This window comes from Dreissena polymorpha, chromosome 1, assembly GCF_020536995.1.
Source record: "Dreissena polymorpha isolate Duluth1 chromosome 1, UMN_Dpol_1.0, whole genome shotgun sequence".
Taxonomy (NCBI): domain Eukaryota; kingdom Metazoa; phylum Mollusca; class Bivalvia; order Myida; family Dreissenidae; genus Dreissena; species Dreissena polymorpha.
Window position 1 is genome coordinate 154,270,639 of NC_068355.1, and position 132,197 is coordinate 154,402,835.

A 132,197-nucleotide genomic window follows, 5' to 3' on the forward strand; every position below is an offset into this window, starting at 1 on the left:
AGCCGTATGAAACGCATTTTCTTGATCATAAGAAATCTTATTTACGTCATGCTGAACGACGGAATACTTATACGGTTTCTCTTGAAAACCAACTTCCGGTGGCTTACTGTCTTTACTTAATGTTAAATCACAATCTGCATTACCTGTTTTGTTTATATAAACACTGGCAATGTACCGCCGTGTTTTGTAGTGTGTAATATACTATTCAGTTCCCGGAATACCTTATCTCTTTTCGTTATTAATCTGTTCACTTCCGGGAAAAGGTTGCTCTTTTCCTTTAGCTCATTTGCATTCCAACTGTTGTCATATTCGTGTCTTAAAGACCGTGATTACATACCTTTACTGTCTTCGTCAATGGAATAAAACACTTTTTTTATAATAATCGTTAACCTGACTATCATTTTGCCTATCTATATAAAAGATACAACGTTCTATAAAACCATAACTTGTGCTACTTGCATCAGCAAATATATTAAACAAACACACCTGATTGTGTTTAAAATCGTTTCCACTGATGTTTAACTGCATTCTGTTTTCTTTCCAGAACGTAAGTTCGGAAATAGCCTTCTCCGTTAGGGAGCTTCCCTACTTGATCTGGTATTTATGCAATTGTATATATGTATTCTTAGCAACTTAACGTTATTTCCAATTACACTCTGAAAGGAAATGATCTGCCCTAGCCATTCTGGTTTCAGTTATGAACAACTGATTTTATGCATATCGATCACATGTCCGAGTATGAGATTCTTCTTTGAAAAGGAATCAAAAGACATTTTTCTTCGGCCAATTAACATCCAAACTTGTCGAGTCACTTGCATATAATGCTTTTTCATATTCTACATTGTGATGTATACCATCATCCAAAAGCATATAACTATTTTAAGTCGATTTGACGTTAGAAATGCTATTACACCTCTTTTTAGTTTTAGCGAGTTTTAGTAAATATATGATCGGCTGCTAAGTGCCGAATAGAAGCTAATAACAACCTAACACTGCCTGTTATTCTTTTAATAGCTAAAACCAAATTTTCCATAAATGTATCAATGTCATTATACGCTCCTTTAATTTCGAAAGTAGGAAAAATAAATAAATAATAATCTCAAATATATCGAGGCTTTCCATTCTTATTAAATACGACTGTAAGCGTATTAACAACATGTTAAATGCCACGTGGGCTTTTAGTCTACTTACCGACGAACTGCCGGTATCAATTTCTATACTATGATATTTTTTATCAATTTCTTTTCAAGGATCCTTTTGATCCATTGCTACTTTAAGCTATTTTTGTACGTTACCGTTTTCCGACGGAAAAGTAAACTTATAACTGCAATTAACTACATCTAAAATGTACCAACTATCAGTAGCCTCCTACAGCTTGGCCACATGGGCCTTCGTTCTTTTTTACCGGCGAACTTCCGGTATAATTTCTATACTATGATATACTCCGTAACGCACAGAACTGAAAATTCCTAGTCTGGCTGCACCATCTTTGCGATTAGATAAGGCTCAGCCGTTTACAGCTACTTTGATTGACCGTAATAATGATAATAAACACTCAATGGCTAGCCAGATTCTCCAGTGAATATGCCACGCGCCCAACACCTGTGGCTTAAATCAGTGCATATACAGTTCATCGCTGCTTCTCGCTGTAGAGTACAGTACATATATTTTGAACTATATCGAGTCCCTGGAAAGCGAGCGAATGCATTGATGTTTTAAAGTGAGACTGCACGATTTTTATATGTGGTAAATTGTAATATATTGATAAAAATATGTTACAATAACACAAAATAGTCAAGAAAAATTATAGATTGAAGACGAATTTCATAAAATGCTGCAAAGACAAATTAGCGCCCGAGCCGAGTGTGACGAAGATATTTCGTACATATTTTCCTACAATAACCGAAGCATTCGTCTTTTTATTAGGATCGGAGTTAGTGTTCGTGTGTCCAGTACTAGATATCTTTACAGGAAATTAAAATTATCCGTAAAACACAATTGTGTCTTTGTGTCGTATGAACGAATCTGCACTAAAACTAAATTTAGATTCACATCGTACATGCGTCATAAACATGCTGGCGAATTCGACTGTACAGACATTTTCGATTTCAGATTTCAATATCTGGCTTAATTCGCATTTTTCTACAAATGTTCTTCTTAACTTTTATTTTAATTTATATTGAAATATATGTATAATAAGTGTTTTTCACATTTTATATAAATTCATAAATATTTGACAAAATCGTGCAGTCTCACTTTTATACGCTGTCGAGGAGTATTTTTCGGGTACTGGGTTTCTGTCGAAAACGTTTCGCATCGTATGTTAGGACATTAGGTCTAACTTGACTCATGCAAATTGGTAACAGAAACACATCCTTGTTTTTGAAAACACATCCATGTCGATGCAATAGGCTATAATATAACGTTTTGACCATGAATAGACAACTACATCAGATAAGCACCGTCTGCGGTCTATACTATATTGTGAGTGAACGTCAACAATTCAAGCCCCAGGTAGAGATTTAAACTGACTAATACGTAAAAGTACATTTGAGACATCGAGCTGCGAATTAGTAAGACTGGCAAATTATGGAATTGCGCAAGTACATGAGAAACGGCTTTGTTTTAAGTAGTAACAATAACTATGCTGTAACTGCGTAAACTCAAATTTTACTATGTGAAAACCGTGCAAATTATTGCAGTTTCAAGCATTAATTCTCATAAGAATGCATTTTTATTCTTATGTTCAATGTATTTGTTTATTAATTATGAATTAGTTTGATACTTTTATTCATTTGATATAGAAAAAATAAACTTAAAAGTTGTGTTTACTTGTCCATAAATATTAAAATAATGATTTTTCATGATAATAAACATGTATTATGGTCAGGGTATGTTAGGTGGGATTGGGTCCCTTAAACACAGACATTTGAAAATTCAGCTAAGGGCTGAGGGACTCAGTTCCGATTTCTCTGCCCAAGTTATCATACACTGCCAATTGAGTTTCCATCTCTTTTTTGAAACAAGTTATACAAAAGATGGCTAACTTTCTAAGTGTCGTTTTCTTACTACTATTTAGGAGACTAATAAATTTGTACATACTAGGTCGCTTGTAATAGAATTCTGGAATATATTTGATCCTTGCTTCTTGGCATTGCGGACATATTAGTATAAAATGGTACTCATCTTCGATATCGTTACAGTCACAAAAGGGGCGTATTCTTTCGTTCCTGTCAATATTATGGTGTCTGCCTGTTTTGATTAACAATTTATGGGATGAGAAACGCATTTTGGCAATAATCCGTTTATGTCTTTTGTTTTCAATTAAATATGAATACGGCGACCGTTGAAATGTAGGTTTTAATTCTTTATACAAATATAACGATGTTGACGAATCAATGTTAGTTAAAATGATGTAAATGACTTAATATTGTCATGTAACAGCTTATAACATATCGTTTATTCTAATGAGTTTATTCTTATGACGGAAATTAATAAGGGGATATCTCAATAATATGTATAGGCAATGTTAAGATGAAGTTTGAGAATTTAATAATACACCTTGGGAGGTATTTGCAAAACTAAGACCTGATTTAAGATTTATTTAAAGTAAGAACGCAAATATGTTTACACTCAGGTGGGGTATAATTGGAATCAATAAAATGGAAAGTCAGACCTGATTTAAGATTAAATCCAAATAAGAACACAATGAGTCCAGAGTCAGCATATAGATACGAGATTGTAAGTAACACACATGGTCAACAAACAGCACAGATGAAAAGGTCACCTATTGTCTGGGGTACAAAAGTTATAGTACTGACGAACGTAACGGGATTACTCTAAACCAATATAAATTGATTAGATTTTAGTGCATTTGGCAAGCAAGTAAATACATGAATAGATTGTTCCTTCTAGAACGTTCTAATAAGTCAACCAATCCGTAATAAGCCCAGACCTTGATGACCAATGGAAATTACAAGTAGATTTTATGTAAATAATCCTGGGGATAAAATGCAGTGTTTTAGTTAATAAAAAAGGTCTGCGGTTAGAGATTTGTCACGTCTATTTGACGTGGTGGCCATGTCGGCCGCCGCGCTGTAAAATTGTACTTCATGAACATTAGAAGCGTTGTGTTAGAAATTATTAAACAGAAATAAATCTCGATGAAAACAGAAATGAACTTTGTTTGTTACTGTGTGTTCTCCACGAACAATGTGTAATTACGCGACACAGTACATTTTATGGTTGCCGTGACTTCAGGACGAACATTGAAAAACATTGGGAAACGGAGTACAAACAACACTATACGGAATCACAGGCCAACGGATCAAAAAAACAACGCGACTTGGAAAACGGTCAGTTTTTTCATAAATTATGGCAAACAGGGGTTTATTTAAAATGTTATCAAGTAAGAAATACAAAGTAAAAGGCGTTATGACAACGAAATTTTTAAGAATTGTTTTAAAGAATTTTACGTAGATAGGTGTTAAAGAAATGATAAATCATGTACGGAAAAATTATGCAAATATCAAAATCAATACAGTTTTTCATTGATCAGTATTTTTTCTAAAATATCGGTAAATTGAGAATAAAATAAATGAATAAGAAAGTATTTGAAATTGACATAATTATATGAGTTCTAGAAATACTGAAATTAGATGCGCACAAATAATTGAGGGTATTTAAAGAGTTTTCTATATTTTTTGTATTATTGGAATATATAATTATGTGCGGACACATTTTTGCATAAAATAAATACATTTGTAATTGATGGTATTTTTTAAATTTTTGATATTTTTGCAAGTTTTCATGAAATTTGAACGTATGAGGAAATTAGAATATTTGAAGAATGTTTCATTAATTTGACATTATAGGAATACAGATATATGAGGCATATACATTTTTATAATTAAGGAATTTTGAAGGCAGTTTAATATTTTGATATTATATTAAAGGAACTTATAAGGTAGGAATAAACATTAGAGAGTATCCGATTTTGACGTCATTTTATATAAGATATGAAATAGAAACCTGCACATAAATGGGAATTAAGAGACGTACACAAAATCAGTATACTTGACTATGGTTTCATGCATTCATAGAATAAAGAAATTAGGAGGGTAAACACATTTATAAGAGAAATAATGTTGAGTGCGAATATGAATAGGGCAGACACTTAAAAAAAATATTATGTAAATATGTATATACGAAATTTTGTTTATTGCAAATGTATGTAGGGTATCGGTAATATTGAAGGTCTTGAGTAATTTTAAGTAAGAATTTAATGTGTTCTGTCACGAAAACTGTGCAGTTAAAATATACTGATATATGCGCATTAAATTTCTGTTATTAAATAAACTCTATAAGGTACATAGAGGTTTATGAGAGCCTATCATTTGCGAAATGATGGAAGCCTACCATTTACTCATGGTGGAAGAATACTTATTGTATTAGATTTATAGGATTAGTTCATTAGGAGAACAAGACTTGAAATTTGAAGTATACCGATAAATGTTCTGGTGTAATGAATGCATATTGAAAAAAGTCTGCCCTTTTTCATCAAAAATTTCACAATTGTTTAGAGAGACGCGCGTATTTAAGAGCGCCCAGGTACATATGTCGATAGAAAGGGTCATTAAGTACATAATGATACACAGGAGATTAGTGATTTTAAGATACGAACGCGATATGTCTGTTTAAAGTGCAATACCCTAGGTAAATAAAGTAGCGCATACCTGTCACAAATTTACTGATAGCACGTACGTAAAATATCGAACTGTTATGTAATGTTTAAAGGAGTGTTTCGATAGTAATTGGTGTAATAAAGGTTGTATTTACTAAGGCGTTCTATTAAGTTGTCATGACGGTATTTAAGAGGAACTTAAGGGGATATTTATAAATGTTTGCCATGATTTTGAACAACTGATACTTGTATCACCACAACGCAGATGAAAGATCGAGATTTGAAGACAACGCCGAAGAAGAGCGACTTCGCGAGACAACGCCTTCCACAACGAATAAAAGAAACAAACAACATGATTAGGATGGAACATCACGGTGTTTACTCTCAAAGTGAATACCTGGTTCTATTGCTAAAAGAAGACCCAACGCCAGACGTTTTCGAAGGACAACAAGTGACGCAACACTGGACACAATACCTGTGACGTTAAACACTATAGGGAAGATGCAGCCGTTTAACTGTTTGACGTGCGTAGATAACGCATTTGGAATGATACTTCCGAGGCCTAAGACATCAAGGAGAACACTGCTATAGTTAATACCTCGTGAGCATTATGGCCAATAGAAGATCTTAATGTCCCGAGAGAAATGAAGACGCTGGGACCATCAACAAACGACAACGAAAACAACAACAACGATGAATACAACGGAAACGACGATCGACGACGCAAGTTAAACAGCGGAAAGCAGAGCTGAATCAACAAACGCATTCCAATTTTCACGGACGAACCTACAATCGGCTTATCTTCAAGACGGCGGCAATGACATTAAATAAACATCGTATTCGCCACGTGACGACTTCAACACTACATGGACGACACCAGACGTATTGAAGGCCAACGACCAACAGATGATGTACTCCGCTACATACCGATTTACATTTATATTGTGTAACAATAACTTATGTTATCTATTTCAGCAGAGACGCTTGTAAAATAAAAATAATAATAATAATAATATTTTTTTAATATCATAAATAATTTTTTTAATATCATAAAATATTAAAAAAATTAAAATAAGGGGAAAGTTGTGTCATGTAACAGCTTATAACATATCGTTTATTCTAATGAGTTTATTCTTATGACGGAAATTAATAAGGGGATATTTCAATAATATGTATAGGCAATGTTAAGATGAAGTTTGAGAATTTAATAATACACCTTGGGAGGTATTTGCAAAACTAAGACCTGATTTAAGATTTATTTAAAGTAAGAACGCAAATATGTTTACACTCAGGTGGGGTATAATTGGAATCAATAAAATGGAAAGTCAGACCTGATTTAAGATTAAATCCAAATAAGAACACAATGAGTCCAGAGTCAGCATATAGATACGAGATTGTAAGTAACACACATGGTCAACAAACAGCACAGATGAAAAGGTCACCTATTGTCTGGGGTACAAAAGTTATAGTACTGACGAACGTAACGGGATTACTCTAAACCAATATAAATTGATTAGATTTTAGTGCATTTGGCAAGCAAGTAAATACATGAATAGATTGTTCCTTCTAGAACGTTCTAATAAGTCAACCAATCCGTAATAAGCCCAGACCTTGATGACCAATGGAAATTACAAGTAGATTTTATGTAAATAATCCTGGGGATAAAATGCAGTGTTTTAGTTAATAAAAAAGGTCTGCGGTTAGAGATTTGTCACGTCTATTTGACGTGGTGGCCATGTCGGCCGCCGCGCTGTAAAATTGTACTTCATGAACATTAGAAGCGTTGTGTTAGAAATTATTAAACAGAAATAAATCTCGATGAAAACAGAAATGAACTTTGTTTGTTACTGTGTGTTCTCCACGAACAATGTGTAATTACGCGACAATATGTTAGCAAGTGAGTGAGTAAATTGTCGAGTGAATGAAAGATCCAGTGACTGATTCTTGCGTGAACAAATGATTGATTGATTGAACGTGTGAGTGAATGAGGAAGGGAGTGAAGGGAGTGAAGGAAGGAAAGGAAAGGATGAGCGGATGAAAATGGTAATAACATTAACCCGTCTGAGTTGTGACCCAAGGTCAGTATTGTCTGAATATGTGAAGTTACATATATTAGACTATTACACGTCGTCATTTTAATGATGTAACAGTTTAAATAATTTTATACAGTTTTTTTTATTAAGAAACACTATAAATTGATTTGAACGTAATGAAAAATGTTCAACCTTTAAACTTTAAACCTTTCGGCGACCAGTAAATTCGCCCAACCTTTGGGCGACAAAATCAGCCGAAAATTGGCTGAAGAAATAGATTAATATAGCCCATTGATTAAACAAGCAATAAGCACTATATATTATAAAGTATATCATTATATCTCAACATAAATGACTTCACAGGATAATTTCAAAGAGATATATCAATATTGCAAAGTATATGAAATAAAAATGTAAATGCTGCCTAAAGGTTGTTTTCGACATATACATATTTTATTGAAAATACAAGATTATTTCTTTAAACGCCTGAATATTTTACAAAATCAAACACCCCTACCTTAATATGATGCAAACTATTATAAATTAGTTGAAAAAGACATTTGCATACTTAATAAGAAAAGTATTACGAAATTACTTTTGGGCGACACGGTATATTACCATAGGTAGACAATTGTCGCCAAAAGGTTTTCACATTGTTACCTAGGGGTTGCATTTGTATATTTATATATATATATATTTATAAATCTATACAATCTATTATAAATACAGGTATTAAAAAAGCACTTTCCATCCCTAAACATGAATTACTTTCAAAATCAACACAAAAAGACAAGAGTAATATAATTCCATTTATTTCAACACAAAATCCAAAAAATAAAGAACTGTTTGGCGTATTAAAAAACAACATTGACATTTTACAAACAGACCCGGTTATGAAGAAAATAATTTCAAATCAGAAGATAATAAAATGTAAGCGACAGCCACCTAATTTAAAACGTCTGTTAACCAAATCTTACTTTTCATCTCAAGAACCAAGAGTATCCAAATGTAATGACCCTAGATGCGCCCTGTGTGATTATATTATTGAAGGGAATTCTTTTGATTTTAATGGCAAAATGTTCAAAATAAAAACTAATATGTCATGTGATATACAAAATGTGATTTATGTATTAGTATGCAATGGATAAAAACAATATTATATAGGCCAAACTGGCGATAAACTTAGAAATAGGCGATCTGTCCATGAACAACAAATGCGAGACCCCTCAACAAGACAGATGCCTTTAAGTAAACATTTAGATGAATGTTCACATAATGAACCAAAATTTAAAATATTTCCATTTTATAAGCTATTTTTAAACAATATTTCAGCTAGGTTAGCAAAAGAACAACATTTTATACATGTATTTAAACCCAAATTAAATTTCATTTAATATTTATTGACGTTATGACGTCATCATTGATATGACGTTATCTCCATGACATTTTGACGTTGTAATATATTGTATTATGCCCTGATGAGCTATGCGAAACGCGTTGGCTAAATCAATATATATTTAAAATCCCAGACACGTGTTTTTACTTTTATTATATATATATATATATATATATATATATATATATAAATATATATATATATATAGGGCTGTACAGAACACAATCTTCACTTGATCTGGGTTTGGTAGAGGACTCTAGAATTACCCTTTTTTCTGAATATTCCAGGGCCCTCATGTAAGTCAGTGAATGATTAAGTCGCATAAATATCAGATTGACGGAAATTATGTTTATTTCCTGATGCTTTAATAACATTATTCAAAAGCTGTCATGTTGGTGCATGGATAGGCTGGTGTTTTTGTGTGTGGTGTGCATGTTCGGATTGAATCGTTCAGGTTGCGTGTTCATGTCTCTATCTTCTGAAGCTTTCCAATAGACACATGACAATCTTCCTGTTTTGGTGTTTGCTAAATCATTATCAAGATACAAAACTTCCCTGTCTTGTTATTTATTGTATTATTATTGAAGTAAAAATGACTTCCCTGAATGGGTGTTCACTACATTGCTATCAAGTAAGAACATCACACTACACATTGCTTGAGATACTGATCAATACACAGCTGCATTCCTTGCCATTGATATTGTCTGATTCGAATAAAAACATAAGCTTGGTGTTAGTCACTCTGTCCTTGCCAAACAAAGATGAACATGTTGTTTGGTTGAGTCCTAGTTTAATTTCACTTAAAGTTTCGCACTGTTATTTGCACTTTCCTCCTTAAGAACTGGATTATAAAATGGGGATCGACCATTACACGAATACTGATTATACGTCCACTTGGAAACGGTGGTGTTGGGGTGACTCACATTGTCCCATAATGTTTTGTGTTTGTCTGTTTGTTCTATAATCTGTCCGGACTGAAACTTGTGTGAATGCATTTAAGGAGTTTAATATGAGATGACACACATGTTCACCTAAATGTGTGTCACTTTCAAGAACCATCTTCAAAATCAAGGTCAAACTTTAAGATAAAAAGTAAACAGACAATGATAGATTTTCAAAGTAGGTTGCTAAGTCCGCTATATAACTTAAACATGCATAGAATGCTTTTGACAAAGCAAATGATAACCTATGTGAAATGATGGGTTGTGTGCAAAAACCACATAGCTACCTTCAAGTTAAAGTTAAAGGTCAAAGTCAGTTGAAGGTAACACAATGCAGCAGTAATTTCCTAAAGTTGATTGTCGAACACATTAACCATACATTTTCCTGTATGTGACTTTTTAAGACTGTCTGTTCCGGGTAGAAGACTAGAATAAGGTGTTTAAATTAGATGATAAACATACGAATGTTATAAAAAAAAATGAAATGCATTAACTATGAGTTTTTCTTCGTGTGAATTAAAGTAAGAATCCTGTTAGAAGCATAAATATTTATACTGATAAGGTGTTATTTTCCTTTCTACCTTTATTTTTTTTACAACGAATTTTTAAAATAGAAGGTACTTTCATAAAACTATATATTTATTTAAAAAAAAAACATCTAAATTACACATGCAAATGTAGACTTTCAGTCATCAAAAATAACAATAATATTTGAATCGACCCTCCTGATGTGGTGTGTAATGGCGGCAGGAATATGATAGAGCTTGGCTCGGAACCAATCATATATCTGCGCGGAGATTGACACAAAATTACACGTATGGTAAGTAATTGCTTGTGTTTGTATGGGACCAATCCCTGTTCGTCGATATACCAAACTTGCAGCAGATGAACCAAACTGCAGACACAAATCGATTTCAATCCTATTTCTAAACATGCAATTGCTTGTATATATTGTGTCCATCCATCTATATAATAAGTTGTGGAATAAAACTGATATCAAAGTATAAAAAATATTTTAATAATAACACAATCAGGTGTATGTTCGCTGCTTCTGTTAATAATTTGTTAACAAAGCATGTGAATTGTGTTAAAAAATAATTAAACAATAATAACAAACCCAGACAAACAAACCTTCGGTTGCATAACATTTCAATTCCTCACGCAATTCGAGCTTTATCAATTTTTTGTATGAACTATATCAACACATTATTTTTAAAACATTTGGTTTTATTCATAAACGAACACACACTGCCAAGAAATATTTGCTTTTAACCAAGACCACATGATTCGGCATCGACTAATAAACGGTTGAATGACTTTAGACTGTATCAGTACTCTCAAACAGTTTTCTTCAATACTTGTAAATATAAAGAGATGATGTACATCAAACCACAATAACGCATTTTTCTAAATTGTGTATTTCACCAATACATTTCTATAAATTATCACAAAAACTTGGATTTATTGATGATCCCTGTTAAAAGAATAGTCTCAGATATCACTTTTAAATGTGTAAAATAATTATGTAATTAAACTCCTAAAAATCGAAGTAAATAATACAATTATGCAACTACCTCCTAACTAAAGATTTATTTGTGCCTGACGTTTGGTTTATATGCTGCAAGCTTGATTTGTTTGGCGTATATGGGGTGAAGACTGAAATATGCGAGTAGACGTCGATTATGGGGTGAAGACTGAAATATGCGAGTAGACGTCGATTATGGGGTGAAGACTGAAATATGCGAGTAGACGTCGATTCCCGGATTAATCGTCACGTGTATTTCACCGGACGACTCTTGCATGCTTTGCTCAGGTATATGCATTTTTATTTAATGCTTTCCGGTGGTTTATAGAGAAATATCAGTGAATTAAAACTGATAATTTCACTGTTTCAAACAGTGAAAATTATCAGTGAGAATTATCGATAATTGTCATTGTTTACTGTGAAAAGACGTCATTTTTTTTTACGAAATGACGTCATTATCCCAGCAAAACTCGTTAGTTAAACTCTTGAACAATGTATATAAACTGTGAAAAATGCATTAAATAAAAAGAAAATTTGTTGGATTCGGTGGATTATCGACTTTAATTCACTCGTGATCAAAGAAAACATATATTTTCACTCGTGGCTGCGCCACTCGTGAAAATATTATTTTCTATGATCACTCGTGAATTAAAATCGATAATCCACCGGATCCAACAAATATCCTCTATCTAATTGCGATGTTTGTGATGAATGTGATAAGCTTAATGGTATACAAGATATGTTTATAGACTATAATATAAAAGAAAGGGTTCGAAATAAGAAAAACAATTGCAAAAATGCTGTTTGCTTATACCATTTCTAAAAGTGCGATGTCCTTGATCTAACTACTTCGTTTTATCAGTAATGATGGTTCTGTGTTGTGAAAAAAACAACGGCGAATGATTAATTCCACATCCCATGAACTCGACACTTTTATGCAATGAAATGGTGTCCTAACATGGTCGTATGGTGTTTTACAATACTTCAGTTTATATGTTATATGTATCGTTAACACATGACGGAAACTAAACACAACCCACATTATACTTTGTTTACAGATGTGAATTTTGTCCTTGTCAGTTGAAAACTGTTTTATTCAGGCACTAATACGAAAACCACGTTGGTTCCAATAATATTCCTGTTAATGATGTGGTTTGTAATGGGGCTAAACAGATCAGCTTAAAATCTGCCGTACGCTTCTCGGCATACTTTCTTCAACTTGTATACTCGTTTTACGCTTAATGATTACATTTAGCGAAAATGATTGAAAATATCATGTGTATTGTATAATGCAGCAAATGTCTAGTTATTTCGAAGTCCGGTGCTCCTGAGAGATGTTGTTTTAATTGTTAGATTACAAATTTGTTAAATAACGGTTGTAAAGAACACATTTAGATATCTGGGTGCACTAAGTGAAGCCATAGAATTTATTTATGATAACACATGCAGCTTATGCAGTGTTGAGGATTTATAAATGCCAACGGCACATTTTAAAACCTTAGATTCGATTAAAAAATATATTTAATTATGTATAGTCAATATATTATAACGTAACGTATCTTTGCACATGTAGTTTGTTTGTGTTCAGAACAGTGGCGGTAGCCCATGTAGAATTATTCTGATTCGCACGTGTATATTTTAATGGTCAGATTTGGTGTTAAAAGAACGCATGACCAACAACGAAGGGTATAAGGGTATATGAAAGTTTATTAGAGAAAGCATAGTGATGGAATATTAACAGAACAACATATTCTCAGTTGACTCAGTAAATATCATAGTATTGAAGAATTGTTACACAAGCTTTATTTGTATTTTACTTACTCGGAATTATATTTGTTGGGAGTGAACAGTAAATATGGTAATGTTGTACATGTCACGTAATCGGATGTACTTTAGTGAAGCTAAAACAAGTCTCTGATTTCTAAAATATTTCTTTTATTTTACTCTATTCCCTAACACCAAAATTGTACTATAATAATTTCAAAGTCAAAGTAAATAACATAACGTGTATAATTCCTAAGAGAAAGCGAGGTACCGTCTGCCTATTTTGAGGGTTATTTATACTGATCCCGTTGTGTATTCGCTTAATTCGTGACCCACGCCTGTCAACAAGTAATGGACGTCAACGTGTGTATCTTGACGTATATAGACAGATGATGTATGATCCCTACAGATTTTACACCGCCTGTAATCGCGGGCCCCTATGTAATTTGACAAGCCAATTTGTGTTCACAGGTGTATTCACACCTGGAACACGCATCGGAACGTCAGTCCTCCCGCTTAACGTATTTACCAACCATTTATATGCATTTTACGAGTCACGAATCTTATGTTTTCTGGTCCTCCCACTTAATGTATTTACTAATTGCTTATATGCATTTTGCGAGTCACGACCCCCATGTTTTCTGTTAGTTACATCTCGTTGAAATATTTCTATTGACTTTTCATAAAGTAATATATTCATTATAACCCATTACATTACACATCTACATAATCAATTTTCAAATTTCATTACACCCTACCCGAAGGTTCTATTTCCTAAATTAGTTTGTTTATACAACAATAACACGACAATAACAACACAATAATGTACAATGAGATAAATTCTATTATTATATATATTATATGTATACCCTACCCGAAAGGTCTATGACGTTACACAACTCACTCTTTCAAATGATTTTTTTCTATTATTATATATATTATATGTATACCCTACCCGAAGGTTCTATGAGATAAATTCTATTATTATATATATTATATGTACATTACGTTACACACAATCCGTGTTGTAGAACTTTTAAGACGCATATTTACTATATTATTTACTATATATACTGTTTTGAAAGTCACACACATTGTGTGCCTTATATTTTTACAACTTATTTTATCTTAAGCTCCAAAACATACAGAAAGTATTACGTCAAACTTTGAACATCGTGTAGCTACATTTTATGCATAATTTGTCCATAAATTAACAGTAGTAAAACGTTGCAAATTGCATTTAAGCGACACTCATCTAAATCAATAATAATCGAAGTCCGAAAACTTTGCCGATTGTACTGTGTTCTACTAGAACGCATGGCAACAGCAATAGTTTGGTCCACAGTGATTCGGTGTCCAGGTACATCCGCCGGAACCATAACCATAGGTGGCGAAACTGACTTTTCCTGCGTCCGGCTGCGAATTAGCTGGGTTAGCTCGCAGTTGATTGTGGCCTTTGTTAATGTTAAATGCATCGAAACACGCAACCCTGCAATAGCATGTCATAAATCAAGATTATAAATCATTTTATTATAAATATGCACTCCTTCGTATTTCGACATCCATCTATATTTTTGTTCGAAGCGATATAACGATGTTCCGTCAACGAACTTAAAATAAGAACTAGTATATTGCAAAAGAATTTGAAATGATACCAGCAACACGACGAAGTTTACATATGCGATGTCAATTTATAATCTTCCATTGTGTACGGGCTCCAAGTAATTCAGAAATTCACTAACGATTTATATACAAAAGCGTTAACACACACAAAACAGCAGTCCCTTAACGGGTAAATGGTGTCGGGGTATGAACACAATTTCCACAACGTTCATCAACAGAGCATATGTAATTTATCGTTGTGACAGGATCTATATTTAAGTTTTCAATATTCATGTAAACAAAACAATCACAATTTGGTCGAAGGAACACATGCCGAGTTTTATCAAACCAGCCAAAGTATATTTTGAGCTGTCGCAAGATCCAGGTTTAGTTTTTGATTATTTCTGTTACCATATCGACCACAATGCTTGCCTGACAAAAAAATGAAATAACGTGCATAATTCCCAAATGGCCCTCTTTCCATATACCGAGTTTCATCAAACTATATTAAAGCGGGTATATACGATTTTTTATATGTGTTTAATTGTAATATATTGATAAAATATGTTACAATAACACAAAATATGCAAGAAAAATTATACATTAAAGCCGATTAACATAAAATGTAGCAAAGACAAATTAGCGCCCCGAGCCGATAGTGACGTACATATTTTCCTATAATAACCGAAGCATTCGTCTTTGTATTAGGATCGGAGATAGTGTTCGTGTGTCGTATGAATAGATATCGTTGCAGAATTTCAAATAAACCGTTACACTAAGTTTAGATGCACATCGTACATGTATGGTATACATGCTGGCGAATTCGGCTGTACAGCCGTTTTCAATTTCAGAATTAAATATCTGGCTTATTTCGCATTTTGCAACACATGTTCTTCTTAACTTTTATTTTAGTTTATATTGAAATATATATATAATAAGTTTTTTTACACAGTTTATATAAATTCATAAATATTTGACTAAATCGTATATACCCGCTTTAAGCATTTATCGAGTTACTAGTATCGCATTTTTGCACATTTTCGGACGGATAGACGGACAAAACTGAAGTTATGTGGACATTCGCCCTTTTGGTCATTTATTAACAAAGTGATTTTTATCAACCTAGCCCAAGTTCTCTTTAAGTTATTGAATGATCCTGCTTTTTCGGACGGACAAGCGGACAAAACTGAACTAACATGCCTATTGCCTATATGGGCAATGACCAACATACCATGTTTCATCAACCTATATAACTTACATTTATAGTTATTGATGTATCCAGATTTTAGTTTTCAATTATTTCTGTAACCTGAGCAACAATAAGAAAAATGTCTGACGGAAAAACACTGAAATAACGTTAATCTTCCCCATATTGCCCTCTATCAACATATCAATTTTAATCAACCTAGCTAAAGCGAATATTTACTTATCGCAGGAAATAGATAAGAACAGACAGACTGACACGCGAACAAAATGGACAGGCCTGTGGTTAACCTATAGTGCTATCCGGTTTCAGAGGGAGATGACTTACAAAACGAGAACGAAATGCTAGTTGCGGATAAACGAAAATAAATCCACACGTTAATATATATTCTTCAACCGGTGAAACCGGTATTTTATACATTACTTTATTGTCATTCAGTAATAGATCTATCCGAATCATAGTAATTTATAATCACGTACTTGTTTCGTTGATTTGATATCGTTCTAAGAATTTCGCCTGATGCTGACGCACAGATGTCGTTACACGTTGGAGCCACGCCGGCGCAATCACGTCGCAAACTGAACACCCACCCGTCACTTTTTGAAGCGCAATAGGTCTGGGCCATTTCATCGAAATAGTTGTAGCTTAAGCCATAGATGTCAATGGCGCAGGCACTGTTCAGAAAGCCTGAAACATAGTTATATGTTACATAAAATGCATTTGTACGTGTTAAATACTACAATGTTAACGCAAGCATGTATATCTAATTTCTCAAAATATTTTTATCAATTTTTATAAAAAAACACTTAAAAACAACAGTAAAGAAAACACAAAATAAACTCACACAGTAGAGCACCGACAACAATTAAATATGTCCTCATCTTATTTAGCTTCCTTTTGTGTTAGAGACCAAAGATTTTTTATAATCATCACTTACATAAGATACTTTATATACATAGAGTCTGGCGTAATTTTAAAATCATACGTGGCCAACATAGCAAGGAACTTAATATACGCCAATAAAAAATTAGTATTAATGTCCACCTTTTTCTAGCGATCTTTAACAGGACAGACTCTCGTGTCATATGAATATTAACAACAAATAAACAGGACAAAATTGCAATAGTGTTGATTTATGGAGGACTTGGGCATCAGCACTCTTCAGATACCTTAAATACAGAGACGTAATTTAAAATGGTACGTTGCCAACACAGCAAGGAACTTAATATACGCCAATAAAACAGGTCCACATGAATATAAACGTCAAAGAAACAGGACAAAAATGCAATAGAGTTGATTGATGGAGGACTTTAATAACGAGCGTTGAAGAACGTTGATTAATTTTCCGTGGAAGGCGTTTCCTCAATGTATTGCCACGACGAATTCACATAATGCACAAATGTGCACAAAAGAACGTTACTGTTAACTTTAAGAATTGTACGTATCGTTAAATTACTCGCACACATTGAATTCCTGCCAACGGTTCTTCCCTACACGGATATGACGTTGTTGTCTTGACCACCAACGTACCCATCTCTCGCACATACATGCTAGCACCAGACACCGATGTTGAAGAGACGGCCTTAGTGGCTCACAACTCACAGGTGTCTTTAAGTTGGCACCTCTTTTACGAACCCAAATTCACTGGAAATAACGGAAATGTCGTTTCCTCGTTACATATGGCGTGCTACGGCTAGCGGTTGGCCATTCTTACAAATCTCCCATTCTAACCGACAGAGATATAGTCCGGACAAGATAGTTCGATATATACAAATTGAACGGAAAGATGGGGGAAACCTGCACGCAAATTCAATAGGCACCGAAAGGATAGGAGGATTGAACTTGACAAATGTAATGCTAATAGAGTTGCAACGTGTTGTTTCCTAAAATTCGGGTAAACATATCCTTACATTAATTCCCATGTGCGGATAATACACAATCTCATATAATATGCGTCAAGGTATTCGCAAAACTTCATTTTTTTATTACAACTGATTTAGTGTTTGCAAAAATGGTAACCAAACTAAATTGTAGTTAATATTAACCTACACAAATTTAAAATATGGAAACATCCATATTACGTTTATATTACATGCTTACAATTTAAGTAAATATCTAGGGGTATATCTAATACATGATGTTTATGTTAATGATCATTATAATATTTTTGAGACACGCTAGAAGGTCTAACAAAAGGAGGCTAACCTTTCCAAATGATAGACTATAAATACCACTGGGGGCTGACGACGTCAAAGCGTAGTCCGTTTCTCTACGACGTCGGGTATATGTTTCACTACAAAACACTGTGTCATTACACATTTATATTGGTGGGAAAATTGGGATTTAAACAGGTCATTTTTTCTTTTGTAATAACAAAACTCTAAATTAAAGCATAATGACATTTCATAGGTCTGTTACTTCAAATTATGTCCCAACATGTGTCTGGTTTGTGCGGTTACATGAAATATACCGCTGATCAAACCGAAATGTGTAGGGTGATCCAGTTATCAGAAATAAAGGCTGAATAGTAGTATAAGGCATGATCATGTGTCTGACCGTATACATATGTGTTTTGCTACGACAATGCTTTAGCGTGTATGCGTTTCTCCCAGAAGACGTATTGGTTATCTCTCAAAGGCGAAAGTCATAAGGTTGTGTTGGAATTCATACTTCGTGTCAGAAGAGAAAGTCTCAAATTGAATACTTTGTTGGGGGCTTTTCCTAAAACGACGTAATTATGCACCATCTTCTACTTGATCTGTATTTTTTGTACACTGAGGTGCAGGTTATGCTATATAGTATCACGGTATTCAACTCGTATGACCATGAATTCGTATTTTTTGCGTCTTGTAGCAGACGTACTTTGAAAAACTTGTGACAAACGTAGACATTCGTCATCATGAGCAATGTGTCTATTTGTCACACTATTTTCAAGCGATACTGATGTCTTAAAGTACATATCTATATTTCAAGCTGCAATTTGATAAAACTGTTACAGGCATGATCGAGTAAATCTGCTAAAGATAAATATTTTTGACATAAAGGTGTGTTTTTTTAAATACAGAGTCATGGACTGGCTGGATGTTTCATTTGTGGAGGAGATATTAACAACGGCACAACATGATACCGACTAATGTTATTCATATCTCAAATAACAATATGTACGCTCTTAGAGCCACCACACACACTGATATATCATCTATTCCGTTTAGAACAAATTATGGAAACGAGCGTTTCGTTTCGTGCACGAACCGTATGGAATGTCATTCCAATAAGCATCCGACAAGTGTCTTCGAAAACTACATTCAAAATGAAATTTAAAGAATACCTACAAACAAATCATTGCTATACATGTATGCTCACGTGATGGTTTTTTATGTTAATACTTTGTTGTGGTGTGTCTGATGTGATGTATTTTGAAATATTGCTTTTTGTAACATATTTTGCATATTTTGTTTTATCAACGACGACTTTGTCGTCGCCCACGTCGTCGAAATTGATAAGGAAGTTATTATGACATTTAACTGTATAATTTTTTCTCCTTTGTATGTTCGTATGCATGTTTCAAAATATACACTTGTGTTATGTTACTGAAGATCACGTTGTAAAAAAAGAAATTATTTCTTTATGTGAATTCTTTATGAAATAAACTTAAAATTATTATTTTTATTATTATACGAATCAGAGTACAGTATAGTTTCTTCAAGCTGCTCGGATATTGTGTCTACATTGTCCGAAGGTACCACTGACTCGGGAAATATCTGACAATGGACAGATTTTGTTGGTGTGTTTATTCTTGATACCTTTCGCAGAGGACTTTCTGTCACTGTCTGCAGTAACTTCAAACTGCATGTCCTGAAACGGATAAGAAACTTCGTTGAGTAACCTATACATTATATTTGTACTTCGTTGCACAACCAATACATACTCTGTGCAAAACCTATACATAAATCGACTTGTAATTTCCTTCCAAACAAAGCGTTTGAATGATTAAAATATATGTTCGTAACCTGTTTTGTACTTCAAAATGTTTAATGTACAGTGTATCAAAGTAACATCTAGTTTCATTTAAGTTAAGTTTCTGTAATTGGCTATTTTAACAGAATAACCGCCGTATGCATCAATATATTTCGATTTTAGCTCAAAATCAATGTAACGGTTGCAACTACGCGTATTTGTTATTAGTTTGTTATTGAAAATAAGTACCTTTCATTGCTGGGTGTTCCGTTTTCTAATCCATAAATACCAGAAAAGATATTGAATTGACATCTCTATCCAACCATTCGCCTTTTTAAGTATTGTAATGGCACAGTGTTTCGTAGTAAAACATATACCCGACGTCTTAGAGAAACGGACTACGCTTTGACGTCAGCCCCCAGTGGATACAGGGAGAGTAATCCCACCTAGCTTCATTTTCGTATTGGACAAAGTGTACCCCTTGTTTATAGAGGATAATAGCAAAATTGATTTTGTATGTTTACCCATGCAGTGTTGTATGTTTTAAAACGTTGAAGTTTCACTTGTGGTATTGGTCTTAAATCTATATAGAAGGAGGGGCATGGCGCCCGACTTAAAAATGCATTTTATTCGCGGTGAGTCTGATAAAAAGGGTACATTAGATGTAATTGTTCTTTTTAAATATCGCAATATTTCATTTTTTATTACTAGCTGATTAATTTTATTTGTCAGTTTGTTTAATGCTAATTTTTGTCTACCCCGATTGCATAAAGCTCGATATAGTAACCACAATGGACGAGTGTATGGGCGTTCGTGCGTCCATACGAGCTTGTCCGGACAGTATCTATGTCACTCATTAACAAATGTTAAAATAACTTAACACAAATGTTTACCATCATGATACGACGTGTCGCCTGTAACACCATTTTTCCTATCACAAAGGTCAAGGTCACACTTAGATGTCAAAGGTCAAGTAAGCTTCTCCCAACTGTTACATTGTCATTCATCTTGCAATTGTAACATAACTCCCCACGCATGTCCACCATATGGAAACGGAGTGTTACGAGTAACACGCGCCTATCTTCCTCCACGGTCTCGTCACACTTAGAGGCCATAGGTAAAATGTATTCATTAAACAGCTTGTCCGGAATGTAGGTTTATCATTCATCATGTCATTTTAAAAATAACTTAAAACAAATGACTACCACTAGGAAACTATATGTCGCGTATAACACCTGCGTCCCTTCCATAAAAGGTAACACTTTGAGGTTTAATATCAAATTGTTCATAGAACAGCTTGTCCGTACTGATATTACTTTTTACAGAATTTATTGAGAAGACATGAGTGTGAAGTAATAACTAAAATGCTCAATTCAATTGAATGACTTCTTCAACATCTAGCACCTTATTAAATGAATATAAATGAGTACCCATGAAAACAAGCACAAAACACAGGTTATGTCCGTTTATGTTGGATGATAAAAAACAATTGTTATAAATTCATTCAATATAATATGCCGTAAAAAAGTATTGTTATGCATATGAAAGTGCAACTGGGAACTTGTTTATCAATTTAATCTGAAGTCAAAACCGATCATTGGAACATACCAACGAGCGATAATGTAATAACATGTTCCCAAATAAGGGGCATGCCATAGTCCGATGTCTGAAAAGACGGCACGCGGCATTGTGTAACACGATTGCCCGAGGCGGTTAAGGCTCTCCGAACGGTGGCGGACGCCGCAACTGATTAACATTAAATATTGAGACAGTTTGACTGAATAAGTTGTCATATTTGTATACCCCCGCAGAAAGGCGTAAGTATAAAGATATGGTATGGGTCATACCGTCCGTTCGTGCGCGCGTCCATGCGTCCATACCATCGTTTGTCACATTCTGAATCGTTCAATTATTCAATACGTACTTAAGCTGGGTTTATAAAACTCGATATGTGGAAAGAGAACCAAACGGTGAATATGGACATTGCTTCATTTTGTTCGTTGGACGAAAAATCTGGTTGCTATGATTACGGAAATAATTGAAAACTAAACTATGAATCCAGTGCAAACTAATAAAACGTACTTGATCAAGGTTCATGAAACTACATTTGTTCATAGATGGGGTATATGTTGAATGGTCTTGTTCTTTTTTCGACGGATCAAAACTGTGGTTACTCCGGTTAAATGATAAAAACTAAAATCTTAATCCGACCATAACTAAATAGTACTTAAGCTATGTTGAAGAAACTCGCTGTGAGGATAGATGGTAAGATGTGAAATATGGACGTTATTTCGATTTCGATTTCCTATTTCAATTTTATACGAAAATTGTGATTACAGAAATAAGTGAAAACTAAAATCAGAGTCTTGTGATGATTTTTTTAGAAAACTTGGGGCATGACGAGATGGAATATGCAGGTTATTACATATTTCTCAGACCATAATTGTTGTGCCTTTGGTTAAAAAAACACCTGAAAACTAAAATCTCGATCCTGCGATAACTTAAAAAGTACTTAAGCTATGCTAATGAAAGTCGGTGTGTGGAAAGAGGGACATAATGCTGAATATGCATGTAATTTCAGTTTTATAATAAGACATAAATTGGGGTTGCTAGGGTGACATAAATCTGCAACTGTAATTTCAAAAACAGGGTCCTCATTGTTTGGTCCTTTGAAATTCACAATATGGAGATCTTGTTCTTACTTCGATAACATTAACCCGGTAGAGGACTGCTGTTTTGTGTATGACAAAGCTCGTTTCTCTATGTTCTCTTTTTTAATTACAAATTACCATTTGCCATTACAAATTCTTACCGTACCTTTTTGACAACAATGCACCCATGCCGGCGGATGCACTGTTTGTGACAGCTTCTTTTGATTTTGGTCACTACATTATATTTACCATATATGGTTTTGAATAATTGTAAAATATTGATATAATATGCAGCATACTGTATCAAAATAAATATACAGCATAATTCATTTGCTTTACTTGTAAACAAAGAGTACATATATGTATAAGACACAAAGATACTGTTCAGAAAATGTTTCACAAATACGCTTGCCTGACCATAAAAACACGAAAAAAGAATGAATATTGTTTTGCTTATGCAACTCAAACTGTGATATCCCATTAATTATAATCCATTTTATTGCAAATAAAACAAAATGTCTTTGTGAAACACTATGTCCCCTTTTGAGCAATTTAGACCCATATATTTGAATTGTGACCTTGAAGGATGACCTTCACCTTTCAAAAACTCAAAATGTGCAGCTTCATGAGATGCACATGCATGCCAGATATCAAGTTGCCATCTTCAATATTAAAAAAGTTATGGCCAATGTTAAAGTATGTGCAAACAAACCAACAAACAAACCAACAAACCAACAAACAGACAGAGCAAATATAATATAATGAGTCTCAGTTATTTGTGATGAAGGTCGATATCAATCAGACCTAAAGAATATAACACCATCAATTAATTTGGCCTAGAAACGTCGAACTTGGATATAGCGGGCGTTTATACCTTACCTTCATTTGTATTGGGAAAGCTTAAAATTGCACAGTAAAATAAATGCCGCAAATAACGCACATATTGGCATTCAGGGTTTTCATTAGGATTCTTGTTAGCAGGCTTTTGAGTTATTTGAGGAGGCCAACCTGCTAGGGGGGTCCGGGCATGCCCCCCGGAAATTTTTTGTAATAAAGGTGCCAAATCGTGGCTTCTGAGCGATTTTGGGAACATATTTTACATGATTTTCCTCAGTTAAAATAGAGGATATTAATGTGAATTTTTAAGTCCTCAGGTTACATCAACTCTCAGGGGTGTCAATTGTCCCAAATTTGAAATCCTGAAAATAAAATCTGGGTGCCGATAGGGCCCATGGTAGGTTTAGGGCACACCCTGGACAGGGGTCCATGGGGCCAGAGGCCCCCGGAAGCACCTGCAATTTAGCTTATTTGAAACAAAGAAATCGCTTCTCCTGAGCTTTAAGACACCTGCATTTTAAAGAGATTCAAAACAGAAAAAATACTTTGGCTAGCAAATATCATAATCTATTTCTCTAAATTGTCATGTAGATGCATGGGTCTGAGGTGGAATGTCCCCGTCGGGTGCGAAGGGCCCGGGCCCTAGCTTAATGTATAATTTCTGTGCAGTACATAACATGCATTCTTTACAGTATTAATGAAAATCAGTTAAACAAACACTGGAAATTTTAACATTTTAATAAGTTGTAACTTCCAATAATGACAATGACATTTCAAAATATATAACTAAACCAATTTAAATGACTAGTCCACAAGTAGTTATTGCAAATAAGAAGAAGCAGTACAAACTGTAAACATCTTTATCACCTGTCAAACCAGGGGTGGCGAAATCAAATGTCCGAGTTGCCCGAGTCGTACATTTGCTTGACCGGGCAACTGATTTTTTTCAATTAAGTTGTCCGTGGACAACCAGTCGGGTTGAGAAATACAAAAAAAATAGATTGTATTCAAGCCGTTATTAAGTTTTACAAAACCGGATGTTGACACCCGATAACATTGTCAGTGCTATTTGCGGAGCAATCAAGCTAAAATATGGGCACTCTCCTGCGCAGTGGTCTTGCTTATTCTATAAGCATGATAAGAGACCAGGAGGCTAGCATGCCGCATTTTCAACATTCGGCCCGTCTGTTTAATAGGCAGTGTACAGACTGATTTCTCGTTCATTCCGTACCTAAATGTTGAACGTTCGTCTTAAATTTAAAAATGCATTATTTATACCAGAGGGGAGGAATAAAACCCGGAAATGTCCGGAAAAACCCAGAGTGTGTCACATCGCTCCTACCTAACTAATTTTCTAGACTCACAAACGTCGGGACGTTGGGACGTGAAAAGCCGATAGCCGAGACGGATTACGTACAGTTCCGTTGATTGGGTAAAGTATTCCGTTTGAATCAACTACAATTTATATTAAAGTTGAACAAAGACGGTAAAATAGTCATTATGTATAAAAAACATATATTTAATGTATAATTTGAACATTACATTTTCCGGCTTATTTCATCTGCAAAAATGAAAATTATATATTAAAATACTGTTTTAAAACACCGCTGTGCTTTTAACCGAGTTGAATGGTAGAACTCACTACATACAATTACGACTGACTTATAACATCATAACGTATTTTCAGGTGAGCTTATGAAGCAATATTATACATTTAAAGCAAAATCACACTACTTCCTGAAGTACAACTTACTCGCGTGTGCTTGATTGGTTTTCCAATTTTATAATTCAAACCCGAAACTAAAAAAGACAGGAAGAAAATTAATTGGAATTCAACTGACACGGATGTAAAGACCGGAATATTATGTTGAGATAAAACACCAAATAACACGTAAACAGGAAAAAAATAGTTTTCCCTGACAAAGAAGAAAACTTGAACAATTGATGATATGATACGACACAATTGGACAGGAAGAAAATTCATTCAAATCCAACTGACATGGATGTAAAGACCGGAAGATTATGTTGAGATGATCATATGATACGACACAATTGGACGCGTTTGGCCAATCCGAAAACAATGGCGTAAATATTGAGCGAAGATATTTGGTAAACAAAATAATTATGTCAGCAATATATTTCGGCGTTTTACTAACAATATCCCGCTTATAAATCCGGTTGTGTACGCAAATATAAACACGTGTAATGTTTCAAGACACTTCATTTTTATACTTTGTTAATCAGTGCTTGCTAGTCTTCCTAATGCTTCATTTCTTATCAATGGCGTTGATACCATTTTTAAAATGCTGTAATACGTGTTAACCATGTAACAAACAACCCAAAACGTTATAACATAATACTACTGTTCTGAATGGTTTGATATAATGCAACCTTTGTGTCATAAACGCCTCATGATATTGTGAATAACCAGGATGACTGACCAAAAAGGTCAAAACACAAAATGCATTTGCAAAATGTGAACTCCGTTTGCCTGATGACAGGTTATCAACAACTATGCGGGTTTTGCAAGTCTATTATTTTAATAAAATACTTTTAAATACTGTTGCTCACAAAGATACAGGGCAGCGTATACATACAAGTCGTATTTAAAGACGAATGTGCTGTTCATGTTCAACTTGGTTTGAATAAAAATAAGATAATAAAAATGTCAAAACAAAAGCTAAATGGAAGAAGTTCAGGATTTATTTCGTTATTTCATTTAAAAACTTGTACTTTCGTAGTAATGGCAGTCAACATAGTTTTGAAATTAACCTGGAGATATGGTATGTGTTTGTCTTGTGTTAAACTTATTTTATTTACAACTTATTTTATGCGTTGTTTTTAAACGTGTATTCAAAAACAAACCATGCAAAATACGAAATTTGATATTGATCAAGTGTTACATTAATAGTTGTAATTGTATAGGTTAATAACATTTAAATGATGTGTCAATATTATATTCATGTTATTATCAAAATATGCTCTGACGTAACGTCAAAAAGTCCGTCCATACAGAAAATTGCGCATGTGATGTACATGTTTTCTTAATAAAATTTTAATTTTTTAACATAGCGTCATGATAATTATATCAAACGAATCAGCTGAAAAATGCGCATTTCACAATATATAATACAAAAAACCCCAGATATACCGACATTTAAGGAAAACCTATGCTTAAGTGATTATAAAAGCTATATTATTTTTTCCATATTAATTATAATGTTATCCTAGTAGAGAGGTTCTCTAAGGTTTGTAAAACATGCAACAATAATGTTTTACAATATCAAATTAGCACTCTTGCAACATGTTAGCGTCCAAAGTTGGTAAAGTTTTATGATTTCTAATGCCTAATTATGTTTTGCGTAAAATTCGGAAAAGATAAAAGTAATTATAAAAGCAATATTTTCTACCGACTTGAATTAAAATAATATCGTTGTGAAGGAAAATTTATGACGTTCCTAAAATATGCAAAAGAATTTTTTCAATATCAGATGAGCGCTGTAGGTTGGTATAAGTTGTTTGATTTCCCTACCAAGTTATGACATTTTCTGTTGTAAAGGTACAGTTTTAAAGCGTAAAATTGTTTCCGGTAACCCAACCCTACGTTTTTTTCCTTGCCGACCCTAAAATTTAGTTTGGAGTATTTAAAGTCGATTTTCGTGCAACACGTTTTTCTTTCGACATTATCACTATACATGCATATATAAGGGATATAAGACATCCGGATAAAAACCCTCCCGTCAATTTCATAGGGGCGGACATAAGCTCTCCCAGCTTTTATTCGGAAATTTAAATATCGCTTACCGTTAAACTGAAATAATGACCCTTGGATTATTTTTTCAATATACTTAGTATAAGAATAATTTCTTGTGAACGCATCTCCTTTTATAATTTCAATGGATTTTCATTTATACTCATGGACAGTCTTCAGGGCGACATGCAGATGTACGTTAATGCCGGAAGTTATATATTGCCTATTATTTAGAAAGTTCTGGCCCTTGTAATTTTTGCCTCTATTGACCTCAATTGCACAGGAATCTGTCGGACTCTACCTAATTCCCCCATACAGAGGCTGTATACTTATGTGTAAAGCTAATTCATGCTAACAATTCACTGTCTCAGTAAAACGGCTATTACCGTCAAAAACAGAATGTATATTAAAAATAAAGTTTTTATTTAGGAATGCATGTATGTTTCCTAATTAATAAAGAACACAATAATTTATATGTTGAATAAGGTTGAGAATGTAATTTTGATCGAGGCAATTTTAAAACCCGCTTGTAAGTGATAATGTTATTCTATAATATCATAAAATATCCCTGTAAATGATTGGCAAATATGATGATCTTCTAAACACATCTAGAATATCAGAACAATACTATGGAATTAAAAAAAACATGTTATTTTTTTAAAGATCGATTGTGTATATTTGTAAATACTTATATTGAACTATATACAGTTTAATCCGTATCAACTCGCCATTTCACTTAAGTTTCTGTTTCTGGAATTATTTTCATTTGCATTATTTAGTCGTACAAAGTACGGTGTGTCATACCAGCAATAATGAGATTTGAGCTATGAATACACTGTATCAAAATTGAATAAACAAGATCCTTATTAGTAAATTCATTGTGAATTGGTCAACACTGGCCTAGCTGCTGATAGGATCTTCTCCAGAAATGAGATGCACGGTAGATTCGCTGCAGCCAAAACACAACTCATAGTGACACATATTTGTTCTTGAAAAAATAAACACCATAGAAACGTCATTATGACCATCATGTTTCTTGATATTACTTGTTTTATCGCCCGTAATGAAGGAGGACGAGATTATTAATGGCACTATCCGGATTCCGTACTTTGATAATACTTGTTAAGATTTTCAAATACATTTTTAGAGTCCCCCAAACCGAAATTTTCATAAAGCACCACACTCGTGTCACTTATATTCAACGTTCTGAATGCCCAAATAACGATCGTTTGGTCACGCTTTGGTCAAGATTTGTGCCCGCCTCCGCCCCTCCCCTGTGATAACCTCACCAATTTCATGTAAAACTAAAGCGGTGGTATGCATGCGCGATAAGGATCTTCATCCTGCTTTGTCCCCACGACAGAAATGTCACATTTTCACGAGACTGAAACTTATTTTTCTCAATTTCTCTTGTATATACGGAAAAAGGATATATTATATTTTATTCACATCAAATCCTGTTCATTGTACATTAAACCATCATTACAGGTTGTTGTGTTCGTTATCGGTTCAAACGACATCGGCACAAAGACCCCGGTAATTGGGCAATGTTTTACACGTGTTGTGCATGACGTAAATTACATTAGCTGAGGTTTCTTTAATCTTAATTGCTGTTTTCCACATGTTACATTTAAGGGACTTGTGATATCGTCGAAGACATATAAACTTACTTATCTTCATTTTTACTATCGGTTACAAGTACCATCTTGGAAGTATAGTTGACTCAATAAATAATACAACTCCAAACAGAGGTGGCGCTAGAGATAACCGAACGTGATATGAAGCTCCGTGTTTTCATCAATAATAACGAAAAGAGGGCAATACAAGTAATTTACGCAAATATAATTAGATAACGCGTCTGTCAGGATTGTACAAAATATCGTCATTTTATCATAATGTACGATTATTTTGGAAACACACACAATAGGGTTTTGAAAATTCTAATAAGATACATCGCTTCATATTACGTTAAGCGAATTATGCTGATGAATGTACGCTGTTTAATAATTGTGCATTATGGATGAACTAACAGATTCGAGTCCAATATCAATTATAAATAACGTTAATATCAAGTTGCATCTGCAGGAAGTTATTGTATCGTCAAAACAAGGCCGGTCATTTTAGGCATGTGGCAAATTGCAATTTAATTAGACACACGACAAAAAACACGACACACACTGGGGTCAGCGCATTAACATGGCCAATGCAAAGCAATGCATTGCCTAAGGTTTAGACACGGTTTAAGGGCGCCGAAACATTACACTTTGCCAAAAGAAAAAAAAAACATTCAACAGCAAAACACTTATTAACCTAATTGCATGACAATTTCAATCAAACTACAATAAAAGAGAATACGCTTAATTTGATTAAACTATTCAACTACACAATGGCTGTATGTTCACCAGAGCAACATAACTGCAACTTTCTAAGGCACAATGAAATAAAACAAAACAACGTCGCATGTTTTTAATAAAATAATAAGTTAACTCCAGAAATATGATCATATGGGAAAATAGTCAAACCACCCGCTGTCATTTCCTTATTGCTCTCACGACAACAAAAGCCATCATATATACTATTTACCCTCAATATAATATATAAATCAAAATCATTCGTAGGCACTTATCAGGATCCTCTTTACAAAGGTACCATTATAATTAATATCGAATTAATAAAACTGTTTCCTCTAAACCACTTTTACCTTTTCCGGGTTTTCCATTAGGCATTTTTTGTGTGCGAAAAAAAACCTAAAAGTAGACCGACTTTGACCGCGATTTACAGACCAACCTCGACCCTGCAATACAATATGTTTACATCGTTAGAAGCTTTGGAGGCTCTTCTTTCCAACGGTACCATTATAATTCATATCGGACGAATAATAATGCATTTATAACCATTTTTACCTTTTCCGGGTTTTACCTAAAAGACTTCCGGGTTTTCCGGACATTTCCGGGTTTATACCTTCCCATACCAAATGTTGGCTTAATTTTAGCATCATTTTTTTCTCATGTTATTTCATACAAATTTGAGCATTGCCGGATAGTTACATTGCATATGGAAATGGCTGTCATAAAAATTCAGAAGTGTTTGTCGGATTACACATTTACTTATGCTCATTTGAGAATAAAACAAAACGTTTACAGTTGTGTGTAATTAATTTAACGAGTCTTTGTTAAAACGCTCAACGTGATGCAAAAATGTTTTGACAATATTACGCACGAAATGCACAATTTCCACGAGGATAACACCGTTGCCATCATCAGTTTTTTTTAAACTGGCCACTATTTTATCTGATTAGAATGGTACATGTGTAGGTATAACAATAAATGCGTTTATAATTTATATAAATATTAAGTTTAACGGACAAGTGTAGTTCAGCAACGGACAAATTAAATTTCCTAAATTGTTGTCCGTGGACAACTATAGTTTTTTTGAGATTTCGCCACTCTTGCAAACAATAACATTCAATATAATTAACCTCTACTTAACACGATCCCATTTTACCAAGAGTATGTGACTAGCAATTCAAATAATATTACCAAATGAGTAAGTTGCCTTAAGAAAAATAAAGTCTGATAAACATCACAATAATTAAAACAATATTACTGAAGCATTTTATGAGCAAATACCTGAACATTTATAAGTAATACTGTGTTAAGAGTACACAATAAAACAGTACAATTACAGTGTTAACTCTTAGCAAATGAGATCATTAAAACAGTTGCAAAAATTGACCTGTCAGACTGACAAAGAACAATCTCAATATTATGAACCTCCACTTAACACAATAACATTTTAACGAGAGTTTATGTCTAGCACTTCAAATGAAATTACCAAACGAGTAATCGTATATTACTTCATAAATTACAGTCTGATATAAGATGAGTATATGTCTGGCACTTTAAGTGACATTAACAAATGGGTACATGAACATGACTTAATTAATAATTGCCACAACAATCATCATCTTATAATTCACTATCTGATTCAGATAGCGAATTATCGGATGATGATTGTTGTGGCAACTAGACTAGATAATTCACTATCTGATGATTGTTGTGGCAACTGGACTAGTTGCCACAACAATCATCATCCGATAATTCACTATCTGATTCTGGATCATATTCCTTTGATTCCAGGTTAAGAATCAGGAGAGTTTGGGGCTCGAGAGCATTTATCCTAATGAAAGACTCACCCTCCTGTAAAATGTGGTAACAAATAAATCCACTTACCGCTCGGAGGATCAAAATTCCGCGGAGATACCAAACATCAACGAAATCTGTCGAAAATCGAACAAAAAACGAAATGTAAGTGTAGCAGGAAAGTGCATTTATCCGGAGGTGCCGGTAAATGATAAACGTTAACAAAACTGGAACAAGATAACTTCAACAGCGAACTATCGTTCTTACTCGAAACACAAACGAAAAAGTCGTTTTTTGTGTGTTTTTTGACATATCCAATTGTTGACTTTGTCACAGTTTGTGACCTTGAATCAAAGTCGTACAGTCTCATTACCCGCTCCGCGATTGGACAATTATATCGATACGACCAATGAGAAAGCAGTTAACATATATCGGTCAAGGTTGTTTACTTCCGTTTCAGACAGTTAGTATATTAACGAATACTAAATATCTCGTCATCGTCGTGAAAATTTGCCGATGTTTTTTTTTTTTAATTTTCTTTCCAAATTTGAGCCGGCATGAATAACATTTGAGGCGGTCAAATCGGCCGCCGGCCGCCTCCTAATGAAAACCCTGGGCATTGATTAATATCAATAATACGAATAATATAAATTGTTTATGTCGATTAGTAGCAATCAACAGCAAAACTACTGTTAATAAACAAAATACGCGGCCATTGGCAGAGCAATGGATTGTTACGGACCAGTTGACATTTGTTTAAATACATTACAAGTATAATACATTCATAAAACATCCAATATTCGTAAAGACAAGTACAGGGGAACGGGAGTGGGGTTTCGAGGATAAAAGTCCCGTCATTCAGTACCAGACCATCATAATGACAAGCCTGTGAATTTAATAGGTTTTAAACATGATAGCTTATTTAAGCAGATAAAACAAATATTATATTAAGAATACTGAATGTATAAAACGCTTCAATCCAGAAACCGGAGGTAGAAGTGACGTGGCGGCGAAACATAACAAAGCTTTATTGTTCACAAATCACAAACGTTTCACCAAATGTAGACCTTATTCCTTATTAAGCAAGTGATATATAATTAAGAAAATTCAATAAGTTATAAACGCATTCATTGCCTGGTAAACATATTGATTGAACATATTTAGATCAAACTTTTGGTCAACTCTAGCCTACAATCGGCGCTAGCAGGTTTGTATTTCTGGGATCAAATGAAAACGTGCAGAGATCTCACGAATACCCAAACGGTTTATCCTACTGCGTAGAAGGGGAGAGCAGAGTTGAAAGCTTAACCCACTCTGCTTATATCGGCTGCTTGCGATTTGTAAAACAAATTGTGGACTGAGTGTTCCTTGTGAATGTTTTAATAGCCTGAAAGGCAAGGTCTCTGTAAGAATTTTGCATCAAAGCGGTGAATATGATACACTTGTGATAAAATGCAGGAAAGGTGGAGCCGCTGTGCTGAATTTGAGCATCGTGAAAATGCATTGCATTTCGTTTTAAAGTACATTTGTATGTTATTACCGGTAGTTATGTTTGTGACCGCAAATAGTTTACTGGCGATTTATAAAACGCTTTACGAATTACCACACATGCAAACATAGAACTATTCTTAAACGTTTATAGATCTGAGCACAAACGTGTGTTCTCTGATATATAGGCAAGTCTTTTTTGATGTCATACATTTGAAATATATGAAAAACAGATCGTTTTTTATTTGAGGCTTGTCCAATTTATTCAGAAAAACGCACATGATATGGTAATGCAGATACATATCAAGTAAGAGTAATATTTATCATAATATTGTTAATCTGTGTTACCATTTTGCCCGTGTAATCAATTGAATTTCAAGCCCGCGATTTTCAAAGATACATTCGCATCCTATTTATAATGGGTACGTGTATATTAGTATTTATTTTGTATAATGTATCATCTTTTTTATGACACAGGCTGATATTGTTTATTCAACTCGCTGTTTCAGGTCTTATAACAGAAAAGTCCTATCAGCTTAGAAGATCCGACCGAAAGATACAGAACACAACCCTTCTTGAAGATCCAACCGAAAGATACAGAACACAACCCTCCTTGAAGATCCAACCGAAATATATAGAACACAATCCTTCTTGAAGATCCAACTGAAAGATACAGAACACAACCCGTGTTTAATTTACAGTTTTTTCTTCATTTATCTTTACAAAATAAACTAATTATTAAGCAATAAACATCTTCAGCAGATCTAAGTGTTGTTGTTGGCTCTGTATTCTAGCAAGTCGCGCGAAAAAAATGCTCTAGAGCTAAAGAACGGGAGGCCGTGTTATCAACATATCTTATCTTAGCGGATCTTATGCTCAATCCTTGACTTACGATTTCATTTGCGATCTGCTAATACTCGTTTTATGAAGGCCGTCGTAAGTAAAACGGCCTCCGGGAGGTCATGACTTCGATCCCAACTGTTGGGGCGTTTTTGAGATCTTACCCAAAGACAACAAGTAGTGGTTCTACACACAAAACGGAGGTTCTACACAGGAAACGGACTCGAGAGCCTTTCAATAAGCCTAAGGCTTCCGATGCAAGCGAGCTAAAATAAATAAGTTTGAACTATACTGCCGGTAACATTAGTCCCGCACTTTTCCGATCTTTAAATTTCTCTCTTCTTTTCTCTACTCTTCGTTTCGAGTAATAAATTTCAGTATGTGATGTCTTCACGCGAGAATTCGGTTACGCCCATACGCAAGAATTCGATTATGCCATGGTACGCAAAAGATAGCACGACCTTTGTATATGCATACTAATTAACACCAAGTTCTTTTAATTGTTCACTCTGAAATATTGGTCGCTATTGATCTCATAGGTATGTGTTTCAACGAATATGAGTTTACATAGAGCAACCCTGCTGTTGTCACACCGAAAAAGTTAAGAACATGGTCAAACATTAGAACGTAAGAAAATTTATTTTGAACATCTTTAAAAAAAATATTAGATTCTTTTAATGACCACATTATATCGCTGAAATATACTGGTAATGACAACTTTGCATATAACAAATGACTTACGGTTAACCAAGGGATGCTACTTAAGGAACATATAAGCACTTTCCGACGTGTTAACCAGTGGTTTGATTTATTCTAATGGGTTAAAATATTATTTTAATTCAATTGACTAATTTTGCATAAGGTAAGATATGTATTTGTTTTGCGTTTATAAATATCCATCGCTGTTTTCGACTTGTGCTAGGAATTACCTGCCAGCCACAGCCAACTTCAGAGCACAGACAGTTTTAAGCTAAAAACAGCAATATAATGAAGGTGTTTTGTTCAATCATTTGTTCCAACCTTATACACACTTTCCGAAGCATGCAAACAAGCAATTTATTGAACATTTAAAATAAAAGTATTAGTACATCCATCGAACACATTTTAAAAGTGCCCTCCCAAAACAGTAGTATGTCCAATGCATGTGTATACTTTATTTTCAACATGTTAAGCTCGTTTTTATGATTAACAGAATTATGAAAGCATACATAGTTTTTCTTGAAAACTTCGTGCATCTCAGTAATAAAAATGTAAAGTTCAAAGCACGCTGGTGGGTTTTGGTTATGTAACTGGAAGTTGAAATATTGCAACAAAAATCGTACATAAAATTTACATTTTATTGACGTCATTTGGATAAGACCACGACAAGCTCCGCATCGACCACTAAACGGCACCGGACGTTCATCGAGGACGGTCGCAACATAGTGTAGCTCGTGCCCGCCTGCATCCTCCTTTTGGCCATCATTGGGACAGACACAGTGGTTGCAGTCACGTGCCGGAGACCAAACTGCTTCACCGCGTTGAAGAGATCCTGGTTGGTATTTAAAGAAGCCAAATGTCAGAGTGAACATTCAAAAATATAAACACATCGCTTACACGTAATAGACCATGGTTTCGCTCAAAGCTTCAAGTGGTAATGCAGTTAATATGATCGTCGTAAGGAACGAGTTTTTGTATTGTATCACTTTTAGATCAACTTATAATGTCAATTACCGGTAGTGCCAATTATGAAAATCTGATTTCTTTTTAAAGTTCATTTATCTAAGACAATATGCCGCAGCTCAAATTTTTTGTAATGGTCTTCAATGGTATTGTTCCATAGTTGAAGGCGTTAAAGAATACTAAGAATAATTACTTATAACAGTAATTGAGCAAAAACTAGTTTTCTATGTTTTGTACCAGTGACATAAGCATTGATCATACTGGCCTCAAATGCAATCTAGGCCTGCATTTTAACTTCATTCGCACACAAAAGCCAATACAAAACCTCTTTCAAAACTGAAAATACTTAATTGTAATTGAGTAGAAACTGTTTTTTTTTCTATTTTAAAAACAGTGACCTCCACCCAACTGGTTAAAAAGCAATCACATTCAAGCTACACATACATTTAAGTTAAATACCACCAAGAAACTCATTTTTTTGTAGTGGAAACTTTTTTTCTGCATTTTTAGAAACATTGACCTTGACTTTAACCTGACCGTCTCCAAATACTATACCAAGCAGGATCTCCGTGCAAGCTAGATACATACTAAGATTCATCCATTTGGTTAATACAAATTCTAAAACTAAACGCGACTTGTTTTCTATAGACAAAGAAGGAAATCAAGTGTGGGTTATTCTGCAATAATTATGGGCGGAGCTTATGTTACGAAAATAGTTCCGAATAAATAAAGAAAATATTGCAGTAAAATACACGTGCTAAAACCCGCTCTAAAAGAAATGCAATAAGTATAGCATGTATATAAATGTAATGAAGCAACAAATTGTATATTTGGTGATAAGTGGCATAACCATGCGAACAAAGATTGTTATTTGTTAGGAAACGTAATTAAGTAAACATTTATAGCATTTAAGCTTTTCAGAAGCATCAATAAACGTGACGTCATTTTGTTTCTACGATTTTTGTTCTCAATGAAAGTGACGTCATTTGCAAACAAAATTGGAATGAAAACGATGTTATATGTTTGTACAATTCAATGACGTCACTAAATAGTGAACTTTGTACAAGGAAGTGCGGAGTATCGAAAAATATAGTTCACGTCCAAAAGCTTGAACCACATCAATCAAAATCGTGTTAGAATCGAAATAATAATTTTCTATGATGGTTTGCTGTAAAATAACCCACAGTAAGGAGTATAGATGCGTGTTATCAAATCACTCGTGCTTCACACTCGTGATTTAATTCATACGCATCTATACTCCGTACTGTTAGTTATTCCTGTCTACGCCTTATTGGATTACCTGTCACGAAACTTATCAAACCATGATAGAAAAATATTATTTCTTAATTAGAGTTTTGGAAATAAATGACAATATCAAATGGCATCATAATTATGTGCATTCATTAAAGGGAAATAACCCAATTTACCTGTATTCAGAGCTGATTCTGCGGTGTAATGCCCAGGAGGTGTAGACTGTTCACCATGACTTGGTGCACTGCCTTTAACAGGTACAGCCTAGCAAACATCTGGGGGTAAAGGTGGTCACGAGATTCCTGGAGGTACAAGTAGAGGTTGTCACAATAGTAATGAATATCCCCCTAATGTAATATGTAGAAAACTGTGATAATCATGTCTTAGAAATTGTAATTTGAAAAGGGGGATTCACTTTTGCAATTTTTAATATATGATTATGTTTTAATCCTTAGTTAGAAATTGCGAAAGTTTCTGGGTCAAATAAACACATCTGAACTTTTTGATGTTCTTTTAAGTTTGCAAACATTTGTGATAACTAGTGCCCTTATCAAGAGGTGACAATCATGCATACATATCTGTATATGTTTTATAATTTTATGTATTAGTTAATAGTATTACCCCTAATACGTGGAACCTAGAATAGTAGGAACTTAGACAGCGACATAAAGTTGCAAGCATCTTGCACACCTGAAAATATAAATGATAAAAGGTGAGGTATAACTTTCCATATACTTTTTACGGGCATGAAAAGACTGCCTGGTTAGTGCAGTGGTTGGTTTACTTGCTTCTCATCTCTGCAACCAGGGATCAATCCCCACTATTGGTACACATTTTAGCTTGGTTGGTGATCACCATACCAGACTGATGGGGTTTCCTACCTACTGGTTATGTCCCACCCCGCGCAAGACCATGCAAAAATTTTACAAAATTTAATATCTTTCATTAAAAAAATAGCTGGACATTGCTGCTATAATTATATCTGGGTCATCAAATAATGCAACCACAGGCGCAGAAGGACCTCATAAAGTATGACAGGTGGAACAAGGCTTGTCACCATAGGATGACATATTCCCCTTTTTCCACATTTTTCTAAACCTAAATGCAAAGTCCACCCAATGTGGTGGCAATGTTTTTCAACCAACCGGCATCATTTTTGAACTCGTCCAAGATATTATTGGGATGAATCCTCTGACCGAGTTTCATGAAGATCAGACTATAAATGTGGCCTCTAGAGTGTTAACAAGATTTTACTAAAGCCTTATATAGCCATATAAGGAAAAATGCCCCGCCCCTTGGCGGCCATGTTATTCAAGGAAACGTTACCATTTTCAAACTCATCTAAGATATCATTAAGTGTGACCATATTTCATCATGATTGGACAATAAATGTGGCCTCTAGAGTGTTAACAAGGTTTTACTGTAGTCATATAAGGAAAAATGCCCCGCCCCCTGGCGGCCATGTTTTTCAACCAACCGGCATCATTTTCGACCTCGTCCAAGATATTATTGGGATGAATCTTCTGACCAAGTTTCATGAAGATTGGACAATAAATGGTGCCTCTAGAGTGTTAACAAGGTTTTACTATAGCCATATTTAGCCATATAAGGAAATAAAATGCCCCGCCCCTTGGCAGCCACGTTTTTCAAGCAAAGGTTACCATTTTTGAACTCATCAAAGATATCATTGAAATCAATCTTCTGACCAAATTTCATGAAGATTAGACAATAAATGTAGCATCTAGAGAGTGAACAAGGCAAATGTTGACGTCGCACAACGCACGACGGACAACGGACGACGGACAAAAGGCGATCACACGTTGTGCTCAGGTGAGCTAAAAAAGGCTTGTGAACAGTCAAGAAGTCACATTGTTTGCCAAATCATCATGAAACTTGGTCAAAACATTGGTTTTATCGAACTATTTAGAAAATGTTCCAGAGCGGTGAAAAAACATGGCCGCCAGTGGGCGGGGCAGTTTTCTCTATATGTATATAGTGAAAACATGTGAACACTCTAGAAGTCACATTTTTTGCCCAATTTTCATGAAATTTGGTCAGACCATTTGTTTTCTAGATAAGAGAGTTGAGTTCGAAAATGGTTCCGGTCCGTTGAAATGGCTGCCAGGGGGGTGGCGCATTTTCCTGATATTTATATAGTAAAAAAGCTTGTGAACACTCTACAAGTCACATTTTTTGCCCAATCATCATGAAACTTGGTGAAAACATTGGTTGTATTTATATCTCAGATGAGTTCAAAAATGGTCCCGATCGGTCTAAAAGTATGGCCGCCAGGGGGGGGGGCAGTTTTCCTTATATGTGTAACAAAATCTAGGACATGGGGGTCTAATCTTACAAAAACCTGGTAAACACTCTAGAGGCCATGGTTTTCGTCCAATCATGATGATACTTGACCAGGATGTTTTTATGCCCCCGAAGGGTGGTATTTAGTTTTTGAACTGTCCTTCAGTCCGTCTGTCTGTCCGTCAGTCAGTCTTTCCGTCCGAAAACTTAAACATTGGTCGTTACTTTTGCAATATTGAAGATAGCAACTTGATATTTGGCATGCATGTGTATCTCATGGAGCTGCATATATTGATTGGTGAAAGGTCAAGGTCATCCTTCAAGGTAAAAGGTCAAATACATGGCTTCCAAGCGGCACAGAAGGAGGCATTGTTCTGACAAACACAACTCTTGTTCGTGATGATATCTAGGCAAAGTTTTAAATTAGGTCATGTGGTGTCAAAATCTTGGTCACAAGGTCCAAATCTTACGAACACCTTGTTAACACTCAAGTGCCCATATTGTTTGATTCAATAAGTTTGTTGAAGATGTCAATTTTTTTCAATAAAAATTTGTAAATTGATCGGTTTTCATTCTGTGTTCTTAACATATCACCTTTTTGTGTTTACAAAAGAATTGTACAAACTCTTCTTGGTGTGTTACATTTAATAAGCCTGTCAAAAGGCAGAATGTAGATAGATGAAATAAGAAATTGATGCCTTTCACTTTCTTTTTTCCATCTGTCCATTCGTCTATCAACTATAACTGTCCTTAATGAACTCAGACGCTTTAGACGCTGTATTTTTATGCCCCCCCCCCAGTCTATACTGGTGGACATATTGTTTTTGCCTTGTCTGTTGGTTTGTTGGTTTAACATTGGCCATAACTTTTGCAATATTGAAGATAGCAACTTGATATGTGGCATACATTTGTATCTCATCGAGCTGCATATTTTGAGTGGTAAAAGGTCAAGGTCATAAAGGCTTATCTGTAGCTCTATCTACTACTCAATCCTTCCCCTCTTCATCCTCGTTGCCGTTTTATTGCCCATACCCGCTCACAAAACCCTCACTGCCTCTTAAATTTCAAAACATTACTCCTCCCTGTAACCCAATTCTTCCTCACTTCTTCCGCATTTCCTCTTCAAAAATTCTTCCCCTACCTGTTCACGCACTTCCACTACCTCTTCACTTCTAATTCAATCCCTCATCAATTTCTCCTTATTCCTCCTTACTGCCATCTCACTCAAGTGTGATTTTGTCATTATTTCTTTCTCATTTTTCCTGACTCCCTCATCATTTATTATCACTTCCTGTTCATTCTTCGTCATGCCACCGCACGTCTCTTCACTTCCTCATCCAATCCTCGTTATACCTCCTTACTGCCATCTCATTCATTCCCATTTTGTATTTATGTCTTTCTATTTCCTCCTAACTCCCTCATCATTTAATGAATCGGTCTTAAATAACATTTCAATCAAATAACCTACAAGTACATGAATTAGAACACATTCAACACGAATTGATATACACACGCATTTAAAAGTAATGCAGCCAATAAAACATAATTATATTGTATTGATCGCATTAGATCAAATTAGTCACTAATTTAAGCACGATTTCCTCACAGATACAATCTTATTATTTTAGTTGTAATTTAATATTTATGCAGATATTACGTAGATAATTAAGGAGCGGATGCATACATATTCGCACGTTTGAAGGAAATATTACTTAAAAACAACAGCAAATTTGCAGTATAAAAATACGGTAACTCGTTAAATTTTATTTCCATGTATTTGGTGGTGCAGTCACGGCAGTATGTTTATATAATAATATGACATATTTATGATTTTATAAGTACTATTAAACACTCCTGATTTCATGTAAAACAACTGTATATTTGTGCAGAGATAATTATGGATATACCGTCAACATGTCACTATAAACATATCATAATGATGTAAACTAATCTGCAATTTGGTGTGTCGGATCTAACAACAGCACTGTACACATGGCTGATGGAGGCATCAAACGTGATGTACCAGGAGGGGTCCCTAGACAAGGCAGTTAGTCCAGCAGTTACGCTGTGGTAAGATTGTACTTCGAGTGAAGAGTGTTTCTATTAAAACGATAATTAATTTTATTGATTTGTAAACACAGTCTATGGTTTGATATATTGCAATTATGAGTATATTTCTTTTATTCCATCACATACTGTTAAAAGGGACTTGTTCACAGATTTTGGCATGTTTTGAAATTTGTCATTAAATGTTTTAAATTGATAAATGTAAATATTGAAACAAAAGAGTATAAGTATGAAACAAGAATCAAATTTGAAAAAGAAAAAAAAGTTATCCACATATGAGCTCAAACCACCTACCCTTATAATAAAAGTCTAGTACTTGAACCACTTTGCCATCCATGCTTATGTAGTTTGTTGTGCATTTTATACTTTATATATAAGCAATCTACGCAAGGTTAAAACAAATAACGATACCAACAGAACTCTTAACATTATTCAATCGTTTTGCGTTTGCAACGCTTTACGATTTCAGGTTTTCCTCACAAATAACATAACTACAGCGACAATTTGCAAATCTGAAACATTTTTGTGATTTTGTTTTTTTCAATATACCAAAACGTGAACAGGTCTCTGAAATTTTCAAATCCTTCTGTTGGACATTTGATAACGCTGATATGTATCGATAGGCGTATTTATCATACCAACGCATTGATATGTGCCTGATATAACGTTGCCTGATCAATTTGTTATAGCATGGTCAACAGTAAGTTCGTGTATCAGTCAATGTTTGGAGTTACGTGGGATTTTCAATAAAGTCAACAATATCCATCAACATTAATCAGGTTCAACAAAACAAACAATTTGATACCAAGAACGTCGAGTTTAAAGTCATAAATCACAAAAAACGTTTTTTTTTAAACTCACAACAGCCCGCACTGCATAAGTTAAATGACGTCATCAATGGGGCAATAAATCTTAAATATCGATATAGTCTTTGCAATCGCAAATTTTGCGCAGAAAGTCAAAACAAATGATAAATGTATGCTTATCCTCAACTATTTAAACAAACGATTTAACACGCTTATGTCATTATTGACACCATCATCAAATTGTCAATTTGAATACACATCTCCAAAATGGCGTCTCCAAACTATTCGGTGAAGTGTGTTCTTAGATTAAATTTGTCGCTGCAGTCCATTCCTGATCTTTAATTCAAGACGTTTATAATTAAAGCGGTTGTACTCTTCCCATTCGTAGTGCAAACAACATTTTTTCTCTATACGATATTTAAAATAAGCGGTTATTCGTGTTGTCTTTTCGAACGCCGTTTCTACATGTATGTCAAAGTGTAAAAGCCGGATAAGCAAAATCAGCGGGGTCCGTACATATTAAATATAAGGAAATGGATTGTTTTGCAGATTTGTAGGAAAATGTGGTATGATATGCAGAAAAACAGGTTACTGTCCCATCGTTGTTTAATTTATCACGCTCGGCACAAATAAAATAACGGCTCGGCAAGACTCGCCGTTATATAATTCTAAGCCTCGCCTGATATATTACAAAACGATGGGACAGTAACCTGTTATTCTCTATATATCAGTCAGTGTTTGGACATTCATCATAATACCCTTGACCAGATATGATATCCTTTTCGGTAATATTGAATCACATGCAACAAAATAAATCCTTCAACACCAGGATGTATTATATTTTAGGAATAGTTGTATTATATTTTAGGCATACATGCCATAAATTTTCAGACCATTTACGGGACATTGAGCTCAATTTTCCGGGTCTCTTGCCGATTTTCTGGGACATTTATACATATAGCGATATATATAGACATATATGCATTTTGGGTACGCATTTTGTTTTACATTGTAAATTGCTAAGTTCGAAAGCCTATCCGAAATACATTAGACTTATTGACGTCAAATTAAACATTACTACTTCCGTTACTAGATGCAAGCCACGTGTTTTTCGTGTTAGAAAAGAGCACCAAATTGCTTTTGTGTACATGTCACGTCATCTGCATGAAACGCGTGGGCGTATCCACGGTCGCATAAAATCTTCGTAGCGCATTTGTTACTATTTAAAGATGTGATGAAATAACGTCCAATCGGGGCGTTTTTTCTCCCGCTGAACACGCGTAATCGCCTGACGTGATGTTCATGTTTTTATTAAACGCAAAATACACCCACTCCTTCCATGCGACGTTCTACATGTCTGCATAATTTTTGCGCGCTTTTTATTGAGACAAAGGATAAAGCACTGTTTATTTGACGTTAGTATTTGTCAATTTCGCGTAAGCATTAAAATTCGGAAGCGTGTTTTGGATTACAAATTGAATAATGCTCATTTGAGAATCGAACGAAACATAAACAGCTGTGCGTAATCAATTCAAAAAACAGGAATAAAATCACACGCGTATGAACATTACGCCATTCGTCGTCTGCATGATCTTACTGAAGGTATGACTGCTAACGAGTGTTGTCGCTCATCCAAAGCGTGCGCCAACAAACTGCCATATAATCAGTATACAAGTATTCCAGCCAATCAACAACCACATTAAACAATGCCGTCTTTTCGGTTTGACTGCGAACGTGAGACAATCGATATCATAAGAGGGCCCCTGTTAATTGATCGATTTTGACACGTAGCATAGTCACCTATTTGGCTAGGCATTGCCATGGAGACGCTGCCGATTAGTTGGAACACAGGATCGAGGTGCAGTAAAGCCTAAGATAAGGGTCATGTATGTATGGATTTTATCAAATCCGGGACATTTGACAGACTTCCGGGACTGCGGGACATGTCTTTCATTTCCGGGACAATCCGGGACTTATCGCATGTATGTTTTAGGAACAAAAGAAACATAGACAAAAATTGCATCTTATAATGATAAGCCCTGGTTCCAATTACGTATGACGTCATACTGCAAGTGCATGCCCGCTTAGAAATAAACCGTCGTAAGTGATATGTTATCATTTATTGTAAAATGTGGGCATGGATGTATGAAAAACAGAAAAACCGGGTACTCTCGAATCGTTTTGTAATATATCAGTCTCAGAACAAATAAAAAACGGGCTGCGCTAGGCTCGCCGTTATTTAGTTTCTAAGCCTCACTTACTTTATTACAAAAATGTGACAGTAACATTTTATTTTATATACATAAATATCACTTTGTATAAAACACATTTCAGTTTCAATTTGAACTAGCCTCAGCAGAGACGTGTACTTCAATGAATGTTCTGGGCTATGGGCCTCACATCCGACAGGCGAGAAGAGATGCCTATAAGGCTTTTGACAGGCATACGACTGCACTGCTGCGTGGTTTGGCAATTTGTATCACCACGGGTAGCAAGGCTGAGGGTCTGGCCAGCTACTATGAGAGTGATAGAGACATGATGTGTGTTACAGACAGACAGACAGACAGAGTACAAAGTACATCGTCAACAACACATAGTGATAACAGTACAGTTTGTCAATTGTGGTAGGAACAAGGTTTTATACTGCCCCAACATCATAACAAGATGGGCGTCAAGACTCCGCAACTGGCCATCACCTGACGTCGTTGAAGAGGTTATATCACAAGGAGCTTTTGTTTCTCCTGTTGGGGTTAAAGGCAGTGATTATGAACATGTTGAATGGAAAATTTGTTTTAACACAGGGGAAAACTTACTGATAAACAATCTTAACGACACTCAATGAAACTGTACGTGTTGTTAAAAATGGTTAAGCATGATGTACTAAAACCACGTAAGAAAGAAATTACATCATGTACGTAAAAAACATTGTATTATGAATAGCAGAAAATAGTCAGCAGAGTTTTTCATGAAAGACGTCTGATTCACTGGCTGCATGAAGGATTATATGCGCTAAGAGTTGCTTTAGATACGAAAGAGCTGTCCTATTACATGATTCCAGAGCGCAATCTGATGGCAGCCTGTGCTGTGGAGCACAAACAAAAGCTTTCTTGGATAGCAACTTTTAATGAAATGATGGACGAAGGTCTTAGAATCATACTCAGATTACCGAAGATACGACAAGCTCTTATTGCTCACCCTGAGCCACTACGATGGTACAGCGGGAGGAGGATAGAGATGGAGATGCTGCAGCTGATACATGAACAGACGTTTGCAATGTATGGATGTCGAGACCAATGGTATTTTGCCGGTAATACACAAACGTAAGACGGAAATTTTGCAGGAAGTTCTCCAAAGGATGATCATGGAAGGTGGTCAAGTAAATGATGAAGCGTTTAGTATGATGATCATGGAAGGTGGTCAAGTAAATGATTAAGCGTTTAGTATGATGATCATGGAAGGTGGTCAAGTAAATGATGAAGCGTTTAGTATGATGATCATGAAAGGTGGTCAAGTAAATGATGAAGCGTTTAGTATGATGATCATGGAAGGTGGTCAAGTAAATGATGAAGCGTTTAGTATGATGATGTAAAGCGATTACATACTTATCAAAAGCCGTTTTACTTGCACGTTTTACTCTCATGTATAGATATTAATGAGTTGTCGTTTGTTGGTAACTGATATTTTTTGTGTGGTAGAATACTTTGCACATGTATTCTTTTTTAAGAAAATGTTTATTTAAAATTGTGATAAATGCTGTATTATTATTACATTATATATGAAGCGACGAAACAACGGTGTAATGCTGATTTAAAACATTGATCTCATTTACGATAACATTACTTTTAAACACGTGTGCTCTTGTAAAGTCAAATCCATTTGTGCTATGCTTGACATGCGTCCATGTACGAGTTGTAACCCAAGGAACATTAAGTTATTGTTGGAGCAGGTATAATATGTATGTCAATATAAAGAAACAACACGCCAATACTTCTCCTTTAAGTACAAAGATGTAAGTTGTACTTACTTATTGATAAGTATTTTTGGAAACATTCCATCGATACTACAAAACGATGCACCCTAGTACCATACTCTATATTACATGTAGCTTGTACGTCATGACCATGTTCATTTAAAGATAAAATCAGGCTTGTGTTTTTGAAAAGACTCGTTGATCAAACGTCCGCAAATGTAGTTCGTTAAGATGTGGCTTTATATGTCAAACGGTAATGCTGTTTTTGGGATACGATTCCATTTATGTAACTGCTGAATTGTAATAGTTTTGTTCTTGCTTCTGTGACTGTATGGCTAACAAATACTGTTGTCTTTGTATGTGCTAAATATTAAATATGGTTATTGTATTGTCAAAGAAAATGTATATTTATCATGTTCGATTAAACGGTATATGTGGTGAAGTTATTGCGTCCGCTTGAAAAACATTTACTTAAATTTTCTTTTAATTTAATAATACACTTAATAGTATATATATTGTCAATCTTACTCATTTTGTTTTTAAAGCTTAATTGTTTCAGTTTATGTATTAAACTGTATTTACTTATTAACCTATGAATTATATATTTTTATGCCCACTTTGAAGAGGGGGTATTTTGTTTTACACAAGACGGTCCGTCAGTCGGTCGTTCGGTCCGTCAACCAAATGGTTTCCGGATCATAACTCAAGAACGCTTAGGCCTAGAATCATGCAACTTCATAGGTACATTGATCATAACTGGCATATGACCCATATAGATTTTCAGGTCACTAGGTCGAAGGTCACATTTGGGGGTTATATATCTCCGACCGCGGAACACTTGATTATAATTGTGTCATGAATATTGTGTTTGAACTGGAACTGGGGGTCTTAGGGCAGCGTATTAGAGACGTTCGTTCAAACTGCTTCCCAGGACACTCACGGTGCCTTACCATAGGTGGTAAGCGTGTGGATATGATATTAATTAGTAAAAACATCATTTTGAATGAAAAATAATAATAAAAAAAAAAAACTTGCCTGAAAAAAATTCACAATATATAAAATATATAGTGATTTTTTTCCAGATAAGTTTATTATTCGTTATTATCTGATTATATTTCATTAAAAATGATGTTTTTACTATTTAATATAATAGCCAAACGCTAAACACCTGTGGCCTCTACTGCCACATGTTGACATGCTGCACGTGTTTGAAAAATCCGTGAAAGTGGACAAAGTGATCGACTAGACATCTTCACGAATATTCAACAAACGTAGATGATGATGCTTTCATTGAACCTGCATATCAAGTGGCATGCAAAGAGCGGGCTTTCAAGTATTTACTACACGTTTATTTTGTTAAAAACATTTTATATGTAATATCAGCACGGTAGTCGGGTACATATTTTGCCGCATTAGCCATTTGTTTTATGCTTCTTGAAGGTCCCGTCTACGTTTCCAAAATGCAGACTTTAAATCATGGTTTATTATGCTTAAATCATGCCAACATCACCAACACGTTGTTTATAAGACATTGAAATTATCAACTACAATTTTCTTCAATTTCTGGAAAACATCGACTTCGACTGATGTTTTCGTGGAATAAAAGTATCAGTGAAATGACTGTTGAATACACTTCCCAGTGAGGAACGCAAATTTACATAAAAACGCACTCCTTTGTTTTGAGGTTGGTCGGATTGGCGGTATTTTTTCAATAAATGAATGAGTAAACAAAAGGATGTATGAGAGTGCATGAATTAGTGTATGAATAGTAAAATAATATATGATAAAAAGTACCCTCGTTTGAACACTAGGATTTCTGTAATATATAACGCCCAACCCTCGACTGACATGGTCCCCAGCGCCTGTAATCATTAAAGGAAATTTAGCTCTTTCTCCCTGGAACATTTGGCAGGAAACATGGGTCGTGGCTTTAAGAATGCTGTTCTTGAATAGCCTATTGCTGGTTATCTTTTGACAGGTATTCTTATTTAAATAACCCATCAAAACAATTTTTATATTTAATTATGAACGAAAGGTTATTTTTAGCGGGTGAAGCAAAAAAACTATAGTAGACTAATCTGAATAGTTGCAATGTTCATTAAGAACAGATTAACGTATAATGATACCGGGACTAAAACATATTTCAACTAGAGCAGTTTACTTGTTTAAAAGGTCAATAATTTGGTGGAATAACATCAAAATTTGTCATGAAGTGTGTGCTCGAAGTAAAATTTAGTTTATACCTAATGATAAAATATTACATTTCTGCAGTGAAATAACAGCAGTGAAAATAAACAAATTGTTTTTTTCACTGGTGAACATAATACATTTTCGGAACTACGTTTTCTATTTTTAGATTATCATATCAAGATTAACTTCCCTTGTTTGTACAGTTTAGTAAATGTTGTTACACTAGCAGCATTTTATGCTTAACTTTGTTTGCTATTTTAGCAAGAGCAATAAAATGTTTAAACCTTTTAGCTTTGTTTACTAGTAAACCATCAAATATTGGACTTTTTCTTTCGGCGGAGGATGATGCAAACACTAATGACGTCATTGTGTGTATTGAAATGTATATAATATAATGGTAACTTGTCAGCGAAAGGGAAACAGCTGTTAATTATTTTCTTGAAAAAGGGGCATAAAAGAAACAGAAAATTTGTTCATGTCAGTGTAAGATCGTTTGTTATTTCACATAACAAACGATCTAACACTGACATGAACAAATATCCTCTATTTGTTTTCCAGGAAACAGTTTTTATGATCCCAAATTTTTGGGGGGAGCATATAGTCGCCGCTTCGTCTGTACGTGCGTGTGTCCGTCCATGTACAATTTTTGTCCGGACTATTACTCAGCAATTAATGACCGGAATTCAATAAAACTTTATGGGAAGCTTCACTTCCAAGAGGAGATGTGCATATTATCAGCCGGTTCTGGCCGGATGATTTTTCACAGAGTTATGGCCCTTTGAAATTTTCCATTAACTGTATATATAGTGCAATTCTTGTCCGGGCTTTTTCTCAGCAACTAATGACCGGAATTCAATGAAACTTTATGGGAAGCTTCACTACCAAGAGGAGATGTGCATATTATCAGCGGGTTCTAGTCAGATGATTTTTCACAGAGATATGATCCTTTGAAATTTTCCATTAACTGTACATATAGTGCAATTCTTGTCCGGGCTATTTCTCAGCAACTAATGACTGGAATTCAATAAAACTTTATGGGAAGCTTCACTACCAAGAGGAGATGTGCATACTATCAGCCGGTTCTCGTCGGATGATTTTTCACAGAGTTATGGCCCTTAGAAATTTTCCATTCTACATATAGTGCAATTCTTGTCCGAGCTATTTCTCAGCAACTTATTACGGGAATTCAATGAAACTTTATGGGAAGCTTCACTGCCAACAGGAGATGTGCATATTATCAGCCGTTTATGGTCGGATGATTTTTCACAGAGTTATGGCCCTTTGAAATTTTCTATAAACTGTACATATATTGCAATTCTTGTCCGGGCTATTTCTCCCCAACTACTGACTGGAAAACAATGAAGCTTTATGGGAAGCTTAACTACCTTGAGGAGATGCGCATGTTATGTGTGGGTTCTGGTTAGATGATTTATTTAGAGAGTTATGGCCCTTTGAAATTTGTAAGTTGCTAAACCATCCATCGTATTATTTTGTAAAAAGTTATGCCCCTCAAGACGTTTCCTTTTATCTGAATATATAGTGCAATATTGTGACAAAAAAACAACTTTGGGGAGCATCACCCGTCGGAGACGGTTTCTTGTTTTAATAGAAATAATAAACTTTGAGATTTCTCTATTGCTAAACTTTTCAATAGGATGCGCACAATAAATAAGTAGATGTTGGTTTGACATTTTATTTATATTTTGTTAGCACTAGGTTATTTAAAGTAACTGAAACAAGAGGGTCTAAAGGCCCAAGGTCCCTCACCTGAGACAAGCAGGGGGAAAAGAGATGCAGATTTTGTGGTAATAATGTAGTTTGGACACCAGGGTCACGATTGAAGCAAACTTGGTAGAGGACTACTTAAAAGATGTCACATGTCCAACAAAAACCTTCTGGGCATTGAGGTTTAAGAGTGAAACTGTCTTAAGCTTTCATTATATACATAAAACCAAAACATGTGACTCTTGGGGGATGGCCACTTTTGACCGCAGGGGCATAATATGAAAAAATTTACTAGCCATTTTTGACCCCAGGGGCATAATGTGAACAAATTTACTAAAGTACCACTAGAGGATGTAACACACCAAATGTTAAACCCATGACCCTTGTGGTTTAAGTTACTTTTGAAGTTTTCATTTATAAAAACTACGGTTCAAACCTACATATGCACGGGACCAGAATGTTGGAGCAAATTTGAAAGTGACGCCTATTGATTATTTCTGTGAAGATTTATTACTCTCTTTTAACGGTAAGTGATTCAAGAGTTGAGTAAATGGATGCACACAAGGACTGACAGACGAACGACATCACCGTATCCTAAAAGCTCACCATGAGCTCCATGTGCTAAGGTGAGCTAACAAAACTAAATGATAAATAAAATAATGACAAAATATAAATTTTGCAATATAAATGAAACATAAACAAAACATAATATACATATATGCTTTAAGAGAGACTGCTAATTTAGAGATAAAATTGTACAAAAATCAAAGACAGTATTAATCATGAATAAACCCATACTGGAATTCTTTCGAACCACTTGGACTTCAAATATCACACTCCCTACATTCTGTTAATCAAATTACAATAACAGTAATGTGGAAATAGATTTTTTTTAATATTCTTAATACTAACATGCAATAAGTTGTTAATATGCTTAAATGCCTTCAAGTTAACGATTGAAATATACTTAACATTTTTAAGTGTAAATATCAATAACATCAGTTCTACTGTTTTCTTGCAAACAAAATCATCATGTCTCAAGTGCAATATGCGATACTTGGGAAACAATTTTAAATTATTCTTTATTTCTTTTGTTATTCGTCCAACACAAATATCAAAATCTAGGTTGATTTATTCAGTAATTTTCACTACTTAAACAAGTTTATGTTGCATGTTTGCAGCAGAAAAACTGACATCAAGTACATAACATAAGTATATTCGATTAATCAAGGAAAAACATATTTATTGTTTAAATTTATTACTCCTGTTAGTTATTAAATGAAACTGCGATATTAAATAAATGACTGAGGTCACTGCTATTTCTAGCAGTAGTGGTTTCATTAGCTTTTGATCCAACGGGTAGTACATATACATCACTCTATGATTTGGGATACATACAGTCAGCTAATTATAAGAGCTCTATGGAGCGCGTTACACATGGTGCGCTTATTACATGGTAAAGTATGGTACATCCATGTCTGTTTTGGGTTACATAGAGTCAGCTAGCTGAGAGCTCATGTCTGTTCACACTTTTTGAGAATACCGGCCCAGAGAGCATTTGGTAATGCAGAAAAAAATCAACAAAAAAGCTCTCAAGATATTTTGAAAATAAATAACAAAAATAAAACAAAATGGAAAAAAAATCACAAGTAGAGTCTATATTACAATTTCGGAAATAAAATATAATGTCATCTATAACAACATAAATGTACAATATTCAACTAGTGCATCTATTGGTTTGTACAAGTGGAATACAATAAGACATCAATTACTTGTCAGTAAATAATTCTGACATGGAATAAGCACAATTCAAAAAATGAATAGACAAAGCCAAGTTGAACATATTCATAGTCATTTTAACCTTTCCTGCTCAATAGCAAAGTAAAAGTGACTACATGCAACCAGGATAAAACAAGAACAGCCTGCGAGTGACTCACAGTCTGTTCAGGTTTTATGCAGTTTGCCACTCACCCGTACCTTATGGTTGGAAATGATGCCTAAAATTCAACATAGTAAGAAAGGTCCTCAATTAAATTTGATTTCCTAAGGGACTACAAACACGTCAAAATGCTCCTATAAGCGGTAAAAGGTTTAATTCAATCTTGAAAATAGAATCAGCTTAATGCATGTTTTTCAAAATACACCCTCCCCTCTTAACCCTTTCAGTGCGGGAACCGAATTTTAAAGGACTTTGCAAACAGTTTGGATCCAGATGAGACGCCACAGAAAGTGGCGTCTCATCTGGATCCAAACTGTTTGCTATTTTGATAGTATTCTTTGAAAAAAAATGAAGAAAATGCTTATTTTACAAATTCAGCAGACGACATTTTAGCAGACGACAAATTTCCCAGCATGCAAAGGGTTAATCTCATCATGATCAGATGATAAAGTTTTAAAACGTCCATTTAGCTGATTCTACAAATTTTACAATAAAGAAACATATCATCTGGTGATAACATTCAACATATTATCAGCAATTTAATCTATATTACAATAAAAAAAACTGACCAATACATATCTGTTCATTATTATTTACACATATAACACAACCTATAGGCGCAAGGATCCATATTAAACAAACTTTACACATCTTTTACAATATTGGTAAAGCATAATAAGGTAAGTTGTTCATTATAAACAACTGAACGCAAAAAAAAATAAAATCAAGTAAATAATGTTGTTTTTTATAACTTGTTACAATTAAACGAACAATTTGAAATTAAAGAAAAACTATTTTTAAGATAAACTTGTGGTGTTTCTAAAATTTGGGTCATATTTAGACTAAGCACCAGTCACCTTTTCAAAAGATAACATGTCCACTATATCATTGGTTTGTACAGCCTTCACATTCATATTGTGTAACAACTGTCTCCACTGAAAGATTTTGCACAAGCTCATTGTGTACATGTTACAATAGTACATATTTTTTTTTTAAATCCTTATAATATACGAAGGTAACAGTTTATTTTATGAATGACACTGAATATGCAGGTATATTTGCTATAATTACACATACTTCAACAGTCATTGACAAATAAATTGGTGTAACCTTTCTGTCCAGACAAATTATCACCATACTTTAAAGAATTCAATGGAATTTATTTCATTGACATGACTTTATTACATCTTTATTCAACAAAATATATAGTACACAATCCATACATTAGTATACACAATTAATATGAACATAAAGAGATAAGAGTTCAAACATGCAATAACAAAGTTACACATGTTCTGCAACAACTATAGATGCTGTGATGACTTGTTAAACATTAAATATTCCAATTCATTACAAAGCAAATTTTTCATTTTCATGATCTTATCAACACAACATTAATAAATCAGGTCTTGAAATTCTATTAGGTTTAGAAGAACGTATAAAATACATGTATCAATAGACCAAAGGAAACCATGTCAATACCTATAATGCAATCTTTACTGAAGACAACATATTCACCATGATTTTGACAATATTGAAATGGCAACCAATCATGCAGTCTAGGCCAAAAGTAGACTTACAACTCATGTGAAAATTCCTAGCCTACATCAATCAGAGAATCCCAGCATGCCCTATCTAAAACTCAACAGCAGTGTCATAATGTTAACTGCCTAATAATCATATGATTTCCTCAGATGATGAAAGGCTTGACAGGCTGTGAGGTTTCAATCAGACCCATCACTCATGAAATTTGTTATAGCCTTGTTCTCGGAAAACTGGGCATAATGCATAAATTGTCATCCCATATTTGCCTTTGCACACTTGCCACCTTACCTGGATTTTCACTAAGAAGAGATGTCTTTGAAAAACAAATCCACAAAAACCTGACGAGCCTGTGCTGACCGCACACACTTATCTGGGACTACACTTAACCCACATGCATTAAGCCTTTTTATCCCAAAACAAGGTCCATATAACACCCAACAAGACCAATCGTATTGCCAACACTTGACAGCCACATCTCTTGTCCATATAACACCTTACCAGACAGACCAATCATATTGCCAACACTTGACAGCCACATCTGTTGTCCTCACAAAGGCTCAAGAAACAAGAGATGGAATAACTACTATCATAATTACAATAACTACTTTATAACTGGTTTAGGACACTCTTGAATACAGTAGTGCATTGTTTATGTATGTGTTCCCACAGGGCAAAAAGCATTCACCAACACTTTAAGTATATTAAGCACACACATTGACTGTGCAGCTAGTTTACAATGAACATCAATTGCTGAATAAATCCGACTATTATCATCAACATATGCTGTGATATACAAGTGTAACCTCAGATAAACATGATGTGATCATTGTAGAATGTGACATCAAAACAGAAAATAACAATGTCACTAGTTTATATATGTAGCATTGTGTGATGTCATCATAAACAACAATGATGTCATCAAAAACACTGATGATCTCACTTAAACAAACGCTGTGGTTTCACCACGGACTGTGTCATCACAGAAAGTGACGATATGATCACACAAACTGATGATGTAAACTGTCATCACAGACAGTTATGATGTAAACTAAGCTATATAGGGAGACATCAGGTATTGATGATGAAAGCACAAATGAAGTCAGCAGAATTGCGGCTATTCCTCGTCTTCTTCGCGTACATATGCAAATGGAAAATACCCCACCTGGAATCATGAGATATTTAATGTAAGATTGTTGAAAAACAAGAATCATTATGCTCCAGGTTCCACCTTGAGAAAAATCACACATATTTCTCATCCTTTGAAAATTATTCTTCTGGGATTAAAAAAGTGCATGTTATTCAGTGCTTAACTAAACTTTGAAAATAACTATTATTGCTGTTGTAACTTATTTTTTTTTTACCAAAAAGTGAGAATTATATATACAATAGTTTAATAACATATGAATATTTTTTTTTGGTTCATAAAATTCTGAAACTGATTATGGGTCTAAAAGGTGAGCATTAGACATAACAACTTTAAGAAAATCAAGGAGTATTCTAAGCATCATTCCAATGACACAGAGTAATGGTTCTTTCCAGTGAACAGACTCAATAAAGTCTATATAACCCCGAATATTTCAAGACAATCAAGCTACAATGAACAGAAATAACCCCCTCCCACTCAGAAACCAAGCAAAATGGCAATATGTAACCAGCATTAAACCATTATAGCCTGCAAGTAACTCACAGGCTGTTCAGGTTCTATGCTGTAAGCTGCTCATCAGTATCTTAGGGATAGAAATAAAGGCTGAACACCTTGAATCTAGTAAGACAGTTCTTAAACTCAATTTGATTTTCTAAGGAACTACGCACGGGTCAAAATATGTATCAAAGCGGTTAAGGGTAAAAACAACAACCTTTCTTGTGGAGCAGTGTTCCCCCTTCCACCAGCCCTTGTCAGCCCCACATTTGCTGAGCACTGCCACACGATCATTTGCTGCCAGGCTGATCTGTGACGTGGCAGTCGCAGCGTAGTCATACATCGCCACTGCGTAACATAGAACTCGAGTACCTGCAAGGCGACACAAGCTGTAATGCTGTACAAGTAGAGACTAATATCGCCTGAACAGTGTACTCATATTTATGCAATTTACCATGTTGATTAATGTATTTTCTGCACATAAATCAACAGCACTTTATTTAATCTTCAATATTTTTACTTTTGCAAGTGCCACAAACACAGTCCTTCATTAGCATTATTTACATAGTGAAACATATTTATTATGTCCTATATTAATATTGGTTATAGTTTTGAGTTTTGAGAATTGCTTTATTACAGCATTATTTATATAACATGTTTTCAGGACGTAAGCTTTTACACATTCAGGACATATCTGTGTTATGAACATTTCTTTAAATACTCTCGCAAGTTAGAGCCAGAACTAAAGGGCACAGTATCGCACACATTCCCAATTTTTGATCTAATCTTAGTGTATGAGATTTGAGCTTCAACTCAGCTGAGTACTAAGTCTGTAGTTCAGAACATGAACAATCTTAAATCTCAGCTATAAGAATTCACTCATATTCATCCTCAAACACAGGCTTGAGTCAGACTTTAAACATTTAAAAGAAGTCAGTTATCAGAAAATTGAGCATGATGATCAAATTCATCTCTAACATTGAGAAATAACTCAAAATTGAGTCAAAATATTGATTTAAGAATGTTCTTGATTCTACGCCCATATCTCAGAAATGTACAGTGAACAGTTAACAAAAGACACAGTGTGACATTTTATCACAGGGAATCAAAGGTATAAATTTTCTTCAGGGCTGTAATAATGTTTGTTATAGATGGCAGCACTTGTATTGGTACTTTTATCATAAATAATGTTATAATTATAACAAGTACCAGTACAAGAATTATGTATTAATATGCATAAGAAAAATATTTTAACAAGGGCTGTTTGTAAAACATGCATGCCCCCCATATGGGCTGTCAGTTGTAGTGGCAGCCATTGTGGGAATACGTTTTTTGGCACTGTGACCTTGACCTTTGACCTAGTGACCTGAAAATCAATAGGGGTCATCTGCGAGTCATGACCAATGTACCTATGAAGTTTCATGATCCTAGGCATAAGCTTTCTTGAGTTATCATCCGGAAACCAATTTACTGTGTCAAGACACCGTGACCTTTGACCTAGTGACCTGAAAGTCAATAGGGGTCATCTGCGAGTCATGATCAATGTACCTATGAAGTTTCATGATCCTAGGCGTAAGCGTTCTTGAGTTATCATCCGAAAACCAATTTTCTAAGTTGAGTCACCGTGACCTTGACCTTTGACCTAGTGACCTGAAAATCAATAGGGGTCATCTGCTAGTCATGATCAATGTACCTATGAAGTTTCATGATCCTAGGCATAAGTGTTCTTGAGTAATCATCCAGAAACCATTTTACTATTTCGGGTCACCGTGACCTTGACCTTTGACCTAGTGACCTGAAAATCAATAGGGGTCATCTGTAAGTCATGATCAATGTACCTATGACGTTTTATGACCCTACGCATAAGTGTTCATGAGTTATCATCCGGAAACCATTTTACTATTTTGGGTCACCGTGACATTGACCTTTGACCTAGTGACCTGTAAATCAATAGGGGTCATCTGCGAGTCATGATCAATGTACCTATGAAGTTTCATGATCCTAGGCATAAGCGTTCTTGAGTTATTATCCGGAAACCCTTTTACTATTTCGGGTCACCGTGACCTTGACCTTTGACCTAGTGACCTGAAAATCAATAGGGGTCATCTGCAAGTCATGATCAATGTACCTATGAAGTTTCATGATCCTAGGCGTAAGCATTCTTGAGTTATCACCCGATAATCATTATACTGTTTCGAGTCACTGTGACCTTGACATTGACCTAGTGACGTGAAAATCAAAAGGGGTCATCTGCGAGTCATGATCAATGTACCTATGAAGTTTCATGATCCTAGGCCTAAGCGTTATCAGTTATCATCTGGAAACCATCTGGTGGACGGACCGACCGACGGACAGACGGACCGACAGACCAACATGTGCAAAACAATATACCCCCTCTTCTTCGAAGGGGGGCATAAAAATAATTATTAGAACCTCAAGTGAATAATTTTTGCTTAAGTATAACTCAGATACTACAACACCGCATTAATTGTTCTTAAAGAAACATATGTGATAACCATTTATATTTATCTACAACAAAATGTATTAAAAATTGAATAAATATTTCATACTAAAAGTTATTGAATAAAAACAAGAGTGCCAAACTGTCACAAGATAGGCCCGTTTAAAGAATTTGGAAACCATGCTAAATGCTTTAAATGCACTAAGTGACCTCTTGACCTAGATTTGGACGCGGCATGACCCATATTCGGACTTGACCTGAACATTGTCATGATACAACTTCTAAACAAATTTAGTGAAGATCGGATGAAAACTACTTCAATAAGAGAGCAGACACCATGCTTAATGCTTGACATGCAATAAGTGAATTGTGACCTAGTTTTTGACCCAGCATGACCCATATTTGAACTTGACATAGATATCATTCAGACACAACTTCTGACCAAATTTGGTGAAGATCGGATGAAAACTACTTCACTTAGAGAGCGGACACCATGCTAAATCCTTGAAATGCACTTAGTGACCTCATGACCTAGTTTTTGACCCGGCATGACCCATATTCGGACTTGACCTGAACATTGTCAAGATACAACTTCTAAACAAATTTAGTGAAGATCGGATGAAAACTACTTCAATTAGAGAGCAGACGCCATGCTTAATGCTTGACATGCAATAAGTGAATTGTGACCTAGTTCTTGACCCAGCATGACCCATATTTGAACTTGACCTAGATATCATTCAGACACAACTTCTGACAAAATTTGGTGAAGATCGGATGAAAACTACTTCAACTGGAGAGCGGAAACCATGCTAGATCATCGAAATGCACTTAGTGAGCCCGTGACCTAGTTTTTGACCCGGCATGACCCATATTTGAACTTGACCTAGATATTGTTTAATACAACTTCTGACCAAATTTGGTGAAGATAGGATGAAAACTACTTCAATTAGAGAGCGGACACCATGCTAAATGCTTGAAATGCACTAAGTGACCTCGTGACCTAGTTTTTGACCTGGCATGACCCATATTCAAACTTGACCTAGATATTGTCTAGATACAACTTCTGACCAAGTTTGCTGAAGATCAGATGAAAACTATTTGAAGTGAAGAGCGGACACTGCTGTGGACGCAGCCTGCCCGCCCGCCAAGGGTGACACTATAATACGTCCGGTTTTGAAAAAACAGGCATATAAAAAGCTTTTATTTGAATATGTTTTAACATTAAAGAAGACCAATAAGGTTTCCCTTTTTGAAAAAAATGATAAGTGGTCAAATTAATTTGAATGGAAAATCTCTATTATGCAATAATAAAGCAAACATGTTAAGTACAGAAAGTATATGAAAGTATACATTCTTTAATATGAAGCGCTTGCATTTGATTACCAAAATAAACAGTCAAACGTTAAAGTCAGTTAGTTTTAAAAAACATCAACAGTATATATATATTAGCCTGGTCATTGAAAACATGCCTTCAATTCTGTTGATGTACTTTTAAGTCATGAAATTTTATTTTATTACACCTCATGCAGTTCTCATTCATTTTTGAAAGATTTAAATAATAAACTTAATAAGTCAAATAAATTATCAGAACCAATTCAGTTACACATGGCACAAATTGCTGGAATGTGTTTATCACATTGCCTTGTTTATTGTTTTAAATCAATCCACTTGTTGCCACATTCCATGCTATGGAAAAATAGAGCTTAATGCATGTGTGTAAAGTGAAATTACAGTCCGCACACATGGCTCTTCAGGGATGACACTTTCTGCCCAAACAGGCTTTTTCCAGAAAAGATACTTCCTCTAAACCAAATATACCATAAACTAAGAAAATGTTATCCCTGATTTTCAAGTGCAAGCTGCAAACTTTATGCACAAGCATTAAGCCCTGTTATTATCAGAGCGAGGCTCATATATACAATATGTGAACAAGTCCCTTTACGAACAAGTCACTGTCAACTTGAATGCTTTGATTTCAGTTTAAACAAATAAAGCATAAATATCAGCAGAGAAGAAAACTAGACATCTTGCTGAGAGAGGCAAGAACTTGGAGGCTTACAAACATTTCCACATCAGAAAAACTAACAACACAAAGTTAACAAGAGGGCCATGATGGTCCTGAATTGCTCACCTGACTAACCAAATACAATCCCAACCCAGTTTTCATCAAGATAAACATTCTGACCAACTTTCATAAAGATTCGATGAAATCTGTGACCTCTATTGTCTACACAAGGTTTTTCTAATATTTGACCAATTGACCTAGTTTTTGACCCCAGGTGACCCAAATACAATCCCAACCCAGATTTCACCAAGACAAACATTCTGAACAAATTTCATGAAGATTGGATGAAAACTTTGACCTCTATTGTCTACACAAGGTTTTCTATTATTTGACCTAGTGACCTCGTTTTGACCCAAGATGACCCAAATACAATCCCAAACCAGATTTCATCAAGATAAACATTCTGACAAAATTTCATAAAGATTGGATGAAAACTGCGACCTCTATTTTCTATACAAGGTATTTCTATTATTTCACCTAGTGACCTAGTTTTTGACCTAGTGACCTAGTTTTTGACCCAAGATGACCCAAATACAATCCCAACCCAGATTTCATCAAGATAAACATTGTGACCAAATTTCATAAACATTGGATGAAAACTGTGACCTCTACTGTCTACAAAAAAAAGTGTTGATGATTTTTTAAATTATTTGACCTAGTGAACTAGTTTGTGACCCCAGATGACCCAAATACAATCCCAACCCAGATTTCATCAAGATAAACATTCTGACCAAATTTCATAAAGAATGGATGATAACTGCGACCTCTATTGTCTACATAAGGTTTTTCTATTATTTGACCTATTATGTGACCTAGATTTTGACCTAGTGACCTAGTTTTTGACCCCAGCTGACCCAAATACAATCCCAACCCAGATTTCATCAAGATAAACATTCTGACCAAATTTCATAAAGATTGGATGAAAACTGTGACCTCTACTGTCTACACAAACAAATTGTTGACTGTCGCATGCACGCACACAATGGACGCCGGACATCACACGGTCACATAAGCTCACCATGTCACTTTGTGACAGGTGAGCTAAAAACAAATACCAGCTGATACAGTTAGAACATTTTAGAAAGCTATTCAAACATGTTTTTACCATTATCCTCTAAAAATTAAATAAAAAAGTAACAGTCATAAATTGTCAAGAGAGTAAAATAACATTTATGTAGCAAAATAAAATGTCTAAAGCTTTTATTTCATGATAAAACAAGACTATTGCCAAGCAATATATGTCCCCTATCGGCTCCCCCATTGTCAGAAATATTCATTATTTTTTTTATATATATTTGTTGCCATAGCAACCAGAATTTTTGACATAGGAAGAAAATGAAATGACGTGCATACTGTCCATATTGCCATCAATCCATGTTTCAAGTTTCATGAAAAAATATTAAGAACTTTTAAAGTTATCGCAGGATACAGAAAAGTGTGCAGGATACACCATTTTCAGCAGTATTTCTAGTCTATTTGTTGCCATAGTAACCAGAATTCTTGAAATGAAACTAGAGCTTTGTCACAGACGTGATGAGTACCCCCACATGCCGCATAAACACAGAATATTTTGCATGTTGTCTTCACAAAAAACAGCTGACACCATGCTCAATGTTTAAAATGCACTAAGTGACCCCGTGACCTGGTTTTTGACCCTGCATGGCCCATGTTCGAACTTGACCTACACATCATCTAGATACAACTTCTGTCCAAGTGTGGTGAAGATCAGATGAAAACTACTTGAATTAGAGAGCAGACACCATGCTGAATGTGTAAAACGTACTACGTGACCCAGTGACCTAGTTTTTGACCCGGCATGACCCATATTCGAACTTGACCTAGACTTCATCTAGATACAACTTCTGACCAAGTTTGGTGAAGATCGGATGAAAACTACTTGAAATAGAGAGCGGACACCATGCTCAATGTTTAAAACACACTAAGTGACCCCTTGACCTAGTTTTGGACCTGCCATGACCCATGTTCTAATTTGGCCTAGACATCATCTAGATACAACTTCTGACCAAGTTTGGTAAAGCTCTGATAAAAACTTCTTGAATTAGAGAGCAGACAACATGCTGAATGTTTATAACGCAGTAAGTGACCCCGTGACCTAGTTTTTGACCCGGCAAGGCACATGTTCTTACTTGGACTAGATATCATCTAGATACAACATCTTACCAAGTTTGGTAAAGATCGCATAAAAAACTACTTGAATTAGAGAGCGGACACAGACCGACCGACAGACAGACATAATTTCCATATTGCCATATGTCCATGTGTCAAGTTTCGTGAAAAAATATTAACAACTTTAAAGTTATCACAGGATCCAGAAAAGTGTGACAGACTGACCGACTCACGGACACAGAGAGCGCAAACCATAAGTCCCCTCCAGTGAAACCGGTAGGGGACAATAATAGTTCAAAAGAAGACATTATTTACAACGTCTGGCAAACAAGACACCTGGAATCTTATATGAGCAGCTTAATGACTAGGACATGTTTGACACATGTTTCCAACTTCACATAATTGTGTTTTTAAGCATACCATAATAAAGGTATGGTTTGTGGGGTGGGGCGACCAATAGTTCGGGGCCATCATGACCTGGCATAGAATGAATAGAATGAACAGGGCTACACAGCTGTAATATTTATATTTATATGGGCCGTGCTCTGTTGAAAAGGGCTTTAATGCATGTGAGTAAAGTGGCGTCACAGATAAGCCAGTTTAGTCCCTCCAGCTAATCAGGGACAACACTTTGCGCTTTTATATTAGTTTTCATTTAAAGAAAGTCTCTTTTTAGCAAAAATCAAGTTTAGGCAGAAAGTATCGTCCCTGATTAGCACATGCATAAAACCCCTCTTTTCACAGAGCACAGCCCATATTTATTAAATGAATATAACTCTGTTACCATGTTGTCAGTATTAGAAACAAACACCCATGCATATCACATGCTGTGTGGCCAGTAAAAGAGTTGTATGCAACACAACATCTTGACAAGGAATAATAAGCCAAAGTAATATTCAAATCCTCCCAGGCAATACAAAGTAGAAGAAAATCCATCCACTTTGACGTTGCATTGTTACCTTGACCTTTCACATGGGGAGCATGGGAGTTGCATGCTAACATTGTCTGGTCAATAATCAAAAGTAAAAAAGGTCAAATAAAAGTAAATCAAAAATAATATTGAAATCATCCCAATCATTAACAGCTACAGAGCATGCACAAAATGTGAACAGACATCCCCACCAAACCACCCATGGACAAATGGGTTAACCTCTCAAATTAAGTCCTCCTTCAAGGGCATAAGACGTCATTTTGATGGATCTGCTTCAGAGGCATAAGACGTCAATTTGATAGATCTGCTTCAAGGGCATAAGACGTTACTTTGATAGATCTGCTTCAGGGGCAAAAGACGTCACTTTGATAGATCTGAGCAGTTTTGTGTGCGTGTTTTGCAAAGTCTATGAGTTCCTCCCACACCTGAGGCTGCATAATGTGAGGACCCAGACTGTGTCACAGAACTGCATAATGTGAGGACCCAGACTGTGTCACAGAACTGCATAATGTGAGGACCCAGACTGTGTCACAGAACTCCATCTAATATGAGGACCCAGACTGTGTCATAGAACTCCTTCTTAATTTACTTACTAGAATCACCAAAGTTTGGACGAATTTTTCGAATTCTAGCTCAATTACCAGATATTTCTATAAGTTGTTAGTTGTAGATTTTCGAATTTTGCTGTGGTCTTTTATTGTATGTGTGTATGTGTGTGTGAGCTGGTGCACCATGGGGAAATCCCACCTGTCCAGTATGGTGACCACCAACCAAACCCTCATTGAGAAGCACCTGTACCAACCACTGCTCTAACAGCCCTAGCATATTCAAAATTAATTTACTAAGTAGCTTTACTGCTTATGGGCCCAGGATCAAGATTTAATATGATTATTGTAGTCAAGATAACAGGTTCTTACCGTTGACATATGCGTGAGGCTTCGGTGGCAGTGGCACAGGGTATGGCGTCGGGGCTCCCCCTGCGGGACAGAGGCACACACTGTTACCATGGTTACCTCATGCATGTGCAGGCAGTGTTTGACAAATATGGACAAATGTTTGCTCAATGTTTTTGACATTTTGTACCTAAGCTTGTTGTTTAAGTTTGCTGGCACGGACAAAAGCTCTCTTAGAAAATATGACTAGAACCAATTGTTCCAAATGCTCATTTTTATATATTTGTCAGCAACATTATCCCTTCATTTCACTTTGACCTCCCATGTTGAGCAATCAATCTATTTAATGCAAAAGAGAAAGAGCATTATGTTAGCTATTTTGATAATTTGACAAAAGTAGACAGTTTTTTTTTTAATTTCTTCGCAAAACCCTGATCTGTCTTTTTTACAAACATACTTTGTATTGTTTTAACTATGGGCAGGCTTTTTCCGATGTCAAAAATATTGAGCATATTTTCTTGTCCCATATTTAATATATTTTTAAACAACACAGCATACAGTACAACACATTTACTGTAACAAAAATAAACAAGAGCACCGCATTACCGGTGCCACGCTTGGCTGCTAAAGCTTTTTTTTTTTTAGAGGTCACAGTTACCTTGATCTTTGACCTAATGACCCAACAAGAGATGTGTTCGTCAGAAACACAATGCCCCCTACTGCGTCACTTTGAATTAAAATTTCTATTTATGACATCACTGACAACCAAGGCCTGTGGTTTATCAAAGAGATCATAGCCAGAGTTCATCATGTTTCTATGGACATAAGTCGACAGGTATGTAATGAACACTACTATTAACAACTAAGTACATGAAAGAAATGATAATTAGAGCAAAGTCGGGTAATTTCGACACCTTAAGAGTAAAATTTGATTTAGTCCTGATGTGTCGAAATTACCCTCCAAGTGCCCAAACTTAATGAAAAACACCGTTTTGACTTGTTGATATTTGCTAACGAACGTTATTATCGTTGCCGGCATAGTTCAAAACTTCAAGCGATTTAACTAAATGCGGCGGAGTGTAATTTCGACAGTAAGCGGCTAATTTCGACAGTCAGCGGCTAATTTCGACACTTGTCTTTGTATTAATTTTCAACAACTGTTTTAATCAGTTATTTACATTGTATGTCTCAATTAATAGAATTTCACGATCTCTTTAATGTCTAGTGTTAATTAGGCTCGATTGTTCATTGTCGGCTCGGGTACTGCTAACATTTACCCCGGGTACATTGAAGTATACTTACATGTACCCCGGGTACGGTAAATATACTAAAACGTACCCGGTCGAAATTAGAATGTACCCGAGTTTTATTCCCGCCCTAAATCAGATGTCGTAAAACGCGCTACCGATTACCGTTATTACGAAACAAACTTCTATTATTTGTTTTTATAAACTGCATCAACATGCTTTTTGAGTATGGGTTCCGATAATATAGAGGCAATTTAACAGAAATTTAACGTATTTTAAATGACTCACTTACATGCAATTAGCGAGACGTTTGATAGAGAGATGTTATCTGGTGACGTCACAACACCAACTACGTCACATTTTACAACGAAATCATACGGGATGATGATGATTTAAGACTGGTCTGATAAATACTATGAAAAATGTCGAAATTAGACGACTGTCGGAATTACCCGATATTGCGCTATATCATTAAAAAAAAAAACTTTCACAAATCAATCATTTGAGTTATAAATAATCAAAATAATAAATCTGTTAAGTAACTGTGAAAAGAACTTCAATTTTTGGTAAGGAAATATATAATATGAGATTTATAATTATATAAATTACTTCCCTATAAAATAATTGTCTCTAACAAATCTCTATTTTTAGTAGCAAATAATTAAAAGCGACTACCTTGACTGTAGATTCAGTACTCAAAATGTGCAGCTCCATGAGATACACATGCATGCCAAATATATGAAGTGGCTATGTTCAATATTGAATAAGTATCTCCCTTTAAAGCTTATTACTTCCCTTAAATGTGTATTTTTTACTGTAGGGCCACGACTTCTTTTTTTATTGGTTTACAAAAATTATTTTGAAAATGGTCCATCGGGCGGTCGAAAAAAAACAAAAAAAAAACATCATTGGAAAAAAAAGTTAATACTAATAACATCAGAACAAAGACAACATATCTTTTATAACCTTAACACAGAGACAAAAAATCAAATTATGCAATAAAACACATCTATATCTTCAAATGAAATGAGTCCTAAAAGCACCTTTTGTAACATCAGGCAATTTTAAACACTCCATTACATGACATGCGTTCTTCTCCCATTAAAACGAAAAACTGCGCTTCATTTCCATAATTCGATGCGCACCATTACGCAATGCGATGCCCGTTGCATAAATCTTATATAAGATAAACTACTCATACACAAATTACCTGGTATGTGTTTGCTCTTACTCGACTTATGAGATCGTGCATGAAAAAAAATCGAGGTAGATCGATCCATGCGTCGTCGCGGTAATGTTTGTCAAAGTTGTTGTTGTCATGAAAACTCGTTGATTTACAAAGCAAAACGTCTTATTTGAACTGACGCGAATTAATTTAATCCTATTTGTCAACTTCGCTTTTGCTTTATTTTGATAATTTAATCCAAAGTTTAATGTTAGCAAGTGTTTTTTTTTACTGGAATTGTAAACAAGGAGTCAGTTAAAGTCTTCCGAAAATGTGCAGCCTGTGTGAATTGACAGTTTGACGTCATCAAAGGAAAGCCGCTTTCTGTCAGAAGCAATAAAGCGACAACTTTCGCGCCGAAAAAATTGGCTTCCTTTGTCTAGCAATCAACATGCCGAACCAATCGTGTGTTTGTTTCTCAATTGCAATCCTCCAATTTAATAAAAGCACGTGCATAGCTCCGCCTTCGAATCTTTTGCAGAGAACGGAGGCGGAGTTTAACTGTTAATTGAGCAAGTGTTTTACGCAAGTTGAGTTCCGATTTGCCGAAATTACTCGGCCCTAAGCATTGAAACGACAAATACATTTATCAATGATTTTCCGAGATATACCGATTTGTTCCGATTTCCAAACTTTCTGTACAGTTCCTATAAACTATGGCGGACGTGTTTACAAAATTCCTAAACACATATATCGTAAATAATGGCAGTGTTTTATTGTATTATTTATACTAATTATCAAATACTTTTTTATCTACTATAATATCGGGTTTGTTTAATATAATTAACATGTTAAACAATATAGTTGCGTCACTGACTCGGAAATAAATTTTGATGGGGTCGACATTTTACTGACGCTGATTTTCTTATTGTCTGTAATTTTTACCCGAAATAAATTTTGAGAAGTGCCCATAAAAGGACTGGTACATAATGTGTCACATTGAAAAATATCCCGATCTCTGCAATATATGTGAACCAATCGGTGATTGTACGTACTTGATTTTATTCGCAACCGTACTCAAACCAGATCGATTTTTTCTCGTTTCGCTCGTTTTGCAGTGCGGTCGGGAATAAAATATTTAAAAAAAAGACGATTTTCCGATTTTATTTTTTTTCCCATTTTCCAAAAATTAGGGTCGGCGGTTTTGTTAACCAATAAATATAAAAGTCGTGGCCTAGACCTTGAAGGATGACATTGACGTTGACCTTTCACCACAATGTGTTTGTCAGAAACACAATGCCGCCTACTGCGCTGCTTTGATTTATTTAAAATATATACGTGGTCAGGTCAGATAACTATGTCCATTTAAAGCTTATTACTTCCCTTGACTTTGTTTTTTTGACCCTAGACCTTGAAGGATGATGTTCAGCTTGAAATTTTACCACTCAAAATGTGCAGCTCCATAAGATACACATGCATGCCAAATATCAAGTTGCTATCTTCAATATTTAAAAAGTTATGGCCAATGTTAAGATTTTGGCACGACGCCTATGTCGGACGACGAGCTGGCTATGACAATAGCTCGGGTTTTCTCCGAAAACAGACGAGCTAATAAAATAACTACAATTGAACTACACTTATAAAGGCAAGTATTCATGGTTACTGCATGTGAATGCATTGCAAGTGTGTATGATCAATATGACTAGAAACAGGAAGCTTCAACTACCATATCTAGTTTTTTTCTGCTATTTTAAAAAGGCTGATAAAAAAAATCCCAATTTGGTGCATTTTGTAGATTAAAAAATTCCCAATTTTGCAATTTAACCAATTAAAAAAATCCCAAATTAACTCATTTTCCCAAAATAGCTAGAAAACCCCCTGAATTCACCAGAATAAACTATTTCCCACTTGGATACATATTTTGAAAATACAACTAAATAAAAGATCCATTCTAAACAGATTCAAGTTTAAAAGGCTTCATTTCCAAGTCTAACATACGGATGAGCAGCAAACAGAGTTACTTCGGAAAAGCCAGCAAGTTATTTGCAAGTGGTTCTTGTTTTATAATTATTTCATAAAGCAATTTTACTTTGCTCCTGATAAGGTAAGAGTTAAGATTATTCATGCGAGTATTTTGAAATAATTTCATTTGATATATTGAAAATACACACCTACTACCAGGTTTTCTATTCTTATAGCATAACATTACAGTACATAGGTATACTTGTAATCTTCAAACAAATGGCTGACATACACGTTAATTACTATATTTAGTATGCTTAGTAACTAACAAGACAATCCATCTAAAAAATAGCTTTTCTGCTGTAATATGATCGCCAAGAAGAACACGTGAGAATGTTAAAATCACATCAAAATACAAATGTTCATGTATGTTCCCTTTAAGGCCACAATTATTCGATGAAATTTGGAGCCAAAACATTGGAGGGAAAGAGCACAATGAAAATAATAAATGTATTTCCCCAATTCTGATAAAATCAGAGGCTAGCAGAAAGCGTCGAACACAATTTCTTTATTGTTAAAAATTTCTACTTACATATTAAGCTTATTAAAAGCCGCTAAAAACTTTTCCCAAATATTCTGGGCTAAGGTGACCCCTGATACATTTTGTGACACACTTTACAGATTAATTGCAAATTACATGTATTGGACTTTTAACAAGACTTAAATATAGATATATTTAAACTAATTTTAACATAAGCGGAAAGTACAATCATAATTCATTACAATTGCATAAAAAATAGTGTCTATAATGTAATATGTCAAACTATGAAACTCCAGAAACTATATCAGGAGAGAAACTCTTGGTTAATCTTTCAAATTTATAACAAACACCAAGTATTAATATACAATAATTAAAACTGTGATCATCAGCTTGGAACTGTCGATGCAAACCTTGGGGTTTATACCAGTTTGAATGCTAGCCAAACCTCACACTAACTCCAGAATAGATCACTTACCAAACACCAAACATTTGTTTAATAGTTATATGGATGTATTTGAGAGCACTGGTGCCCAGCTGTATATGAGGACACTGTAGTCTATATCTGGCTTCTCTGTCAGATATTGCATCTTACCTGTACTTGGAGATCACTAATGCCCTTGTCTTGTATATATTTCAACTTTGAAAAAGAACTAGACTTGTATGGATGTTTCTTTGTTGAAAAAATTATATTATACAGATCATAGAAAACTTATATTGACAAAAATGGTGGCCAACTAAGTTGTTGTTAAGTACAGTTGCTTTAGCCAATGGACAGATGATCACCTGCTTCAATTGTTATTTTTTGTGAAGTCTGACAAGTGAAGAGTGTTTTGGTTATGTGTAAATCATGTAACTGTATAAAACATGGGGGAAACAACATTTGCACTGTTAGAATGGCATTAGGTTTTACTGGGTCAAACACGTGTGCAAATTGGATTGAACTGTCTGGGACTGTTTTGTTAGGTATATAAAAAGACTATTTGTGACTCTTTTGGAAGGTACACACCTGCATCTTTGAATCTGTCGCGTACATGTACAAACCTGCAACTTTAACAATTATCTTGAAAGGGTACATACCTGGAACTTGTGAGACTTTTTGTACTGGTAGATACCTGGAACTTTGGAGACTGTCTTGTACGGATACATACCTGCACCTTTGGAGACTGTCTTGTATGGGTACATCAATGTTGTGTTCACCTCCTGAAAACTGTCTGCCAGGGAATTCTTCTGGTAGAACTCAATGAGCTCCTGAAAATGCAAGAGAAACGATTGTCATGTTTGGAATTTTTTTTAAGTGATTTTTTTTAAACTTAGACATTTCAATTTCTGTTCTTAATATACTAATTATTGTGCAGATAATCTTCTATAAGAGTAATTTTAAAATCAGTTGAGAATCTAAATCATTACATAGGTAAAACTGTCTCAAAGGGTTTTTAATTAAAAAATGGGCCTGAAAGTAACTTGGAACAATGTGGTGTTGGAGACAAATATTATAAATGATGACCTTAAGTAGCACAAAGTGATTTACAATGCCAAGTTGAGAGCAATTGAGCCTCTTTCTGAGAAAAAAATGTCATAATGCATGCGCGTTAACTCTTTCAGTGCGGGAACCGAATTTTGAAGGCCTGTGCAAACAGTTTGGATCCAGATGAGAAGCCACAGAACGTGGCATCTCATCAGGATCCAAACTGTTTGCTATTCTGATAGTATTCTTTGAAAAAATCGAAGAAAATGCTAATTTTAGAAATTTAGCAGACAACATTTTAGCAGACGACAAATTTCCCAGCATGCAAAGGGTTAAATTTTGTCTCTGATTAACCTGTGCAATCAGGAACAATTGTAAAGCAATTCTTTATAAACGAAAAACCAGTTAAAGCAGAGACTCAATTAATTTATGTGGTCTCACTTACAGGAAGAGAATGGAAGAATCTGGCATCAGACATGTAGTAGCCGTTGCTACGTTCATACTCTATTTTGATATGTCGCACGTCACCCTTGTACCTGAAATATGGCACAGTTTAACAAACTTTCAGTCACCATTGTATCTGAACTATGGCACAGTTTAAGAAACCTTCACTCACCCTTGTATCTGAAATATGGCACAGTTTAACAAACCTTCACTCACCCTTGTATTTGAAATATGGCACAGTTTAACAAACCTTCACTCACCCTTGTATTTGAAATATGGCACAGTTTAACAAACTTTCATTCACCCTTGTATCTGAAATATGGCACAGTTTAACAAACCTTCACTCACCCTTGTATTTGAAATAAGGCACAGTTTAACAAACCTTCACTCACCCTTGTATCTGAAATATGGCACAGTTTAACAAACCTTCACTCACCCTTGTATCTGAAATATGGCACAGTTTAACAAACCTTCACTCACCCTTGTATTTGAAATATGGCACAGTTTAACAAACCTTCACTTACCCTTGTATTTGAAATATGGCACAGTTTAACAAACTTTAACTCACCCTTGTATTTGAAATATGGCACAGTTTAACAAACTTTCATTCACCCTTGTATCTGAAATATGGCACAGTTTAACAAACTTTAACTCACCCTTGTATTTGAAATATGGCACAGTTAAACAAACTTTAACTCACCCTTGTATTTGAAATATGGCACAGTTAAACAAACTTTCACTCACCCTTGTATTTGAAATATGGCACAGTTAAACAAACTTTAACTCACCCTTGTATTTGAAATATGGCACAGTTAAACAAACTTTCACCCACCCTTGTATTTGAAATAAGGCATAGTTAAACCAACTTCATTTGAAATAACTTTATTTTATATATTCTTATTAAGCCATAAAAAATGGGACTTTTGTCATGAAGAGATTTTTGCTGCACAATCATATCCAATTTTCTATGACCTGGAAAAGGCACTGTTTCAAACTAGAATTGTAACAACAGTGATAAGTTAACACATCAAATTACCGTATCAAAAAACAATGGCATCTGTTTTAAAGAAAGAGTTCTAAGAGAGAATGCATTATGTACAACCTTAGATGTGTAAATATATGAAGCATTTAATGCTATGTTGTCATTATTATAGAAAGCTTAAAATAGTCTGTAATAAATCAACTCTTGGTGGTTTGTAACCAAAGTAAACCAAATAGAATTAAAGATTGTTAATAACCTTAATATTGACCTTGAAATGTATACATGTCCATTTGTGACATCATTGTTTCCGATCATTTTTATACAGTCAGGTGTCTAGTGTATAAATGTTCTGCATAGACCTGTCATAATTATGCTTACCGCTTTGCACCTGGGGATTAAACATGATCCACAATATGAGTGGAGAAACCATTCATGTTTTCTATATCTATGTATACAAAGTCATGAATTAAACAACAGCATTTTAAAACAAGAGCACCGCATAACGGATGCCAACGCTCGGCTACTGGTGCAGTTTTCAATAAATGAAAGCTTGACAGAATGTTTTTTCTTTTTAGAGGTCACAGTGACCTTGACCTTTGACCTAGTAACCCAAAAAATGGGTGTGGCGTGTAGAACTCATCAAGGTGCATTAACATATCAAGTTTTAAAGTTGTAGGTGGAAGCACTTTGATTTTAGAGCAAAATGTCAAGGTTTTAGCACGACGCCGGCGGACGACACCACACAACAGGACGAGCTGGCTATGACAATACCTCGGGTTTTCTCCGCTGAGCTAAATATTGGTAGATGTAAAAATTATTTAATACCATTCGCAACATTTACTTTTTCCAAATAAGAAATATTTCATGATGCAAAATTCCACGCATAATGAATATGATGGGAAACAGACTTATTTGCAGAATTGTGAACAAATAAATCAGTGTTTTTTTTCACCATATTAGGTATGGGGCTAAAGACAATGACTCTGTTTTTAACTAAATTTGGGTGATGGATGTATTTTATTTATTGCTATTAAATACTTTACAGTTGTCAATGAGTGTTTTCAATATAATATTTATCTACTAAGCCCATTAAAATGCATAGGAAAATACATATGAAAACTAAGTGTTGCATTACAAACAAAATCTGAAACATTCGAATGGGAACTAAGGAAGTAATTTAGGAAAAAAACTTAATATTGGGAAGGGGGCCAAAGTACAGCCCCAAATTTCACCAAAAATACCACTTAAACAGTAGCACTCACTTAATGGTTAGGGCTGGATTTCCAGTGCGGGCACTGTTTGCACTTTCCCGGACCAGGTAGGTGCTGTCCGGGACTGTCTGCATCAACTGTGTGGCCTTCCCGCGCTCCATAAGACCCACAAACCTGCAACCGGACAGCAATTATCCGCTTCCAGATGGGAAACTATGATAATACAAGCTTAGTTTTGGGAAAACAGGACTTAACGCATGTGTGTAGTCGTCCCAGTCTGCACAGGCCAATAAGGGATGACATCTTCCGTCTTACCCAGATCTTTGTTAAGAAGAGACTTTTTTCAAACAAAACATTCCATAAAAGTGGAGTGACGTCCCTGATAAGTGTGAAAGTTTCACACATGCATGAAGCCCAGTTATCCCAGAAGCAGCTCACGGCCTTCCAGCAGTCCATTAGGCCCACAAACCTTTAACCCGACAGGAGTTATCCACTACCAGATGGAACATTTTAATACAGTTGACAAAGCAGATGGCAAAAATAGACTTAAAGATTGAACTTTTTAATAAAATTGACAAACTGCATTAAAAATTTAGACTACAAGATAAGACTTTTAGATGAAATAGACAACCAACTGGGAATTCAAATATTCAACCACATAGGATTTATATGACAATGCTATATCTTTTATGAAAGAGGTGATTTTCAACAAGAGGGCCAGAGACGTTAAGGCGCTCACCTGAGACCCTAAAGAACTTTACTGTTCAGAGCAGGTAGTGTTCATAAGGGTTCACAATACAACTTCCACACCTGGCAGCCATGTTTTTTGATAAACCACAATCATTGTTGAAATAAGTCTAGATATAATTACAACAAAATTATTTGAATATTCTTAGCAAGTTGCATGATGAGTTGGTTAAAAATTTGATATATAGAGTTTAGATGGTATTACTATAGCTAGATAAGAAAAATGCAACGCCACATGGCAGCAATGTTTTTAAATGGAGTGGAATGATATTTCCATCTGAACAAGTTTCATGAACATTTGGGTATAAATATAGCATCTTGAGTGTCCACAAGCTTCATCTTTCGTTAAACCTTAGTGACGTGGTTTATGATCGCATTAAGTCCAGTGGAGATATTACTGAGAAACAGCCAATTTCTTGAAGAATGGGCTATACATGCGGCCTCATGAGTGTTCCAAGTATTTCTTTCATTAGGGCCCTGGTCAACTAGATTCAAACTCAATCGAGATAGCATTAGGACAAATGTGTTGACTTAAGTTTCATAAAGGTTTTGCAACACAAGGGTTTGAAAGCTTTTTCTTTCATTTAATCTCAAGAACCAGTTTTTTATGACTTGTGAGTTTTACAAACTTTTTCTGTAATTTGACCAAGTGACATATTATTTGACCCGATGCAACCAAGTTTCTTACTTCATTTCAAAAAATGTTCTGAGTAAGTTTCATGGAGATTAGGATAAACATGTAAGTTCTATAGTGTTCACAAGTTTTACTAAAACCATATAAGGAAAACTCCCCTGCCCCCTCAGTTTCCAGGTTTTTCAACAGACTGGAACCATTTTCAGTCTTGGCCCATGTATCATTTAAGCAAATGTTCTGAACAAGTTTCATGGCTATTGGAAGAAAACTGTACCATAAACAATGTTCACAAGGTTGCACTATAGCCATTCAAGGAAAACTGGTCTGCAACCTTGAGGCTAAGGTTTTGAACTGACAAGAACAATTTTTGCTTTCTGACATGATATTATAAGAAGAAATGATCTAAGCAAAATCCAGGCTGATTGGGATTATTTTTTATATACATGTAGATAGTTCCCAAGCCATTTCTTTTTTATTAGTTTTGCTAAAACATGACAAATTTTTAAACTTGGGCAATATATTTTTGACACAAATGTCCTGACTAAGTTTCATGAAGACTGGGCAATCAATAAGGCTTCTGGAGTGTTCACAAGATACATATTAACAATCAACATCTTACAATAAAATGCAGACAAAAAGTGAACACAGAAGCTCATTGAGAGTTCTTTGTGCTCAGGTGAACTTATAAAATTCAAAATGGGACATTATATTTCAGGAAACTGTACCTATCTTACACATTACAGAAGCGTACAGATACTGAAATATGAGCAAATAAATCTTGATTGCTGTTACTTTATATCACAGGGAAATACATATGGTAATAATTACAATGAGTCTATAACAAATGCATAATCATTAAGAGAATGAATTGGGCTGAAAGGTTATTTAATATTTTGAATTATTTTTTCTCAGAACACAAGCAGCCTATTGAAAGGCAACAAACTGAACAACAACAACACCATCAAGATTGCCTTCACAATGCCAACTAATCTACTGCATGCATGCAACTAAAAACCATTCCAAGATTTCACACTCTACATCATTTATAATACAACCAGATGATTCATGTCTTGCAGAAATAGTTCTTATGTTTCCATATGCAAGCTTAGCTCCACACCAGCCTGCTAGTTAGGACAGTGTGATCAGGAGATGCCATGCCTGCTAGTTAGGACAGTGTGATCAGGAGATGCCATGTCTGCTAGTTAGGACAGTGTGATCAAGAGATGCCATGTCTGCTAGTTAGGACAGTGTGATCAGGAGATGCCATGTCTGCTAGTTAGGACAGTGTGATCAGGAGATGCCATGTCTGCTAGTTAGGACAGTGTGATCAGGATATACTATGTCTGCTAGTTAGGACAGTGTGATCAGGAGATGCCATGTCTGCTAGTTAGGACAGTGTGATCAGGAGATGTCATGCCAGCTAGTTAGGACAGTGTGATCAGGAGATGCCATGTCTGCTAGTTAGGACAGTGTGATCAGGAGATACCATGTCTGCTTGTTAGGACAGTGTGATCAGGAGATACCATGTCTGCTAGTTAGGACAGTGTGATCAGGTGATACCATGTCTGCTAGTTAGGAGAGTGTGATCAGGAGATGCCATGTCTGCTAGTTAGGACAGTGTGATCAGGAGATGCCATGCCTGCTAGTTAGGACAGTGTGATCAGGAAATACCATGTCTGCTAGTTAGGACAGTGTGATCAGGAGATGCCATGTCTGCTAGTTAGGACAGTGTGATCAGGAGATGTCATGCCTGCTAGTTAGGACAGTGTGATCAGGAGATGCCATGCCTGCTAGTTAGGACAGTGTGATCAGGAGATGCCATGCCTGCTAGCTAGGACAGTGTGATCAGGAGATGCCATGTCTGCTAATGAGACCACGAAACCTTGCATTACTTTATACACACAGGCTATCTCCTGACCGGACTGTGTAAATGTGCAGTCTAGTCTTAAGTTACACAGGCCGCACATGGCATAAGACCTATTTTCGCATAATGTGACTCAAAGGTTAGTGAATTAATTTGTGTAAATTCACAAGGTGATTTCACACATAGAAACACAACCATGCACAAACATAGTTCTAGACAAATGATCAAACTATAGCATATGTTTATTTTACTTTTATAAAGATGATATGCCAATTACAGGGACATGTCAATAGAATGTGAGTGTCTTAGCCATTTATTGATAACATTAGTAAACAGGATGGTCAAGAGAATAATAATACAACGTATAAATACAAATAGGATACAATTAAGTAGCATACTATGTAAACGTTTTAAGATGCAGGACAGCACAATTTTATGTATTAATTGAAATAGTGTATGTCGAAAAGTGGGTCACAAATGCCACATTAAGGTCAATATATATACACATGGATACATAACTGATTAATGATTTATAAAGTAACAAGCTAAATATCCAAAATAAAAGTTAAAATAAAGGCCAAATATCTATAAGCATGGTCTACAATTATATACAAAACGCAATGAACTCAGCCAACTAATTGAATCTAAGGACCTATGATTGATTGGCATGAAAATTAAGTGATTTTTCTTATTAAAAAGGTTCCTGCGAAAATGAGCCTTTTCAATATTCCATACATGGTTTATTAACTTCAATTTTGATATGCACCAATTCAAACCTAGATTTAATAAATGACTCAAACTTTTTTTTTTAATTTTGAAACCATCTTCACAGCTTTAATTGCTTAAAGGCCAAGAAAAGAAGCATTATAAGGAAAACATACAATACAACAATATTAAGTGAATAGCAAGATATTTCCCTGAGTCAGCTGCTTAGTTTGAGTTTAAACATATTTTTTATATTTTAATTGCATTTTTGAAACCTTTATGCTTCTTGGATTAATCACAAGTCTGTGTCCTGGGCAAAACCAGTACTTGTTAGTGTATTTTAGCCATTTATTTAAATGAAATAAGATTATTTTTTTATTTTATATGTTTTATACGAACTTGTTAACTATATTATAAAACCACCAACACTATATTGTTACCCAAAGAACCACAGATACAGTACAGAAAATATGTCAATGCACTTCTAACACCCGATGCATTAATACTGTTTAACCCTAACTATATCATCAGGATGACTGCATGTGACGTAAACCAGTACAGAACATTCAATAAAATGTATTAAAAGTAACAACACTTTATTTCAATTAATTCTAAAGAAAGCAGTACAATAGTATATCTATATATGAAAAGAACTGTAAAAGATGGAAGCAACATGTCAAAATAATGGCATTATATTATTATTATTATTATTATATTGATATAATTATTATATAATTATATAGTTATAATGAATTTATTTTTGTGGTAATCCCTTTTCAAATTTACGTAGTAGTCTGATAATAAGAACATCAAGATTAATAATAAAAACATTGATCTGAGGAAACTCTTTTATTCAGTGAGTGCTCTGTTAACATGAAAATAAATACATATGAAATAAAGAATACCCATCACAATTGTAACTAGAAATGGCGCGGCAGAGGCCGACACGTATCCCCACGCCGCATGTTTGACCCAGGGGCGCCCCAGGGTTGGTAAAGGGGCCAGGCATAGTTGAGATTGACCGTATTGTCATAAGAGAAGTTCTGTATCAATTAGAAGTGAATCGGTGTAGAAATGAAGAAATTAGAGTAAAAGACAATTTTGGGTGGGTGTGGCCTATTATGGGCTGGGCGCCCAAGGGTTGGTAATGGGGCCATACATAGTTGAGATTGACCGTATTGTCATTAAAGAGGTTCAGTATCAATTTGAAGTGAATTGGTGTAGAAATGAAGAAATTATAGTAAAAGGCAATTTTGGGTGGGCGTGGCCTATGTTGGTGGGGCGCCCCTTGGGTTGGTTATGGGGCCATGCATAGTTGAGATTAACTGTATTGTCATAAGAGAGGTTCAGTATCAATTTGAAGTGAATCGGTGTAGAAATGAAGACATTGTAGTAAAAGGCAATTTTGGGTGGGCGTGGCCTATGTGGGTGTGACCTATGTGGGCATGGCGCCCCAGGGTTGGTAATGGGGCCATGCATAGCTGAGATTGACCGTATTGTCATAAGAGAGGTTCAGTATCAATTTGAAGTGAATCAGTGTAGAAATGAAGAAATTATTGTAAAAGGCAATTTTGGGTGGGCGTGGCCTATGTGGGCGTGGCCTATGTGGGCGGGGTGCCCTAGGGTTGGTTATGGGGCCATGCATAGCTGAGATTGACCGTATTGTCATAAGAGAGGTTAAGTATCAATTTGAAGTGAATCCGTGTAGAAATGAAGAAATTTTAGTAAAAGGCAATTTTGGGTGGGCGTGGCTGGGGCGCCCCAGGGTTGGTAATGGAGCCATGCATAGTTGAGATTGACCGTATTGTCATAAGAGAGGCTCAGTATCAATTTGAAGTAAATCGGTGCAGAAATGAAGACGTTCATGTAAAATAACATAAAAAAATCAGTGAAAATCTCTGACCCAGCCCCAACCCCCATAACTTTTGACCCAGGGGTCAGATCAAAATTCTGTCACTGTCACCGTCACACATATGCTCATAGCTACCATGCATGTAAGTTTCAAGGTTCTAGTGCTAATAGTGTAGGAGAAGCAGGTGGCCAGGACGGACAGACAGACGCACATCACCACAATATCCCCACTTTTTCTTCGAAAAACGTGGGGATAACTAATCTGATAATATGTTATTTTTCCATTTATATATTTCAATTGTGCTTCATTAATTACATCCATAATTCTGGAAAACACATATCTATTGGACAATTTCAGAAATAGATATTTAATTTTTGTCACACTTGCAATATAATCATAACATAGACCACTACATTACTGGATCATAACTTTGATCTCCTTTAACAAATAATTAATGGCCCCTTGAACATAACTTAGATTCCTATCTCCCTTAACCATAACTTATACCTTTATCTCCCATGAACATAGCTTAGACCCCTATATCCCTTGACCATAAACAATTGGCCTCTTGACCATAACTTAGTACTCTATATCCCTTTACCATAAACAATTGCCCCTTGACCATAACTAAGTGCCTGTATCCCTTGACCATAACTTAGACCCCTTTATCCCTTGACCACAACTTTGAGTCATGTATCATTTGACCACAACTTTGAGTCATGTATCATTTGACCACAACTTTGAGTCATGTATCATTTGACCATAACTTAGACCCTGTATTCCTCCACCAATACTTAGATCCCTATATCCCTTGACCATAACTTAAATCTGTTGACCATAAAATAGACTCCTATATAAATTGACAAAAAATTAGACCCTTTATTCCTTGAAAATAACTTTGACAAACATGTTCCTTCAACATAACTTAAAACTCCTATAACCTTTGACCATAACTTAGAACCTTTATTCAGTGACTATAATTTAGATCCATTGACTATAACATAGACCCCTATATCAATTGACCATAACTTACGACTATGAACCTTTTTTATGACTTAGACCCCTATTTCGATGGACCATAACTCAGACTCTTATGTCAATTGACCATAACTAAAAGACTTTGTCCAATGACCCTATCTAAACATGCCTATGTCCTTGACATAAAACTACGAAACTTCTCTGTACTTCGATCATAACTTGAAATCCTATGTACAATGACCATTACGTAAATCACTACATTCCTTTACAATATTGAATAACATGCTTTGTCTCTTGTCTAAATAGTTGAATACCAGTAATCAGAGATACAAATAATATATCAATACTTGTAAGGAGTACTAACCATAGATTACATTAGGTTGGTTATTACGAATTAGCAAATACACACCTTGATACTGTAGTTTTAGAGAACCATGGTAGGGTTATTTTATATAAGGAACTTACACAAACACCACTAGTGTGCACTAATGAATGTAAAATTGAGCTGCATTTGGTGGGAAAACTGGGCTTAATGCAAGTGCATAAAGTGTTGTCCCAGATTGGCTTGTGGGAACTGCACAAACACTAGGCTTAATGAATGTGCATAAAATGTTGCAGTTGTAGTAGTTGGCTGTTTACATAAAGTGTAAAGTGTTATCCAATATTAGCCAGTGCAGTCCACCACTTTCTGCCTTATCTAGATACTCATTTATAAGTGATATGCCTGTGTGGACTGCACAGACTAATCTGGGATGACACTTTTAAATTATTCAGGTGCTTTGCGCCCAGTTTTCCAAAAATGCAGTTCAATAAAACTCCTTGCAAGAGCCATCTACCATTCCATGACAGCACCATGGCAGGGTAATTTAGAAAGGAACTTACACATACACCACTAGTGTACACTAATGAAGGTAAACTTCAACTCCTTGCCAGAAGAACCACCTACCAATCGTACTGATTTAGGTCACTGGATGGGACATTTACGTAACCCTTAAAGACGGTCCCCGGGTTGCAGGGGGATGGGGACTGAGACTTAGATGTGGGCTCCCACGGAATGTAAGACTCGCGCTGACTCGATGTAAGTTTCTGAAAGAAACAACTTGTTTGAAGCAGGTCCCTCCCACAAATACATGAAACAGGGGCATTTTTCTCACAGGTGTGAAGTTGTTTCACCAGGGATACTCATGCCACTGCCTTTTCATAATTTCATCACCAACATTACGGTCCCAGCACGAAAAGGGCGCTATGTAAGGATTAAAATGAGACGTGATCTGGAAAAACTGGGCTTAATGCATGTTTGTAAAGGGTCATCCCAGATTAGCCTGTACAGCTTGCAAAGGCTTATCAGGGACAACCCCTTCTGCATTGATTGGATTTTTGTCACAAAAAACTTCTTTTAAACAAAGAGTTCCATAAAAGCCTATGTGTTAAGCCCTGTTTTTGTAGATCTGCTCATATAATAAATATGTTAACAAATTATTGAAATTTGAATCTGACTTAAAAGCAAAGAGCAGCAAGCCAATATGAAAACCAGTTAGTGAGCAAGAAGATCTGTATGAATATCCCTGGTGAAAACAACTGGTACCTCAAGAGACTGGGGTTCTATAAAAAGATGGGGGAGGGAGGCAGGGCCTGTCAGTCTAAGGAGGCCGGGCCTATCAGGCACCTACCAGTCGTATCGACTGAGATCATTGGGCGATACGGTCCTCTCTTGGATGGGACTAGCTGCAAGCGGTGGTGGGGTGCGCGGGCTGGAACTGATTGGTGATCGCTGATTGTTAAGCTTCCAGTCAAGATAGGATGGTTGGCGTTTCGGAGGCTAGTGGGAGAAAAATGAGTCAGTTAGAAGTGAGCGTTAGATGCAGCCTTTGAGTTCCTTTGCTTGCATATGATGATTCCAGACAGTAGATCTATCCCATATAAATTGCTGGGGCCAATGTTAAATTGGCGTTTTCGAGGCTAGCTGGAGAAAAAATGATTAGTAAGTGGTGATCGTTTAAGCAGCCTGCTTGTTTGTCTGTTAGAAATCCTTTCTGGTTTAGATGATTGCAGACGGTTGATTTATGCTGAATCAGTTCCCCAGTTGATTGTTACAATACCCTAAGGTACTCTGAGACTAGCAGGAGAAAAACAGTGGATTAGTCATTGTGGACGATCCGTCTTGCTGGCTAGTTTCCTGTTCCTCATCTCGTATGCTTATGAAGGTTAAATTATTTATCTGTTACTAGGTCATCAATTAAAGTTTCTTGCTTGTTCATCTGTAAGAGCCAAAGGGGAAGGCCTGATAAAACTCCTTTTGAATTTGTGACACATGAGCTTTCACTCAACCACTGTTAACATAGCTAGGCTTCAGTAACTTTAAGTTATCCTGATGTTTTGATCTATTTCAATCTGTAATACTGTTTTTAGGAAAGAGGAGCCACAATACATCATGAACCAACAATTCACTGACTCATTTCTGTGAATGTGCACTGTTAGATTCAAATATAATAATAAAACATAATATTTGCTAAATGTATTGAATAAAGTTTGTCATAAATATTATTTGGCTAATATAGGAAAAACAAAATAAATTGCCAAAAAATAATATCTGAAAAGTGTATCCCTTATAGGAATGACATGCATTTTCAATACACAAAGAACATGCAGGGTTGTGGGAATCAAGATGCAGCATAAATATCTGGGCATTCCTAAACATTAAACGAAACTGAAACACCAACCATTTAACACATAACGCATATGTTTAGTTCAATGTTATCTTTCAGCTAACAACCTGTATTGAATGAATACAGAAACTTAATTGCTACATTTTTTAGTATAAAAGATAAAAAAATGTATCCCTATATTAAACAAAAATCTGATTACGTCAAAGCAGTATGAAAATGCTGGAATGTTAAATTGAACAATACATTAAGCAATAAAAACTGCCCTTGCATATGTTTTTGATAATGGCAGCAAGAACTAGTACACTGAGAGGCAACATTGAACTAACAAGAATGTCTGTACAACAGATCATGCTGTGACAGCAACATAGGACCAGGTAACAGATCAAAGTCCCCTTTCACATGGGTACTCCACAGATATCATACACTCTGACTCAACATATACCATACAATTGACCTACCAGGGGTAACCAGTCATCATACACTCTGACTCAACATATACCATACACTCTGACCTACCAGGCTTAACCAGTCATCATACACTCTGACTCAACATATACCATACACTCTGACCTACCAGGGGTAACCAGTCATCATACACTCTGACTCAACATATACCATACACTCTGACCTACCAGGGGTAACCAGTCATCATACACTCTGACTCAACATATACCATACACTCTGACCTAGCAGGGGTAACCAGTCATCATACACTCTGACTCTACATATACCATACACTTTGACCTACCAGGGGTAACCAGTCATCATACACTCTGACTCAACATAAACCATAAACTCTGACCTACCAGGGGTAACCAGTCATCATACACTCTGACTCTACATATACCATACACTTTGACCTATTAGGGGTAACCAGTCATCATACACTCTGACTCTACATATACCATACACTCTGACCTACCAGGGGTAACCAGTCATCATACACTCTGACCTACACTTCGTCTAGCACGATTTCAGCCATCCACCACTCATCACCGTGATTCAGCCCAGAGTGGACAATTACTATCTCACCGCGATACACCGTTGAACACGATATTTTCACTGGGTGAATTGCAGTGTCAGTCTCGGCGTTATCAGGAAATTGATCTCACAGTGGACCACCGCAATCGCGGTGTACCACCATGGTCTAGGTGGTTCGCGGTGAAATACATGTGCAACAACAACATTATACAAATGTACAGTCTGGAATATCGAAATGTACATGTTCATTCACATTGCAGAAAAATGTTTAAACTTTGCATGTACAGGTATTACATGCATTTCATAATAAAATCACCGAATGTTCAACACTTTTCTCTCGTGTTTGCCCTCTTTACAGAATAATTAATGTCTTACATCAAGAGTGAGTATAATAGTTTGCGTTTCATGCTTTAGGTTTTGTTTCAATTGTTTCTGCATGAAGTTTCCCCTGTTGTTCTTAATTAAAGATTTGTTTTTTGTTAACCTTTCAAAAACCCTTGCTCGTTTGTGTACATATATAGCTCGCCAATAATTACATACAAACATGTTACATGTACATGTAATTTGATATCAGACTATTTTTGTGATTTCCTGTTTCTGTTGTTACATGTATTGGATCGAATAAATGTACATGTACAAATTCGAGACATCCGCAGTAAGTATTAAATTCAGCGATATTTTAATATCATAGTCATGCGAAAAGATCAGTTGTCATGTTGGTGAGTGCCTATTTGTCTACCTGTTCTTTGTTCAATACCAAGTTCAATTTGAAACATACACTGTATGTAAAATAACGTAAAAAAAGAAATCGTAATATTATGGTTAATATTGATTTACTTATTGTGTTACAATAATGTTGTGCAGTGAGCAAATACAATGTATATCAAATTTATAAAGTATCGATAAGAAGTGTTGTTAAGAAATCGTGGTGAATTTAATGAGTCATAATTTCACATTTAGCTTTTTTAAAACTGTTTTACTCTTTTATTTCAGATACGACCAAGAATATGGTTTTTGGAAAATAATGAACATAGTAACAACGCTAATAAGTTTTTTATTATCAATATTATAAACATGCATGTATATGTATGTATATTTATTGTACATGTGCCGTATTACAATACGAATAAAATGCTTTTTTTCTTAAAAAATAATGATGGAGAATGTGATGTCTACATCCATTTACTATATCGAATAAAATGGAGAATTTAATGTCTAAATGAATTTACTTTATCAAATAAAATGGAGAATTTGTTGTTTACATCCATTTACACATAATAGAACAGATGGTATTTAAACGCATTCTTCTCACTTCTGTCAGAAATTTTAACAAAAACAAACAATTCTTTAAATAAACAACAAGTAATTCTTCACGCAGAAACTGTAGAAACAAAACATAAAGTGCATCACGCTGGATGTACGACATGTCAAACGATTCTGGAACGAGGGTAAACAATAGAAAATAATGACGATTATTAACAATCAAGTTACAATGTATACAAATGTACATACAAATGTAACAAAACATTCTAGAACTTTGCAAAAATTATACGGTCTGCAATATCGAAATATACATGTTCATTCACGTTAACCTGTATTTCACCGCGAACCACCGAGGCCGCGGTGGTCCACCGCGATCGTGGTGGTCCACCGTGAGATCGATTTCCCGCTAAGGCCTGCATTGTTCAGCCACTGTCGACGCGATCTATCATGATGGAAATACCTTCAGATCGCGGTGATTTTCCACGCTCACGAAAACTTGTCCACGGTGGGAGTGTGGTGGATGGCAGAAATCGCGCTAGACGTAGTGTATAAGGGGTAACCAGTTATCATATTTTAAACACTCTGACCTATCAGGGGTGAACACTGAATAGTCAACATATATCATACACTCTGACCTATCAGTGGTTACCAGTCAACATATATCATACACTCTGAACTACCAGAGGTAACCATTCAACCTATATAATACACTCTGACCTATCAGGGGTAACCATGCAGTTAACATATATCATACACTCTGACCTATCAGGGGTGAATAGTCAACATACATCATACACTTTGACCCATCAGGGGTAACCAATCAACATATTTCATACACTCTTGACCTACCAGGAGTAACCAATTAACATATATCATACACTCTGACCTACCAGGGGTATACAGTCAACAGATTTCATACACTATGACCAATCAGGGGTAACCAGTCAACATATTTCATACACTCTGACCTACCATGAGTATACAGTCAACAGATACCATACATGCTGACCTACCAGGGGTACCCAGTCAACATATATCATACACTCTGACCTACCAGGGGTACCCAGTGAGGTCAACATTGGACTGAGGACTTGGTTTGCCACCTATTTTCACGCGACCAGGGGCAGCTATCTGAGCCTCCTCGTAGGGTGGTCTGGCTGGCCTCTTCTGTCCAAGTTATCAAATATAGTATGAACGGTGTCTTGTAAAAATGGGTCTTATTCCATATGTGACAAACCAATCTCTAGGCCAGCCCAGGCAGTCTGGTCAGGAGCTACCCCGTCGGCTTATGAAACCACAAATCCTTGCGTGGCATCATAATGGACAGCGCAGCTCCTGACAAGGCTGCATGCAAAGATCAGGAGCTATGCTGGCAAAATATGGCTTAAGATCCGTTTTAACATGACACTGCAGGTCGTATGTAATATTTTAGTTTTTAAAACGGGCAAAATATGAAGCCTGAACTACAAAAGCTGGCATTGACACACACATTATATGTAATACATAGAAACTGATGAACATGGTTTAAAAATAAGTTGATTCATACTTCTTGTCACATCCTACAAAACATTGTAAATGGCTTCAATTTGATGTAAACTGCAATTTCACCTAGAAAAGCTGAAGAAACAGATTGAACATAATTGCTGTCAAATCATTTATACTCGTCTGCATGATTTTAAAAAAATGTTTCTTTTAACATTTTTCACTTACAATGATTATGCAATGATAAATCACTCAGCCAATAAAACTAGAACTGTCAAAGGCGCATGTGAAATAACCCCCGCATGCTATGTTATCTCAGGGGATCAGCAATTCAGCTTTAAGACCTGGTTTCCCAAGATTTAATGCTTCCTATGTATAAAGTATAATAAAGTCAAGATACAACTGTTCAGTATGAACATTCAGCTGGGCAATAACTGTGTAATTATGAACTCAGGAGATATGGTTCTAATGCTCTGCATTTCCCCTCATGAAATCTATATAAAACCTTCATATGAAGTTTGAAGATAATATCTCTATAAATTGTCAACATATTCTCTAAACAAAAATTAAGTATAAAAACTAACAAAGGGTAATATCTCTAACAATATGGAAGCAACAGTTATGGCTCTTGTGAACTTTCACAAACTCTTAATGAGATAGAAACAATATTTTGTTTCAAGTTGATACCTGTTTTATATGTTTGAAATATGCTCCTGAATTGAAGTAAAAAATGAGCAAAGGGCAATAACTGTTTAAATATTGGATTAAGAGTATAGGTTCTTAAGCACTACACTTAACCCAAATTAGATGTACTTATTAAGTTTCAAGTTGTAAATGAATTATTTATTGAATATAAAAATAGAACAAAGGGCATTTAGTTATAAAATAATTACATAAAAAAGGGGCATAATTTTTTCAGCAACTTCATGTGATGAGGATCGCGCAATGTCTGCACGTTTGATCGTTGCATGCTGAAAATTGAAGGAGAATGTCTCGAGACAAGTTTTGATCTACTGCAGACAGTGGGATGGACAGACAGACGCCCATGGCTTTTCCAGTATATACCTTTACACATGTATTGGTGATAATTATGCTGACTAAATAATACACAGTGATGCATCATTATGTTCACAATTTCAAACACAAGAAAACATATGTTACTCAATTTTGTGCAATACAAAATCTTCCTCTTTATATTAACCCTTTCAGTGCGGGAACCGAATTTTAAAGGCCTTTGCAAACAGTTTGGATCCAGATGAGACGCCACAGAACGTGGCGTCTCATCTGAATCCAAACTGTTTGCTATTCTGATAGTATTCTTTGAAAAAAATGAAGAAAATGCTTATTTTACAAATTCAGCAGACGACATTTCAGCAGACAACAAATTTCCCAGCATGCAAAGGGTTAACATAAAAAATTAATAAAATAACACAACATGTATCTTCACACAATTTTACAACATGGTTGAAACATAGCAATTTATTAATTATAAATTTATTTTTTGATAAACTGTTTAAGATTGGTTAACACACAGTACAGCTTACTCACCCTGACTGGTTCCACTAATTGCTGCGGGAACCAACCCTTGGCGTTGCCCAATACCCCTTCCAGCCAGTCACCCTCTCGTCTGGTCACCCCGATCATGTCCCCTTCGCTGAAATGCAGAACAACACGCCCTGCCCCTGGCTTGGGGTTGCCAAAGTAGGACACAGTGGCACGCATCTTTTCCCCTTGCACGGAAGCTAAAGGAAAACAAGCAAATTTCAATGAAATGATATCCACCGCCAAATTAATTTTGTTTATGGATGGGAGCAGAACTAAAAGAAAAGGTGTTAGAAGGGTTGTGACTTTTCTTAATGATTTTTTCAAATCATTTGTAAACCATTTGTACCTGTGATGGGTTTGCAGAACACAATAAATGCACATTTTATCATTACCCAATCTTGCAACGCGAAACTCTGTACACAACTACTTATAAATTATTAATTGATACACAGAAATAAAGGGTTAATGAAACAGACTGACAAAGTCAAAATATTACCTATCCGCTAAAATTCCCACTGAAAGGTTTCTCTTTTTTTAAATAATTGCATCATTTAAGACACTTCCCTATTCAGGTCTATAAGTTTAAGCTATAAGTACATATAATAATGAAAACACTGTTATTTTCAAAGTTCAAGTATTCGTCAGCAAAACACAACACCAATTTCACAGTTAATGTCAAAGCAACGCAATTTTCTCAATCCAAATGGACACAGCCGTGTTCCGAAAATGGTGACAAAGCATGCGTAAGGCAATTCTCATCATGCATACCTTCTTGAGTTTGTGGCTTTTGCTTCCCTATGCATTCCTTGTGTACACACATGGTGTTTTCTGAAAACAGAACAGTGCATGGTTTTCATACACCTTTATACAAACCAACATCTTGCAAACATTAACCCATATATAAGGAGATCAACAAGCATAACATGCACTTGACTGATTTTAATAGTTTTTTCGGAGTTAATGTAAATGAAGTTTAATGATCCCATTTTAAAAATAATTTTGTCTATGCTAGAGTCCAGTACAGAAACAACATAATTATCTTCATCGTGACCGTAATTTTAGCAACCCTAATCAAATTTGTAAAACTACTTTTTTATGGCCTTTACTTCATTTTATTCTATGAACTCTAACAAGCATTAATCTTTAAAAAAAAAATATCTTTATAAAAAAGAAAGTTATGAAGATTTTACATTCAGTAAACCCGCAAATTTTGTGGAAAGTTTGCTCTATAAACTTTATATGCAATCTAATTGCAACAGCCAACCAGGAAATTGGATGAAATTAACAAATATATTCATACATGAAGGTGAATGTAAGGATAATGTTTGCATGTTATATCTGCAATGAGATCGGCATGACACTATACCTTATGTTATAAACAAAACAGAAAATTTTGAAATGAAGCATGTTTACTTTTACAACCTTACCCATCTAGTTGTATCTGTTAAATAATTCTTTATAAGATAACCGTTATGCATAGCAAGAAAAACTAGCCTTGCTCATAGAAAAACAGAGCTAAAGGCATGTGCCTAAAGGGTCATACCAGATAAGCCTGTGCAGTTTGCACAGGCTTATCAGGGACAACACTTTCTGCCTACTCTGTTTTTCGTAATATGGGATGACACTTCACGTATATGCAATAAGCCCAGTTTTCCTGGAACATGGCTCATTTATACACAAAACACCAACATATAATTAATTGCATCAATCAGTAATTCCTTACGAAAATGCTTTAAACGCCATTATCCCAGAATGCGGCTCAATATGTACGAACTTACGTGGGTTTTTGTAGCCTTGAAAGAAGACCCCCCTGAGGAGTTTTCCACAGATATCACAGGTTTTGGGCTCGGTGAAGGTGGTCATTATCCAGTCCTTGCCAGCAGCTGGCTGAGTATTGTCTCTGCAAACCATCAGCAAACATGAGAAACCATCAGCAAACATGAGAAACCATCAGCAAACATGAGAAACCATCAGAAAACATGAGAAACCATCAGCAAACATGAGAAACAGGCTGTCAAGTGACCTTTTTTCAAAAAGTAGGAAAAAATAGGAACTACTTTTGCAAGAAAAGTAGGAAAAAAGTAGGAAAAAGTAGGAACTTTTCCCTCAAAAGTAGGAATACATAATACTTATTTTTTAGACACAGGTCCAGGAAACATAGCTTGAAACAGAGCAGGAGTGCCATCACATGTTCTGTATGGATACCCACTGGAAGCTACCTTAAGGGCCCAGAAGATTTCAGCCTTTTGTACCTGTTCCTTGTGTGATGGATGTACTTGCATACAGATAGATTTATCCCCACAACCCTGAGAGCTGCTTGGCTTTTGGGCACTTCCAAACAAACGCTTTTGTGAATTATCATGCATGTATTTCATGTTTTCCTTGTGTTTTTATCCATCTGCATGACTTATAAGTTGATTAGCACCAGAATTACTACAAGATGGACTTCATTCAGACAGTACAATATCTTGCAAACTCATTGCCGGTATCTCTCTTGCACCATGATCCCAGTGTTTTTCCACTGTTGTCCAACTTCTCCATCCATGAAGGGTTAAACTTTGTTTTCCCACAAGAAATTTCAGCACTTACAGTGTATCTATGATAATTAAGTTTCAAGCAAAGCTACCCTGATAAAGAAGTATACATGTAATTAGATGCTGTTCATTTTGGTGTATCATCAAATAAGTGGTTAGAGGTCTTCTGTGTATCGATATAAAAATGGTAATTATATTGTGCATGTTATATCCTTAAGCAGAAGACCAAATTTATTTAGTGATACACCAACTTGTTGTACAAGATTAATACTAGTATATAAAGCAGTGTAAATACTCTGCTACAGCTACATTGTGAAACCTTTAAATTGACAATAGGGTGCAGTTATAATGACTTAAGTTACATTCAAAATGACTGGTCATTGCAGAGCAGATTATGCAACTGGAGATAGGACCTTATCACCTGACATCTTTTATTACAGCATTGATTGGGCAATGAAACAGTTGCACTACATTGTTTATTCCAGTTTCAAATAATGGCTATTACATTATTGATGACTTTGCGGGAGTGTAATAATGCCGTTTAATAATTTTAATACTTAGCTTTAACACCTTGAAGTTACCTCACTAGCTATGGCATCATTAGACAAGAATATTGTGTTTGTCCGAAACACAATGCCCACTATTGCGCAGCTTTGAAATAAAATTTCAATATATCATTTGGCAGGTTTAGAAATTATCTCCCTTTTAAAGCTTATTACTTCCCTTGGATTGTATTTTTTAACTTTTGACCTTGAAGGATGACCTTCACCTTTCACCACTCAAAATGTGCAGCTTCATGAGATACACATGCATGCCAAATATTAAGTTGCTATCTTCAATATTGCAAAAGTTATGGCCCATATTAAAGTTTTCGGACGGACACACACACGCAGACAGACAGACAGACAAACGGACTGACAGTACAACTGCAATATGCCACCCTACCGGGAGCATAAAAATGTATCAGGGCATTTAGGCTCTGTGCATTTATCTTTAATTACTAAACATGATGTACCTATGATATCAATAGAACATCATATCCGTTGTCATGTAATACAGAATTTATTACATTATATTTGTAAATGATGAAAACTCGGCAAAGCATCAGTTTTATCTTTTTTCCAATAACTTGTGTAATAAATTCCATATTACATAACCACTCATACAATACATGTATCTCTATATCTCTACATTCCAAACAGCAATATCATGTTAACATGCATAAGGTTTGGTCAAATTGTTGTCAATGGAAACAAAATAAAACTGGAATAAACAATGGGTTCCCTCAGCTCTTGCATCACTGGGAACTGTGTAAGGTAGTGAAGTCTGCAGTGTACAAATGCTAAGGAAGTAAACAAGGCACTATTGTTACTTCAAAAAAAAACTTGTCAATAATTTTAAAAGTTACATAAGAAATAAATATTTATGCTCCTGAAGAGGTGCTAGCAGACAGTCAGCATGGGTTGTCAGGTCTCATCTAGATGAATGCACATTAACAGGGATACAGTCATGCCATAGATTCATTCATCCTGCAAGTTTACTAAATAAACTCTTTAAAAAAAAATAATTCTCCATTGAAAATGAAAAAGTAGGAATAGTAGGAAGATTTGGTAAAAAAATAGGAAAAAGTAGGATCCTGATGAAAAAGTAGGAAATAGTAGGAAAAAGTAGGAAAAAGTATGACCGCTTGACAGCCTGGAGAAACCATCAGCAAACATAAGAAACCATAAAAAAACATTAACCATTAGCAAACGTTAGAAACCATCAACAAACATGTGAAACCATCAGCAAACATGAGGAACCATAAACAAACATGAGAAACCATCATCAAACATGAGAAACCATCAACAAACAGGAGAAACCATCAGCAAACATGAGAAACCATCAGCAAACAGGAGAAACCATCAGCAAACATGAGGAACCAGCAACAAACATGAGAAACCATCAGCAAACATGACCAACCGTCAACAAACATGAGAAACCATCAGCAAACATGAGAAACCATCAATAAACAGAATCATCTATTGCCTCATTTCTCTTGTTTTTGAAGTCGTTATATTATCAACACTAGTGTATTGTATAAATTGGTTGTTTAATACTAGCAATGCATAATTCTGTAAGTTTATAGTAGTAATGCAAGATGCACTGCATAAATTGGTAATTTTATACGAACAATGTGTAATTTATTTAATAATTCTGTAAAAGTATACTTACAATGCCAGGTTTATTGCATCAATCCACTTGTTTTTGAGGTCGTCTGTTTTGGCAAGGAAGGTGATGGCCATGGAGTCGTCCAGCTTCACCATTTGAAACGTGCAGTTCCACTGAAACACAATGTCATCATTTGAAACGTGCAGTTCCACTGAATCAAAATGTCACCATTTGAAAAATGCAGTTCCACCAAAACACAATGTCACCATTTGAAACATGCAGTTCCACTGAATCACAATGCCAGGTATTATAGAGGGCTAGAAGTATAGTGGTGGGGGACATAAAAATACTTATAAGTTTTCATATATACAGGCAAAAATGGTGCGTGTATTGTCAACATATTGTTCCAAATAAACAATTATATAATTATAGGTGTTAATAAAGTTCCTGGTTTTAGTACAGAACAGTTTAAAGAATATACTATGTTTGTAGACTTAAGTCTAAGAATGAATGGGTTGCTGAAAATGGGCCCTCGGCTTTTCATCTTTAAACAGTCAGGGTTGTTAAAGGATGTAAACTGCTTGGTATGTTTGATTATTTTAAACCATTTTAACCGTATATCAGTTCAACAGAGGTCAGTGAAACAACTCACACTTTTTCCACATCCTGGGAAGACTGGACTTAATGCATGATCTTTAATATACATACCAGATTTGTCTAAACAGTCCACACAGGCTAATCAGGGACACACTTTTCTGCTTTTATGGAATTGTTCCATTAAAGGCAATCTCTTTCAAAGGAAAAATAAATTTAGGAGGAACAATATATGTGTTTGTCAGAAACACAATGCCCCCTAATGTGCCCCTTTGATCATCTTTCTTTGACCTTTGACCTTGAAGGATGACCTTTCACCACTCAAAATCTGCAGATTCATGAGATACACATGCATGCCAACTATCAAGTTGCTATCATCAATATTGCAAAACATATGACCAAGGTTTTAGTTTTGGGACACATACAATGACAGATAGACACATACAATCACAGACAGACAGACAGGCCAAAAACAATTTACTCCTGATCATTAGATCCGGGGGCATAACAAGTAACCCCTGATCAGCTTGTGCAGTCTGCACATGCTGATTTTTACACACATGCATTAAGCTCCTTTTTCCCAGGAAAGGTTCTTTGTGATTTACAATTGTATACAAACAAATCATCGACTGAAAATGATCAAAAAGCATAACCCCATTGCAGCTTACCTTGTCAGCCTTGCGTTGTGCATCTCTGGCTGCTGCAGAGTTGTCTAACCTGTACTCTGCCAGCAGTATAGCCTCCTTGTAGCTGTACGAGTCCCCCTGGAACAACAGACAAGGGCACATAACCTCTCCTATCAAGAAGACAATTTGAGATTAACTGAGCCTAGTGAAATGGGTCTGAATGCATGTTAGTAAAGTGATGTCCCAAATTAGCCTGTGCATTTTGGACAGGCTCATTAGGGATGACACTTTTTGCCTTAACTGGATTTTTGCTAAGAAGAGACTCGTTTAAATGAAAAAAACCATAAAAGCCGAAAAAGTTGTCCCCGATTAATCTGGGATGACACTTTACACACATGCATCAAGCCTTGTTTTCCCAGAGCTCTGCTCATCTCTGTGACCATGACAACATGGTAAGATAATCTACACTATTTTAAGGGCAAGCAGAGTTACTCTCCATAATTCAAGATAGGAAGGACAGATTATCACTATAATCAAGTGGGTGTCTAATATTATGGTGTACAAATTAAGAAGAGGAGAGCAATAATCTTAACTATCATGAAGGCAATGAATAATAGTCTCCACATTTAAGAAATAAATGGGATATTTTCTAAACAAACAAGAAGACAATATGACAACTACTTAGAGATCAATAAGACACAGGCAGATAATCAATGCTCCCGCTGGGTTAAAGTTTTCTGTAGCCAATTTTTACCTAGTTATATCCAAGTTTTTACTATTTTGAATATCTGATGGGTGATTATGATGAAAATCTTGTAGCTGAACGAAAATTTATTGAGCCATATTTTTGTATTTGGAGACATTGGCTTATTTGGGGAATGGCAGAGCAAACCCAAATAATCTCCATGATCATGACATAAGATAGCCTCAACTATCATGAAGACAAAAGATAGTCTTAAGATAATATATTCTCTCTCAAGTCCTTCCATCAGTATTACATGTAGGTATAGCTTAAGCTATTAACAATATTAAATGTTGGACCTACAAATAAGCTTCATTGGCTTACAATTTATTTTTGCTTATCGTCAGCACATGTCCCTCTTTCAATGATAAATTTCAGCTTAAAATATTGGTCAACTACAATGGTTTGATCAATTTTTTATTTGAATTGTATCCTATTTCAGCCGCTATGAGCAAAGAGTGTGCTTCCTTGCACATGGGACTCTTCAAATCTTGATGTAGAAAAAGGATACAGAATAATTAGTATAACAAGAAAACCTAAGCACAGAGTTGCTCAACTGTATGTGTTTTCCTACACCTTGGACTCTTTATTATAGGTGTAGAAAAGGTATAGAACAATTCTTTTAACCAAAAACACCATGGAAGGGTTATGTAACTAGAACACTTACAAGTGGCATCATTTGAAGAAGGTATAATCTAATTTTGTTGTCCTATATGATTAATTTTATAAAAAATACATCTTGCCATATTTCATATAAGGGATTGTGAAGTCAGTCTGTTTAACTCGAGACTTTTCATGTAGTCGCAGACAATACTTGCCACCAGTATTTTTTACAAATACATATCACCATTACATAAATCAGTATTGAAAAATTCCAATTCTCACAATGCACACCTTTATTTTCTTTAACTACTAAGCCTTTTATCAGTCTGCATTTTTAAACTTGAAAACTGAACATGAGCTGTCAGAGGACAGCCCGCTCGACTATTTGAGTGCTTGACAGTATAAGGAAAGCCATCATGGGGAAATGGTTCATAATCAATAATTCATTAGACGATCTTTCAAAAATAAAAAAAGGACAACAATTTTTTTTATTTTTTTTTGGGGGGGGGGGGGGGGGTTAAGAGGGGGTATAATGTAGGGTGTGGTCATTTATTAGACGATCTTTCAAAAATAAAAAAAGGAAAAACAAATTTAATTTTTTTTTTGGGGGGGGGGGGGTAGGGGGGCGAGAGGGGGGTATAATGTTGGGTGGGATAATTTATAAGAGGATGTTTAAAAAAATAAAAAAAATTGGAGGGGGGAGGTGGGGGGGTGAGAGGGGGGTATAATGTGGGGTGTGGTAATTTATTAGATGATGTTTACAAAAAGAAATTTTTTTGGGGGGGGGGGGGGCTGGGGGGGAAGGGATTCTGGGTAGGGGCTTGCGGTATTGTTTGGGTCGAATCCATTGTGGTACACTGCAACTCCAATATATCACGGTCCGTTATATCGCGTTGTCCAATATATCGCGAATCGGCTATGGCTCCCAAAAATCTGACGAGCATAATCCTTAAATAAAATGTTTTTATCTGAGAATTTGATGCATTAAAATCCGTTTCAAGCAAGTATTTTTCCCTTTTTTTCACCAACTTTAATCCAACAGTCATAATCCAGTTTTGACCAGATTGTTTGCTTACATTGTACATCACATTAACACCTGTGTACTGCGATAAACAAAAGACCCATTTGTCAAACATGACAGGTCATTTCGGGTGTTACAATTCTCTATTGAATTTGCTTTGAACTGCCGAAACGCACCAGTGCACACATGAAGGTGTACACAATTATAACAGTAAATGTCACAAGTCAATACTGACCTATCTCAACAATCTATGTGCGTTAGATACAGTATACAATATAGATCAGTTAGTCACAATGCTATACTATTAAACCCCATGCTGTGCATGCTTTTCATGAGAAATGAATGACGTCATTTTGTACATGGGTCTAATTTGTGCATGCTTTCTTGAACAATAAAACTCAGCAATGTTTTTCGGATTACAAATTTAATTATGGAATAATGTTTTGTGTTATACCAATTAATGACATATGGATATAACACAAACCTGAATAAGGTTGGTAAATAGCGTGTTTTGAGATTGCATAATGATGCTAATGTATACATATACATGCATACATAAACTGACAATTTATATCGCGCGCCGGATATATCACGGTCGCGATCTTTGGACCCCTTCAACCGCGATATATTGGAGTTGCAGTGTATTCAGGTAAGTGTTGTTTTGTCAAAGTAATAATAAAATGTGATCATAAATAAAGAAGTTATGTCAATTTAAGCAAAATGTTCAATTATCTAAGTGTAAAAGGGGTCATAATTATGTCAAAATGCTTGATACAGTGGTCTGCTCTTGTTTATAGGTTGAGATCATGTTTGTAAACAAGTATGCAAACTATAAAAGAAATAGGTCAAAGGATATAGGAAATATTTGGGGTAGTACGCAAAGTTTAACATAGATTTATCAATAATATGCATATTCTAAGCATAAAAGGGGCAATAATTATGTCAAAATGCTTGATACAGTTGTATGCTCTTGTTTATAGGTTGGGATCATGATGGTAAACAAGTATGCAAAATATGAAAGCAATATGTCAAGGGACATTGAAAATATTTGGGGTAGTACGCAAACTTTAACATTTGCTGCATATTCTAAGTGGAAAAGGGGCCATAATTATGACAAAATGCTTGATAGAGTTTTCTGCTCTTGTTTATAGGTTGGGGTCATGTTGGTAAACAAGTATGCAAAATATGAAAGCAATATGTCAAGGGACAATGAAAATAATAGGGGTAGTACGAAAACTTTAACATTTGCACGCTTATGCTAACGGAACGGAAACGCCGACGCCAGGTTGAGTAGGATAGCTCCACTATATATATTTCATATATAATAGTTGAGCTAAAAAATGCACAACACAATACATGTATATTTCTTCAAAGGTTTTTGTTCCATTAAATGTTTTCAAAGCATGCCTTTACATTCATACAATACATGCAAATACACATGTATTTAACACAAAAGCTTTATAATGAATTGAAACTTAAAATGGTGTAATTCCCTTGATCATCACGCCAATATGCATTTGCATGCTGAAGAATATTTCTTTTATTTATTGGAAGATTTACCACCAAACTCATTGAGTCTGGCCCCAACATTTCTTAAGTGTATTTACTGATATTAGCATATATTATCTTGCTTAAAATTTGCATTGAACCAAGAAAGCAATGATAATTGAAAAATAAAAACTCCAGAAATATTATCAGGTACCAGAAGTCTTTCATACAAGTCCAGTGGCCACGCCTTAAACATGCTAACCCTAGATGTCATTATAAAAGCAACATGCTTAAATATGTTGCCAAAATGGTGAGCAAAAGCCGTGGCAGTAATGGTTTTGTGGCAAAGTTAACGTGCATATTAACATCATTGAGACCCCAATCTGTGAAAATGGGGCCTTGTGCAAGGGCATAAAGTGTCTTCCCAGATTAGCCTGTGTGGTCCACACAGGCTAATCAGGGACAACCCTTTCCGTCCAAACTGGATTTTTGATAAGAAGACACTCATAAAAGCGGAAAGTGTTGTTCCTGATAAGCCTGTGTGGACTGCACAGGCTAATCTGGGATGACACTTTATGCACACGCAATAACCCCCCTTTTCACAGAGTACAGCTCATATATTTGTGCTCTATAACTTGCAATGAAAGTGTGCTAAAATATTATATGTGTAATTTTTTACTTCATCGTGCTCTGCATACAAGGGTCATCTTTCTAGGCAGGTTATGTTCTATTTGTGTGACAGTGGGCAACTGTGCACAAATATTTATTACATACTGTAAAATCATTCATATTTGTCAGAATGAAATGTCATTGTTTATTTATGAAATTACTTTTACTTGGACTTATACAATCATGAATTTCTGATTTGGAAAAAAGAGAAGGGAATTAGTTTCCGTCATTTTCCGATAGGTTTGTGTTAAATTTGTGAATTTGTCAACCCAAATTATTTATGAAAAATAAAAATCCCACCAATAATAATGATTTTACTGTGACTGTAAATTGTAAGATTAAGTGGTGGTTAGAATTGCTCTGTTTTGTGCAGCTGATTATTAAATGCATACATCGTACTGAATCTATACAGAAAACAGTTATAAACTTAAAATGCAAGTTTATGTGACAGTTCTTACAGTTCAGTTCTATTAATTTGATGAAAAGAAATTTGCACAAAAAGATACTAACTTGATTGAACATTTATGGTATGGGTTAAAATGTGCAAATAAGGAAATGAAAGATTTTGATGTCTTGATCAAAGAATCAAGGGTCTCACTAAAAAATATTGGGCACCATTTTTACCATTTTTTAAATGTTGTCAATATTTGTAAATATAAGCAGCTTGTTTGTCGTCAACTTAACACAATCAAACAGGCCTTCTCCTTGCATATCTATGTGTCAAACAGGCCTTCTCCTTGCATATCTATGTGTCAAATAAACGAACCCATTCCCGAACCGAATTTAAAAAATTATAATCCCAATGGAAAATTTTTCTTCTTCCCCCCCCTCCCCAAAAGGATTTTTTAAATAATGTTTTTGGAAAGAAGTGTCTTATGATCTTTTATGTAAATTTAAGTTTAATTACATCTAACAAATTGTAAAATTATAACTTAAACTTCTATGATTTTGTTCTTATGATTTGAACAATTATAAAAAGTTATCTTAAATTTAATTTTCCCAAATAAGTGGACTTTTCGCATGTAACAATTTACAATTACAAAATCGCACTTTTTCCCAAAATGGCGAGGAAAAAGCCTGTCAAACCATGAAGATACTGATAGGCCATACCTTCATTGTTAGAAGGGTTTATTGCGAAAGACAAGAATACTTATCAGTGTACCTAGCCAAACATTTGTTTCATACAGCTCATGGCAATCTTTTTAGCAAACATCATTTTATTTATATAAAAAATTTGTATTGAATAATTATTAATGAAAAATATTAAATTGAACTAGAAATAAATGCATTTCTAATGTGATCAATACAAGTCAAATTAATTAAATGTTAGTTTTTCCATAACTCTGTGACTTTATTATGGCAAACATTAATGTAATATTCCATGCAGAAATCAGCAAACAAAAATCCTATACAAGTTATTAATAAAAATTACATAAATCAAAATAAAACACGAACCATTTTGTAAATATTGTCAAGAACAAATTATTAAGACAGGCAACAAACAAACAAAGTACAAATATTTAAAATTCCTGTGAACAGCGAAAAAAAGAAAAACATCTCAAATATATATAGCTAAATAACAAAATAACATATCAATTTAATAACACTGTAAAACTTCTTAAATACATCCATAACCTTTGTTATTCATTAATAAAACTATGCAAAACAAAATACTGACAAAAACAATACTTCAAGATACTAAACAGAAGTGTATCCTAAATAAATCAATTTTTTTAAGGAAACACTGGGCGCATTGAAGCTTCCACTGAAAGGCAGATTTATCTGCTTAACCCTTACAGTGCGGGAACCGAATTGTGAAGGCCTTTGCAAACAGTTTGGATCCAGATGAGACGCCACATAACGTGGCGTCTCATCAGGATCCAAACTGTTTGCTATATTGATAGTATTCTTTGAAAAAAAAAAGAAGAAAATGCTTATTTTACAAATTCAGCAGGCGACATTTTAGCAGACGACAAATTTCCCAGCATGCAAAGGGTTAAGAACAAACTCAGGTTCTGGGAAAACAGGGTTAAACACATGTAAATGAAGTGTCATTCCCGATTAGCCTGTGCAGATAGGACAGCCTAATCTGGGACAACACTTTCAGCTTTTATTGTATTTTTCATTTTTCTTCTGGGGGACATTCCAGTTAAGGTAACAATGGCTATATGCAACCAGCATGGGAGTATGATTTTAAGTTGTTTGCGACTCAATAGAATCTTAGGATTGGAAATGAAGTATTCAAAACTTGAATCAATTATGAGAGGTCTTAAATTCAATTAGATTTCCTGAGGGACTACAAACATGTCAAAGTGCGTATCTAAGTGGTAAACGGTTATTTACAGGGCGTCAAGTGCTCTAACAACTGAGCTTGACTGGCTACCACACAGTACACTTCTATTATGACCTGATATACCCACCCTTACCTAATGATTTATTGTACCAACTGCACCATAAAAATATATTGATGCCTATGACATTTACATGTAACCAGGACCCAATTGTCTATGTTCTACAATTGCATACCTGACTTCCACCATCTACCAATCCATCAACCCTTGCTTATTATATGACAATCCATCAACCCTTGCTTATTATATGACACAAAGATGAATGTCTAGGGTATACATTACTGACACCAACAAACTGTTCGGGTCACATGAACATGGTGATTACTGCTAGATAACAATGGCAAAAACCTTTAGCATGGTTGTAGTTTATCCTATTGAACAAGAGATGTGTTTGTCAGAAACACAAAGGCCTCTATTGCGCCGCTTAGATTAATTTAAAAAAAACTAGAGCTTTGAAACAGACGTGACGAATACCCCCACATGCCGCATTGACACATAATATTTTGCATGTCGTCTTCACAAAAAACAGCGGACACCATGCTCAATTTTTAAAACGCACTAAGTGACCCCTTGACCTAGTTTTTTTACCCAGAAAGGCCCATGTTCTTACTAGGCCTTAAGATCATCTCCATAAAACTTCTGACCAAGTTTGGTGAAGATCAGATGTAAACTACTTGAATTAAAGAGCGGACAACATGCTGAATGTTAAAAAACGCACTAATGAATCCCGTGACCTAGTTTTAGGCCCGGAATGGCCCATATTCAAACTTGTCCTAGAGATCATTTAGATAAAACTTGTGACCATGTTTGGTAAGGATTGGATGAAAACTACTTGAATTAGAGAGTAGACAACATGGTGAGGTTTAAAACACATTAAGATAACCCATGACCTAGTTTTTGACCCGGCATGACCCATATTCAAACTTGACCTAGACATCATCTAGATACAACTTCTGACCAAGTTTGGTGAAGATTGGATGAAAACTACTTGAATTAGAGAGCGGAAAACATTGTGATGTTTAAAACGCACTAAGTGACCCCGTGACCTTGTTTTTGACCTGGCATGACCCATATTCAAACTTGCCCTAGACATTATCAAGATACAACTTCTGACCAATTTTGGTGAAGATTGGATAAAAACTACTTGAATTAGAGAGCGGACAACATGGTGAGGATTAAAACACACTAAGTGACCCCGTGACCTAGTTTTTGACCCTGCATGGCCCATGTTCGAACTTGACCTACACATTATCTAGTTACAACTTCTGTCCAAGTGTGGTGAAGATCAGATTTAAACTACTTGAAATAGCGAGCGGACACCAAGCTCAATGTGTAAAACGTACTAAGTGACCCTGTGACCTAGTTTTTGATCTGGCATGGCCCATGTTTGATCTTGGCCTTCAGATCATCTAGATAAAACTTCTGACCAAGTTTGGTGAAGATCAGATGAAAACTACTTGAATAAGAGAGATGACACCATGCTGAATGTTAAAAAACGCACTAAGTGACCCTGTGACCTAGTTTTTGACCTGGCAACGCCCATGTTCGAACTTGGCCTTAAGATCATCTAGATACAACTTCTGACCAAGTTTGGTGAAGATTGGATGAAAACTACTTGAATTACAGAGCGGACAACATGCTGAATGTTTAAAATGCACTAAGTGACCCCATGACCTAGTTTTTGATCCAGCAAGGCCCATGTTCGAACTTGGCCTAGACATCATGTAGATACAACTTCTGACCAAGTTTGGTGAAGATCAGATGAAAACTACTTAAATTAGAGAGCGGACACTTAATACGGACCGACAGACAGACCGACCGACCGCCAGACAGACAAGTTCACTCCTATATACCCCCTAAACTTCGTTTGTGGGGGTATAATTATCATTTGGCAGGTACAGATGATTGATTATCTCCCTTTAAAGCTTATCACTTCCCTTGGATTTGTTTTTTGGACTTTTGACCTTGAAGGATGACCTTGACCTTTCACTACTCAAAATGTGCAGCTCCATGAGATACACATGCATGCCAAATATCAAGTTTCTATCTTCGATATTGCAAAAGTTATCGCAAAAGTTAAAAGGTTAAAGTTTTGGGACAGACAGACAGGCCAGAAACAATATACCCCCGATCATTAATCAATACGGGGGCATAAAAATTGTGGTAATAACTTGACTTTATATAATGCTTTTCTGTGGTTTATAGGGAAAACTAGTGATTGACAATGATAGTTCACTGTTCCAAATAGTGAAAAAGAACCAAACAAAATTAATGTAAAAAATCTTCACTGTTGTACTGTGAAATGACGACTTTCTTCGAGGTCATTTCCTCATTATACCAGGATAATTTTCGAGTTCACCTCATTAAAACCATAAATTAAGAAGCAAATTCATTAAATTGATATCCCCCGCAAAATAACTTTTGTTTATGGATGGGCACAAATCCCTTGATATACGGTATAATCCTAAACAAAATAATTAAGTTTAGGGTAATTGTTTTTACACATTGCAATTCTCCTCATTGATATCCACCCATGAAGTTTCATGTTGAAATCTTGTAGCGTATCTGAGATATAGCCCTGAAAAATAACATCATATATAAACAACAAAGGGCAATATCTCTTATGCAAGAAAGTGAAAGGTTATGGTTCTTGAGCATGGCACTTCTCAACAATATCAATACAGCCATGAAGTGTCATGTTGAAGTCTTGCATAGTTTCTAAGATAAAGCCCTGAAAAGTTACATCATACAAAAAAAGCACAGGGCAATAACTCTTATTTAAGAAAGTGTAAGGTTATGGTGCTTGTGCATGGGAATTCTCTTTATTGATGATCTATGATTCATTAAGTTTCATGTTGATATCTTACGTAGCTTGTTTGTAGATTTAGATGCATACATAAGTATAAGGTCATTATTATTTGTGTATACTGTGAAACCATTTATTTTCGCCAGCACGAAATTTCATCATTTTTATAAAAATGACGTTTTTGTCAGCACTTAAATTCGCCAATTCATGACTTTGAAAAACATAATAAAAGCTTCAGTCAAAATTCGATTTGTTTGTCCGAAATATATCTCGATTGCGATAAATCGTAGCAGGCAAAGAGGGAGGACACTTGGGAGTCACTAGCAGGAGGTGGGGCCTGTTTGTCACATGTCAATATACTAGTCCTTTGTTATCGGGTAATCAGTAATTCGCCCCGAGTGTATCATTATTAAGATTAGCGGATTAGTGGGACCAGATAACCATTAACGAGTGTTTGAAACAGTGAAGTCAATTGCCAATTGGTCTTATTCATTTATTACATCGCCAAACTAATAACAATCTTACCTTTATCTGCGCAAATTAGAGAAGATGCGAAGAATATTGGTAAAAATTAGTGTTAGCAAACTATTTGGTCAATTTTCAATAAAGTTTCAAGAGTTTTGCATCGTAAATATTTGATCACTTTAAGTACAATAATTTTCTGAAGTGTAAAATTAACAGTGCATTATGGGACAGCGATTTCATAGGGCAAAGTTCAGATTTAATTGTAACAACCAATGGACGAATGAGTTTAAATTAGATTGAATGCAATAGGATTCAAAGCAATGTTTTATTGCGTCATACTCAGTCATTCGAAAAACGTGCTTTTCGGGGATTTCCTGAAAATCGCGCAAACATTTAAGTGAATTTCTGTAAACAAATACCCTACGTTTGGATGGAACTAATCGTCATGATTGCTTATTTCTCTTTACCTGTAAAGTTTTCAATTGCTACAAGAAACACTAATTTGAAACATGTATCGTAAAACTTGCCAAAGCTGTCAATAATTAAAATATTGATAGCCCATAAATGTAGCACACGCTATTTTTACATCTATATGATCCAGAATTCACTGTCCAGGAATTTCTGTTACATCTCAAAGAATCACATTTTACCTTAACTTCCTGCTGTTTGTGCATGTAGTTTCTTATTTCATGGATAAGTGCATTAAACTGGCGAATATCATCACTGGTAAATGTAATTACAGCTTTCCACGATCAGGGGAAAATCCACATAATGTGGTGAAAATGTGGACATTTTTTTAGATTTTTTTTGATAGTGCATAAATCGCGTTTAATGTTGCATCTTTATGCCGAGTTACGTCTTGAACAAAGTAAATAATCAATAAACAGATGGAACCCCTAAAGCATGCTTACAAAATAGAAGAGCCTCTGTAAACCATTTAAAAGAAAAATAGATTTTTAAATTGGTCCTTCGAGACGTAATTTTCGAGTCCAATTTGTTACGTCTTTAGAGATATAAGTTTTACACTTAAGTCTGTGTCTAATCAGTGCTTACAATGGTACGGTGTTGCCTTCAAAATACCTACAATCATCATCAGAATAAATCAATTTGGGGGGTAACGTTACATTTCCGCTATTTCTAAAAATTAAATCGGGCGACCTTTTGTGTCCAAAATGTTACGTCTCGAAAAATCAATTTTTTTACGATAACGCTGTTTACTTTCACATATCGGTTGCGCAAAGGCGCCGGAAAATAACTGCACACATTATTTGATGACGTAGAACGCATTCAACGAATTTGTGTACACAAAAGCTGACAACATGGCCGAATCTTCGACACGAGTTCGGTAAGTGAAGAGAGTTACGTCTGAAATAACCTAACCTAGCCTTAAACATCCGAGTTTTTTTGTGAAACAACATGCCTTAGGTATCGTTTTATTGTTTTAAAGTAATTCGAATAGAATTATGATTTGACTTTGGTACGAAAATAAAATGCAAATGAATAAAGGACGACAGAACTGCAAGATTCAATGGCGATGTTCAAAATAGACGTCGTGTCCAAGTTACATCTTAGGAATGAAAATGCATTTAGTCGTCTTTGTTGTCTGCTACGACTTATATTTTCCCACATACTTGTGCCTGGATGGAAACAAATTAGAGATTACCCTGTTCCATGTTTTAAATTGTTATGTTTAACCAAATACAGTGTTTGAACAAAAGATGTAACGTGGACTACATTTTCGACATAAAGGATGTAACTTAGACTACAATTAATTGGGAAACCCATTGGAACTGTTTTTTTTAAATTGAGTAGTAACATAAAAGATGGGTATATGCTGCAAAGGGTTAATGTCATTCACAGTTATTTTTAAGAATTCATTTTCTTTCTAGTTTGAAACTATATTGAACTGTCTTTGAAATTTGAAATCAATGTCTGGCAAACTTTTAATATGTTTGTATACATGTATATATTTAATAAATTTATAATTTGATTTTTGGAGATAATTCAGAATTTCAAATAAAGGTGTTTTTTTAATGAGACAATTTCTTGTTCCAAACCATAAACGACACTTAAGTACTGAAGTGAGCATTTAATAGGAAGCAGCTAAACATGCCATTGAATCAAGCAAGCATTTGTTTTAAAGCTAGAAACACCTTACTTGTTATAAGTAACAATAGTATAGAAGCTTTTGTTTTACTATATAAGCAGCAACTTTAACTCAATAGTTAACAACTAAACATGTATTACATTTTAGGTGGATGAATGGCCGTGGGTCATATTCTTCAAGAAATATAAAGATAATGCATGGGTTATGAATGAAATAAGGCATACCATCCTTGAATCAGATATCCAGAGAAAGTTGGAACCACCTAAAGTGTCCAAGCTAGGTCGTCGGCTACTTTACAGATTTGAAAGTAAGTTGAAGTATTTAATGTTACATTAAGTATGCATCATCTGTGACATGTACATTGTAAATGTACTGTGGCCTAATGGTTAAGGTGTCCGCCTTGGGACCGGGAGGTTGAAGGTTCGAGCCCAAGAGGGAGCGTTTGTCCAGGAAATGTTTCTTTTGGGACTTATTATAAAATGGCCAGTTCCTGAGCCGCGAGCTAGTTAAATTAATGGTTAGTGACTGAAATCCGTCTGGCATCTTGCCTAGTGATAGAAGTTGGGAGGTACTTGGTATAATCAGTTGGAAGTGTCTCATAAGCCAGACTGACTTACCCTTTTAATAGGGGTGACACTATAATAAACAAAACCTTTACCTACATACATTTGTTTTCTCAGATTTTGAAGCATATCCCCCGTCTTTGAATTTTAAAAATATGTAACTCATCCTATATTTCCAGGTTACAAGGAAGACAAGTGAAGCAGAGAGAGAGGGAGAAATACCATGTTTGCAGTTTAGAGTTTGCTGTTGTTTTAGTCTGTGAAAATCTCAGAATAAATAATATGTTAATTACTATCTGTCTCCTTAAAAGCTATTATTTTTTTATTACCCTGCAAGTTAAAATCCGTTTATCTGATTGGTCAATATGCACTGAATATAGTTTAATATTCCTTGTCATTCATATATTGATATAAAATCAGATTTGTGGTTTAATTTTTGAAGGTGTTTAGCCCCTTTTAAGTTCTGTAATGTGCTTAGTTTTTTATTTTGAAAAGTGAACCAATTAACTAACCAATTAGCTAACCAATTTGTTAACATTGTTTAATGCAGGTTGGAATTAATGCTGAAATATAGGAGCTTTCAGCATTTCTTTCAATCAGCATTAAACTACATACATGAAAAGGTGAAAATAGGATAAACTTCGGTTATCTCTTCGCAATTTGTCTGATTTCTTTGACATCGAGATAACGAGAGTCATTTTGTCGTCCAATGTTAGTCTCTGATTTCTAAAAACATGTCAGAATTGTCATTTATAATCAAGAATTATGAACTGCTATCGTTTTAAATGTTTCTAAGTAACTAGTCTTTCATTTGGAATCAAAGAAAGGAAAAACTTTTGATTATTTTAATGTTTTTTATTGAATAAATGTTCAATTTTTGTGTCCAGTTACATCTTCGATTAAAATTGCACATATTTTAATGTCATGGCACTTTGGAGTGGAAAATCTATGCTAGGAACATGAAGTTGTTGGTAATTCAAGAAAGGAATGAATCTCATTAGAACTGTTCATCTATTTCCAAAATTAAAGGCATAAAATTCCATCGAGTCCATGTTACATCTCCAAATTCAGGGAAAACAAAACATCATAATATAAGGGTACACATCTTAAATATGAATTTGACAATTTCACAGTACAACCGTCTTATTTCAATACAAATATTCACATCATTTTATTTTAAGTATCATGTTGTGAAAATCCTGGACACCAAACATTTTGAGATGTAACAGAAATTCCTGGACAACGAATTCTGGATCATATTGTAGTTAAACGCAAACAACCAAATACAAATAAATATGATCAATATAAATTTGTAATCAATGCAGAGAATGTATATAAGTCAGGTGTTGATCACACATCATTATCTTTTAATTTCGTTTATTTTCTTTGATCCGGATCTGCTGCGTGGAGGCTGTATAATTGCAACAACATTGAAAAACACAATACACACAATGGGTAATAAAGTTGTTAACAATAAGCGCTTAAGCATTACTATTATACCTAAACGAGGTCAACGCAGTCGATACAGCTGTACTGCACTCGCGTTTTAGAGCAATGTCACAAGTCAGTTAAGTACACTGTGTAATCTACACCCTTATGTGTCAAAGCCGGATTTATCTTGATTATGAAACAGACTGAGTATGTATGCGTGGATTACGTTGGATTTTAGGGCCTCATGCCTTTGGTAATTCAGTCTTTATAATTGTATAATTGTTCAAATATGGGACATAATTGTTCGTTAGGATCTTGAATTCGTCAATCAGTCGACTGACGTAATACACGAAAATTAATGCCTGACGATTAATAGTGGTTTCACAGTATATAAAATATACTTTTATATAGTTATACCTATGTAAATGTATAAATGAATATGGACTTAAATTATGCATTTTTACTGGATTGAAGAAATAGTGCTTTGGTAAGTGGAAAAAGAGCGTACAAACAGACTCCATTAGAAATTAATATTACATACAATACAGACATATTATTTCCATAGTTTAGCCACACACATTATCAGATATTAATTGGATATGACACTCCTTAAATTATTCAAATTAAATAAAAATATGTTTATTTTTGTATTGCATCCTCATGGTCCATTTTGCACTGTATTTCATTTAAAAAAACAACAGAGTTACTTTTTTGTCTATTTATTTTGGTAAAGCCTACATACAGGGGTGTCAATTGTCCAAAATTTGAAACCCGAAAATTTAATCCGGGAGTCTGAGGCCATAGGTCCCCAATGGAAAAAGGGCAGACCCCCCCACCACCCATAGACCTAGCATATTGTTCTTTTTTGATAGTCCTTGTATTTCCAATTTCTGGTGAATACAATGAGAAATATTATAAACCAGACAATCGGTAACATTGCATGTGTATTCCTCATTCTATAAAAAATGTAATAAAGAAAAAATCGTAATTAAATTAAAATCAACAAACCATACCATATCCAAAAACAACTGTCCGAAAACATATCGAGATACGTCTTTTGCACATGAAATTAAATGTGCATATGGTTTGACTGCAGAAAATCGAAACCAGTAACCATTAACCTAGACAAGAGATGTTTCCAAAGGATGACATATGCCTCCAATAAACGCTTTGATAGAAGTTATTGAAATGCACTTAGTGACCCCGTGACCTAGATTTTGACCCGGCATGACCCATATTCGAACTTTACCTAGATATTGTCTAGATACAACTTCTGACCAAGTTTGGTAAAGATCGGATGAAAACTATTTGAATTATAGAGGGGACACGAAAAGTGTGACAGACTGACAGACTGGTCTGACGGACAGTGCGAAAACTATATACCCCCCTTTTCTTTGAAAGGGGGCATAACACTGCTTTGTTTAACATAACATTTAACAATATGCTATTGAAATTCATAAGTTTGCTTATTGATAATTTGCAAATTCATGATCGCGGACATTTGCAACATTTCACAGAAATCTAAGATTTTCGGAAAGTAGCAAAGAGGTTAAGTCAGTCAACTTTCATGTCTGTGCCAGCCACTAACAAATCAGAAATCAACAAGACTATTGCCAAGCAATATATGTCCCCTACCTGCTTCACCATTGTCACAAATTCCACCATTGTCAGATTTTATATATATATTTGTTGCCATAACAACCAGAATTTTTTAGGAGCAAAATGAAATGACGTGCATAATGTCAATATTGCCAACTATCCATGTTTCCAGTTTCATGAAAAAAATATTAAAAACTTTTAAAGGTATCGCAGGATCCAGAAAAGTGTGACAGACAGACAGACTGACGCACAGAGCGAAAACCATAAGTCCGGTGAAACCGGTAGGGGACTAATAAATAAAAGGACGGGCAAAACCGGTACTGAGCCCAAATTTCCAGAATGCCAATGAATTTTAGTCCGAACAAATCCCCGCCCACTTAAAAAAAATGCATCGGATTTACACTGATCTCAAAATCGACCCTAGATGGCTCAAATCCAGATTTCCGGAATAATTCAGACAATTGACATTCCTGCTTCATAGTTAATGACTAAGCCATTTACTTTTCATTAAACAGTTGTAGAATGTTAGAATTAAATGAGTTAATAAGGAAGGCAGACAATTTGTCTGAACTGTTAAATGACAATGTAAATAATATTTTGTTATCCTGCACTTTTGCACTCACCTCTGATAATATTGAAAATGCATTATAAGTGTATTGCACTCGCACGCTTCAATTTTTGTGTGAAGAATTCTATGGAAAAAATTATCAATTTTTTAGGAGCTTAATTACCCTTGAATTTTAGATCTAGTCATGGAATTACTTTTAGCCAATTTACATAATAGAAACAATCACATAGGGCTATTATATATGTCGTGAAACAGAACCTAATATTATTGTCATATGGTCATATGATACTAAATGAGTATTTATTTCAAAGAAACAAATAAGCCTGGGGCATTAAATAAAGTGCATGTAATATACCACTTTTCCATGTGTCAACTTGAGCAATACACAACTTGTGAAGGGTACCTGTTATACCACATGTTTGAGGGAATGGTTCAACAATGAACGCTAAAATAAACCTCGTTCTGGAAAAACTGGGCTTAATGCATGTGGGTAAAGTGTCACTCTAAATTAGCTTATGCTGTCCGCATTTTGCCTAAGCTGAATTTTCATCTAGAAGATACTTCATTAAATTTTTTTGTCCAAATGTCCTCCCTAATTAGCGTGTGTGGACTGCCAACAGTCTAATCTGGGGTCGTATTCCAGAAGCATCTTAAGTTAAATTTTATTCTTATCCTTAAATTGGGATATTTTCTTAAGTGTTTCATTTCATAATGCAATAGATTGGCATCAAGATATACATTTAAATAGCATCATTATGCCAATGTTATTTTTGGAATACCAAAAAAACATGTGTTTCCTTATTAAGTAAAGAAATACAAAACATTGTAATTTTTAACTTAAGTGAAATTATTTAAGAAATGACTTAAGATGTTTCTGGAATACCACCCCTGGGCCATGACTGTACGCACAAACATTAAGCCCCATATTCCCAGAACATGGCTCATGTAATTGAGATGATCGCGCAGTCAACCTGACCAACCAACATGCACCTAACCTGTATATAGGAAACCAAGGCTACACAAGATGTTGATGATGACCCACACAGTAACATAACAGTAATTGACTATGATGATGCTGATGCTGGTGATGATTGATGATCATGATGATCGTGGCATTGCTGATTGAGATAATGAAAGTAGTGATGATGATGATCATGTTGATAAAGAGAGTGATGACATTTGAGATTGTCATGATGATGGTGATGTGGGCGAAAACCTCATGTATGATGGTAGTGTTGTGACAGTAAGGATAATACTGATGATGGCAGTGATGGCTATGATGATGATCAAGAAATGTATACAAGTTATTTTACTAATAATTGGGATGGTGCAGGTGTTTATGAGGCAGATTAAAATCCAACTGCTGAAATGATTAAATAGGAATAACTGTGAGGAGAATTGTGTTGGTGATGATGCTATTGATGTCGAAGAAAGATATGTCATTGGAGCTGCTGCTGATGAAGACGCTGATGATGATAATCAAAGAATGGCAATAATGCTGATACTGCTGCTGGTGCCATTAATAATGGGAGAAACAATGATGATGGCGTTGACAGGAAAATACAGTTTCGTGCATAGCTGGAATAATGGAGCAAAATAACAGCTACAACACCAATGGCAGTTCTTACCCAGAGAAATCTATCCACAATCTGCATATGGACAATGATATAACGTTACAAATAAAAGATACAAACCAGGTTGGGGAAAAATACATTTTGCTTGCAAAAGGGATAAACCACTTATAGGGGATGAAAAACTCTTACATACAATAAACATGGTAACACCACAAAACCAGGTTCTTAAGGTTTTAGTTACAATTCAATGTCAATAATAATTTAATCCAAAGATAAGCCTGTATGTATGCAACTGACACACATTTCAGAACAATAATGCCATACAAACTAAGGATTTTGAGCAAAAAAATAATGTGCCTATTTATTGAAACAGTGACATTGATTGTGACCCAACTGGTCCGAAATGGATTCACAAGCTGGGTACCGGGTATACATGGAAAGGTACCTACACACACAATTTATGGCAAAAACATTCCCGTCCATGATTAAGTTAATATGCAGAAATCAGTGTTTGTATTTTTAGCAACAGTGACCTTTACCTTAACCTCACGGGTCCTAAATGAGCTGCCATGCTAAGCCTACATTAAAGCAACCTTCATAAAACTTTTGATAAAATATCCCCCAAAAAATTGATGTCACTCTCTTGAAACCAAATATATATTTGTATGAACTGTGACATGGACCTTAACCCAACATTACCTCAAATACTATCCCAAGCTCCATGCAAGCTTGCTTTATCCAAAGTTTCATCAAGATTGGTTGATGAAAACTTAACTTTAATTATCTGCTGGACCCTTCCTACCCACCCAGCTGCCCACATTACCTCAATCTAATAACCAGGGTTTTCAACTGTATTGAACATCTGTTCAAAAACATTTATTAAGGAATTAAAATTTCAAGTGGAGAAAAAACAAATAGCACATGAGCAAGATGTGTTCCAACACAGCCCACTAGACTATTCTTATGCTTTGATAGAATAATATACTTTGTCTGTTAAACAACTAAAATAATGATCACAAAGACATATTTGATGTTGAAAATCTTTTGTAATTATATAGAACAAGAAACCGTCGGAGACAGGTGATGCTCCCAAAAGTTTTTTTTTGTCACAATATTGCACTATATATTCAGATAAAAGGAAACGTCTTGAGGGGCATAACTTTGGACAAAATAATACGATGGATGGTTTAGCAACGTAAAAATTTCAAAGGGCCATAACTCTCTAAATAAATCATCTAACCAGAACCCACAAATAACATGCCCATCTCCTCAAGGTAGTTAAGCTTCCCATAAAGCTTCATTGAATTCCAGTCAGTAGTTGGGGAGAAATAGCACGAAACAAGAATTGCACTATATGTACAGTTTATAGACAATTTCAAAGGACCATAACTCTGTGAAAAATCATCCAACCATAACTGGCTGATAATAAGCACATCTCCTGTTGGTAGTGAAGCTTCCCATAAAGTTTCATTGAATTCCCGTAATAAGTTGCTGAGAAATAGCTCGGACAAGAATTGCACTATAAGTACAATGAAAAATGTCATAGGGCCATAACTCTGTGAAAAATCATCCTACGAGAACCAGCTGATAATATGCACATCTCCTCTTGGTAGTGAAGCTTCCCATAAAGTTTCATTGAATTCCAGTCATTAGTGGCTGAGAAATAGCCCGGATAAGAATTGTACTATATGTACAGTTATTGGAAAATTTCAAAGGGCCATAACTCTGTGAAAAATCATCCGACCAGAACCGGCTGATAATATTAACATCTTCTCTTAGTAGTGAAGCTTCCCATAAAGTTTAATTGAATTCCAGTCATTAATTGCTGAGAAATAGCCTGGACAAAATTTGTGCACGGACGGACACACGCACGGACAGACAAAGCGGCAACTATATGCTCCCCCGAAAAATTTTGGGGGAGCATAATAGGTAAACTTACACCTGAAAATGTATAAATTAGAAAAAAAGAAAATAGACCTTGACAACACTGGCTTCAAATGCAATTCCTCATATAATCAGCATGTAACATACAAAAACAATATCAATACACTATCTCCATCCAAAATGAAGTCATTTAGCACAACATTTTCAATTTAAGCATTTTTTAGCAGCAGTGACATTGACCTTTAGCCTACTGGCCCCACATTCAACCTAATCCTAGGCCTGCATTGCAGCTACAGAAAGAGGAGTTTTTGGAAGCAAACATATGCTCAAATGTAATCAGTACAACAAGTAAAATAAGGGTAATAATTCTAATTTATTGCTTGTCATAATTATTGCCCTTGATGGTTGAATTCACATGATGATCCTTAAGACAAGTGCAAAGTTTCTGTTGAATATCTGGATAAGTTGCAGAGATTAGTACATGTTGCATGCACATTTTAACCTGAATTCCTACCTGCACACAAACCTTAACCTGTCTTTTTTTAAAGTACAAAAGGCGACATAATCATATAATTATGTCCCAAAAAAGGACATATTTCTGCTCAATTGCAAATCAAAGTTACGGCACTTGGTCAGTGACCTTGTACAATGACCCAAAACGCACATGTAAAATACAATACCTACAGCAGAAACAGTGATATGAAGATGTTGCACATCTACCTAAACCAAATTTAAAAGTACTAAAAGTGGGTATAATTCTGCTTAAGTGCACATAAGAGTTATGTATTTGGTCTTTGACCTCACACATCAAATTTGTTTTAAGTTTCGATTCAATACCTGTAGTATAAACATAAAATGGAGATTTTACCAGATGCCGACATTATGGTAAAAAGTAAAGCACAGACTATTTCATTTATAGTCAAGCTACCAATAGAATATTAACATCCACAAATAGCATTTTTAGACTGGTTCAACATTGTGCAAGAATCACAAAATTACAAGAAAACACATAAATTTAAGCCTAAATAAACAACAACAAGAAATAACTACTCACCCTTGCTTTGCACATGAGCATCACTTTATCGAAGAGGAAGATGTATCGCTGACGTACTCGGTGGTCATTGTGGTTTCGCACCTTCAACTCGCCGTCCTTCTGAAGTTTGCCGTAGTCCCGCAGTGAAGTGTTGTCAGGCTGGGTAGGTAGAGAATACTTGTTAAGTGGTGAGTTTACAGTGTTTTTATTTCATTCAAATTCGTGTCTGAAAGGCGGACCCATTCCCGATGGAAAAAAAGTATATATTTTCCCCAAATGGGACCTTAAAATTGCCAATTGAAGGTTTCCACATGAAAACACATTAAAAAAAATATGTTTCAACATTTAATTACTTGCAAGTTGAACCTTCGTAAATATAATATTGGTATTGATATTCAAACATTTTTAAATATTTGTAAGCAAAATTCAACAACACTAATTTCCAATTTTTAATCAAAACATTGTTTATTTGTTCAACATGCTAAGGGACCCGGCCCTATTCCCAAAATAGGGTGGGGGAAGGGAAGCTGGTTTACTGTAATATCATTATTACAGTAATATCATACAAAAATGCACAGATTTTGTTCCCACAAGCAAACCATTTCAAAATCACGGACGAAATTTCATGTCAATGAACATAAATGATTTTACAGTATTTAGTACGTATTTGCTGTATTTAACAAAGTTGAATTACACCAAAATCTATCAGATAGTGAATTTTAATGAAATTTACCTAAAATCGCATTTGTAAATGATTTGAGTGTAATATAATTATATACTTTTGAAACTTGAATTAAATGAGCTTCAACACGCTGGACAAGGCAAGCTTATTGCATGTGCATAAAGTGTTATACTAGATTAATCAGGGAAAAAACTGTCCAACTTGAATAAATTATTGTTTAACCCTTTCAGCGCTGGAATCGAATTTTGAAGGCCTTTGCAAACAGTTTGGATCCAGATGAGACGCCACAGAACGTGGCGTCTCATCAGGATCCAAACTGTTTGCTATTCTGATAGTATTTATTGAAAAAAATCGAAGAAAATGCTAATTTTAGAAATGCAGCAGACGACATTTTAGCAGACGACAAATTTTCCAGCATGCAAAGGGTTTAAAGAGACTTTCTTTAAACCAAACATCCCATTAAAGTGGGAAGCACAGGCTAATCAGGGACAACATTTTACACACATGCATTAAGCCCAGTTTTTCCTGAACCAGGCTTAAATAAACAACTCCTACCATTTGGCTATAAGGCAAATAGCTATGGTACCACCATAAAACCAAAACATCCTTTGAGTAACTCTCAGTCTGTTTAGAGTATATACTGTTTGCTGCTCATAAGTATCTAAGGGTTGGAAATTAACCCTTTCAGTGCGGGAACCGAATTTTGAAGGCCTTTGCAAAAAGTTTGGATCCAGATGAGACGCCACAGAACGTGGCGTCTCATCTGGATCCAAACTGTTTGCTATTCTGATAGTATTCTTTGAAAAAAATCAAAGAAAATGCTAATTTTAGAAATTCAGCAGACGACATTTTAGCAGACAACAAATTTCCCAGCATGCAAAGGGTTAAGGCTTTACAACTAGACTCTGGTGAGAAATCTCTTAAATTAATTTAATTTTCTACCATATTACAAATGGATATCTGAGTGGTAGGGGTTAAATAATCAAGGCTACCATTTGGAGGTCGGTGATGCTACGCTGTATCTCTTCTATAAGGGCAAGGGCCTCGTTATCCCGTTTGACCTCGTTCACGTAGAACGAGAGGTCCTGCATGGCTTCAAGGGCCTGCTGGAGGTACCCCTGCTGGTCGCTGGTCTTGTCAGTGTTTTTAATTAATTCCTGAAGGATTCAAGACATGAGACCTGGGCAAACATTGCAATGATACAAGATGGCCATGAATAAGAATTATTATTTTTGAAGTAATTATCAACCATAGTCATGGTATGTAAATCTTACTGTTGTTAGTTGGCACCTATTTATTTCAGATTGATTGAATCCAGAGTCTATGGCTTATTGAAACACTCTCTAATGCGTTTCCTGGGCAGAACCAGATCTTGGTGTCTTTGGAAAAGTTTTTAAGAATGCCAGATGGCCTAAACACAGGTCATTGCAGTTGTGCTTATATAGTCAATTTTAACAAGCATTTAAATATGCCTACTATAATACCGGTAGTTGAACAGATAAACCCAGCCCACTTTCATCATGGTTGAAGCTTCTGCATTCTTCAAACAAATTTGCAGATCAATAACATTGGGCAACAACTCACTGATAATGACATTAATTAGGACTACAACTTACTGAACTAACATAAGGCTACAACTCAATCCCATGGGCTCAAACTGTGTGAACACTTACCCGCAGCAGCAGGTGATACTTGAGGACTCTCTGCATTGGCACATGTAAGAGGTCACGCAGTCTGAACCGCCCATCATTGGCCTGTCTCTCACAATCCTGGGCAAAAGAACATAGACAATTGCTTTAGTTTTATAAAAATATTATTTGTTTTGGGAAGTACATTATATATCAAATTTCACAATACAATTGGTAATAGAAAAGGTTTGAAACAGAATAAATAATTCTGAAAGAGTGAGTTTATCTTCTTGGGGTTAAATTTACACATAATTGGCAGTGTGTTAGGAACAAGACAACTAAGTGTATGCCAGACATAGGAAATATGGGGGATACATATGTAACGGCTTTAAACAAATAATTGCTTAAAAAACAACATTTTTCTTAAAGGAAACAAACATGAGGGCTTTAAAGCGAAAAGGTGATCAATAGTGATACAAAGGCATTTTTTTCCTTCTTTAGTAAGGGCCTTATATAGGCTGCTCCCCTCAAAAGAATTTCTTTCAAATGATGCTATTTCCCCCATATTGTATTCCCACTTTGGGCAATGTCTTGCCCTTTTTCAATTTTGTCCATAATTTTCCCCCCAAAATGGAAAGCCAGGCCTTTCTCCAAATCATGAAAAAAATGGTGATAATATCATTTTCTGTGAAACAAAAGGGCCTTTTCAGGCCCTAAGTCACTCACCTGAGACACAAAGGAACTGACCTGTTACATGCATCAAAAGATATCATTAGAACAAATGTTCTGACCAAGTTTCATGAAGAGTGAACTATAAATGTACCTTTTAGAGTGCTAACAAGGTTTTACTATAGCCATATAAGGATTAATTCCAAGCCCCATTTTGGCAATGTTTTTCAACCAACCAAACCCATTTTTGAAATTGTTCATGATATCATTGGGACAAATCTTCTAACCAAATTTCATTAAAATCAGACAATACATGTGGCCACTAGAGTGTTAACAAGGTTTAAATATAGCCATATATTCCCATATAAGAAAAAATTGCCCCTTTCCCTGGCGGCCATGTTTTTCAAACAACTGGAACCATGTTTGAACTTGTCCAAGATATTATTGTGACAAATCTTCTGACCAAGTTTCATGATGATCAGACAATAATTGTGGCCTCTTATAATTAAGTGTTAAGATTTTACAAAAGCCATATAAGGAAAAATGCCCTGCCCCCTGGCGGCCATGTTTTTCAACCAAAAGAAACCATTTTCAAACTCATTCAAGATATCATTGGGACAAATCTTCTGACCAAGTTTCATGAAGATCAGTCAAAAAAATTGGCCACTAGATTATTAACAAGGCTTTAAAACAGCCATATAAGAAAATAATGTCATGCCCACTTGCAGCCCTGTTTTTCAAACAACTAGAACCATTTTTGGATTCGTCCAAGAAAGTATTGAGACAAATAGTCTGACCAAGTTTCATGATGATCAGATAATAAATGTGGTCTCTAGAGCTTTAACAAGATTTTTACTATAGCCATATAAGAAAACAAATGCCCAGCCCCCTGGCGGTCATGTTTTTCAACAGACCAGAACCATTTTCAAAGTCATCCAAGATATCATTAGAACAAATGTTCTGACCAAGTTTCATGAAAATTGGACCGTAAATGTGACTTGAAGAGTGTTAACAAGTTTTTACAATACCATTAAAAGGAAAACTGGCAGCCATGTTTTTTACCATCCCTAACCATTTTCGAACTCGTCCAAGTCCACACTGGATTCACGGGGCAGACACTTTCCACCTAAATTGCATTTTCGCTAAGAATAGACTTTCATTTAAATGAAAAACACCATAAAAGCAGAATGCATGCATTAACCCAAATTCCAAGAAAGTGCAGTCTGTGCATGTTTAAATAAAACCCACCTCAACTTTCCATTTGACAGTCTCGTTAGACTTTGTAAGCTTCTCAATGTGTTCCTGGGCCTTGGGCAGGTTGTGCAAATACTCCAGGAAAATGGGGCTTAATGCATGTATGAAAAGTGTCCACTCAGATTAGCCTGTGCAGTCCACACTTGCTAACCAGGGCAGACACTTTCTTCCTATATTGCATTTTTGCTAAGAAGAGACTTCCATTTATATGAAAATCCCTATAAAATGTTTTATTAAAACCCACCTCGACTTTCAACTTGACAGCCTCGTTAGTTTTTGTAAGCTTCTCAATTGTTTCCTGGGCCTTGGGCAGGTTGGAGCAATAGTCTCCGTACAGCAGTAGATGGGGCTTCCACTTCAGGAACACCTCGTGTATGCGGGGCTTTTCACTCGTTGTACGCTTGTCATTGGCACACGCCTGGCTCAGATCGCTGTAGAAACCCTTGTGCACTTCCAGCATTTTCTAACAAATGAAATTGAGCCTTGCTTTTGGAAAAACCAGACTTAATGCATGTGCATCAAGTGTCATCACAGACTAGCCGGCGCAGTACATACAAAGAGAAACTGTCTTCCCTGATTAGCCTGTGCAAACTTCACAGGCTAATCTGGGGTGAAATATTTTGCACATGCATTTTGCGTGGATAAATAAATGTGTAAACAAATTGAAACCCCAGGCTTACCACCAAATTATAAGGAAGAATTTCTTAATTTTTTGCTGTAGAAATCTTTGTAAATGCTAGACATTTGTAGCTGATATCTGTGATAATGTCAGCAATTTGTTTTGCCCTATTTGGAAAAGTACCGGTACCGGCCCAATAGGGAAAAATGAGCGCGGAAAAAACGGACATTGTGAAAATTCGCGTAGTTAAAATTTCAGATTGGGAAATTGGTGTATTTAATTTGTTGCTAATAAATTGATAACTTAGTGTTGTGAAGTTGTCAATATGATACTTTTTAAATAGGGAAATAAACCAAATGTTAAATTTGATTAAAAAAAAAAAATGGGGAAATTTTTAGTTCTTTTTCCCATTGGGAATGTGCCATTTTCCTGTACTTTATACAGAAGAAAAAAAATCGCTGAATGTCAATCCTTCCAACCTGAAGCGATACAAAGTTTGTTACCCAGATTCCTCTAACTTAACTTATTCATAAATCCTATTCTGAAAACAACAGATTGACAAATTAAACAAGCACACTGACATTTGAGGACATAACAACACTTTAAGCTGTTCATTTCTAGAATATACAGATTCTACTCACGTCTATACTTGAGAATATAGTGTTCTTGTCTGACGCGGTTATTGTATTTGCCAATGGTCCGATGAATTTCTGGAACGACAAGTATATCAAGTGTTTGCATCAAATGGACAGCAATGTAACTTACGGCAAGTACATAAGATATTAAAGAAAGATATTAAAGATTGTTACCATAGCAATCATATTATGGGTATCATGTTACCATAACAATCATATTATGTGTATCATGTTACCAAAGCAATCATATTATGGGTATCATGTTGACATAGCAATCATATTATGGGTATCATGTTACCATAACAATCATATTATGTGTATCATGTTACCAAAGCAATCATATTATGGGTATCATGTTACCATAACAATCATATTATGGGTATCATGTTGACATAGCAATCATATTATGGGTATCATGTTACCATAACAATCATATTATGTGTATCATGTTACCAAAGCAATCATATTATGGGTATCATGTTACCATAACAATCATATTAAGTGCATCATGTTACCATTACAATCATAGTAAGTGTATCATGTTACCATAACAATCATATTAAGTGTATCATGTTACCATAACAATCATATTAAGTGCATCATGTAACCATAACAATCATATTAAGTGCATCATGTAACCATAAGGATCATATTAAGTGCATCATGTTACTGTAAGGATCATATTAAGTGCATCTATGTATAGAAAACATCATGTTACCATAACAATCATAGTAAGTGTATCATGTTACCATAACGATCATAGTAAGTGTATTATGTTACCGTAACGATCATAGTAAGTGTATCATGTTACCTTAACGATCATATTAAGTGTATCATGTTACCGTAACGATCATAGTAAGTGCGTCAACATAGTTCTTCTCTGTATCACACATTTCCTGGATGCAGTACTCTCGCTTGGACAGATGGACAGGCTCTGGGACCTGCAACAACAGACACAGATATCATATGGGCCGCGCGCTGAGAAAACAGGGCACAATACAAGTGCGTAAAGTGTCGTCCCAGATTAAACCCCCTTTTCACAGAGCACAACTCATTTATATATTTAGTCATCCACATTACGTGTTTTAGTCAGATGTGAGTTGCTGTAAAGAGTGTCAATTTTGTGCATAGTTATTTTCAAATGCCCCACAATATGGCAAAGGTAAGGCTAAGTCTGGAATGTTAGAGCAGTTTTATAGCATTTTTATTTCCAATTTTACCAGCTATAAGAGTTGTCATAAATGTTTAGTTTGAATGTGCTTCTTTGTAAATTGCACAAATGTAACAGGGCTTCTTTGGACAAGTTTGCATCTACAAACAGAGGGATAGACAAGACGTCCATGATTTATTCAGTATACCCTCCTATACATATTCAGGCCTTTTTATTACCATTTTGAGAAATAATGAAATTTTGGGAAGTGGAATTTTATTTGGGGAAAACTAATTTGATATAACTTTTTTTTTATCATTAAAATAAGAAAAACAAAAACAAATAAATTATAGTTATAATTTGTTAGATGTAATTAAAATAAAATTGCGATAAAATAATCATTACATTCACATTTCTTTAAAAAAAAAAATATATATTTGTATTTCTTTTTTTGTTTTAATTTGGATTTTGTTATAATTGGGATTTTTTTTTTACAAATATGTTTTGGCAATATGTCCATTTAACTGACCAATAGATATCCCCAGGAAAAGGCCTGATCTTTTACATGGTAAAGCCAGCTATGATTTTTCTCAGGTAGGACAAGTATTGATACTGCACAATTTGGAAAGAGCGCGAAAAACATTGCAGCACAAAATCATCGGATTGGGAATTATTATTCTTTTTAATTACTTAGTACTTAATCGCACAAACTCACTAATTGGAACATGCCTTTTTGCTGAAATGTTAAGTTTAAGTGACCATTTTACATGTTCATTTACATATAATGCTCTTTTGGAACGATGTTGACTTATTTTTTCTTCCTTTTGGGAATTTTTTCAATCTCAATTTGAAATATTGTACTGTTTCCTTGATTGAGAAAGTATTTTATATAGCACCAAAAAAAAATTAACAAGAAAAAACATTTCTGTGAAACATACGTACAGACGTACTCCTGGTAGGCTCACGTGTTCTTCTCTTTTTAACGTTAATAATGTCCTCGTATATCTCATCATCGTTCTCTTGAGCCACCGAATCATACAACTCCTCATTGTCTTCGATATCATGTTTACTGAGCAGGGGAGACAACACAACACACATAAACATAATTATAGCAACTAAGGGAGGCAACTCTTTAACTAAATTTCCCAGAAACAAAACAACTCAAGGTTACAACAGAAATCAAATGTCAGTGCCTGGTTGCTCAAAACTTTAGTGGTCAGTTAAGCTAATAGCCCTTAACTTTTGATCAAGTGTTTTATTTGACGTTATTTTTTAAACCCTAAATTTATGTTTGAATTTTTACAAATTTGACTGCTTGAATAATTTGCTTATGTTTAATTATATAATTCCTTTAAAAATGTTTTATTTGGGTCTGTTTTATTTGGGTCAGCAGACTGTAACTTTCATTGACTATTTAAATTTTAAGCAACCAGAGACAAAAACACAAAATAAATAACAGAAAAAGCTACCAAATACAATTCAAACAAATCTTTGCAACCAAGCACGAACATCCAAATCTGAAACTCAAAATAATGCCCAATAAAACAATAAATGATGACATGGAATTCATCTTTGGCAGATTTCAACACCAACACATGTTCAACCGAAATTACTTTAAAATTCAATCCAAGTAACTAAACTCTGGTCAGAAGTGTATTGTAGTTAAACTCTGTAACAATGTATATAAATTGTGAAAAAAAAGCATAAAATAAAAAGAAAATTTGTTGGATTCGGTGGAATATCGATTGTATTTTCCCAATCCAAAGTGCCCCGGCCCCATTTCCAAAAAGGTGGAAAAAACACTGTGAGCATAAAAGAATCATGCAATCAGTAAACACAAATGAACACAAAATGGCTTTGAGCTTACAAAAAACATAAATTCTGAAATAAAAGCAATACATCCATCCAGTTTTGCTTGGTAAAAAACAATGCATGCGTTAACTAAAGAAACAAGATGTGTTTGTGAAACACAATGTCCCCCTATATGATGTTTGACATTGTAGGATGATCTTGACCTTGTGAAGGATGACCTTGACCTTGACCTTTCACCACTCAAATGTGCAGCTCCATGAGATACACATGCATGCCAAATATCAAGTTGCTATCTTCAATATTGCAAAAGTATTCATAAAATAAGCGATTTGGGCCACATATATTTGACCTCTGACCTTGAAGGATGACCTTGACCTTGACCTTTCACCACTCAAAATGAGCAGCTCCATGAGATGCACATGCATGCCAAATATCAAGTTGCTATCTTCAATATTGCAAAAGTATTCATAAAATGAGTGATTTTGGCCACATATATTTGACCTCTGACCTTGAAGGATGACCTTGACCTTGACCTTTCACCACTCAAATGTGCAGCTCCATGAGATACACATGCATGCCAAATATCAAGTTGCTATCTTCAATATTGCAAAAGTATTCATAAAATGAGCGATTTTGGCCACATATATTTGACCTCTGACCTTGAAGGATGACCTTGACCTTGACCTTTCACCACTCAAAATGTGCAGCTTCATGAGATGCACATGCATGCCAAATATGAAGTTGCTATCTTCAATATAGCAAAAGTTATTGCAAAATGTTAAAGTTGGCGCAAACAGACAGACCAACAGACCAACAGACAGACAGGGCAAAAACAATATGTCCCCCACTACTATAGTGGGGGACATAAAAATCAGACAAAGCTTGATTAGGATCATCATATGAAACTTAAACAAACTAAACAAGCTGGTTGGGTCACAGATACATAACTTAAACAAACTAAACAAAATGGTTGGGTCACAGAAACATAACTTAAACAAACTAAACAAGCTGGTTGGGTCACAGATACATAATTAAACAAACTAAACAAAATGGTTGAGTCACAGATACATAATTATTGAGAATTTGGCATAAAAATAGTTGTTTCTGATACGCCTATAATAAATTTCCCATATCAGAAACAATAATTACCCTATCATGCTTTTACTTCAGACTTCAATTAAACAAACAACTTTAAACCCAATAACAAACTTCTTGGAATTGTTTGCTTCTTTTTTGTAAATCCAACAATATTTTCCTACAAAAATTCATTTAGTTGAGTAAATATATTACCGAAATGATTTATAACAAGATATCCATTCTTCCAGTGTCAGTTTTAAATTATACCTTTAATCAACATTTGGGATATGATATTTTAGTGGTCTCCCAGTCCGTCAGTTATACAACTTGTACAAAGATGAAGTCCATTGCATCTTACTGCAGCCCCATTTTGAAGCAATTTGAATTATAAACTACATTTCTGCATGCCCAACATTTTTATGCCACTCTCTAGTCCTCTGTATGATCCTTAACAGAGTGGGGTCACACTCATGCTACTAACCAAAACTTACCATTCTCCTTTCAAAGGGAAGTTAATCTTGCCAGATGTACTTTTAAAAACCTTATTTGCTTCATTTAGCAAAGGGAGGTTATAAGTCTCACGCCTTACCTTTCTTCCAATATAAGGGAGATAACTACTGACTTATATTTGGACATTACTTACTTTTCTTGTTTGGTGCCAAGAAGTCAAAAAGGCAAACAGCTTTGGCATTGGTTGGACATCATTAAATTATTATTTGAATATGTTAAGGCAACGGCATATCCATTTCAAATAACAAGCCTATTTGTCTTCTTGTGCAAACATGTCAGGGCATATGAGTGTGAACAAAACATGTTACAATGTAAGTTATGTTATGACTTTTTGACAGCTAGTACCTGTGACCCAGCGCTTCTTTTTATCGAACATAAATCATCATAAATTTTCTCCTCATTTTTCACGTCGTCAGTTTTATGTACAATTTCCTGCTCATCTGGTACATCATTGAATCTATAAATAGAATCTCAAGGATAAATTAGAGTCATCACTGAATCTATAAATATAATCTAAAAGCTAAGTGTAATCACTGAATCTATAAATAGAATATCAATGATTTATTCAAGTCATCACTGAAACTATAATTTTAATGATCAGAAAGTGTCATCAATCTTTAAATAGAAGCTTCCGTATCAATCTGTGTCATCAAAATATCTATAAAGGAAATCTTAAGGTTCAATTAATAATACATTTTTTCTTAAGAACATATCGATAAGTGTCATCAATACACCTTAAAATAGAATCTTAACCATAAGTTAGTGTCATCAGTATCTATAATTTAAAATCAATGATAAGTTAATGATGTTCAAGCATCAATAAATAAAACAACATGGATGTCTGTCATTTTTTAATCCTAAATATAACAAAGAGATTTAGTTAGAATCATAAATGAATTTAAACACAGAAATACCGGGTAAATCAAATTATTTTTACCAAAAAAATCAATTTAACATAAGGTAAACAAATGAACATTTTGAAATAATAAAATTTAAAATGGATTGAATATTTCAAATAATAATATACCAAAGTAAAATATACCCTTGAGAAAAAGACAAGATTCTGTGCTAGACAGTAAATGTTTATAAACAAACTCTGCAAGAATATGATATCAAATGCACACAACAAAGTCCATGACACAAAGCATAATAACATACATGGACCTAATGTTTCTATTTAAACATGCCCTAAACTCTTTCAATGCTTTCCCTTGGTCCATTTTACAGGTAATATGCATGGAATTTCCCCAGTAATTTATATACACAATTAGTTTTGAGAAATCTTATTATATGCAGCTAGTTTGAAGCTCCAATTGTCATTTATATATGCAGCTAGATTATAGTTTCCATAGAAATGTATATATATATATATACAGCTGCATGTTGTTTGGACTTTCCCCACGTCATGAATATACATGTATACATTTAGTTGAAGTTTCTCTAGTCATTTAAATATACAGCTAGTTTGGAGTTTCCCCAGTCATTAATATATACAGCTAGTTTGAAGTTTTTCCTGATCATTTATACATGTATATACAGCTAAGTTTGGAGTTTCCATAGTCATTATATATACAGCTAGTTTGGAGTTTCCATAGTCATTTATATATACATTTAGTTTGGAGTTTTCCCAGTCATTATATAGTACAGCTTAAGTTTGGAGTTTCCATAGGCATTTATATATACAGCTAGTTTGGAGTTTACCCAGTCATTTATATATACAGCTAGTTTGGAGTTTTTCCTGGTCATTTATATATACAGCTAGTTTGGAGTTTCCTTAGTCATTTATATATACAGCTAGTTTGGAGTTTCCTTAGTCATCTATATATACAGCTAGTATGGAGTTCCCTAAGTCATTTATATATACAGCTAGTTTGGAGTTCCCTAAGTCATATATATATACAGCTAGTTTGGAGTTCCCTAAGTCATTTATATATACACTTCAACACCGTTATTTCGAAGTCGTCAGTACCGTTAAAAAACTTTGGATTAACAATAATTCAAAATTATTATTTGACAGAAAACTTCTTTGATTCTGTTAAAATAAAACGTTGTGGAATTCCAGGCTTGGCGAAATTGCCGGTCCGCCGGTCCTGACCGGCAGATTTCAATTTGGTCCGGCAGGTTTAACAAGAATGTCGGTCCTGGTGACCGGCAAAATGTGAAATGATTGCAAACAATTTTTTTTTTTTCAAGTTGAAAATTCGAAGAGCAAATCGCTTACTACATCATGAAAATGAAATCGCTCGTTGTTTTGATGTTTGCTGTAGGTTTGTTACGTACAATTAGCAAATCCAACTTGTTACACAACACCTACTTTAAACTCGTTTGCAAAATCACCAACTGCGTTCTAACAAAAAAGATCTTGATAGCTTTTACATATTTTTCGAGTAGGATAAGGACAATAAAATATGGTATCGTGATCAACACAACCATATGCATACGCCATTTTTCATAAGTGTAAAGAGTACAGTGCATTATGGGGAAGAGCTTTCATTGGACGAGCGAATTTAAATTTAGATTGAATGCAATACGATACATGTACAAAGAAATGTTTTTATTGCATCATATGCAGTGCCATGTAAAAAAACGTGCTTCCCGGGGACTTTCTGATACTGGTCAAAAATGAAAATGAATCTCTGTTAACAATTACACTGCATGTAAATAAATCGTCTTTTTTATTTAATTAATTACTAGTAAACGTTCTGAAAAATGAAATGCCTTAATCATTAAATGTCAGGTAACGTGTTTTGTACTGTGCGCAGTATATTTTAACAGCCGCTCCAAACTGCAATCATATTAAAGTAAGAATGTTTAAATCTTTTCGAATAGCTTTAATTTGATAATTATTCGGCTTGCACATACGTTATTGAAATTATCGCACCGAACCGTTCTAATAGGGAAAACATGTAATAAAAACTGACACGCGAATTTTTCACAACATGATTGACATTACACAACCGATTAACACCAATTAGCTGCCAGTGTAACCTCTAAGCGATTAAAATCAATTTAACGGCCGGTTGAATAAAGAGATCAAGATGTGATCGCAACCCTTTTTGGATTTTCTAGTTAAGTTGTTGTTGCTTTACGGTCCGGCTAAATTTTCTCCGGACCGGCACATTTTCTGAAATGCCTGTCCGGATGACCGGCAGATTTTTTCTAATTTCGCCATGCCTGGAATTCACATGGTTCGGTTAAACGCTACTATTAATAATTGTTTTACTTAAAAACGTGAACTATATGGTCAGATAGCAATAGATTTCTGCATGTAACAAACGGAGGAATAAAACAATTCCGTTTCTTCTTTTTATTTTTCTCTAATTACAGAATTATCCGCTTTTGACGACATAATAAAATTAACAGGCTACTCGCAGATGACAAAGGTGTAATTATCGGCTTTTCACGCGCCATGCACAGACGACAAAGGTGCGAAATAACGCTCAGTGTTTTGCAGTTTTGACTTCGGTTTAAAGATTGATAATTAGGTGCGAATTATAGTGTTGGGACCGACAGAATCACTTCGAATGAACGATTTCTTTAGTTTAAGTAAGTTCGGATTAACAATCAAATGTTACATAAAACAAAGAAGAACCAAAATTGGGACCCGATAAATACTTCGAAATAGCGGTGACTTTGGATTATCGGTGTTCGAAATAACGGTGTTGAAGTGTACAGCTAGTTTGGAGTTTCCTTAGTCATTTATATATACAGCTAGTTTGGAGTTCCCTAAGTCATTTATATATACAGCTAGTTTGGAGTTCCCTAAGTCATTATATATACAGCTAGTTTGGAGTTTCCTTAGTCATTTATATATACAGCTAATTTTGAGTTTTCCTGGTCATTTATATATACAGCTAGTTTGGAGTTCACTAAGTCATTTATATATACAGCTAGTTTGGAGTTCCATAAGTCACTATATATACAGCTAGTTTGGAGTTCCCTAAGTCATTTATATAACAGCTAATTTTGAGTTTCCCTGGTCATTTATATATACAGCTAGTTTGGAGTTCCCTAAGTCATTTATATATACACATATATATTTATATGCTAATTTTGAGTTTCCCTGGTCATTTATATAACAGCTTTTTGGAGTTCCCTAAGTCATTATATATACAGCTAGTTTGGAGTTCCCTAAGTCATTTATATAACAGCTAATTTTGAGTTTCCCTGGTCATTTATATATACAGCTAGTTTGGAGTTCCCTAAGTCATTTATATATACACAGGGGTTATGAAATATGCTGTCCGAGTTGTCCGAGTCGTCAATTTCCCTTTCCGGACAAGCAGTTTTTGAAAGCTGACTTGTCCGGGGACAAGTTAAATTTCCGTGGTAATTTTTTTTCGAGAACAAAACTACTCAATTTTCCGAAAATCAAAAACGAAAGTTTATATAAATAGCTAATGATTAATCTGCGGATTTGCACACTTTCAACTGGAGGTAGGTTATTTTCCGATAATAATTATTTAATGTAGTAAACCAGTCCACGAGTATATATAGCAACAGTGAATCACGCATAAGAAAACAATTTTAATAGCGAAACCAGCACGCATGTGTATAGCAACAGCCAATCACGCATTAGATAACACTTTTCGTACATTGCAAATGGCCCCATACATGTTCTAAAGACCTGCAATAGATTTTTATATAATAAAACCAATTCAACGTCAAGCCATGACGCTAATCAGACCAATGATAAAATCAGTTCGGCGTCGGAAAAGAAGAGAAAAGCCAAGTATGAACATGATAAACATACGACGCCAAGCGAAACGAGAATTTGTTGAGTCTTGGCTAATTGATTTTCCTTGGCTTGAAAACGTTGCCGATGTGTGTAAATGTAAACTTTGTAAGGAGTTTCCTTTATTAGCGGATACTTATAAACTTATAATTAACGGAGATTATTTTATTTCAAGTGAATTGTCTAGTCATGTTGAGATTATTAAATATCCGAGATGGTATCATGTGTGACTTAAACGTGATCTTATTATATGCACATCTTGCTTGTATTTTTTGTTCATGTGAATTTTCTAGTTAACTATGTTTATAATTTAAAATAGAAGTTAACAAAAGTGTATGCTTGTATTTGCTTAATTAGTAATGACCTTTTCCTTTATCTATCTTAAAAGTACGGACAAGTACTTCTTTGGTACGGACAAGTGAATTTGTGGGTCCAACTTGTCTGTGGACAAGTAGACTCTTAAAATATTTCAGAACCCCTGTATACAGCTAGTTTGGAGTTTCCTAAGTCATTTATATGTACAGCTAGTTTGGAGTTCCCTAAGTCATTTATATATACAGCTAGTTTGGAGTTTCCTTAGTCATTTATATATACAGCTAGTTGGCGTTCCATAAGTCATTATATATACAGCTAGTTTGGAGTTTCCTTAGTCATTTATATATACAGCTAATTTTGAGTTTCCCTGGTCATTTATATAACAGCTTGTTTGGAGTTCCCTAAGTCATTATATATACAGCTAGTTTGGAGTTCCCTAGGTCATTTATATCACAGCTAATTTTGAGTTTCCCTGGTCATTTATATATACAGCTAGGTTAGAGTTCCCTAAGTCATTATATATACAGCTAGTTTGGAGTTCCCTAAGTCATTTATATATACAGCTAGTTTGGAGTTCCCTAAGTCATTTACATATGCAGCTAATTTTGAGTTTCCCTGGTCATTTATATAAAAGCTTGTTTGGAGTTCTACCAGTCATTACATATACAGCTAGTTTGGAGTTTCCATAGTCATTTTTAAATACAACTAGTTGGGAGTTTCCATAGTCATTTTTAAATACAACTAGTTTGGAGTTTCAATAGTAATTTATGTATACAGCTTGTAGGGAGTTTCCATAGTAATCTTTATATACAATTAGTTTGGAGTGTGACCCTAGTCATTTATATTTACAGTTTGTTTGAAGTTTCCATAGTCATTTATATATACAGCTAGCATACATGCCATAATTTTTCAGACCAATGCCGGGACATTGAGTTAAATTGTCCGGGACTTTTGCCGATTTTCCGGGACATGTATAAAATGTAGCGATATTTATAGACATATGCATTTTTGGTACGTTTTTTTTTTTGTTTCGCATCGTTAATTGCAAAAGTTCGAAAGCTTATCCGAAATACACTTGATCTATTAACGTCAAATTAGCATTACTACTTTCGTTACTAGATACAAGCCACGTGTTTTCAGTGCAAGCGTTCTAAACATAGATGGTGACGTCACTGCGTTATTGTTATTAAGACCGGTGTGTAACGCGTAGTTGTTGATATGCCTTAATTCATTTATAACATTTATATAATAAAAAATACAACAATACAGTACCGTTAGATCGTCAACTCAAATCAATTCACAATACATATACAACCAATCACAACAAGGGACAAAATTGTCACAAAACCAGGTTTTCATTGTGAAAAAAAAATCTGAAAAAAGGGAGAAAACTCAAACTGAACTTTTGAAATGAACAAACAAAATAAACCCCCTTTGTAAGTTTGTTTTTTAAAAAAATCTATTTTTAGTCGTGGCGACCTTGACATTGGAGATATTGACGTGATTCTTTCGTGCGACACACCGTCCCATGATGGTGAACAAATGTGCCAAATGATTTTAAAATCTCACAATGAATGACATAGTTATGGCCAGGACAAGCTCATTTATGGCCATTTTTGACCTTTGAACTCAAAGTGTGACCTTGACCTTGGAGATATCGACGTAATTATTTCGCGCGACACACCGTCCAATGATGGTGAACAAATGTGCCAAATGATTTTAAAATCTGACAATGAACGACATAGTTATGGCCCGGACAAGCTTGTTCCGCCCGCCCGCCAGCCCGCCAGCCAGCCAGCCCGCCCGCATTCGCCAATCTAATAACAAGTTTTTTCCTTCGGAAAACCTGGTTAATAAAACAAATACAAGAAAACAGTACCGGTAGATCGTCAACTTAAAATCCGGAACAGTCACATATTGGACTTCAGATGTGTGAACAACTATCATTTGCCTTACGCAGCGGGAAATAATGACGTAGTAGATTAAAGTCAATTAACAACCACATTAAACAATGCCGCCTTTTCGGTTTGACCGCGAACGTGAGACAATCGATGTAACAGGACCCCTGTTAATTGATCGATTTTGACACGTAGCGTAGTCTGCCTATTCGGGTAGGCATTGTCAGATATACACAGATTCGAGGTGCAGTTAAGACTAAGATAAGGTACATGTATATATGGATTTTGTGAATTCCGGGACATTTGACAGACTTCCGGGACAGCGGGACAAGTTTTTCATTTCCGGGACTGTCCCGGACAATCCGGGACGTATGGCATGTATGACAGCTAGTTTGGAGCTAGTTTGGAGTTTCCATAGTCATTTACATATGCAGCCAGTTTTGAGTGACACCCTAGTCATTTATATAAACAGCTAGTTTGGCGTGTGACCCTAGTAATTTGTATATACAGCTAGTTTGGCGTGTGACCCTAATCATTTATATAAACAGCTAGTTTGGCGTGAGACCCTAATAATTTATATAAACAGCTAGTTTGGAGTGAGACCCTAGTCATTTATATAAACAGCATATTTGGCGTGTGACCCTAGTCATTTTTATAAACAGCTAGTCTGGAGTGAAACCCTAGTCATTTATATATGCTGCTAGTTTGGAGTTTTGTTAGTCATTTTTTCATAGGGATTGGTCCCTTAAAATTTGCCTCCAGGTTGTTACTAATATTGAAACTTTCTAATTTTATCAATAATGATTATAAAAGCTCATTGCATATTTCCAATTTTCTCAATAATGCTTATAAAGCTTATGGCATAACTTTACAGTTTCACAGCTTATTGTGGATCCATGTACAAAGACATTTGTAATAAGCATTTACTTGAACTAAGAATCTGTTATAATGCATTCTTACTGATATAGATTAATGGTTGTTATTAACAAGTTTGTCTCATAGCCTTTGTCATTGTATTGGTACAACATTCGATGCCAATCAACAAACATTTTAATGATGGCAATATGTATTACTTATTTATCAAGGTTCCTTTATAATAGTGTTGTTATTGTGGATTTGTTTTGACAACAAATGTTTTCGTATTGGCTTCTATAACCACCTGGTAATGCCAATTATGCAACAAATTCCTAGGTTACACCAAACTAGTATAAAAAGGAAAATGCATCACCTCCATCCGTACAATTCCCTTTGTAAAAAAATGGTGTTTTTCTAATTGCGTTGCAG

At 35.1% G+C, this 132,197-nt stretch overlaps 2 protein-coding genes and 2 long non-coding RNA genes across 8 annotated transcripts; 2 read left to right on the forward strand and 2 right to left on the reverse strand.

Annotated features, from left to right (window-relative positions):
- Nucleotides 1–14,357: 14,357 nt before the first annotated feature.
- Nucleotides 14,358–17,186, reverse strand: LOC127856847 (uncharacterized). Its single transcript, XM_052392994.1, has 3 exons — nt 16,993–17,186; nt 16,628–16,835; nt 14,358–14,831 (listed from the first exon to the last, which is right to left on the reverse strand). The coding sequence occupies exons 1-3, from the start codon at nt 17,027–17,029 to the stop codon at nt 14,651–14,653; spliced, it is 426 nt and encodes a 141-aa protein (XP_052248954.1). The 5' UTR covers nt 17,030–17,186; the 3' UTR covers nt 14,358–14,650.
- A 7,693-nt stretch (nt 17,187–24,879) lies between these two features.
- Nucleotides 24,880–33,729, forward strand: LOC127867481 (uncharacterized). 2 transcript variants are annotated; one of them, XR_008043510.1, is made up of 4 exons: nt 24,880–25,025; nt 25,281–26,376; nt 31,484–31,651; nt 33,484–33,729. It is a non-coding gene; the product is annotated as an uncharacterized LOC127867481 (long non-coding RNA). The 2 variants fall into 2 exon arrangements; XR_008043511.1 differs by lacking the exon at nt 31,484–31,651.
- A 16,011-nt stretch (nt 33,730–49,740) lies between these two features.
- Nucleotides 49,741–121,690, reverse strand: LOC127856853 (guanine nucleotide exchange factor VAV2-like). Of its 4 annotated transcripts, none has more exons than XM_052393017.1 (20): nt 121,509–121,690; nt 120,259–120,357; nt 119,423–119,491; nt 118,407–118,625; nt 116,285–116,380; nt 115,604–115,768; nt 113,951–114,088; nt 111,067–111,087; nt 93,068–93,163; nt 91,869–91,978; nt 88,899–89,020; nt 87,889–87,948; nt 87,124–87,317; nt 80,130–80,269; nt 72,455–72,577; nt 70,212–70,302; nt 69,450–69,549; nt 63,411–63,470; nt 55,127–55,281; nt 49,741–54,432 (listed from the first exon to the last, which is right to left on the reverse strand). In XM_052393017.1, the coding sequence occupies exons 1-20, from the start codon at nt 121,668–121,670 to the stop codon at nt 54,385–54,387; spliced, it is 2,268 nt and encodes a 755-aa protein (XP_052248977.1). In that variant the 5' UTR covers nt 121,671–121,690; the 3' UTR covers nt 49,741–54,384. The 4 variants fall into 4 exon arrangements, with proteins under 4 accessions (XP_052248977.1, XP_052248968.1, XP_052248995.1 ...); XM_052393008.1 differs by lacking the exon at nt 80,130–80,269 and adding an exon at nt 80,854–81,002; XM_052393035.1 differs by lacking the exon at nt 80,130–80,269 and adding an exon at nt 85,148–85,260.
- Nucleotides 104,330–106,133, forward strand: LOC127856870 (uncharacterized). The gene is made up of 3 exons (XR_008038218.1): nt 104,330–104,515; nt 105,425–105,584; nt 106,020–106,133. It is a non-coding gene; the product is annotated as an uncharacterized LOC127856870 (long non-coding RNA).
- Nucleotides 121,691–132,197: the final 10,507 nt, after the last annotated feature.

Excerpts from the sequence above, each read along its gene's own strand:
- LOC127856853 (XM_052393008.1), bottom strand. The coding sequence starts at position 121,670 with ATGTTTATGTGTGTTGTGTTGTCTCCCCTGCTCAGTAAACATGATATC. Across the intron at positions 69,550-70,211 it reads GATTCTTCCATTCTCTTCCT|GAGCTCATTGAGTTCTACCA; the intron begins GTAAGTGAGACC and ends TTGCATTTTCAG. Across the intron at positions 63,471-69,449 it reads GACAGTCTCCAAAGGTGCAG|GGGGAGCCCCGACGCCATAC; the intron begins GTATGTATCCGT and ends TCTGTCCCGCAG.
- LOC127856847 (XM_052392994.1), bottom strand. The coding sequence starts at position 17,029 with ATGAGGACATATTTAATTGTTGTCGGTGCTCTACTGT. Across the intron at positions 16,836-16,992 it reads TGTTGTCGGTGCTCTACTGT|GCTTTCTGAACAGTGCCTGC; the intron begins GTGAGTTTATTT and ends ACTATGTTTCAG. Across the intron at positions 14,832-16,627 it reads ATATCAAATCAACGAAACAA|GGTTGCGTGTTTCGATGCAT; the intron begins GTACGTGATTAT and ends ATGCTATTGCAG.